This window comes from Hemiscyllium ocellatum, chromosome 33, assembly GCF_020745735.1.
Source record: "Hemiscyllium ocellatum isolate sHemOce1 chromosome 33, sHemOce1.pat.X.cur, whole genome shotgun sequence".
Classification (NCBI taxonomy): Eukaryota; Metazoa; Chordata; class Chondrichthyes; order Orectolobiformes; family Hemiscylliidae; genus Hemiscyllium; species Hemiscyllium ocellatum.
This window is the reverse complement of record NC_083433.1, coordinates 13,653,468-13,797,646: the sequence shown is the minus strand read 5'-3', so window position 1 is coordinate 13,797,646 and position 144,179 is coordinate 13,653,468. Positions and strand designations below refer to the sequence as shown.

The 144,179-nt window shown below is 45.6% G+C and overlaps 1 protein-coding gene across 1 annotated transcript; it reads left to right on the top strand.

Moving 5' to 3' along the window:
* Positions 1-50,328: 50,328 nt before the first annotated feature.
* On the top strand, positions 50,329-127,337 carry ncf4 (neutrophil cytosolic factor 4). The gene is made up of 10 exons (XM_060849130.1): positions 50,329-50,549; positions 50,702-50,786; positions 55,025-55,169; positions 75,445-75,515; positions 86,430-86,557; positions 89,552-89,609; positions 93,734-93,832; positions 102,660-102,808; positions 110,343-110,408; positions 125,178-127,337. The coding sequence occupies exons 1-10, from the start codon at positions 50,524-50,526 to the stop codon at positions 125,377-125,379; spliced, it is 1,029 nt and encodes a 342-aa protein (XP_060705113.1). The 5' UTR covers positions 50,329-50,523; the 3' UTR covers positions 125,380-127,337.
* The last annotated feature ends 16,842 nt before the right edge of the window (positions 127,338-144,179 follow it).

Here is a 144,179-nt window from a genome sequence, read left to right as displayed (position 1 = left end):
CCTGAGGTCTACTAAGATGTTACGTAATAAGGTAACAAACTGTCTAGAAATGAACCTTTCAGCTCTGCGAGGAAATCTACATCCAAAATCTTCAGTGAGCCTCCAAATGAAGCTTTGAGGATATTTCATGCACTTATGGGATTCTTGGCTTTATTGGCCAATAAATAAAAACATAAGAACAAAGAAGTTACACTGGAATTGTACTAGTTAGGTCACAACTGGAGGGCTGCAGCAAGATATAATTGCACTAGAGAGGTCACAGTGGAGATTTTTGGGATTATATTGGGTTGGGATATCTGGTCGGCATCGACGGGTAGGACCGAAGGGTCTGTCTCCATGCTGTACATCTGTATGACTCTATGACTCTATGAATGAAGAATTGTCGCTATGAGGAAAGACAAGCCGGGAAGGGGAGAGATTTTCTTTGGAATCCAGGAAGCTGACAGTGGATCTAACTGATGTGACTCCAGACCCACAGCATTTTGGTTGACCCTTTGCCCTCTGAAATGGTCCTGAAAATTACTGAGTTCAAGGGTAATTATGTATGGGCAACAAAACACCGATTTCACCAGCGAAGGAAAGGATAAAATAATTGAATAGCACTTGGGTTTGAAGTGTTTAACACTACTTATTTTTGTGCAGCATCCCTATTGTAATAAATGGGTTATCTCCTTTGGTATTCTAGGTCAGGAGTACTGTGGTGCACAAACATCACCCAACACTTTGCCCAATTGAGTTGAAAATGTGTTGCTGGAAAAGCGCAGCAGGTCAGGCAGCATCCAAGGAACAGGAGGCTCGACGTTTCAGGCATAAGCCCTTCTTCAGGAATCCAATTGAGACTAGCTCTCCCAGACTGGGGATCAAGCCGTGACTTTGTTACTCTGCTTCCCATCTGGCCTTCACCAGTTTGGGCAGTTCGATTGTCCTCTTTAGAACGAACCCAGCATATCATCAGCTCCCAGGTCAAATCCGGGTTATCTGCTTTGCCGTCGGATGCACAACACTTCTTACCTAAACTTAGGAGCTTATTCTCAGGAACAAAAACAGAGGCCGCTGGAAAAGCTTAGCAGGTCTGGCAGCATCTGTGGAGTGAAATCAGAGTTAATGTTTTGCCCAAAATGTTATCTCTGACTTCTCTCTTCACAGATGCTGCCAGACCAGCTGAGCTTTTCCAGCAACTTCTGTTTTTGATTCTGATTTACAGCAGTTCTTTCAAAGTTTGCTTATTGCAGAGTCCTAGACTGTGTTAATTGAAAAAGGGGTGAAGGGTTAAGGAAAGAGTCTAGAGAGAGAAAGAGAGAGAAAGAGAGACAGAGGCAGAGAGAGAATGGCAGAGAGAGAGAGAGAGAGACAGAGACAGAGAGAGGCAGAGAGATAAAGGCAGACAGAGACAGAGAGAGAGGCAGAGAGAGAAAGGCAGACAGAGAGAGAGAGAGAGACAGACAGACAGAGAGAGAGGCAGAGAGAGAGAGAGACAGAGAGGCAGAGAGAGAAAGACAGACAGAGACAGAGAGAGAGGCAGAGAGAGAAAGGCAGACAGAGACAGAGAGAGAGAGACAGAGAGAGGCAGAGAGACAGAGAGAGAGAGAAGCAGAGAGAGAGACAGAGAGAGAGAGGGACAGAGACAGAAAGAGAAGCACAGAGAGAGAGAGAGAGAGAGAGACAGAGAGAGACAGAGACAGAGACAGGCAGAGAGAGAAAGGCAGACAGCGACAGAAAGAGAGGCAGAGAGAGAGAGACCAAGAGGCAGAGAGAGAAGAGGAGGGGGAGGAGATCAAAGGAAAAAAGCCTTGATTTTGGGATTTATTTGCCCTGGAAATTGTGCAGAGAAAGGTTCACATGGCCGATTCTTGGGATGAAGGAGCTTATCTTCTGGGGACAGGATGGAGGCCAGAACTGGAGCTCCTGGTGGACTGTCAGGTTATGGTTTAGACATGTGATCAGTGTAAGTGTGGGTTTTATCAGGTTAACTTGGGAAGAGCAGGCAAGACACGTGGGACTCTTTCACTCTCACCATCACTATCATTTCATAAGCAGCTCCATTTTGAATGGTGCATTTGATTGGAACCACCTTTAGTGATTTATTTTATTGATAACTCAGGCAAGTCTCAGAGCAATCCCTCCATGGAGGGTTGGGGTTATAAGGAGAGGCTTTAATTGGAAAGTAGGAGGTTGAGGGGTGACCTTATGGAGGTTTATAAAATTAGGAGGAGTGTTGATAAGGTGAATGGCAGATGTTTTTTCCATCGGATGGAGGATGTCAAGATTAAGGGGCACATTTTTAAGGTGAGAGGAGAGAGATTTACAAAAGACCTAAGAGGCAACGTTTTTACACGGAGTGGTTCATATGAGGAATGAACTTGCAAAAGAAGTGGTGGGACGCGGGTACAGTTACAACGTTTGAAAGACATTTGGATAAGTACATGAATATGAAATGTTTGGAGGGATATGGGCCAGGAGCAGGCAGGTGGGCCTAGTTTAGTTTGGCTTTGTATTCGGCATGGACTGATTGGACCAAAGGGTCTGTGTCTGTGCTGTATGACTCTATGATAAGATTGGGAATGAGAGAAGATGCAGTGAAGGGAGATAGGTTGGAGATTAAAGAGGATCAAACAAATTGAAGTAAAAACTACATCAGATGCACACTTGAGATTGATTCAAATGAAGAAATATGTTTGCTGTGAGAGGTCTCACAAATTAGTCACAACAAAAGGCCACTTGCAAATCAGGAATAGCACAGTGCAATGCTTAACTTTGTAGCTGTTGCCAGTGTTTCTGACAATTGCTGTCAGCCTCCCACAGTTGATCGAGGATGTTTGAATTACTAAGTGTTGGAAGCAACACAACAGAGAGTCCTGCCTCAGTGAAACCAAACACGGATGCAGAGAGAGAGAGAGAGAGAGAGAGAGCCAAACAGATGAGATTTACTGTTGTAATTTGAGACTAGACAAGCATGGTGTGCACTGAATGTTACCACCAGCTGTCGAGATCCCAAACTCTGGAATTCCCTTCCTAAACCTTTCTGTCTTTACACCATTCTCCCCCCTCCAGGATGCTTCTTCAAACCTCCTTCTTTGAGGAGGCTTTGGGTCACCCGTATCTCTTTCGTTGGCATGGTGACAAGTTTTGTTTGACAATGTTCCTATGGGCAGCAGTCGACAGAAGCTGGTGGCCTTGCAGGCTAGGGTTGGGGAAAGGTCTGTAAACTTCATCAGATGGCCCTCTTGACTTCTCACATCTTGACCCTGACCTATCAGGAAGTTGGAGCTGAAAATGTGTTGCTGGAAAAGCGCAGCAGGTCAGGCAGCATCCAAGGAGCAGGAGAGTCGATGTTTCGGGCATGAGCCCTTCTTCAGGAGCCCTTCTTCGGTCTCATCGACTCTCCTGCTCCTTGGATGCTGCCTGACCTGCTGCGCTTTTCCAGCAAGACATTTTCAGCTCTGATCTCCAGCATCTGCAGTCCTCACTTTCTCCTATCAGGAAGTTGACAGGAACTGAGGCAGCCTGAAGGTCATCACTACCATCTCCCCAAGGACACCCAGGTCTCGTTGCACCTCCCTCTTTCACTCATACTATTGCCATTCAGATAATAACCTCCCTTCCTGTTTTGTTACCCTCCACCTCAACAACAAAAGAAGAACAAAAGATTTGTACACCGCAGGAACAGGCCCTTCAGCTCCCCCTCGCCGCCCCCCCACCCCCCCCCAAATGGAAGGTGAGAGAGAGGTAATCGGTTTAAGAAAAGTATGGAATGTTGGGAATCGGAGATAGACTGGAGACCAGAACTGGAGCTCCCGGTGGATTGTAAGATTATGGTTTGCATATGTGACCTGTACAAGTTTGTGTTCTACCCAGGTTGGTTTGGTAAGGGCAGGCAGGCCTTGTAGGATTCATTCACTCTCACCATCACCAACATTTCATAAGTAGCTCCATCTTGAATGGTGTCACCACTTCAAGTGATTTACTTTATTGAAACATCTTTGAGGAGACATGCACAATCCAGATGCTTTTGGTGAATGTATTTTGTGATGGTGTGTTACAGTCTGTTGTGCTCTGGCTGTACACACATTGTAACCTGGAGCTATGGGTTGTACGACCTCCAACATTCTCTCGATCACATGGTTAACCAGGAATACTATACACCTACTTGATTTTGTAAAAGGATTTATGTCTTATGACAGAAATGTCTTATATCAGATATTCCGAAGAAGAGTCATACTGGAATTGAAATGTTAGCTCTGTTCCTCTCTCGCTGCCAGACCTGCTGAGTTTCTCCAGCAGTTTCTGAGTTTGTTTCAGATGTCCAGCATCTGTGGGATTATGATTATGTTCGACCGTTTGATCTTGGAAGGAAATTAATTTCCTTGACTAAGTTTCTTGGGACATGAACTATGGGGCTCGGGGACAGAGGCAGGAATGTTACCTACTGTACCACAAGGCTTCCATGGTTATATTGTCACTTCTACCTTATGACAGGGCAACTCTCTTGTAAGAAACAGCATGTCAGCCTGCAGCTGTTAACTCTGTTTCTCACTCTGCCCACACAGAGGGCGGCACGGTGGCACAGTGGTTAGCACTGCTGCCTCACAGCGCCAGGGACCTGGGTTCAATTCCCGCCTCAGGCGACTGACTGTGTGGAGTTTGCACGTTCTCCCCGTGTCTGCGTGGGTTTCCTCCGGGTGCTCCGGTTTCCTCCCACAGTCCAAAGATGTGCGGGCCAGGTGAATTGGCCATGCTAAATTGCCCGTAGTGTTAGGTAAGGGGTATATGTAGGGGTATGGGTGGGTTGCGCTTCGGCGGGTCGGTGTGGACTTGTTGGCCCGAAGGGCCTGTTTCCACACTGTAAGTAATCTAATCTAATCTAATATGCTGTCAGACCTGCTGAGTTTCTTCAGCATCTTCTGTTTAACTGTTGCCTCTATCTTTGTATAACGGGATGGACAGAGTTTTCCACAGTGTTTGTGCTGTTCTGCTGTAACCATGGAAACAGATGAGGCCAACTCCAGAAAGCCTGCCCAGGGCTGTTTTACACACAGTCTCCTTGTGGGACCCCCTTTCTCTCCTCCATCGTTGTTTCGGCGGGAGAGCTGCTAAATTAATTCAAGGCCCAGATTGCTCCCTCTGAACTTCCAGGAGGTAACCTGCTTTCTGGGGCCTCTTTTTAAAGATGGGAGTCCCATCATCAGGTTCTTCCCCTATCATGGGGGGCACCTTTTGATGAGACAAGTCTCTCCAGGGTCCCTTTGGTTCCCAGCGATCAGTCGGAGAGTCATAGAGATCTACCGCACAGAAACAGACCCTTTGGTCCAACTCATCCATGCTGACCAGATATCCTAAATTAATCTAATCCCATTTGCTAGCATTTGCCCTATATCCATTTAAACCCTGATATCCATCTAGACGCCTTTTAAATGTTGCAATTGTACCAGCCTCCACCACTTCCTATGGCAGCTCATTCCATACACGCACCACCCTGTGTATGAAAATGTTGCCCCTTAGGTCCCTTTTAAACCTTTCCCCCCTCATCCTAAACCCTGTGAGTTCTGGACTCCCCGCCCCAGGGAAAAGACATTGTCTGTTTATCCTATCCATGTCCCCCATGATTTTATAAACCTCGATAAGGTCACCCCTCAGCCTCTAACACTCCAGGGAAAGCAGCCCCAGCCTATTCTGCCTCTCCCTACAGCATCATGGCTTTTCCATTCCAAAGACATTAGTGCCCAGCTTGGGAATGAAATGATGTTTGTATAAATAGGGGTTGTAAATGGGAGAAGATGGCAATTCACAATGTAAGGCACATTCTAACAAGCATAATCCTTGAACACTTTAAGGATCCACATCAGCAGAAGTGACTGGCAAGGAACCTTGCACACTCTAAGGTCTAATACCCTTGTATCAGCCTCGTAAACAAACAAGAGAGTATTAACAGATTCCTGTAGGTGGGAGAAGAGAAAGACTTAAGGTGGAAGATTTCTCTTGATTGATGAAAAGTCAACATTGTACAGCAGCTTTTTATTTACTAACAGCTATGGGATCAGGAGGGTGCCAAATATTCCAGTGAATCAAACGGTCCACATAAACGATGTAAAAAGTAATGGAAACGTAATGCAGGATGTATACACATCACTGTTATACTCTACTTGCAGTTAAATCGCTTAAATAATAATGCAACTTTGCTTTAAATAAACTTACCATCAGGGAGCCTTCTCACTCACACTGACCACTCAGACATCTCGATATTTGAGGTGAAATTGACTCGAAATTGACTGCAAACTGTTGTTACTTCACATGGCCATTGAACCTATGGATATATGGACAGGAAAGGTTTAGAGGGATATGGAAGGGCTTTTGCCCGAAACGTCGATTTCGCTGCTCATTGGATGCTGCCTGAACTGCTGTGCTCTTCCAGCACCACTAATCCAGAATCTGGTTTCCAGCATCTGCAGCCATTGTTTTTACCCCTTAGAGGGATATGGGCCAAGTGCTGGCAAACGGGACGAGATTAGCTTTGGATATCTGGATGGCATGGCTGAATTGGACCGAAGGGTCTGTTTCCGTGCTGTCCATCTCTATGACTCTATGACCTGTCTCTGGGAACGAAGTAAGTTTTTTATTTAGAAAACTGTAATGCTTGGATGGAGTAATGCAGCAATCTCTGCTGTATTTGAGGTGTATACGTTTTCGCCAGTTTATTGAGGATTCTGGGTCATAAGGTGCTGGTTAAAACAAATTTGTAGGTGATTATGGGGCTGTGAAGCCTGATGTTTACCAGACATAGTCACACAAAGTTGGACAAAGGTTATACAGAGGTCAGACAGATTGGAAAGACTGGGACAGACCAAGGCAGAGGGGAACATCTTACCTTACGGGCTCTCTCTCCATCGGTATTCCAATCACTCTAAACCTAGAAGCGTTATCTAGTATGCGACAGGATACTCACCCACTTGCTCTCTCCATGATAAGCCCCAGTAAGGGGCTGGTTTATATGTACGTGGAGTGGCAAGGGGACCTCAGTATGAGGTGAAAGCATTGACAAAATTCCAACATGCCGAAGGTACAGAAAATGGAAGGCCCAGAGGTCAAAAGTCATGGGGATTGGCCAAAGAAAGGGCACTGCTGAGGTTGACTGGCTTCAAGCTCCACTTACCTTGCATAAATCCTGCAGATTATAATTAGAACAGGGCTATGAGAAGACGACAACAAACAATTTCACATTCAGCAAATTAGCGTGTCCATTTCACCCTCTGAGCACCAGCAAGACAGATACAGCTGTTAAAAGGGCTCACCTCATCCTCAAAGGGGAACCAGGAAAAGCAGCGAGTGGAGCGCGCATGCAAACCTGCGATTGCCCACTATCCCGAACGCAAAAGACTTGCTCTTTGGGTCCTCTCACAGGACAGTTGGTGAAATTCATTGCATAACTGATTCCTGTACATCAATTGGTGTCGGCTTGGATTCCTGGTGTGTTAACTGGATTATCTCAGCTAAGGTGACAGTGGGGTTAGAGAAGGAGGAGAAATCAGACAGGATTCCCATTCCAGAGCAATATCCAATGACTGAAATGCCTGGGTGTGCTTTTTAGTATTGGACTAAGGGCAAGAGGAGAGGTGGTGACCTAATAATATCGTCACTAGTGTATTGGACACAGTAGCCTAGTAGTATTATCATTGAACTATTAATTCAGAAACCTAGGTAATGCCTTCAGGACCTTGGTTCAAATCCTGCCATGGTAAATGCTGAATATGAATTCAATAAATAAAAATTTAATGACTACTGTGAATCCATTGTCAATTGCTGTGAAAACCCATCTGGTTCACTCATCCCTACTAGGGAAGGAATCTGCTATCCTTATCTGGTCTGGCCTACATGTGACTCTAGACCCACAGCAATGTCGTTAACTCTTAACTGCCTGCTGGGTAATTAGGGATGGGCAATAAATGCTGGTCTAGCCAGCGACGCCCTCATCCTGTGAACAAATAGAAGGAAAATCCAGAGGCCTAGGGAATGTTCTGGAGACCTGCATTCTGATGTCAGATGGTGGTAACTGAATCCAGAAATAAGAGTTTAATGTTAACAATGCAGCTGTTATCAAGGAGAGGAGAATCCCCTGTCTGTTTCATTAATGTCTTTTTTGAGAAAGGAGAAGTCCTACATGTATCGAATCCTGATGAAACTGATCAGTGAACAGAATGTGACAATCCCTCATTTCTGATCCAATGTTCTCACACACAAAAAAAACCATGAAGTGGCATTAGCAGAGGAGGTGGCGGCATAGCAGAAATGTTACTGGACTGGTAATCCAGAAACCTGCCTAATGTTATGGCGATATAGGTTCAAGTCCCACCAGGGTCCTAGGTTCGATGCCAACTGTCTGTGTGGAGTTTGCACATTCTCCCTGTGTCTGTGTGGGTTTCCTTCGGTGCTCTGGTTTCCTCCCACAGTCCAAAGATTTGCAGGTCAGGGTGAATTGGCCATGCTAAGTTGCCCATCGTGCTCGGTGCATTAGACAGAGGGAAATGGGTCTGGGTGGGTTACTCTGCGGACGGTGGGTGTGGACTGGTTGGGCCGAAGGGCCTGTTTCCACACTGTAGGGAATCTAATCTGTTACAAGCAATATAGATAATTCGAGAATTAAAAACTAGTCTAATGGGAGCCATGTAACAATTGTTGTAAAAACCCGTCTGATTCACTTAGGGAAGGAAGTCTGGCCTACTTGTGAATCTAGACCCACAGCAATGTGGTTGACTCTTAACTCTGGCTAATTAGGGATGGGCAATATATGCAGGCCTAGCATGAGTTAATAAAGGGAAAAGGATGTGTGTGAAGCAAGAACATTAACAAGATCAAAATTATTAGATGGTAGAGAGTCCATTCATCAGTCTAACAATGGCAGGGAAGAAGCTGTTCTTAACCTATTGGTGCATGTGTTCAAGCTTCTGTACCTTCTGCCCGATGGAAGAGGTCATAGGAGAGCATCATTGGGGTGGGAGAGGTCTTTAGTCATGTTGGCAGTCTTGCCCAGCCAATGAGACGTGTAAATGGAGTTCATGGATGGGAGATTGGCTTCTGTGATGGTCTGGTCTGTGCGCACCACCCTCTGTGGTTTCTATGGTCCTGGGCAGAGCAGTTGATCTCCTAACTTGATGATAATGGTTAGAGTAGGAGATGAGAGAATTGTTTAGGGTTGAATACAGTGTGCCTCAGAAATGCCCAGTTTTAAGCAGCAAGATCTGTTCCTGCTCAGGGACCGGTTGAACCAGGCCTGGGACCAGTTGGTATGCTTTATCTCAGCTCCAGTATAAAGCACAGATACGAGTCCTCTTTGACGAAATTGCTTTCTGCAACGTTAGTCTTTCCTCAATACTGAAAAGAAGCCTTTACACAATTTCCTTTAACTCTTTCAACGGCATGATTTGTGGAAATTAGAACCCTGCACAGTTCCGCCAAAGAATCTTGTTGAAAATGTTCAGGTTTGGATCTGTGTCAAAACGCGCCTGCTCAAAGCTGGCAAAGGGTATAAAATTAAGGTTTGGCAATGAGCACGAAGCAGCAATGAGCCAGCTCTCTGCCCCACTCCCTGTTCTGCTCCAGTAGATGAAAAGCTGAGTTTTAGCAACGTTGGCACAGAGGAAGGTTATTGAAACCTCACAAGCTTATTCAGCATTCGATTAGATCATGGCTAATTTGTATCACAACTGCATTTACCTCTCTTCATTGACACCCCCAGCACCATCTGTCTCTCTCAGTTGTGAAGATTACTATTGACTAAGCATTTTCTTCTTATACTTGTTCACAAGAAGTGCCTATTTCATTGGAACAGGGAGGCCATTCAACCCCTTGAGTCTTGCTCATCTATTCAATGCGATCATGGCTGATCTGTGGCCTAACTCCATATTCCCACCTTGGGCCCATATCCCTTGATACCCTTGCTTAACAAAAATCTGTCCATCTCAGATTTAAATTTAACAATCGAATTAGCGTCATTTGAGGAAGAGAGTCCTAAACCTCCCCTGTCCTTTGTGTGTAAAAGTGTTTTCTAACATCTCTCCTGAATGATCTGGCCCTAATTTTCAGTCAATCAAGGTTGAGAAATGCCTGGGTGTGCTTTTTAGTATTAGACTAAGGGCAAGAGGAGAGGTGGTGACCTAATAATATCGTCACTAGTGTATTGGACACAGTAGCCTAGTAGTATTATCATTGAACTATTAATCCAGAAATCTAGGTAATGTCTTCAGGACCTAGGTTCTAGAATCTTCAATAGTTTAGCTTTATCTACCCTGTCTTTTCCTCTTAATACCCTGAAGATCTCAATTCAATCACCCCTTAACCTTCTAAATTCTAGAGAATAAAGGCCTAATTTGTCTAATCTCTCTTTATAACTTAACCCCTGAAGTCCAGGTGTTAGCTGTATAAGCCTGTGTTGAATTCCCTCCAGGGGCAAAGCATCCTTCTTAAAGCATGCTGCTCAGATCTGCTCTAAGTAGGATTTTCTGTTCACTGAAGGGTTAGTACCTGGACGCACTATCAAACCCATTTAATTGTTTAATTGAAAGCAGTATGGATGCAAACTATGATATTTATGGGTACAATGTACTACCACCAACCCTCCTTCTTTTGACTGGTTTGAGGAGCTGATTGGTTTCCAGTAGTAGAGAATTAATCATTATCGAGTCTTAACCAGAAGGCGCTCTTGTCTTAACTAGATGTAGTTTATTGCATGATAACACTCAGTTACAGGTTATATTAGTTAACTGGACATTATAGTGTAATATGGTCTGCCTTATTCCAACTCAAGTGAGTATGAAATAATCAGATGGTGTGGAGCTTATTGTAATCTAAAGTATTAAGCCTTGCTGAATCACTACTTATACAACATCGTACCCCAAGTTTTATTTTAAATTACTTACAGTGTGGAAACAGGCCCTTCGGCCCAACAAGTCCACACCGACCTGCCCAAACTCAACCCACCCAGACCCATTCCCCTAACACTACGGACAATTTAGCATGGCCAATTCACCTAACCTGTACATTTTTGGATTGTGGGAGGAAACCGGAGCAAACCCACGCAGACACGGGGAGAATGTGCAAACTCCACACAGAGAGTCACCCGAGGCGAGAATTGAACCCAGCTTCCTCAATGCCTGCCTCCTTAACCAACTGATCCCACATGGACTCTGGACTACATTCAACCCCACACAGTTTAGACCCGAACCACTGCAGGAATTGCAAAACCTGTGCCCACGCCTCCTCCGTCACCACCAACCAAGGCGCCAAAGGAGCCTTCCACATCCATCAAAGTTTCACCTGCACATCCACCAATGTCATTTATTGTATCCATTGCTCCCGATGCGGTCTCCTCTACATTGAGGATTCTGGACGCCTCCTCACAGAGCGCTTTAGGGAACATCTCTGGGACACCCGCACCAATCAAACCCACCGCCCCTTGGCCCAACATTTCAACTTCCCCTCCCACTCTGCCGAGGACATGCAGGTCCTGGGCCACCTCTACTGCCGCTCCCTCACCACCCGACGCCTGGAGGAAGAATGCCTCATCTTCCGCCTTGGAACACTTCAACCCCAGGGCATCAATGTGGACTTCACCAGTTTCCTCATTTTTCCTTCCCCCACCTTACCTCAGTTCCAACCTTCCAGCTCAGCACTGTCCCCATGATCTGCCCTGCCTGCCAATCGCCCTTCCTCCCTATCCACTCTACCCTCCCCTCTGACCTATCACCTTCATCCCTATCCCCATTCACCTATTGTACTCTTTGCTACCTTCTCCCCAGCCCCACCCCACCCCCATTTATCTCTCCACCCTGGAGGCTTCCTGCCTCTATTCCTGATGAAGAGCTTTTGCACGAAACGTCGATTTTCCTGCTCCTCGGATGCTGCCTGACCTGCTGTGCTTTTCCAGCACCACTCTGATTTGAACTCTGGTTTCAGCATCTTCAGTCCTCACTTTTGCCTAGATTGCCATTGTGTCCAGGGATGTGTAGGCCAGCTGGATTAGCCATGGGAATTACAGAGATGGAGTGGGTCTGGGAGGGATCCCTTTCGGGAAGGGTTGGCATTGAGTTGATCGGCTGAATGGTCTGCACCCCGACTATAGGGATTCTATGGCATTCAGGTGTCCTGGAGATTTCACAGTTCTTCCATAAGATCTCGGCAGACTGGTAGGTGTTTGACTTGAAACCTGTGCTTGTTTTGTACACTCTTATGAATTTTGACATCACAACTCTACAGTCAGAGTTTTCTAAAATCTTGTAGTTATCGTTAATGGAGTTACTAACTTGTGCCTCTGAACTTTGGCATTTTCCCATAAGTCTTGCTGCAGAATAGAGCCTGCCGGTGAAAGACAATCAAAAGGGAATGACGTTGATACACTTATTTCAGGAGATGGTGGTATCCATGGTCTTCGGGCAGAGGGGAGACTGGTGTTGACGTTCGGGGAGAGCCTGGGTTACATTGTACAAGAATTCTGAGTGGGATTGACAGTGCAGTGGAAGAGAAACCACATTTTAGCGATGTTGTTTGAGCAAGAAATATTATCCAGGCCATCACGGAGAATCTTCTTTGAGTAGGTGCCTTTGGATATAGTAAATCAAAGCTGAGTGGATATTTAGGGCTTTGGTTTCATATTTTAGCTTGAAATAAGACACCACTGACAATGCAGCACTCCCTCATAACTCTACTGGGAGTGTGAGTCTATCAGCAAATCCAATCATGGAATCATGGTATGGCCACAACACAGATGGAGGCCACTTGGCCCACCCTGTTGATGCAAGCCCACTACAAGCAAAAAATAATGTCTCCCCTTCGTAAGCTTTTTCATTTCAGGAGAATGATCGAATCCTTGCCAGGGACAGCATGGTGGCTTAATGGTTAGCACTGCTGCCTCACAGCACCAGGGACCTGGATTCGATTCCAGCCTCGGGTGACTGTCTGTGTGGAGTTTGCACATTCTCCCCGTGTCTGCGTGGTTTCCTCTGGTTTGCTGCTGTCATCCAAAGGTGGATTGTGCAGGGTGGGTGGATTGACCCTGCTAACCTGCCCCGGAGTGTTCAGGGATGCGAGATCTAGGTAGATTAGCCTTGGGAAATGCAGGGATGGTGGGGGTGGTGGTGGGGGGGGGGGAATGCTCTTTGAAGGGCCAGTGCAAACTTGATAGGCCAAATGGCCCACTTCCACACTGTAGGGATTCTATGATCTTTCTCCTCTGGGAACAGCTGCTCCCTATCGATTCGGTCCTGTGTAGGATTTGAACACCCTGAGTGACGGTGCGGGGAATTTCCATTCCTGTTTTGCCTGTGTCAGTTTAACACCTCACTGAAGGAATAGGGATGTGTAGGCGAGGCGCATTAGCACCAGGTTCAGTGACGCCCAGCCTGTGGAGGAAGTAGACAGTAGGATGTGACAGTGCGTGAAGGTGAAGTATTTACACAAGGTCCCTTGCTCATCCGTGTGCAGAGTGGAGCCTTGCCACAAATGGTCTCATGATGCACATTGTCAAGTTTGATTTTGTCACAGTATGTCACAGCAGGGCTGCTCTGACTGATAGTCCCCATTCTCTGAGTCTCAGTAAATCACTCTTGCTTCAGCATTGTGTCTGCATTTGGCAACGGGCGAGGGGAGGAACAATCCCAACAATCTCCAGCCAGTCGGACCTCCTGACCTCATTATAGGCACAAGCTATTAGTACCATAGAATAAAATCCCTACAGTGTGAGTTGGCCCATCAGGTCCACACCGACTGTCCAAAGGATATCCCAACTAAACCAAGCCCCCTGTGCTTTCTCTATAACCCTGCGTTTCCCATGGCTAACCCACCTAGCCTACACATCCCTGGGCATTACGGGGCAAATTCCCATGGCCAATCCACCTAACCTGCACATCTTTGGATTGTGGAAGGAAACTGGAGCACTCGGAGGAATCCCATGCAGATACGGGGAGAATGTGCAAACTCCCTAAGTTGCCTGAGGTGGGAATCAAACCCAGGTCTCTGGTGCTGTAAGGCAATATTGCTTAGCACTGTGCCCCTCCACCCAATTGGCTCATACTATATCTACACCACTATTTCTATACCAGTACTAATATCAGCACAGAGCCAAGGGGCTGAAGGGCCTCGTCTGCTCTGTAGACTCTATTTCTCAATGGCTTGTTGATGAAATAAGTAAATAATATCAATATTGGTGCTAACCCTTACATTGAACCATAAGGGTCATATGAAACCACTATTCAGCCCAACATTGAGACTTTATTTTATTCATTCCTGGGATGTAGGTGTTTCTGGTTGGACCAGATTTGTTGCCTGTCCCTAATTGCCCTTGAGAAGGCTTTGACTTTCTGAACTGCAGTTGGGATGGTGGAGATACAACTACAACACTGGTAGGGAAGGAACTTCAAGACTTCGATCCAAAACAGAATGCTGGAAAAGCATACATAAGTAACATTCATGTCACACAAATGTCAGGCCTCATTAATAAGAGACAATCAGACCACCACGGTTGACATTCAATGGTGCTACCATCATTGAATCCCCAACAGACCTGGGAGCTATGATTGACTAGAAACTCACCTAGTCTTGCCACATAAACACTGTGGCGAAAGTGAGGACTGCAGATGCTGGAGATGAGAGTCGAGAGTGTGGTGCTGGAAAAGCACAGCAGGTCAGGCAGCTTCTGAGGAGCAGGAGAATCGCCCGAAATGTCAATTTTCCTGCTCTTTGGATGCTGCCTGACCTGCTGTGCTTTTCCAGCACCACACTCTCGACATAAACACAGTGGCTGCATGAGCAGGTCAGAGGCTAGGAATACTGCGGCGAGTAACTCACCTCCTGACTTCCCAAAGCCTGTCCACCATCTATAAGGCACAAGTGGGCGGCACGGTGGCACAGTGGTTAGCACTGCTGCCTCACAGCGCCTGAGACCCGGGTTCAATTCCCGACTCAGGCGACTGACTGTGTGGAGTTTGCACATTCTCCCCGTGTCTGCGTGGGCACGCTCCGGTTTCCTCCCACAGTCCAAAGATGTGCAGGTCAGGTGAATTGGCCATGCTAAATTGCCCGTAGTGTTAGGTAAGGGGTATGGGTGGGTTGCGCTTCAGCGGGTCGGTGTGGACTTGTTGCGCCAAAAGGCCTGTTTCCACACTGTAAGTAATCTAAATCTAATCTAAGTCAGGAGTGTGGTGGAATATACCCAATTCCCTGGATGGATGCAGCTCCAACAACAAGAAATTCAACACCATCCACAAGCACCCACTCCCTCCATTGCCAACGCTCAGTTGCAGCGGTGTTTACCATCTAAAGACGCACTGCAAACTAGGGATGGGCAATAAATGTTGACCCAGCCAGCAACACCCACATCCCACAGCTGAATAAATAAATCATTCATAAAATACTAGGAGCAGGAGTAGGCCATTCAGCCCCTTCAGCATGCTCCACCATTTAATACAATCATGGCTGACCTCATTTTGGCCTGTACTGTATTTTCCTGCCACTCCCCATAATCCTTCAATCCATTACTAAATAAAAATCTGTCTATCCCCTCCTTAAATTTGCTCAAAAGCATCCACCGCACTCATGGAGGAATGAATTCCACCAATTCATGACCTTTTGAGGGAAGTAATTTCTCCTCATCTTTGTTTTAAATCAGTTACCCCTTATCCTAAAACTGTAATCTTTTGTTCTAGATTTCCCCACAAGGGGGAACCATATGCTCCATGTCTACTTTGACAATCCTCTATAATATTTTATGTATCCCAATCAGATCTCCTCTCAACCTTCTAGCTCAGGAGTGTATCGGGCCTAAACTGCTCAATCTCTCTTCATAACCAGGGTCCCAGATTCGATTCTAGCCTCGGGCGACTGTCTGTGTGGAGTTTGCACATTCTCCCCGTGTCTGTGTGGGTTTCCTCCGGGTGCTCTGGTTTCCTCCCACAGTCCAAAGATGTGCGGGTCAGGGTGAATTGACCATGCCAATTTGCCCACTATGTTAGGTGCATTAGTCAGAGGGAAAGGGTCTAGGTGTGTTACTCTTCGGAGGGTCAGGGTGGATTTGGTGGGCCGAAGGGCCTGTTTCCACACTGTAGAGAATCGAATCTAATCTAATAAAGACAAACTGCTCATCTCTGGAATCAATCCGGTGATCTGCCTTCATACTGCCTCCAATACATTCACCCTGAAGTAAGGGGACCAAAACTGTCTGTGATGCTCCAGCTGTAGTCTGACTAACGCTTTGAAATTGTCAATTGACGCTCAGCAGGTTCCTGCAAACAGTAATGTGGCATAAGTTGGCTAATTGTCTTGGTTGGTGGTGTCGATTGAAGAACCAGGCTAGGACTTGCGCCTCCTCTCCCTAAATAACCCCCTTTCCATCCGTTTGAGAGAGTAAATGGGGCTTTCTTTTAACTTCCCATCAAACCTCAGAGGAAAAAACTAGCGACATTTGGAAACGGACCTATTAGTCATACTGGGGTTCCATTTTGAGATGCACTGGATGAATTGGACCAGTATGCAAATATTTTAGGTTTTACCTTCTTGGTGGATAGCCCCTCCAACAGCATGGCACTCCCTCAATCGGCCTGGAATCTGGCTTAAATCGCTTCCGTGTAACTTGAACCAATAAAGCTTCAGACCCAAAAGCAACAGCCACTGACCCAAAGAGACATATCGATGCTTAAATTTTTAACCTTCATAAACCCTAGTGGCTCGTCACTCAACCTGTCTATTCTCTGCTCAGCGTGGACTCTGAAATTGGGCAGGAATTCTTGATGGGAAGAGCTTTGACTTGATATAATGGCTCTTGCACTGAAACGAGGAGAAAGTGAGGAGTGCGGACGCTGGTGATCAGAGTCCAAAGGTGTGGTGTCTGGAAAAGCAGTGGTAAGAGACCAGAACCATTACGCTGCCTGGGGTTTACTGCAGGGATATTCCTTATGATTGGTCCCAACTCTCAGTGGGTGTTTCAGAGCAAGAGTGTGGTGCTGGAAGAGCATAGCTGGTCAGGCAGCATCCGAGGAGCAGGACAGTCGACATTTCGTGATTAAGCTCTTCATCAGGAATGAACAGCTTATGCTCAAAACGTCGACTCACCTGCTCCTCGAATGCTGCCTGACCAGCTGTGCTTTTCCAGCACCACACTCTTGCTCTGAAACACCTACTGAGAGTTGGGACCAATCATAAGGAATATCCCTGCAGTAAACCCCAGGCAGCGTAATGCTTCTGGTCTCTTACCACTGGACAGTATAAGGTTTGTGACTTGTTGTGCTCCTGGACTTTTCAGCTTGCGATTAAATTACTCTCCCTCAGCAGTTAGGAGCTAGTGAGACCCAGAGTCGAGTCTTTGCACATTTCCAGTAATGGTTAAACCAGATGTACTGTGAAAATTGGGAACAGGTGTTTAATGTCAGGGACCCTCCTGATATGCAAACACTATCTCATTTGTTCAATTCTGCATCTGCAAATTTAGACCTACACTATCTTTAGCACCAGGCTGCTCCTTTCATGTTCAGCCCGACCTGTGTTCGCAAAAACTGCTTTCAATTCTTCGCTTTGATCCTCATCGGTTTCTTTGTCAGAGCCTACGCACTTTCTCGCTGCGACTTGGGCAGGGAGCGACATGTTTCGGAGTTTGCAAAAGGGAGGTGACCCATTGTGACCTGGCTTTAATGTGGAAGGAGGGAGCCCCCCCACACAGCAGCAACAACGTGTAAAGATCCAAACGCAGTGAAGGCTGGGCTCCCGTGGTAGTGACCCGGCCTCTGAGACAGAAGGTGCAGGTTCAGGTCCCCCACCTGCTCATTAACATCCCCGGACAGGCAGATTGGAAAATGTCTAGAAAGCAGCGTTGAGAGTGCTCCGCACAATAGTAGGCTAATCGGGTTCACTGGGCACTGCATCCCACGTACAGTTATAGGGTGGTACAGTGACTTACCTTGTGGTACAGTGACAGTGACCCTACCCCTGGCCCAGGCTCGAGGGATATCAGTTGTGAAGAGAGTTTGGACAAGTTGAGGTTTTTAACCCACAGAGAGGAGAAGGTTCGAGAAAAATTGATGGAGGCATTTAAAGTCAGGTGGGGCCTGGACATAATGGGTAGAGAGGAACTGTTCACATCCAAAACAGGATCAAGGGAGTCACGATGTGGAGGTGCCGGTGTTGGAGTGGGCTGGACAAAGTCAGAAGTCACAGGACACCAGGTTACAGTCCAACAGGTTTATTTGAAATCACAAGCTTTCGGAGCGCTGCCCCTTTGTCAGGGGAAGTGAGGGAGCAGGGCACACAGACACAGAGTTTAGATAGAGCACTGATTAATAGTAATTGTGAAAAGATGCACAAATGGCATGAGTAATATCATTGCCACGCTGCGAGGAGTTAGGTCCTGGAATGCACTGCATCAATGTGCGTTGTGGGCAGTTTCAATTGAAGCATTTACCTGAAAAAGAAGGAAGCTCAGATTTACGGTGATGGGAGGGGATAATGGCTTTGGGGATTTGCTGATTTGGAAAGCTGGCATTGACATAGTGGGCTGAATGGCCTCCTACTGTGCGCTGTAACCACTCTGTGACATTTCAGATCCCCATTGTTACCTGCTCCTGTTGTAAGAGATGGTAAGTAGCATCATCTCATGGAAGGGGCTGCGTTTTAACCTGCTCTCGCCACCCAGTGGCTGCTGGAATAATGACAGGCGAGCATGAGGAGGTTCACCCAATGCAAACATTTAAGGAGCTGGAATAGGCCATTCGGTTCCTCTAACCTGCTCCATGTTTTGTTAAGATCATGGCTGTCCCAATCACTCATGTTCCTGACCACCCCCCAATAACCTTCCACCCCCTTGGTCATTGAGGACTTTATTTCCACCACCTTGGCAGCAGGACAGTTCCCAAGACCCCTCTGTGAGAAAAAATATTTGCATTGCCTCTGTCTTCAAGAGGGACCTCTATTTTCTAATTTCTCTCACAAGAGGGAAGGGTCAGTGGGACGGCATGGTGGCTCAGTGGTTAGCACTGCTGCCTCACAGCACCAGGGACCTGGGTTTCCTTTCAGCCTTGGGCAACTGTCTGTGGCGAGTTTGCACATTCTCTCAGTGTCTGCGTGGGTTTCCTCCCACTGTCCAAAGATGTGCAGGTTGGGGTGGATTGGCCAAGCCAAATTGCCCACAATGTTCAGGGATGTGTAGGTTGGGGGCATTAGTCAGTGGTAAATATAGAGTAATAGGGGAATGGGTTGCCCTTTCTCAGGTTGGTGTGGACTTGTTGGACCAAAGGGCCTGTTTCCACATTGTAGGGATTCTATGATCATTCTCCCTTGTAAGTGTTATTTAGGCCTTTTCTCTCTCTCTCTCTCTCTCTCTGTGAAGCCTGGTGCGATTTCTCAAGCAGTTGTCCCAAACTTGCCTCATTGATGACGTTCCATGCCTCTGTTGCATTCCCTAAGGTCCGATGCTGGGCCAATTCTCCCACTTGCTCTAGGTGGAAGCATTCACCAGTGCTTGGAATTCCCAGGATCCCTGGCACCAGGCCATTAGTCAAGCTGCTATATGGTGTTGGGTGAGAGGAGATTTATTCACTCAAAGGACATGGGTGACTCTGGCTGGGCCAGCATTTATTGCCTGTCCATGTTTGCCCCTTGAGAAGATGGGGGTGAGCTGCCATCTTGAACCACCGTGGTCCATGTGTTGTAGGTAGACCCACAATACCCTTAAGGATTGACTCAGGATTTTAATCCAGCGACACTGAAGGAATGGCACTATGTTTCCAAGCCAGAATGATGAATGGCTTGAAGATGGTGGTGTTCCCATGTATCTGTTGTCCTTGTCCTTCTAGATGGAAGTGGTTGTGGGTTTTGGAAGGAGCAGCGCTCCGAAAGCTTGTGATTTCAATAAAACTGTTGGACTATAACCTGGTGTTGTGTGAAGTCTTACGCCCAAAATGTTGATTCTCCTGATCCTCGGTTGCTGCCTGACCTGCTGTGCTTTTCCAGCACCACACTCTTGATTCTGACTTTGGCTATCGGAGTCCAACACTGGTAGCTCCACATCATGACTCTCTTGATCCTGATATGGAGGTGAACTGTTCCTCTCTACCCATTAGGATATGTGGTCCATTTCTGCAGTGCATCTGGCAGGTCAGAGGGTGGGGGAATTCTGTGGTGAGTAACTCAACTTCTGACTCCCCAAAGCCTGACCCCCATCTACAAGGCATGAGTCAGGAGTGTGCTGGAACACTCCCCACTTGCCTGGATGGGGGAAGCTCCAACAACACTCAAGAAGCTTGACACCATCAAAGCAGGACAAAGCAGCCGCTTGATTGACACCACATCTACGACCATCCACTCTCTCCAATATTGATGCTCAGTAGCAGCAGAGTGTACTATCTGAGTGAAAGGACGACCCTTTAGAACTGAGATGAGGAAGAATTTCTCCAGACAGAGAGTGGTGAATCTGTGGAATTCATTGTTACACCTTCCAAGATGGTGGAAGCCAAGCCATTGAGTGTATTTAAGACAGAGATAGATTAGATTCCCTACAGTATGGAGGCAGGCCCTTCAGGCCAACCAGTCCACACCGGCCCTCCGAAGAGTGACTCAGCCAGACCCATTTCCCTCTGACTAATGCACCTAACACTATGGACAATTTAGCATGCACATGCATAACCTGCGCATCTTTGGAGGTGGGAGGAAACAGGAGCACCCAGAGGTAACCCGCAGACACAGGGAGAATGTGCAAACTCCACACAGACAGTTACCTGAGGCTGGAATCGAACCCGGGACTCTGGTGCTGTGAGGCAGCAGTGCTAACCACTGAGCCATCGTGTCCTCCCTTAGGTGGGTTCTTAACTAGTAAAGGGATCAAAGGTTACAGGGAGGAGGCAGGAGAATGAGGTTGAGAAACATATCAACCATGATCGAATGGGAGAGCAGAATCGATGGGCCGAATCGCCTAATTCTTCTCCAATGTCCAAGATGGTGGTCTGGAAGAGCAAGTGACCAGCTGGAGTCACCGCTCTGATCTCCCTGTCTAGTCTCTAGCTGATGGGTGGAGGAAAGAGAGTGTGCATATTAATGAGCTGAGATTAGTTAATGACGAGGATGTTAATGAGGGAAAATCCCTGTTAACAGGCCTCATGCTGCTCATGAGCAACAATCTTGAATAGACGGTTGGAACGTGGTTGGACGATGAGTCTCCTCAGCCTCTGCCCGGAGAAGGTCCTGCCCCAGCGTCTTGCACGAGTTTCCGAAATTTCTCACCATCACCATTCTGGGCTGCTAGCCTTCACACAAACATAGGAAATAAGAGCAGATATAGGCATTTGGCCCTTTGGCCATGTGATCATGGCTAATCATCCAACTCAATAGCCTATTCCTGCATTTCTCCCCATATCCTATAATTCCCTTTGCCCTAAGTGCTATATCCAACTCCTTTGTGAACTCAGACAATGATTTGCATCGAACGGTCTCTAAGGCAGAGAATTCCACAGGCTTAGCACTCTCTAGGTGAAGAAATTTCTCGTTTCCTCAATCCTAAATGTGCAACCCAGAATTCTTAAACTGTGACCCGTGGTTCTGGACTCACCCATCAATAGGAAAACCCTTCCAATGTCTACCCTGCCCAGCCTTGTTAGCTTTTATGAGAACCTCTTCATTCTTTCGAACCCCGGTGAATATAATCCTAAATGATCCAACCTCTCCTTCAAAACTGTCCCATGTTCTCTCTCTGTTGTTGTTACCATTGATCTCACAGGTTACACAGTTTACCTGACCTTAGCTACATTCCTTCGAAACAGCCTCTCCAGGACACTCTATCCAGTGCCCAGTGGAGACTGACATCTTGTCATTGTCCATTTGGGGAACATCACATTCAGGCAAACAACCGGATAATTCCAACCTCAAGTTTTTATTGACGGACAGCAAAAAGTAGACATGATAGAAGTGAATCTGAGATGCGCGAACCAATGACAGTCCATGATGGTTTTCTGCACCCAACATTCCTCTACTGACTGCGTTGTAGCACTGAATATCACTGAACTCTCTCAAGGACAGTTTCCCTTTTTTTACTCATTTTGTGGGACTTGGGTGTCGCTGGCTGGCCAGCATTGAGAGCTTATCCCTGTTTGCCCTTGAGAAGGTGGGGGTGAGCTGCCTTCTTGACCCGCTGCAATCCACTTGTTGTGGGTTGACCCACAATGCCGGTAGGCAGGGAATTCCAGGATTTTAACCCAACGATTGTAAAGGAACGGTGGTATATTTCCGAGTCAGGGTCGGGAGTGGCTTGGAGGGGAACATGGAGGGCCCAGGTACCTGCTACCCTTGTCCTTCTAGATGGAAGTGGTCGTCGTTTTGGAAGCTGCTGTCTGAGGATCTTTGGTGAATTTCTGCAGTGCATCTTGTTGATAGGACACACTGCTGCTATTGAGCTTCAGTGGTGGAGGGATTGAGTGATTTTGGATGTGGCTCCAATCAAGCGTGTTGCTTTGTCCTGGATGGTGTCAAGCTTCTTGAGTGTTGTTGGACCTGCACCCATCCAGGCAAGTGAGGAGTATTCCATCACATGGCTTGTAGATGATGGATAGACTTTGGGGTGTTCCTCCATCTCAACACCCTCTTTCTCCTCCTCAGAAGACTGCTCCCCTCTGTCCCGGCTCCTCAGTATCCAGTATTTAATCTCGTTGCTTGCTCCACATGGTGGAGTACAGCATGCCAGGACAATGCAGCACACTCTGTCTGGAACATACCCTCCCCACTAGACTGGTCCAACCCCAGAGTCGGTTCCACCATGGCTCTGTATGTGCAGCATTTTGTTGAGGATGACACAGTGGGGGAGTAAACAACACAGGACACTGGTCTGACCACTTTCCCATCATGGGCCCATATTATAGAGTTATAGATATGTATGGCACGGAAACAGACCCTTCGCTCCAAATTGTCCATGCCGACCAGATATTCTAAATTAATCTAGCACTATTTTCAAGCACTTGGCCCATATCCCTCTAAACCCATCCAGATGCTACAGAATTACAGAATCCCTACAGTGTGGAAACAGGCCCTTTGGCCCAACCCTCTGAAAATTATCCCACCCAGACCCATTCCTCTACAGTTACCCCTGACTAATGCACATAACCTACACATCCCTGAACACCATGGGGCAATTTCCCACGGCCAATTCACCTAACCTGCACATCTTTGGATTGTGGGAGGAAACCGGAGCACCCGGAGGAAACCCACACAGACACGGGGAGAATGTGCAAACTCCACACAGTCGCCTGATGCTGGAATCGAACCTGTGTCCCGGGCGCTGTGATGCAACAGCGCTAACCACTGAGCCAACATGCTGCCCTCCTGAAATGCAGCTAGAAATTATGAATGCCTGCTCAATGTGTTTACCCCTTCAATGTCCTTGTGTACAGCATACATGGATCTCAGGCTCTACCTATTGACCAGGTTCACCCCCAGAGAGTCCAAGTTCCCTTTTACCTTGTGTTACACTGACCACTCTTCCCCATCATGTACAGAGCCATCACATTGAGCTGTGCATCCCACTTGTCCCCTCATCCTTGACAGAACACCTTAATGATGTGCTATTACCCTGTTCCTCTACGTTACCCCTTGGTGGTCACTAGCCCCTTCTTGGCGGAGATGACCATGCCCTCCCAAGCTGTTCCATGTATTGCTCATACATCTTATGTTTCCTGCAACACCATTCTTGTTCCACAAGTGCCTCTGTTTCCCTAGTCTTAGCATCCCCCCCCACTCCCCCCACCACCACCACCACAGCCTTAACTCCAATCCACAAAGCAGTAATCTAACCCCACCCCTGCAGCCTGCCTTAATAACTGACAGGGCCAGAGGACTATATTGGCCCCAGACTTTTGACAGAGACAGGAGTCAGAGCCGAAAGATAGGAGGTAGGCCATTTGAGAATGAGACAAGGAGAATTTTTTTCACTGAGAGAGTGACTAGCCTGCGGAATTCAGGGGAAACATGTGAGGCCAAAACTGTAGTGATTGGAGTGAGGTTGGTCAGGTGAATGTCATAGAATCTGAATTCCCCAACTGGGGCTGTTAACCTGGTCCAATCAGGGAGCCCTGGCTGACAGATACAAACAGGAGTGTCCCAGATCAGGCAGCGGGCTGTGGAGGGGGTCATTAGGGCCGACTGTCTGCCCCTCTTCCGCGGTTACATTAGAGCTCGGGTGTCCTTGGAGAAGGAGCGCGCGGTGTCCACCAACACCCTGGAGTTGTTCAGGGAGAGGTGGGCGCCGCAGGGAGTGGAGTGCATTATTTCCCCCTCCAACTCTATTTTGATTTAGTCCCTGCCCTCCCCTTCACTGTTTTGATCACACAGCATTGCCCTTTGATGTGAAGGGCACTGCTTGTCACAGGCCACTCGGGTGTTTTCCTACTTTTCCTGGTGGTGGAAATTAAATAAAGATTTGTGCACTTTATGTCTCTCACTGTGTCTCACACCTGCACACACACACCATGGGTGCTGGGGAAAAATAAGCACTACCGCAGTTAGGCGGTAGTGTGGGGGGTTAATAATAAAAAAAAGAAAAAAAAAAGAAAAAAAGAAAGAAAAAAAAGAGAAAAAAAACATAAAAAAAATAAACAGGAGATTATTTTGATTTAGTCCCTGCCCTCCCCTTCACTGAAAAAAAAACAAACAGGAGTGTCCCAGATCAGGCAGCGGGCTGTGGAGGGGGTCATTAGGGCCGACTATCTGCCCCTCTTCCGCGGTTACATTAGAGCTCGGGTGTCCTTGGAGAAGGAGCGCGCGGTGTCCACCAACACCCTGGAGTTGTTCAGGGAGAGGTGGGCGCCGCAGGGAGTGGAGTGCATTATTTCCCCCTCCAACTCTATTTTGATTTAGTCCCTGCCCTCCCCTTCACTGTTTGATCACACAGCATTGCCCTTTGATGTGAAAGGCACTGCTTGTCACTGGCCACTCGGGTGTTTCCTTTCTTCCTTGTGGTGGGAATTGAATAAAGGTTCGTGACTTTGTGTCTCTCACTGTGTCTCACACCTGCACACACACACCATGGGTGCTGGGAAAAAATAAGCACTACCGCAGTTAGACGGTAGTGTGGGGGTTTATAAGAGAAAAAAAAGAAAATGGAAAAAAAAAAGAAAAAAAATACAAACAGGAGTGTCCCGGATCAGGCAGCGGGCCGTGGAGGGGATCGTTAGGGCCGACTGCCTGCCCCTCGTCCGCGGTTACGTTAGAGCCCGGGTGCCCCCGCAGAAGGAGCGTGCGGTCTCCACCAACACCCTGGAGTTGTTCAGGGAGAGGTGGGCGCCGCAGGGAGTGGAGTGTATTATATCCCCCTCCAACGCTATTTTGCTTTAATCCCTGCCCTCCCCTTCACTGTTTGATCACACAGCATTGCCCTTTGATGTGAAGGGCACTGCTTGTCACTGACCACTCAGGTATTTCCTTTCTTCCTGGTGGTGGAAAGTGAATAAAGATTCGTGCACCTTGTGTCTTTCACTGTGTCTCACACCTGCAAAAAGAAAACAAACAGGAGTGTCAGGGTTTCAGCTCACTCTCTGTGCTGGCTCTATCCTAGCTGGGTCAGTGTCAGGTATAATGCCCGGGTAGATAAAGGGTGACTTGGTGACGGGATACCGGCCTCTGTGGGCTTATTTCAAAGACATTGAAAGTTTACAAGGAGGAGTTGGATATAGTTCTGAGGGTTAAAGGGATCAGAGCGTGCAGGGAGAAAGTGGGAACGGGGTAAGCAAGTTGGCAATTAGCAATTTCCCAAGGGACAAGTAAATGCTGGTTAGCCAGCGATGTCCATGTCCCACGAGTGAATGAATCAGAGAATCCCTACAGAGTGCAAATGGCCCAAAATGCCCACACTGACCCATTGAAGAGTGACCCACCCAGACCCATTCCTCAACCTTTACCCCTGACTAATACACCTCACCTACGCATCCCCGAACACCATGGGCAATTTAGCATGGCCAATTCACCCTAACCTGCACATCTGTGGATTGTGGGAAGAAACCGGAGCACCCAGAGGAAACCCGCACAGACACGGGGAGAACGTGCAAACTCTACACAGTCGCCCGAGGCTGGAATCAAACCCAGCTCCCTGGCACTGTGAGGCAGCAGTGCTAGCCACCATGTCACCCCACATAGAAAGAAACATAATCAGCCTTGATCAGATTGAATGGCTAGAAGGGCCGAACGGCTCAACCCTGCTCCAATTTTTAGGTTTCTACAACATTTGAGGGAATTCCAGAGATTAAGTCCTGGTTGGCTGAAGGAACATGGCTGCCAAAGGAGTGAGGGGAAGGACATTGACAGTGCACTATGGGAGGCAAGCACAGCTTCTCGATCATTGTCAACCTGCCGAAGGTCACGTAATTACTTGCTTGCGAAGGCAATTGCCACACTATTCTAAGTTTAGAAGAGGAAGTGGTTTTGCAGTTCCTGTTAGGGATTTGTTTTTCAACGACTGCTTGGTTCATGCTCTATGACGAAAGTCAGCTCAAGTCTTGGAGTAGGTGTTACATGTCAAGATGTACATATGCAAAAATCGCAGGTGTTCAACTCATTTCCAGGAAGGTGCCTAGACAGCCTACTCTGCTAGGCCGCAGCCCTGGTAAAGCTCACAAAGAATGATGAGCAATTCTCTCGAAAGAAATCCTGCACCCATTGAGTCACAGATATGACAGGCACAATGCCAGGACCCAGGAAAAATGTCATCCACCTGAGGTGTTAACTCTCTTTATTGGTCCACAGCTGCTGCCTGCCCAGTTGTGCGATTCCAGTACTTTGTTTCCATAGCAACAGCAACTCGCATTTGCCTGGCACCCTTTCAGGCAAGCGAGCTTTCCAAGGAATTGCACAGAGACATTCCAAAATGAAAGATCCAAACCGAGCGTCTTCAGGAGATAAGTGCTGCGATGACTGAGAGTTTGACCAAAGGCAAGGTCTTAAAGCAAAGCAATTGAGGTACAAAGCTGGAGAGGTTGAAGGAGGGAAATGCCGAAGTATCCTAACAGTGGAAGACATGGCCCTCAAGGGCAGAATGATCAAAATCAAAGATACTCAATGTGCTGGGGTGAGAGGAGTATAGATAATGCCATGATTGTGTGGACCGGACCACAGATGGTGGTCTTCACATTGGTTTTGAAATAACTCTATGAAGGCTGGTATCCTGTCACCAAGTCACCCTTTATTTACGTGTGCACAGGACATGACACTGACCCAGCTAGCACAGAGCCAGTCCTTAGAGCGTGCAGAGTGGGTGGCATGGTGGCTCAGTGATTAACACTGTTGTCTCACAGCGCCAGAGACCCAAGTTCGATTCCAGCCTCAGGTGACTATCTGTGTGGAGTTTGCACATTCTCCCCCACCCCCCGCAACCTCCCCCCCGCCTTCCCCCCACTCCTTGTCTGTGTGGATTTCCTCTGGGTGCTCTAGATTCCTCCCAAAGGTGTGCAGGTTAGGGTAGATTGGCCATGCTAAATTGCCCTGTAGTAGCAGGCTTGGTTAGCCATGGGGAATGCAGACTGGGTCTGGCTGGGCTGCGGTTAGGAGATTTAGTGTGGACTGTGGACTCAATGGGCCCGAATGGGTGAAGACATTTCTCCTCATTTCGGTCCATACCTTAGACCATGATTCCCCCAGTTCTGGATAAGGGGAGCGCTACTGCATGAGAAAAGAGTGTTGAGTCATTGGAAAGTATGGTCTGATTGGTCGAGACATTACCATTGAGAATTCAGTGGAGGGGGGTGCTGTAGTTAACTCTTCAATTCAAATCAGGCAGACAGACTCTAATTGGTCAAGCTATTGCCATGAAATAAGAGCTGGTTACATATTGGCACAGACTAATTGGCTTTTTTGATGTCTTCCAGCGGATTCTATTTGGTAGACTGTAGTGATTAAGTTACTGGATTTAGTGCTAGGTTCACAGAGTGACCTTGGCGCAGAAAGAGGTCATTTTGGCCCATCATGCTCATGTCTGGCTCTCTCAAGAACAATCCCTTCAGATTGAAAGGTTTAGTTGATGTTGAAATAGCAGGTTCGATTGTAGAACGTAGAATGTAGAACATTACGGCATGGTGGCTCAGTGGTTAGCACTGCTACCTCAGAGCACCAGGGACGTGAGTTTGATTCCTGCCTTGGGTGACTGTCTGTGTAGAGTTTGCATGCTCTCCCCATGTCTGCGTGGGTTTCCTCCCACAATCCAAAGTAGTGCAGACCAGGTGAATTGGCCATGCTAAATTGCCTATAGTTTTAGGTGCATTAGTCAGGGGATAGGTTTGGGTGGGTTACTCTTCAGAGGGTCAGTGTAGACTTGTTGGGCCGAAAGGCCTGTTTCCACACTGTAGGCCCTTGATGTTGCGCCGACCTGTGGGACCAAGCTTTACGTGCAATTGAGACTTTCAGATCGATGTTGTTCCCTCAAAGGGGCAAGCACAGCCATTGGTTGGTGGGTGGTCAGAGAATCCCATTCCCACCCTAAGTATTTATTTCCCTCAATTGTCCATTCAATTTTCTTTAAATGTCATCACCGCCAATTCCACCAGCCTCATGGGCAGAAACCCCAGGGCGGCACGGTGGCACAGTGGAGGGCGGCACGGTGGCACAGTGGAGGGCGGCACGGTGGCACAGTGGTTAGCACTGCTGCCTCACAGCGCCAGGGACCTGGGTTCAATTCCCACCTCAGGCGACTGACTGTGTGGAGTTTGCACGTTCTCCCCCTGTCTGCGTGGGTTTCCTCCGGGTGCTCCGGTTTCCTCCCACAGTCCAAAGATGTGCGGGTCAGGTGAATTGGCCATGCTAAATTGCACGTAGTGTTAGGTAAGGGGTATATGTAGGGGTATGGGTGGGTTGCGCTTCGGCGGGTCGGTGTGGACTTGTTGGGCCGAAGGGCCTGTTTCCACACTGTAAGTAATCTAATCTAATCTAATCTAGTCACTCCTCATGGATCAGTCACCCAAACCCTTATCTTTGAGTCCCTGTGTCATCCGCTAAGGTGAACAGTCTTTCTTGGGTCAACTTTAATCTGAACCTACTTTAATATTGCCCCATAAATCCCCTTAATCTCCTCTACGCACAACAACAGGGACCCAGGTTCAATTCCACCCTCCAGCGACTGTGTGGTGTTTACCCATTATCCCCATGTCTGCGTGGGTTTCCTCCGGGTGCTCTGGTTTCCTCCCACAGTCCAAAGATGTGCAGTTCAGGTGAAGTTGCCCATAGTGTCCAGGGATATATAGATTAGGTGCATTAGCCAAGGGAAATGCAGGGTTACAGGGAAATGGTGTAGGGATGGGTCTGTGTGCAATGTTCTTCAGAGGGACAGTGTGGACTTGTTGGGCCAAATGAATTCGATGGAAAAACCACAGCTTCCCCTTCTACAACCATATCCTGAAGCTAAAATGCCTCAAGCCTGGATGTAAATGATTGGTGTAAATCCAAGTTGCAGCTGAATTAAATAAATCTGGAATAAACATCTAGCATCAGTTATGATGACTATATAACCAGTACACTGCTGTAAAAATACACTTGGCTTGTGAATGAATGGTGAATGAATCATTTATTGTCACACATATCTCGGGAGATACAGTGGAAAGTGTCCTGTCTTCACAATCCAACACCACGTTGAGGTACAAAAATATAAAAGGAAAGTACTTAGAGTTCACCTTCATCGGCCCAAACATTACAGGACTTATGAAGATCTCTGCAAGGTCCACACTCTGGGCACCAACATCACCACAGTCAGCCTACCCCAACCAGGAGTCCCTGCTCCAGGCCCACCTCAGCCAGGAATCCCTGCTCTGGGCCTATCCCAGCCAGATGTCCCTGCTCCGGGCCTACCTCAGCCAGGAGTTCCCTCTCTGGGCCTACCCCAGTCATGGGGCCCTGTTCCCGACCTACGCCAGCCAGGAAACCTCCTGCAGGCCTACCTCAGCCAGGAGGCCTTGCTCCAGGCCTACCCCAGTCACTGCCAACAGTACTCTGGCCTTCCCACGACATCAAGAAGATGAAGAAAAGAAGAAGAATAGAAAGAAAAGATGAAAAGGAGAAAGAGGAAAGAAAATGCCTTCCTGTTCAGCAAATCTGACCTCTTCAGCCAGTCAGGCCTTGATAGAGTCGTGGAGATTCACAGCACAGAAAAGGCCCTTCAGCCCACAGCATCCATGCCGGTCAAAAACAAACACCCATCTATGTGACTTCAGCCACGTGCTTTGACTTTTTAACAGCTTAGCAAGCCACTCCGTTGTCGCACAGGCAGCTCTCCGCCTCTTTCTCAAGGGCAATATGGGAGAGACATTAAATATTAGCCTTGCCAGCGATGCCCGCATCCCGTGACTGAATAAAAAGAACACAGGCTTCTGGGCACAGCTCAGACTTGAATCGGGAAATTTTGTAGGGGTTACAAGTTTTCAAACATTAGTATTAGTGCAAGTTTGAGAGGGTGGTTCCTGCTGGAATTCACCTGATTCCAGTGGAAACACCCATTTCCCCTGATATTTCCAAGCTTCAGTCACCACCTGGTGGGAGAAACCCCAGGGGAATAAATCCCCTGAAAGCCCAATTCTGGCCTGATTAAGATTGCTGCTTGAAGGGACAGTGCAGCCTCTGTGTAATGTTACTTGATCACAGGTAATTCAGACCAACTGCCAGCGCAGTGAGGTAATGAAAGTTCTGTTTAGTCCCTTACTCTGCAGGTAGTTCAGTCTCTCCCTAAAATTTGGCTTCCCGAATCAATGCCGCACAAATATGCGATTGCTTCAGGAGGTCCATAATTGAATTGAATTGAATTTATTGTCACATGGACTGAGGCACAGTAAAAAGCTTTGTCTTGCGAGCAATACAGGCAGATCACAGAGTTAGAGTTGAAAATGTGTTGCTGGAAAAGCGCAGCAGGTCAGGCAGCATCCAAGGAACAGGAGAAACGACGTTTCGGGCATGAGCCCTTCTTCAGGAATGAGGAAAGTGTATCCAGCAGGCTAAGATAAAAGATAGGGAGGAGGAACTTGGGGGAGGGGTGTTGGAAATGCAATAGGTGGAAAGAGGTCAAGGTGAGGGTGACAGGCTGGAGTGGGGGTGGGGGCGGAGAGGTCAGGAAGAAGATTGCAGGTTAGGAGGGCGGTGCTGAGTTTGAGGGATTTGACTGAGACAAGGTGGGGGGAGGGGAAATGAGGAAACTGGAGAAATCTAGGAACATCCCTTGTGGTTGGAGGGTTCCTAGGCGGAAGATGAGGCGCTCTTCCTCCAACCGTCGTGTTGTTATGGTCTGGCAATGGAGGAGTCCAAGGACCTGCATGTCCTTGGCTGAGTGGGAGGGGGAGTTGAAGTGTTGAGCCACGGGGTAGTTGGGTTGGTTGGTCAGGGTGTCCCAGAGGTGTTCCCTGAAACATTCCGCAAGTAGGCGGCCTGTCTCCCCAGTATAGAGGAGGCCACATTGGGTGCAGCGGATGCAGTAAATGATGTGTGTGGAGGTGCGAGTGAATTTGTGGTGGATGTGGAAGGATCCCTTGGGGCCTTGGAGGGAAGTAAGAGGGGAGGTGTGGGCGCAAGTTTTGCATTTCTTGCGGTTGCAGGGGAAGGTGCCGGGAGTGGAGGTTGGGTTGGTGGGGGTGTGGACCTGACGAGGGAGTCACGGAGGGAGTGGTAATTCTGTAACGCTGATAGGGGAGGGGAGGGAAATATATCTCTGGTGATGGGGTCCGTTTGGAGGTGGTGGAAATGACAACGGATAAAACAATGTATATGGAGGTTGGTGGAGTGGTAGGTGAAGAGCAGGGGGATTCTGTCCTGGTGGCGATTGGAGGGGCGAGGCTCAAGGGCGGAGGAGCAGGAAGTGGAGGAGATGCAGTGGAGGCCATCGTCGATCACGTCTGGGGGGGATATTGCGTTCTTTGAAGAAGGAGGCCATTTGGGTTGCACGGTATTGGAACTGGTCCTCCTGGAAGCAGATGCGGCAGAGACGAAGGAATTGGGAATATGGGATGGCGTTTTTACAGGGGGCAGGGTGGAAGAAGGTGTAGTCTAGGTAGCTGTGGGAGTCGGTCGGTTTGTAGTAAATGTCTGTGTTGATTCGGTCGCCTGAGATAGAAATGGAAAGTTCCAAGAAGGGGAGGGAGGAGTCTGAGACGGTCCAGGTAAATTTGAGATCGAGGTGGAAGATGTTGGTAAAGTGGATGAATTGTTCAACCTCCTCGTGGGAGCACGAGGCAGCGCCGATACAGTCATTGATGTAGTGGAGGAAAAGGTTGGGGGAGGTGCCAGTGTAGCTGCGGAAGATGGACTGTTCCACATATCCTATGAAGAGGCAGGCATAGCTGGGGCCCATGCGGATGCCCATGGCAACTCCTTTGGTTTGGAGGAAGTGGGAGGATTGGAAAGAGAGGTTGTTCAGGGTGAGGACCAATTCAGTCAGTCGAAGGAGGGTGTCAGTGGAAGGGTACTGGGTGGTGCGGCGGGAAAGGAAGAAGCAGAGGGCTTTGAGTCCTTCATGATGGGGGATGGAGATGTACAGGGACTGGATGTCCATGGTGAAGATAAGGCGTTGGGGACCGGGGAAGCGAAAATCATGGAGGAGTTGGAGGGTGTGTGTGGTGTCTCGAACGTAACCGCAGGAAATGCAAAACTTGTGCCCACACCTCCCCCCTTACTTCCCTCCAAGGCCCCAAGGGATCCTTCCATATCCGCCACAAATTCACCTGCACCTCCACACACATCATTTACTGCATCCGCTGCACCCAATGTGGCCTCCTCTATATTGGGGAGACAGGCCGCTTACTTGCAGAACGTTTCAGAGAATACCTCTGGGACACCCTGACCAACCAACCCAACCACCCCGTGGCTCAACACTTCAACTCCCCCTCCCACTCCGCCAAGGACATGCAGGTAATTGGACTCCTCCATTGCCAGCAACACGACGGCTGGAGGAAGAGCGCCTCATCTTCCGCCTAGGAACCCTCCAACCACAAGGGATGAACCTAGATTTCTCCAGTTTCCTCATTTCCCCTCCCCCACCTTGTCTCTGTCAAAACCCTCGAACTCAGCACTGCCTTCCTAACCTGCAATCTTCTTCCTGACCTCTCCGCACCCACCTCCACTCCGGTCTATCACCCTCACCCTGACCTCCTTCCACCTATCGCGTTTCCAACACCCCTCCCCCAAGTCCCTCCTCCCTACCTTTATCTTAGCCTGCTGGACACACTTTCCTCATTCCTGAAGAAGGGCTTATGCTTGAAATGTCGACTCTCCTGCTCTTTGGATGCTGCCTGACCTGCTGCGCTTTTCCAGCAACACATTTTCAGCCCTGATCTCCAGCATCTGCAGTCCTCACTTTCACCTCGAAGATCACAGTTAAGTAGCATAGGTAAGTAAATAGGTAAACAGTGGCAAAAACAAAAGCACAGATACAAGTGAATGTTAAAGAGTTTGTGAGTCCATTCAATATTCTAAGAGTGAGTCATTGGATCTTATGTGGAATAGAATTTAAAAAAAGGTATTATCAAGCTTGTACTTAGGGCGGCATGGTGGCACAGTGGTTAGCACTGCTGCCTCACAGCGCCAGGGACCTGGGTTCAATTCCCGACTCAGGCGACTGACTGTGTGGAGTTTGCACGTTCTCCCCGTGTCTGCGTGGGTTTCCTCCGGGTGCTCCGGTTTCCTCCCACAGTCCAAAGATGTGCTGGTCAGGTTGATTGGCCATGCTAAATTGCCCGTAGTGTTAGGTAAGTGGTAAATATAGGGGGTCTGGGTGGGTTGCGCTTCGGCGGGTCGGTGTGGACTTGTTGGGCCGAAGGGCCTGCTTCCATATTGTAAGTAATCTAATCTACTGAATATTGGTTAGACCACGTTAACCCACCAGACTAGAAATTCCATTGTTCCCATTTCAGGAAAAGATTGATAAGCTGTTCCCACTTTCCCTTGCTAAGAGAAGATAAGGCTTTTTAAAATGATGAAAGGTGTTCATAGAGTGAAAACAGAGAGAATTCTTCTGCTTGTAGGAGAGAACATTGTTGTGTATGGATCTGGAAGGGTTTGAAAGGGTTAAGACCTAAGAAACTACAGTAAGCACCTCCCACTGTCGTGGTGGACTTCGTGGAAGAATCAAAGAATCATACGTCATGGAAACAGACCCTCCGGTCCAACCAGTCCATGCTGACCATCATCCCCAAATAAACTAGCCCCGCCTGCCTGCACTTGGTCCATATCCCTCCAAACCTTTCCTATCCATGTATCTATCAAAATGTTTTTTAAACATTATAAGTGTACCCACATCCAACACTTCCTCTGGAAGTACATTCCACACACAAACCACTCTCTGCGTTAAAAAAATTGCTACCCCGTCTTTTTAAAATCTTTTTCCTCTCACTTTAAAAATAGTTTTGAAATCCCCCACTCTAGGGTAAAGACCCTCGTTCTTCACATTATCTACACCCCTCATGATTTTATAAATCTCCATAAGGTCACCTCTCAACCCCTTTCCCTCCAGTGAAAAAAATCCCAGCCTATCCAGAGTCTCCTTATAATACAAGCTCTCCATTCCCGGCAACACGCTGGTAAATCTCTGCTGGACCCTCTCCAGTTTAATAATATGTTTCCTATAACAGGGCGACCAGAACTGGACACAGTTCTCCAGAAGAGGCCTCACCGATGTCCTGTACAACCTCAACATGACGTCCCAATTCCTATACTCAAAGATCTGAGCAATGAAAGCATGTGAATGAAATACCTTTTTAATCATGTGAAGAAGCGTGAATTAGGATTTCAAGAAAGACAGATCAAAGGCTACGTCCTCCCAATGATCTTGGTAGTCATAGGGAGCCTGCCTTAAACCACTTAAAAGCAAAATACTGCAGATGCCAGAGATCTGAAGTAAAAACGGAGGAGGTGCTGGGAAAATTCAGCAGGTCTGGCAGCAGGGCCAGCGACCATAATTCTATTCATTTTGAAATCATGATGGAAAAGGATAGACCAGATCTAAAAGTTGAAGTTCTAAATTGGAGAAAGGCCAATTTTGATGGTATAAGGCAAGAACTTTCGAAAGCTAATTGGGGGCAGATGTTCACAGGTAAAGAGATGGCTGGAAAATGGGAACCTTCAGAAATGAGGTAACAGGAGTCCAGAGACAGTATATTCCTGTCAGGGTGAAAGGAAAGGCTGGTAGGTATAAGGAATGCTGGATGACTAAAGAAATTGAAGGTTTGGTTAAGAAAAAGAAGGAAGCATATGTCAGGTATAGACAGGATAGATCGAGTTGAATCCTTAGAAGAGTATAAAGGAAGTAGGAGTATACCTAAGAGGGAAATCAGGAGGGCAAAACAGGGACATGAGATAGCATTGGCAAATAGAATTAAGGAGAATCCAAAAGGTTTTTACAAATATATTAAGGATAAAAGGGTAACGAGGGAGAGAATAGGGCCCCTCAAAGATCAGCAAGGCAGCCTTTGTGTGGAGCCACAGAAAATGAGGGAGATACTAAATGAATATTTTGCATCAGTATTTACTGTGGAAAAGGATATGGAAGATATAGACTGTAGGGAAATAGATGGAGACATCTTGCAAAATGTCCAGATTACAGAGGAGGAAATGCTGGATGTCTTGAAATGGTTAAAGGTGGATAAATCCCCAGGACCTGATCAGGTGTACCCGAGAACTCTGTGGGAAGCTAGAGAAGTGATTGCTGGGCCTCTTGCTGATATATATATGTATTATTGATAGTCACAGGGGAGATGCCGAAAGACTGGAGGTTGGCAAACGTGGTGCCACTGTTTAAGAAGGGCGATAAAGACAAGTCAGGGAACTATAGACCAGTAAGCCTGACCTCAGTTGTGGGCAAGGTGTTGGAGGGAATCCTGAGGGATTTGGAAAGGCAAGGACTGATTCGGGATAGTCAACATGGCTTTGTGCGTGGGAAATCATGTCTCACAAACTTGATTGAGTTTTTTGAAGAAGTAACAAAGAAGATTGATGAGGGCAGTAGATGTGATTTATATGGACTTCAGTAAGGCATTTGACAAGGTTCCCCATGGGAGCCTGATTAGCAAGGTTAGATCTCATGGAATAAAGGAAGAACTAGTCATTTGGATACAGAACTGGCTCAAAGGTAGAAGACAGAGGGTGGTGGTGGAGGGTTGTTTTCAGACTGGAGGCCTGTGACCAGTGGAGTGTCACAAGGATCGGTGCTGGGTCCTCTACTTTTTGTCATTTACATAAATGATTTGGATGCGAGCATAAGAGGTACAGTTAGTAAGTTTGCAGATGACACCAAAATTGGAGGTGTAGTGGACAGCGTAGAGGGTTACCTCAAATTATAACAGGATTGGGACCAGAAGGGCCAATCGGCTGAGAAGTGACAGATGGAGTTTAATTCAGATAAATGCGAGGTGCTGCATTTTGGGAAAGCAAATCTTAACAGGACTTATACACTTAATGGTAACGTCCTAGGGAGTGTTGCTGAACAAAGAGACCTTGGAGTGCAGGGTCATAGCTCCTTGAAAGTGGGGTCGCAGGTAGATAGGACAGTGAAGAATGATAGTGGTATGCTTTCCTTTATTGATCAGAGTATTGAGTACAGGAGTTGGGAGGTCATGTTGCGGCTGTACAGGATATTGGTTAGGCCATTGTTGGAATATTGCGTGCAATTCTGGTCTCCTTCCTATCGGAAAGATGTTGTGAAACTTGAAAGGATTCAGAAAAAATTTACAAGGATGTTGCCAGGGTTGGAGGATTTGAGCTATAGAGAGAGGCTGAATAGGCTGGGGCTGTTTTCCCTGGAGCGTCGGAGGCTGAGGGGGTGACCTCATAGAGATTTACAAAATTATGAGGGGCATGGATAGAATGAATAGACAAAGTCTTTTCCCTGGGATTGGGGAGTCCAGAACTAGAGGGCATAGGTTAAGGGTGAGAGGATAAAGATATAAAAGAGACTTAAGGGGCAACATTTTCACGCAGAGGGTGGTATGCGTATGGAATGAGCTGCCAGAAGATGTGTTAGAGGCTGATACAATTGCAACATTTAAGAGGAATTTGGATGGGTATATGAATAGGAAGGGTTTGGAGGGATATGTGCCGGGTGCTGGCAGGTGGGACTAGCTGGGGTTAGGTTATCTGGTCTGCATGGACGGGTTGGACCGAAGGGTCTGTTTCCGTGCTGTACATCTCTGTGACTCTATGACTCTAAGTGTGGAAAGAGAGTTAGAGTTAACATTTTGAGTTTGATATGACTCTTCATCAGGTCAAGGAAGACTGGAAAATGATGCTTTTTATGCCACTGGTAAAAGGGCAAGTAGAAGAGATGGTGACGGTTCCCAAAACAGAAGAGTTTGTTTTCCTACTCCAGTGCAGTAATGGCGGAATACTGCACCATCTCAGGTGCCATGTTTCAATCGAGATGCTAATTGTTCCAACATGGGGTAAACCCTCTTGCTTAATTTAAACCAGCATCACGATTTACAAAACAAAACTTCTTATCTCAAAACCAGGCAGAGTTCGTTTATTCTATTTGGATCTTCCTTTGTCTTCTTTTCTTCTTCTTAGGGATTCTGCTTCACAGGTTACAGATCGATAAAGGTACCTTTAAGAGAGCTATTTTTTGCAGTCTTTTTACATATAGTTAGCTTGGCAGTTCTCCTCTCAACGGTTCAACTTTCCTTGGTCTTATACCGCCCCCCCCCCCCCGCCCCACCAAAGCATCGGATTGTGTCATTGGCTTTTAAGATTGTCAATATACTCAATTCAATTTGGATTGGAATTTGGTATTTTTCGGGATATAATTTAAACTGATTGGCCTGATTGGAATCTGTTCTGTTGTTCCAGGCAACCAGCTACCCCAGTAGCTAGAGCACATGTTACATTGTTTCTTATTGAAAACACTTGGTGCTGTCACTGCTAGCTTTTACTCTCTTAAAGGTACAGTCCACCCACATCTTCATAGCACCTCCCTCCTTAAGAAAAATTGAACCATCGAAATGAAAAGTTGGCTTCTTTTTTTTCTCTACTTTTTAAACATATTACCCTAAATACGGATAACTTTAATATAAGTTCACCTTAATGTCTTCCTTATATCTATATATAAATATAAAATATTAAATAAATATAAATCTCATCTAAACTCTATCAGTTAAATCCGTGATAACACGTTTGCAATTACATTCTTACGACCTGCAACATGTTTTATTTTTAAATTAAAATTTTGTAACACAAGACTCCAACACAATAGTCTCATATTCTTGTCTTTAAAGCGTTCTAAGAGTGTAAGTGGATTGTGATCCATGTACACAACCACCTCTGACACGTTGTTCGTGACATACACATTAAAATGTTGTAAGGCCAGTATCAAACTCAATAGTTCCTTTTCGATTGTGGAGTATGTCCTCTGTTGGATGTTGATCTTCTTCTAAAAGTAACCAACTGGCAGTTCAATCCCATCCTCATCTTCCTGGAGGAGTACAGCTCCAACTCCAGGATCACTAGCATCGATGGCAACTTTAAAAGGTTTTGAAAAGTTTTGGTTTAGCTAAAACTGGTTTGGTGGTTAATGTTGATTTCAAATGGTCGAATGCCTCCTGGCACGGTTCTGTTCTTCTTCAGCATATCGGGTAAACGGTGCCACTACACCGCTGATAGAATCCGCTGAGCCCTAAGAATCGAAGCACCTCTTTCTTCGAGATTGGACATGGAAATTCCTCGATGGCCTTTGTTTTTGCATTCCGTGGGGTCAACCTTCCATGACCAATGTTATGTCCCAAGAACGTCACCTCTACTTTCGTGAATTATTTATCGCCCATTTTGCTTCTTGTAGTCATTCCAAGAGCTTTGCCAACTGTACCAGGTGATCTTTCCAGGACTTACTAAAGATCACTACATTGTCCAAATAGACTGGACAGATTGTTAAGCCAGCCACAACTCTGTTCATGAGTCTTTGGAATGTGGTAGGAGCATTCTTCATTCCAAAGGGCATCACTTTGAACTGATCTCACCCATTTGGGGTATAAACGCAGAAATTTATTTTGCTGACTCTGATAAAGGTACTCGCTAGCAACCATGCATTATGTCCAAACTGGTGATGTAACTGGCTTGTCGGACTCTCTTAGTACAGTTCTTCAATCTAAAAATTGGATATGAGTCCGATTTTATAATGGTGGTGACCTTCCGATAATCCATGCAGAATCATTGAGTCCCGTCTGGTTTGGGAACTAAGACGATCGGCGAACTCCACTTATTCTGGCTCGATTCAATGATGTCATCATCGAGTATGGCCTCCACCCCCATCTGGACCTGCCTGGCATTGAGAGGATTAAGCTGATAGGGGCATTGTTTTATCAGAGCAGTATTCCTACGTCTACTTCATGTACAATCGCATTAGTCCTCCCCATCTGATTCTTACATATGTCCTTATATTGCAGTAACAAATCTTTCCACTGCATTCTATGTTCTGGAGACAGACAGTTTACTAACCTATCCCACTCCTCAAGGACTTCTTCATTTTTTAATCTATTTTGAGGCACCTCAAAATCCACATCATCTGCATTTGATTCCTTACTCTGCAGGACAGTAACTAACACCTGTTACTCCAGTTCTTTCTCTCTAGTACATTACAGTTTCAACATGTTCACATGATGTACCTGATACCTTTCTTTCCTATCTGGCATCTTTACAAAATAGTTCACGAGACTCAACTTTTTCTCAATTTGATTGGGACCACTAAACCTGGCTTTGAAGGGATCTCCTATCACTAGTAACAGTACTAACACGTCATTCCCTCAGGAAAATGTCCAAGTCTCAGAGCTTTTATCTGCCGCCTGCTTCATTCTATACTATGCCCTCTTTAGGTGTTGTTTAACTAATTCACTTCTTCTATTTAATCACTCCCTCACCTCCGATACATAATCTAAGTGTGAGACCTTGATTTTGGTCCTGTCAATTTTTCTTTAATTAATTTCAAAGGGCATCTCATTTCATGCCTGAGTATTAACTCAAAAGGAATAAACTGAATAGATTCATCTGGGGCATCTCTAATGGTAAACAATACGAAGGGGATACCTTTATCCTGATCATTTGGGTAATCCTGACAGTATGCTCTCAACATGGTCTTCAAGGCCTGATGCCATCTTTCTAAAGCTCTCTGGGATTCAGAATGATATGTACTGGATTTAAAGTGCTGTATTCCCAAGCTATCCATAACCTCCTTAAACAGCCTAGCAGTAAAATGTGTCCCGTTGTCCTATTGAATGTCTCTGAGTAGCCCACACTGTGTGAAGAAAGCTACTAACTCCTCTACTGCCCTTTTTGGCCTTGATATTCCGTAATGGAATTGCCTTTGGAAATTTGGAAGACACCTCCATTATGGTTATCAAGTACTGGTTCCCACTTTCAGGGGACCTACACAATCAGTTATAACCCGCGTGAAGGGTTCTTCGAATGCGGGAATTGGCAACATAGGTGCTGGTTTTATTATTGCCTGTGGTTTATGTACCATTTGGCATGTATGACAACGTTAACCACAGACCTGTGCATTCCAGGCCAATAAAAATGTTCTTGTACCTGAGCCTGAATCTTTTGAACCCCCAGGTGACCTCCTACAGGTAGTTCATGTGCTACCCATAGCATCTCCTGTCTGTATGCTACCGGCAACACTATCTGGTGTACTTCGCCCCATTTCTCTTCTGACTAACCTGCCGTGGTCTCCATTTCCATCTTAGGATTCTATCTTTCAGATAATAACCAGAACATTCTCTACCTCCTTTTCAGACTACGCATCCTGCCTTGCTGTTGCAAGTCTCTTAGCCTTTCAGAACTAAATGCTTCTGTCTGACCCTCTGCCTGTTCAGATTTTCCCAGTACCATTACGTCAAATAGGGAATCCGCTAACTGAACCTCAATTCCTTCATCTTTCTCTTTACTTTTCACTTCATGTTGTGACTTATGACAGTGGGATCAGGTTACCACACAGTCTGGGAAAATACCAGGATATTTCTGTTTTAACTCCTCAGTTTCTTGGTCTTTCTTGGGCTTCTCTACAACAAGGGGTGTCACTCCCACCTTGGATTCCGCCAAATCATTCCCAAGAGCAAACTGAATTCCTGGAACTGACACTCTATCAATCGCTCCCACTGTAAATTCCCCAGTCTTAAGTTGGCACTCCAACCTGATCTTACACAGTGGAACACTAAATTTCTGTTCATCTGTCCTACAAATTACTGATGGGTAACAGATCAGAAAGAATGCATATTTGTTCATTCTTTACTATTAGCGACTGGTTAGATCCTGTATATTTCAAAATTATACCTTCCAGTCCTTCTCCCCCTGTTCTTTCTGAGTAAACTTTACGCACAGAGGCAAATTCCTTGTAGAGATCAGGTACTAACTCCATATCCAGCCCCTGCTGAGGCTGTGCACTGTCCTGCAGCTCCTCGGTTCTTCTTGGGGTCTCCTTTACTACCTTCACTAATGTCACTGGCTTCGCTTCTTTTACCACTCCTTTTCCCACAATGCCTTTCTCTAACGACCAGCACTGTGACTTTACGTGTCCCACTTTACCACAGCGGAGACACCTGAGACCTTTCACCTCCTTTCCACCCTCTTGTGGCAAACTCTTACCGGTGCTCTCTACTCTTGTTTTCGTAGGGTAGGATCTCCCCTTGTCCCAAAGTCTATCCCTCACAGGACAAAATTCTGGCTGGAAGCTTGTCTTATGCACCAACATGTACTCATCTGCTAATTCTGCTGCCCTTCTCATTTCCTGAACTTTCTGTTCCTCCACGTGAATTCTTACCATTTCTAGAAGTGAGTTTTTAAACTCCTCCAGCAGAATAATCTCTCTTAGTGCCTCAAAGGTTTTATCTATTTTCAAAGTATATACTCATCAATCAAAATGACTATGTTTAATTCTTTTGAACTCAACATAAGTCTGACCTGGTTCCTTCTTTGTGTTTCTGAACTGCTGACAATATGCTTGTGGTATCAATTCATAAGCACTAAAAATAGCCTGTTTAATCTCTCCATAATCTCGTGACACCTCATCTGACAGCGCGACAAATACTTCACTAGCTCTGTCTACCAGTTTAGTCTGAGCTAACATTACCCATAAATCCTCGGACCACTTCATCTGCCTAGCCAATTTTTCAAATAACATAAAGAAGGCTTCAACATCTTTCTCATCAAGATGTGGCAGAGTTTTGACATATTTATATATAACTTCTCTTTTAATCTCCATCCTGGTAACTTGACTTTGCTGACTAAGTCGTAACTTCTCAAGTTCAAATTCACTCTTTCTTTCTCTCTTTCTCTCTCTCTCCCTTTCTTCCCTCTCTTTACTCAGCTTAAAACCTTCTCTCTCCCTCTTTTCCTCTCTCTCTCTTTCTCTCTCCCTTTGTTTATCTTCTAACTCCATTTTCCTCAATTGTAATTTAAGTTTTTTTTAGCTTGACCGCACTTGTCTGTTTCTCTGATACTTCTAAGTGTTTGAGTAACCCCCTTACAATTTCAACTTTACTTTTGTCCTTGGTTAAACCCAAATCTAACTTCTTTGTTAATGGTAAAAATATGGCCATTTTCTTTCCTTCTATACTTTCTTGGCAAATTTGAGAATCATCTTCAAATCTCAAGCCCCCAGGCTGTTCTGACACAGGGTTAAATCTCCTGTTTAATTTAAAACCAGCAACATAGAAAAGATTTATCCTATGTAACAACCTGTGAAAATTAGATAGGCAAAGAACTATTTAAAATAAAAATTAATAACATTATTTCTTAAAGTATAACAGAAAATAATTAACCAGCATCTATTTACAATTCCTTCCTCTAACCTATCTTTTACCTTCCCTTCTACAATACCAGTCCGATAAAACTCCTGATTACAATTTACAAAACTTTTTACCTCAAAACTAGGCAGCTTTTGGCTTCTTCTATTTGGATATTCCTGTGTCTTCTTTTCTTCTTCTTAGGGATTCTGCTGCAGAGGTTACTGATCGATAAAGATACCTTTAAGAGAGCTATTTTACAGGTAGTCATTTTACACGCAGTTCTCATCCCAACTCTTCAATTTTCTCCCAGTCTTATACCCCCAAAGCATTGAATTGTATCATTGGCTTTTAAGATTGCCAATATACTCAGTTCAAACTGGATTGGAGTTTGGTATTTTTCAGGGTATAATTTAAACCGATTGGCCTAATTTGAATCTGTTTTGTTGTTTCCAGGCAACTAGCTACCTCAGTAGCTGGAGCATATGTTACATTGTGTGTTATTGAGAACACTTGGTGCTGTCACTGCTAGCTTTCAACTCTCTTAAAGATACAGGACACCCACATCTCAATATAACTAAATCTCAAAACAATAATTAAGGGCTCTGTCAGCTCTCTCAGTAAAGGATTGCATGGGATGGCTTCAAAGAAGGTCAGGAGAGGCCTCACTGTTGTCCCAGTCCATGAGGTTTTCCCTCAAAGAACATTGCCTGAGCAGGTTATTCGATGTTTTTTCTCATGTTGTTGGTTGTGGGAGCTTGCTGAGTACAAATTGGCTGCTGTATTTCCTACATTACAGCAAAAACTTCACTTTGAAAGTATCTCCCTGGCTGTAAAGCAGTCTCTATAAGGCAGTCTTGCCATGGCCCAGTGTGGTGGTCTCCCAGCCCAGCACGATGATCTCTCTGTGGCATAGCTTGGCCTTCCTGCCTCAAAATGATCCCAGAGCGGTCTCCCAGTCTCAAGAGCCTCGAGGTGAAGGCCAACATGATCTGGAATCAAGTCTCAGCAGGACTGGAGTCAAAACCCAACAGGACTGGAGTCAAGATCCAGCACAATCTGGAGTCAAGACTCAGCACAATCTGGAGTCAAGGCCCAGCAGGAATGGAGTCAGGGCCCAGCAGGACTGGAGTCGAAGTCCAGCAGGACAAGAGTCACGGCCCAACAGGACTGGAGTCAAGGCCCAGCACAATCTGGAGTCAAGGCCCAGCAGGACTGGAGTCAGGGCCCAGCAGGACTGGTGCCAAAGCCAACCAGAACTGGGGTCCAGCCCCAGCAGGACTGGAGTCAAGGCCCAGCAGGACTGGGTTCAAGGCCCAGCAGGACTGGGTTCAAGACCCAGCAGGACAGGAGTCAAGACCCAGCAGGACAGGAGTCAAGGCCCAGCAGGACTGGGGTCAAGACCCAACAGGACATGAAGCAGGGTCTCAGTGTGAACTATGTTGGAAAGTCTGTTATTCTGAACTCTTTATTTCTTTACTTTCCTAATGTATTCCTATGATCTGTAATGCCTAACTAGTTATTTCTTTATTATTCAAATTACTTTTTCCCCGAAGCATTTGTACTGAAGAATCTGTACCCGGGTACCTTTGTACCTAAGGTGGCACCATCAGTGGTGACTTTTGATCATGTCAATGTACTCACGCGAGTCCACGCGACAATAAAGTTAATTCTAAGGTTCAAGCACTATTGTATAAAACAGTTCACACCTGAAAGGGTGAATCTTTGTCACGAGAGATGCTCCACCCATCACAATGTATAGAAATGTTCGTAGGAGGAGCTACCCAGTTGTCCATGACATCTCCCTCTGTTCCACTGGGTGTTCTTAGTGTTAACATTGTCGACTGTTGGAAAAACCCATCTGGTTCACGAATGTCCATTAGGGAATGAAACTGCCATCCTTACCTGGCCTGGCCTACATGTGACTCCAGACCCACAGCAATGTGGTTGACTCTTAACTGCTCTCTGAGGCAACTCGGGGTAGGCAATAAGTGCTGGACATAGTCAGTGACGTCCTCATCGCATGAATGAATAAAAACCAATAACAGCACGTAGTTGAGGTTGTGATGTGAAATTACTTTTAACTTGGGCCTTAGTGTCTCTCAAGCGATCACCCTGTGTTTTAGATACAATGTAACTAGCAACTAAGTCTTATGTCATAAACCATCTCTGTTCGTCACAACTGAGCTTATTTTCTGCCATAGAACTTGTTTGCTCATCCTTCCTCATATGGTGTCAATAGCTTGATTTGATTTGATTTGATTACTTATTGTCACATGTACCTAGGTACAGTGAAAAGTTTTGTTTTGTGCGCAGTACAGACAGATCATACCATACAAAGATTGAACAGAGTGAGAGATACAAAGTTACAGCTGCAACGAAGGTGCACAAAAAGCAAGATCAACATTAAATTTGAAATTTGAGAGGTCCATTCAGAAGTCCAATACCAATAGAAAGGACAGGTGTCAGAGAAATGACCCTAAGATTGTCTGTCCCACCATCAAAAAGATTTTTTTGTTGCTTTATTCATTCACGGAGTGTAGGCATCATTAGTTAGACCAATATTTATCGCCATCCTTTGTTGTCCAGATGGCAACCCTAATGCAGTGTGTGTGGAGTCACAGGTAGGCCCATTTGAGGTGGCATGGTAGCTCAGTGGTTGGCACTGCTGCTCACAGAGCCAGGGACCCAGGTTTGATTCCAGCCTCAGGTAACTGTCTGTGTGGAATTTCACAATCTCCCTGTGTCTGCTTGGGTTTCCTCCCAAAGTCCAAAGATGTGCAGGTTGGGTGGATAGGCCATGCTAAATCACCCATAGTGTTCAGGGATGTCCATGAGAAGTACAGGGATAGAATGGGTCTGGTTGGGATGTTTTTCAGTGGGTTTTCAGTGGCCTGCTTCCACACTGTAGAGATTTGACTGGATACGAATGGCAGATTTTCCTCCATAATGGGCATTAGCGATGGATTTTATCTGATAATTGGCAACGGTTTCACGATCATCATTATTTCCGGTTATTTCATTCAATTCAAATTCTGATTCAAACCCAGATCACCCAGAACATTACCTGGATCTCTCAAATCATATTCTAGCAATAACATCTCTTTATATCTCTCTTTAAGGACATCCCACAAATGTGAAAAGCTCTGAAGAAATTCAATTTTTTCCTCTTTTGTAAACTTTCACCTTGTGCTTGTTCACTTTCGAATGGTTTACTAGGAAAGTGTGGTGGCTGGATCTATTCAGGCCTGACTGGAACATTGCCAGGCAACAGGACGAGAGGAGGAAGATGTAGAAATTGCAAAGTTTATTAGATTAGATTACTTACAGTGTAGAAACAGGCCCTTCGGCCCAACAAGTCCACACTGACCTGCCGAAACGCAACCCACCCATACCACTACAGGTACCCCTTATCTAACACTATGGGCAATTTAGCATGGCCAATTCACCTGACCTGCACATCTTTGGACTGTGGGAGGAAACCCACGCAGACACGGGGAGAACGTGCAAACTCCACAAAGTCTGTCGCCTGAGTCGGGAATTGAACCCTGGTCTCTGGTGCTGTGAGGCAGCAGTGCTAACCACTGTGCCACCGTGCCGCCCATGGTGTGCTGACATCTCTGACAGATGCTCCAACTCTGGCCCCCAACTCTGTGTATTTTTTTAAAAATTCATTTACAGGATGTGACCATCGCTGGCTAGGCCAACATTTATTGCCCATCCCTAATTGCCCAGAAGGCAGTTAAGAATCAGCTACATTGCTGTGGGTCTGGAGTCATATGTAGGCCAGACCAGGTAAGGATGGTAGATTCCTTCCCTAAGGACATTAGTGAACCAGATGGGGTGTTACAGCAATTAAAAACAGTTATATGGTCACCATTAGACCAGATTTTTTCAAATTCCACAATTTTATTGAATTCACTTTTTAGTCTCTGTCATGGCTTTTCCTCTGATGATTGACAGCAGATTCATGGTCATCACTAAACTCTTAATTCCAGATTTTTAAAAAAAATCAAATTCAAATTCCAACTTCTGCCATGGATGGGATTTGAACGGAGGCCCCCAGATTAACAGTCTGGCAATAACATCATGAGGAGAAAGTGAGGACTGCAGATGCTGGAGATCAGAGCTGAAAATGCTGGAAAAGCGCAGCAGGTCAGGCAGCATCCAAGGAACAGGAAATTCGACGTTTCAGGCATAAGCCCTTCATCAGGAAGGGTTTATAACATCATAAGGCCATTACCACTCTGTATTGTGTGGGAAATGTCAGATTGTATGATCAGAGGGCAGGAAAATGGCACTGGGTGAGATGCTTATTCAGAAGCTGGCACAGACATGATGGGCTGAATGGACTTGTTTTGTGCTGCAGCACATCTGTGTGGAGGACTATTCATGAGAGTCCTCCTCCCTCAAGGTTGGTGCAGGTGGACATCATTTGTTGGAGAAATGAAGACACCCAGCGGTGGTCAATCCATGCCAGGCCTACCAAGTGATGCCCACATTCCAAGGAATTATGGGAAAAAAAGAAATCACAAGGAGAAGATCCAAAGGATAAATGGTTAATGAACAGTTTTCCTCCAAATATCCCAAGGCTCTCACACCCGACAGTCAGGAGATCTTTCAGTCTGTGCTCGATTAGCTTGTTGGTGCCATGATATAAGAGATCCCAACCCACTTGGTAAAAGGACTGGACATGAAGTGGACAAGGGACTGAATCCCAAATCCCTTACTCCCAACATTTGCAAATCAGGTGTCAGTCAAGTTGACGGGGGAAGGCTGGTGGGCACATGACAGAGCCAATTTGATGTTGAAATGTGGGAAATGATACATTTGGGTAGGAAGGGTGAGGAGAGGGTTCTGAAGGAGGGTAACCAGACCTGAAACATGAACTCTGCTCTCTCTCTCTCTTTCTCTTCACAGGTGCTGCCAAACCGGATGAGTTTCTCCAGCAATTTCTGCCCTTGTTCCAAAAGAACAGGCACCATTGGGAAGGGGGTGCAGGAGAAGGGAGACCTGAGGGTGTGCATCAGTGAAGGTCATGAGGCAGTTTGACAAAGTGGTCAGTGAGGTGTATGAGATTCAAGGGCACAATGTACTTAGAATAGATCCTATATAGATAAAGGACTAAAGTTCAAAGGCAAGAACTTTGTAGTAGACCCTCATAAAATACTGGTTTCGCCCCAACTGGAGTGTTGTATCCAATTCAGTGCAGCACATATGAGGGTGAAAATGTTGGGCAAGGGCACAGTGACCCAGAGGCAGCCTTGCAATAATGTTACAGAGCTGCACATCATTGTGTATAAATACCACAGAGTGGGAGGTGTTAGAACGCAACAGAAGGGACAGCCTGGAACCCTGCTGCAAAATAGATGATAACATGGATATGAACACATGCAGAAGGTAGATTAGTTCACACCTAATCTAACTTTAAATCAGAGCCCAATATATCTACAATGGCAGCGACAGTGGTCAGAATTCACACAGCACCAGGTTATAATCCAACAGAAACAAAAACAGAATTTGCTGGGAAAATTCGACAGGTCTGGCAGCATCTGTGAAGAGAAATCAAGAGTTAATGTTTCAGGTCCAGTAACTCTTCCTCATGACCAACAGATTTATTTGAAATCACGAGCTTTCAAAGTGAGGTCACTAGACAAAGAAGCAGCGCTCTGAAAGCTTGTGATTTCAAATTAACCTGTTGGACTGTAACCTGGGTGCCATGTGAGTTCTGACTTTGTACACCCCAGTCCAACACTGGCACCTCCACATCAGAGTCAGCAGTGTTTGGTATTAACTTATAATAGTGTTAGTTTGAAATCTAAGACTGAGGAGTCTTCTCAGCCTATAAGGAACCCAAACTCACAGGGCTGTCATATAATGAAAGAAGGTTGACAACAAAACTTAAAATGACTTTAATTTTTGGCTCCATATTGTGACTATAAAAATACTGTTAGTTTTGTAAAAGTATGCACAAGACACAAGGAGATTAAATCAGATTGGTAACTTGAGCTCAATTGTTTGAACACGAAGGTTAAGGGAGTGGTAGCGAAGGGTGAGTAATTCACCTCTATGAGCGAACTGTTAACCGGAAATCACTTTGAAATGTTTCGCGTGCTGCATTCCTACAGACAAAGATAAGGGTAATAAAACAAACAGTACACCTCTAAAGAGAACAGGGAGCATCTCAAAGGCAAAACAAAATTGACAATGACTCCGAGGAAAGAAACCTTGAAACTTCTACAAATGTTCTAAGATCGACATAGCAGTAAGGGGTCTCAGGACATTACAGGAGCACCCCTGGGGGAGGAGAGGGGGGGTGCCTGTCTTACAGAAGGGCAGGTGTCTTAATTTGGTGGGGGTTTTGCATGCAAAAGACACTCAATGCTCACTCTCAAAGGCAAGGTCCAATCGAGATCCTTTCCCTTTCAAGTGGACAGTGGGCTGATAAAATTAATCCAAAGGAAAGAAACTGCCTGCAAGCAGAGAGTGGTTAGGATCTGGGAAACTCAGACTGAGATCATGGTGGAGTCTGAATTAATCACAGCATTCACAAGGCAATTAAGTAATTGTCTAACGACAAAAAAAAAATTGCAAGGTCGGGTGAGGGAGCATTGTGACACAGGGACAGAATGAAGTCATTCAGCCCTTTGACCTGCATCACCATTCAATCAGATCATGACAAATCTACTGGGGAAAGTGAGGTCTCCAGAAGCTGGAGATCAGAGGTGAAAATGTGTTGCTGGAAAAGCACAGCAGGTCGGGCAGCATCCGAGGAGCAGGAGAATCAACATTTTGGGCATAAGGGCTTAGCTCCACTGGGGAGGCAATGGCCTAGTGGTATTGTTGCTAGACTACACAACGAGAACCACAGCTAATGTTCTGGAGATGTAGGTTCAAATCCTGCCACAGCAGACTTTGAATTCAGTAAAAAAAAGTCTGGAATTAGGAGTCTCATGGTAATTGTTAAACAATTGTCCAAGAAACCTATTTGATTCACTCATGCCCTTTAGGGGAGGAAATCTTGCTTGGCCTGGCCTATATATCTGTCCAGACTCCCTCTGGGCAATTAGGAATGGGCAAAAAATCCTGGCCTAGCCAGTGATGCCCTCATCCTATGAATGAGAAGTTGAATAGTCCATTTGCCTGCCTTTTCCCTACTTCCTCGCAACACGAGCTGAATCGCTGTGCCACAGAGCCAGCAAGGTGGATGGTCTCCTACTGCGCTGAAACAATTCTTACTCCACATTTGCAGGAAGCGTGAAGAAATGGATATGAAACTGCAGGGTCTGTGCCAGCTCTTGTGGGTTTCTGCTGACAACAATGAGGAAGCACTTTTTCAGCTTGGTGAAGAACTTTGTAAAGCCCTGGTGCCACACCAAGCACAAATGAACCCTGCAGTTCATGGTTCGTGCCATAGCTGCAGAAACTCCGTCCTGCAGTTTCTGGGCTCCTTTAGATGTGTTGATAAGCAGCTCAGAAAAACCAGAACATCCAGTCTGAAAGAAATGACGTGATGGCCACATTAGAAGAAAAAAAACCGGTTTTGGACTTTTAGTTTTGCAGCTGATAAAAGAGCAACTTTCTTTCTGAATGATTGCATTCAGTGCATGTTTATATATAGAGAGTTAACTCTTTTCCCAAACACAGAGTACGCTACAGCAGCTCATTTTGCTAATCACACTTCCTCAAATTTGGTTTCAGACTCACATAAAAGGCCCTACCCCGCGATATTTGCGAACAGATTTAATTAATCATTTGCTCTCTCCTTTGTTTTACTGGCTCTGCTCGGGCGACACCAATTGCAGAGATGCAACGGCAACTGAGGGAGGAGAGGTGAGGATCAGGCACAATTGCATGCACTCTATGCCCCTGCTGGGGGACACAGCAGGAGGAGGTTGGTTGGGAAGTGATTCCCAGGCAACTAGGGAGGGAGGGCAGAGTGGGGGCCTGTGAGCAGAGGATAAGATGTTTCTTATTCGTTCTAGTGATTACGATCAGCTTCCAGACGATGTGCCGATATCTGCCCACATTGCTGATTCAGAACATACCAAAGGATTCAACAGCCACATTGTGAGTATCCTACCTCTTTAAGGAACCTCGGAGGCAGTTCAGGGGAAGGCTTACCAGACTCGTGCCCAGAATGGATTAATGAGGAGAGTTAGCGGCAAGCTAGGTTTGCGTTTGCTTGAGTTTTAAAAAAAGAGTAAAAGGAGACTCGTTCGAAACATATAAAAATAAGAGTCAGCATAGCGCTGTTCTCTCATTAGAGAGAGGACTGGTGATGAGTTTAACCTGAGGGTGACCATGCCTCAAGTAAGGGGTGAGGTTGAGAAGGTGGGACCTTCATGTTGATCTCAACCAATCCAGGAATGATGTGGAGGAGGCGGTGTTGGATTGGGATGGGCAAAATTAAATATCACACAACACCAGTTTATAACTGAAAATGTGTTGCTGGAAAAGCGCAGCAGGTCAGGCAGCATCCAAGGAACTGGAGATTCAATGTTTCGGGCATAAGCCCTTCTTCAGGAATAGTGTTATTCAAAGTCTGCTGTAGCAGGATTTGAACCCACATAACACCAGGTTATAGTCCAACAGGTTATAGTCCAACAGGTTTATTTGGAAGCACTAGCTTTCGGAGCATTGCTCCTTCATCAAGTGGTTGTGACGTTCCGAAAGCTAGTGCTTTCAAATTAACCTGTTGGACTATAACCTGGTGTTGTGTGATTTTTAACTTTGTTCAATACAGCAAGTAAAGCTACATCACTCTGCATTGCAAACCTGCTCTCCAGCCAGCTGAGCTAGCTGGCAGGAGCAGATGCTGGAGAGTCAGAGCCGAAAAGTGTGAGGCACAGCAGGTCAGGAAATGAGTTAGCCTCTCTCTAAATAAACATGCACTAAGTGCAGTCATTCAGAAAGAAAATCACTCTTTAATCAGCTGCAAAACAGCCCCAAGCCAGGTTTTTCTGTCATGTGATCTGAGGAACAGGAGAGTCGACATTTCAGGCATAAGCTCTACGTCTGGAATGTTGGGGGGGGGGCAAGGAGGTGGGGCGGGTGGGGTAGTGGTGGGAGTGGTGGGGATGAAGGGGGCTGAGAGATAAATAGGGGGTGGGGGGAGGGGGCTGCTGAGGAAGGTAATTGGGAAGATAACAGGTAGATGCAGGTGGGGATGAAGGCGATAAGTCAGAGGTGAGGGTGGAGGGGATAGATGGGAAGGAAGATGGACAGGTAGGACAGGTCAAGAAGGCAGATGGAGAGTTGCATCTGGGATGAGGTTGGGGGAGGGGAGATTTGGAAACTCATGCAGATTGAAACAGCGGGAATCCTGAGGTGGGGGGAGGTGTGTAGCAGTTTAGATGTGGACAGTCTGTTTCCTCCAGTGGGAATATCTAGAATGAAGGGGCGCTACACAAGACGGGGAAAGGTGAGGAGACATTTTCTTTTTTTCTTCCAGTCACGCGTCGCCAGGACTCTTTCCTCCCAGGTGACAGAAGCAGAATCCATGACTGGGATTTGTAAGGCAGGGGTGGATAGAGAGCAGGCAGGAAATGCAGATTTGTGGGGACAATCAAATCAGCCGTGACGTTCCTAAAGGGCAGAATGGGGTTAAGGGGCTGAATAGCTGAGCAATGCCCCATCTTAATACGCGTTTGCCTCAGATGTGTGCTGGGGGAGCCATATGTGCTCATACAGGGTGTACAGCAAGATGCTAGCCAATCCCTGTATATTCTCTCTTCACTCTTAACATTCACCTGTACCTGTGTTTTTGTTTTTGCTGCTGTTTGCCTATTATTTACTATCTATGCTACTTAACTCTGTGATCTCGGTAAAAACAAGGACTGCAGATGCTGAAAACCAGATTCTAGATCTGAGTGGTGCTGGAAAAGCACAGCAGGTCAGGTAGCATCCAAGGAGCAGAAAAATCGGCACTTTGGGCAAAAGCCCTTCATCAGGAATAGAGCCTCTATGCTCTGCCTGTATTGCTCACAAGACAAAGCTTTTCACTGTGCCTCGGTACACGTGACAATAAATTCAATTTAATTCAATTCTCAGCGAGTGTTGATTAAGGGAGGCAAGTTGTCGGCACAGGAGACTTGGTAGAACTTCACTGCTCATCTCTCACCGGCGTTAAATAAACGCAGAGTGTTCCTAGCAGAGTCTCAGGTAGGTGAGGTAGGGGAGGGAGGCAGAGTGAATGTTTCTCGTGCCAAAATCTGACTCGACTTGAAGACACAATATGTTAACTGTCTCTGTTGGCAAGGCCTGGTGTTTGTTGCTCAACAGTGCTGCATGCGGTACCATGTCACTAGGAGCCAACCACTCCGTTACTGTTTTAGATCCACATGCAGGCCAGAACAGAGTTAGGGCAGCAGATTTATTCCCGAAATGACAATGGGTTGTGCACAGGACAGGGCAAGTCAGTGACCTTTTGGGATATAATGTAGATATGTGTAGGGTTATCACACTTTGGCAGGAGAAGCAGAGAGGTATTTCTTAAGTGGTGGGAGATTAGAAAGTGTGGATGTGCAAAAGCACCTGCTTGTCCTTGTTTATTGAAAACTGTAATAATTACACAGGGGCTAGTATCCTGTCACCCTTTATTAACACATGGAGAGTCCTTGACACTGATCCAGCTCCCTCAGAGCCAGCTCTCAGAGTGTCTCTCTGACACTCCTGTTAATATCTGCCAGCCAGGGCTCCCTGATTGGACCAGGTTTACAGCCCCAATCAGGGAACTCAGATTCTATGCGGTCCACTTGGCTGACTTTGTTACAATCACTCCATCCCTCCCCCTCTGGGTCAGAGGATTTAGGCTGGTTCTTCTTTTGTGGAGCTCCTCCCGGGGTATTTTAGCACAGGGTCAGGTTTCTCCAACTCTGCTTCAGATCCAGGCAATGTGTAACACACAGTCCCTAGCCTCTGGTCCCTGGAGATGGAACAAATTCAGTCTCTTCTTCAGGGGACAAAGGCATCGAGGCAGCAACATCCACCAGTGTTCATCTCAGATTCCGAGGTCTCTTCAATCCCTGATGGAGAGGGAGAGCCCATAGGTTTTGGAAAAGTCAGAAAGGTTGTTGACGAGCCACGTACGATTTATTCCTGCCCTGTTTGTGAGTTTGTAGCTTTCTGATGGTCCGCGTGCTTGTTCAGGACTGACACACCCACCCGAACATTATACATCACTGCACCTGACCTCGCGTTGACCCTGCCTCTTACCCATGCAGGGCCACTTTCAAACTTCATTCCCTGAAGTAAACTCTCTCTCTCACTTAGTGGAGTCTTCTGTCTGGCATTGGCATTCCTGGTGTTGTTTCACCCTCCCCTCCCAGGTTCAGGAAGGTTAGATTTAATCTGATATACAGTCTACTCCCCATCAACAACTCTGGTGGAGCTACCCCTGTAGCTGTGTGAGGGATGGTCCTGTAATCAAACAGGAACCAGCACAGTTCTGTATCTAGTGAAGCTGTAGGCTGTTTCTTTAAAACTGCTTCTTCTGCCTGATCACTGATGATGGATGGTATGGAATTGTCTGTAAAAGTCAAAAACCATTTGCTTTTAGGAAATTCCCTTCTGGTAAATGATGGCATGTGATTTTTGATCACGAATCTTCCCTTCCTTCTGACCTTGCCTTGACCTTCACGTGTATTCCAATTGTTTTTCCCAATTTTCTCATTAATCCATCTCTTTTCTGTCCCTCTTTTCTAAAGATGAGTCATATCGGACTCGAGATGTTGTCCTTGATCCCCTCTCCACAGGTGGGTCCAGGCATTGTTGAGCTTTTTCCAGCACTTTCTGCCATTTCAGATCGAGAGAAATCTGTCGGAGTTTGCTTTTGTTGCAATCAGTGCCCTGACTTTGGCTCAAAGGGCCCCAAATGCATAGCAGGGGATGGTGATCATGTTGCTCAATTAGTAATCCTGAGAGTCAGTCTTGGGTTCAAATCCCGCCATAGAATTTGATTTAAATTAATAAACCTTGAGCCAGTCTCAGTTACAGGAGCATAATTATTACCGATTACTGTCAAACCCTTCTATTTCATTAATACCTTTAAAGGAAGGAAATCTGGTGCCTTTCCTTGGTCTGCCCCACATATGATTTCACAGGGAAGAGCTGTTAATGGCTGACTCTGAAATGGTGCTGCAAGCTGCTTTTCTCAAGGGGCAATTAGGGTAATAAATGCTGCCCTTGCCACCTCTAGTGAGAGAATTGAATGAAACATTGCCCTGGGATGTCTGTGCCCAGGAGTTCCGTTTCTGAGCAAGGTCACATATTCCTTTCATCAACATTATCCCATGTTCTTCCTGCAGGTCTACACAATTCAGGTGAAGCAGAAAGGTGGAGGCAAATATTTCATATTCCGACGCTATAAGCAGTTTCATACCCTTCAGGCTAAACTACAGGAGAGATTCAGTCTGGACAACAGCCCCATCTGTGACTTGCCTCCGCTACCAGGTAAGGAGACACTTAGCGATGCACTGTCCTGTCGAGGAGAAACTCTCACTCAGTTCTGCACATGATAAACATGATGTGGAGAAGCTGCCAAAGGGTAGTTATGCAATTGGAACTGAGAGGTCATAACTCTTGGGAAACTCAAATAGAAGTTGCCATTTTCTTCTGAGAAGGAGATGGTTTGGTTGGGGGAGATTGCCTCCGGAACTATTCCCATCATTACCAATCCCATCCAAGTTAATGGTTCAGCAAATGTTTGCTTGTGGGATTGCACTCAACTACATAGCAATGGCCACTGTGCTCAGAGTTCACTTACTGTGTTTGTGAACAGGGTTAGGGTGTCTCTGAAAGATGTGATAAGGTCTCCTCTCAATGCCAATCCCCTCCCACAATGCATTTCTCCCCGTTATGGGAAGGATGATGGCTGCCACCATCAGCTCAAATTACCCACAAGTAGGAGTGTGAAATCTTACAGCCCTTGTTTGAGGTGCACAGTTGTTGGAGAAGGAGCAGAAAAATGGCCGAAACAGGACAACCTTGGGAGGTCTTCACGATCGTGGGGCGGATGGAGAGAAGCTCTGTGGGAAGAACCAAAACTAAGGGCCACAAGTCCAGAATAGTCGCTAGGAAATCCAAGAAACCAATGAAGAGCTATTTCAGGAGGATGGTTGGAGAGTGTAACTCCCTCTCACCTGCAGCAGCTGAAGGAAAGCATAAAGGAGCAATGAAAGGAAACTAGACGAAGCAGAAAGAGATCTTAGAAGCTAAGATGAATTAGGGTGGGAGGAGGACCATGTGGAACAGCACAGGGCAGCTTTATCTGAATGGCCTAAATATTCTGCTGTAAATTCTATACAATAAAGACAACCTCATAGAGTCATATTGCACGGAAACAGACCCTTCGGTCCAACCAGTCCATGCTGACCATAATCCCAAACTAAACTAGTCCCACCTGCCTGCACTTGACCCACATTCCACCAAACCTTTCCAATTATGAACTTACCTAAATATCTTTTAAACATTGTAACTGTACCCACTTCCATCACTTTCTCTGGCTGTTCATTGCACACATGAGCCACTCTCGCTGTAAAAATGTTGTCCCCCTCATTCTTTTTAAAATTTTACTCCTCTCACCTTAAAACTATGCCCCCTAGTTTTGAAACCTTCATCCCCAGGGAAATGACACCTGCCATTTACCCTATCCATGCCCCTCATGATTTTATAAACCTCAATAAGGTCACCCGTCAATCTCCTATGCTCCAGTGACATAGGTCCCAGTCTGTCCAGTCTATTTTCATACCTCAAACCCTCCACTCCTGGCAAATCTTTTCTGAACCCTCTCCAGTTGAATAATATACTATGATAGCAGAACTCAGCACTACTCCAGAAGAGGCCTTAACAATGTTCTGTACAACCACAACACAACGTCCCAACGCTTATACTCAGAAGTCTGAATGATGAAGGCTAAACACCTTCTTGTGTCTACCTGAGACACAAATTTCAAAGAATTATGTACCTGAGCCCCTAGTTCTCCCTTTTCTACTACACTACTGGAGCCCCACCATTAACTGTATCAGATGGAAGTGGGTACTGCAGATGCTAGCGATCAGAGTCAAGGTTAGAGTGGTGCTGGAAAAGCACAGCAGGTCAGGCAACGTTTTGGGCCTGATGAAGGGCTTTTGCCCGAAACATCGATTTCCCTGCTCCTTGGATGCCTGACTTGCTGTGCTTTTCCAGCACCACTCTGATCCTGACATTAACCGTATAAGTCCTGTCCTTGTTTGCAATATTTAAACGCAATAACTCTCAAATAATTAAATTTAACTCCATCTGTCACTCCTCAGCCCATTGACTCAATTGATCAAGAACTCTCTGTTATCTTAGATAACACTCTTTACCATTCACTACACTACCAATTTTGATGTCATCCACCAACGTACTAACCATGTTTCCTAAATTCTCATCTGAATTGTTTATATAACAGTGGACTCATTACCAAACCCTGTTGAACACCACTGGCCACAGGCCTCTGTGTGAATATATATATATTAGATTAGATTAGATTTAATTCCCCACAGTGTGGAAACAGGCCCTTCAGCTCAACAAGTCCACACCAACCCTCCGAAAAGTAGCCCACCCAGTCCCATTTCCCTCTGAATGATGCGCCTAACATATGGGCAATTTAGCACGGCCAATTCACCTAACCTGCACATCTTTGGACTGTGGGAGGAAACCGGAGCACCTGAAGGAAACCCACACAGACATGGAAAGAATGTACAAAGTCACCAAGGCTGGAATTGAACCTGGGACCCTGGTTCTATGAGGCAGCAGTGCTAACCACTGAGCCACCATGCCACCCTATATATAATATCTGAGTAATGAGAGATTAAATATAAAGTATTAATTTTCACTTGATCTGTTCACAAAATCTGCATGTTAAATATCAGAAAGTATTAATTCAGAAGGGTTTTCAATTGGGACAAGAAAACTATCTGGATTCCATTATCAAACAAGGGCACAATCATTTCTGCTGCTTATTCCTCCAGCCCCATTTACTCGTGTTGTTCTGTGCAGCAGCTTTGACTGAACACCAGTGGCAAATCGTTACACAAGTGTTAACTCTGTTTCTCTCGCCACAAGATGTTGCGAGACCTGCTGAGTTTCTCTAGTACTTCTTTGTCTTGGATCGTGGGCGCGCCCCACCCCGATATTTTGTTCTTACGAGAACAAATTGCTGTTTCAAAATAATACAAAACCACAGAGGATGGACGCCCTACATGTAATATTGTAAGTAATAATTAATGACACACTGCTGCTAGCTATTTGTAACAGCTTTACTCATGCATTGTGCTCAGCTAGAAACCATTCAACTGTGATGTTTTGGGGAAGTCTGTTGCTCAGAGTCATACAACACGAAAACAGACCCTTTGGTCCGACCAGTCCATACCAACCATAATCCCCAAACTAAACTGGTCCCACTAACCTCCCCCTGGCCCATATCCCTCCAAACATATCTTATTCATAAACTTATCCAACAGTCTTTCAAATGTTGTACCTATGTCCACTCCACCACTTCCTCAGGAAGTTCATTCCACGCGCAACCTGCCCTCTGTGTAAAAAAGTTATCCCTCATGTCCTTTTAAAAACTTTCCCCTCTCACCCTAAAAATGCACCCTCTAGTTTTGAGCTCTACCATCCTAGGGCAAAGAGTCTTGCTATTCACCTTATCTAAACCCGTCATGATTTTATAGACCTCTATCACGTCACCCCTCAAACTCCCATGCTCCAGTAAAAATTGTCTCAGCCTATCCAGCTTCTCCTTGTAGCTCTCACCTTCCATTCCTGGCAACATCCTGATAAATCTCTTCTGAACCCTCTCCAGCTTAACAATACCAGTCCTAGGTAAAAACAATGACTGCAGATGCTGGAAACCAGATTCTGGATTTGAGTGGTGCTGGAAAAGCACAGCAGGTCAGGCAGCATCCAAGGAGCAGGAAAATCAACATTTCGGGCAAAAGCCCTTCATCAGGAATACAGGCAGAGTGCCTGAAGGGTGGCCTGTATTCCTGATGAAGGGCTTTTGCCTGAAATGTCGATTTTCCTGCTCCTCAAATACCCGTCCTACAGCAGGGCAACCAGACCTGCACACATTACTCCAGAAGACGCCTCGCCAATGTCCTGTACAATCTCAACATCATGTCCCAACTCCTCTACTCAAAGGTCTAAGCAATGAAGACAAGAGTGCTAAACACCTTCTTAACCACCCTGTCTCCATGTGACACACACTTCAAAGAATTATATACCTGAACCCCTTGGTCTCCCTAATCTACAACATTACCCATGGCCCTATTTTTATTGTATAATCCTGCCCTTGTTTGCTTTACCAAAATGCTTGGATTTAGCTAAAGGTCACAGTTCATACCCTGTTTCACCCCAACCTTCTGCTCCTCCTCCAGCAATCTTATGTCTCAAACAAATGTAAGATTTAATGTTCCTACCAACGGGTAATTTGAGCTGAGTTTCATAGTTATCATCCTTCCTACAACTGGGTAATCCCAGGAAAACCTATCGCACGTTCCCAGAAATACGTTGCGGGAGAGGATTGCAATTAATTCACAATGCCGTTGCATATACCCTAACCCTGTTCCACAAACACAATAACTGACTTATGGGCACAGTGACCATTGCTACGTGGGTAAGCAACATCCCACAAGCAGGAATTTGATGAACCTACAGTAGGAAACAAGCCCTTTGGCCCAACAAGTCCACTACCATCCGAAGAGTATCCCACCCAACCCCATTCCTCTACATTTACCCCTGACTAATGCACCTAACCTAAACATCCATGAACACTATGGGCAATTTAGCATGGCCAATTCACCCTAACGTACACATCTTTGGACTGTTGGGGGAAACCAGAGCACCCAAAGGAAACCCACGCAGACACGGGGAGAACATGCAAGCTCCACACAGACAGTCACCTGCGGCTGGGATTAAACCTGGATACCTGGCACTCTGAGGCAGCAGTGCTAACCACTGAGACACCGTGCCATCCTTAAATGATCAATGTATTCTGGTTTGGATGGGCTTGCTTGTGGATGGAGTGTTGACCTGTACAGCTGCATTACTCTTGGCTCATGTGCCACACCATTAGCACTGCTGCCTCACAGCAACCAGGGTCCAGGTTCGATTTCAGCCTCGGGCAACTGCCTGTGTGGAGTTTGCACATTCTCCCCGTGTCTGTGTGGGATTTCTCCGGGTGCTCCGGTTTCCTCTCACAGTCCAAAGATGTGCAGGTTAGGTGAATTGGTCATGCTAAATTGCCCTTAGTGTTAACTGCATTAGTCAGAGGGAAACGGGACTGGGTGGGTTACTCTTCAGAGGGTCGTTGTGGACTTGTTGGGCCGAAGGGCCTGCTTCCACACTGTAGGCAATCTAAAAAAAAAACCATGGGGATTATTCCCATTCAGCGGAACGGGCAACAGGTCTTGTTGGGGCAGGATTTCAACTCAATTGAAAACCCATTCACTGAGTTAAAGTTGGACCCTGATACCTGAATGATGGTGAGCTCAGTGCTGCACTGCTGGGTCAACATTAGTGTGAGGCTGTTTGGTGTCATAGAAATGTCCCTGCCTCTGGACCAGAAGTCCCACTTGGCCTGAAAACACCTGAAAGATTATTTTTAAAAAGACATTGTTTTTCTAAGCTTTCTGTCCAATGTGTAGGAATACAAATGAGTACTGATTTTTTAAAAAAATGTCCGTTGGATGTGGGTGTCACTATCTAACATCCAATGCCCATCCCTACTTGCTCAGAGAGCTGTTAAGAGTCAACCACATTGCTGTCTCGAGTCACAAAGCGGCCAGGCCGGGTAGGACGGCAGATTTCCTTGCTTGAGGTGGATTACTGAACCAGACAGGTTCCTCCAATTCGGCAGAAGTGAGGACTGCAGATGCTGGAGGTTAGAGTCAAGATTAGAGTGGTGCTGGAAAAGCACAGCAGGTCAGGCAGCATCCGTGGAACAGGAAAATTGACAAAAGCCCTTCATTCGGAATGAGAATCATCAGGAATCAGGGTTTCTCCAATTGTCAATGATCACCATAAGATTTAGTGCAAACTGTTGATGTGTATCAATCATCAACTGCACACAGAAATGTGGGAGAGTGGGAGGTCTTGCTGGTGCCTTCTTTTCTCAGGTCAGTCATATGATCAGACACCATCACAGCATAGTTCCTTACACACATGCTCAGTCGTCATTGCCAGCGTGTTGGTTCTGTTAACCCTTTTAAACTTTGCTACATATGGGTTTAAACCCACATTGTTCTGAACCAGAGGCCAGATATCCCATTTAGCCACAGTGTGGAGGATCCTGCCTGTTTAAATTGAGTGGCCAATCTCACCTAAACAGGGTCATGGAGATGTACAGCACTGAATCAGACCCTTCAGTCCAACTTGTCCATACTGACCAGATATCCTAATCTAATCTTGTCACATTTGCCAGCACTTGGCCCATATCCCTCTAAACCCTTTCTATTCATATATATCCAGATGCCTTGTAAATGTAATTGTACCAGCCTCCACCACTTCCTCTGGCAGCTCATTCTATACACGCACCACCCTCTGTGTGAAAACGTTTTCCCTCAGGTCTCTTTTATATCTTTGCCCACTCACCTTAAACTAAAGCCCTCTAGTTTTGGACTCCCCCCACCCCAGAGAATAGACCTTGACTATTCACCCTATCCATGGTCCTCGTGATTTTATAAACCTCAATAAGGTCACCCCTCAGCCTCTGTAGCTCCAGGGAAAATAGCCCCAAGATAGCCAAACTCTCCCTGTAGCTCAAACCCTCCAAGGATGTTGGCAACATTTCTTAGTAAGCTCAGTGTTGCACTGCTGGGCCAGCATTGATGATGTATTCAATGTTGTTGTGGGGTAGTGGCATCGTATCTCCCTCTGGGCCAGAAGTCCCACTTAATCTGGACATACCATGTCCGGACAAACTTATTTAAAAGATATATTATTTTTGTAAACGTTCAACGTTCGCACACTGGAAGCTTAATTACTGAACGCAAGGCGAGTGTTAACAGTGGGCCACAGTGGGAGGATAGTAGGAGCTGATGCTAAGAGGGAGGCTACTTTTCCTGTAACTTATGATCCAGTTTCCCGTCAGCTTGAGGACTGGATGGGAGTGAGTTGAATGCAGGTCTCAAGACCTGGAATTATTCACTTTGGAGAGCTGTGAAGGTTTGAGGTTTCATTTCATGGCTGTTAAGCTGCTCTGATCACAGACATTGTTCACACTACTGGGGCCAATAGGACTAGGGAACCAAGGCTGTAAAATAATGAAACAAAGTCACGTCAGATATTGAAAGTGCTCTTGTTGCAGAGTTATTGCTCATTGGAAGAAATTATCCAGGAAGACAGGGACAGGGAAGACTACAGTCATAGAATTGAAGAAACCCGGCAGTGCAGAAAGACGCTATTTGGCCCACTGAGTCAGCTCTGACCTCTGAACAGCGTCACACCCAGAACAAGTCCACTACCATATCCCTGCACACTTGTATTTCCCATAGCTAACCCACCTGGCCTGCACATCCCTGTGACACTGTGAGCAATTTTGACATGGCCAATCCACCCAAAACTGCACATCTTTGGACTGTGGGAGGAAACCGGAGCACCCGGAGAAATCCATGCAGAACATGCAAACTCCACGCCTAAGGGTAGAATCGAACCCGGGTCCCTGGCAGCTAACCACTGAGCCATCGCACCACCTCATAAGTTGTTGGTAAATCCTTGAGAGAAATGTTAGCTGGCCAGAGTTGGAAGGGGTTGACTTCTTTTGATTGTAATCCCTGTTACCCAAGTGCCTTTAGGATATTGGAGAAAAGATTTCCTGGAATTATTCCTGCACGGGCCACAGGGAGTCTCCCTGAAGAATGACAGATGTGTTACAGTGCAGTAGGAGGCCATTTGGCCCATCAAGCCTGCATGGCCTGGTCAAACCAGCATCAATATTGGTTCAGACACCTGACCACAAAGAAGTGGGTGTTAGTAGGTGGGCCAAAGGTTGCTTGTGGGGTGGGGTGAAAGGGGAAATGGTCAAAGGAGCGATGGACCCACAGAAGCTGCAGCAGCAGCAGCTATGCCTGGTTATGTAGAACCGTCAAGAATAAAGACGTTGGTTGTTCATTTTTGCTGAGTCAAACGCCTGGCACTGTGGATGAACTGCTCCACATTCTGAGCAGTTCAAGGAGATGCATCCCATCACCATCTCAGGGCAAATAGGGATGGAGGCATCAGTCTGACCAGTGGTGCCTTTTCCTGTGACCAAATAAATAATTTTTAAAAATTCCATGAGGGAGTAGACCCCAAGCCTATGGCATCCAGTTGAAGGTGGGCTTGAGATCCCTGATATCTGTTATATTTGGTATTTCAACGACATCAGTGCATAAAAACATGGACATATAGAAAATAGAAGCAGGAGTAGGCCATTCAGCCCTTTGAGCCTTCCCCTCCATTCAATATGGCTGATCATCTAACTCAGTAGGAGAAAGTGAAGACTATAGATGCTGGAGATCAAAGTGAAAATGTGCGGCGGTTGTGATTTGAAAAGTACATCCGGTCAGGCAACATCCGAGGAGCAGGAGAGTCGACGGCTCGAGCAGCAGGAATGAAGAGTTGATGAAGAGCTTATGCTCGAAACGGAACTACCCTGCTCCTTGGATGCTGCCTGACCGGCTGTGTTTTTCCAGCATCGAACTCAGTACCCGCTTTATTTCTTTGAATCCCTTTAGCTTGAAGAACTATACCTAATTCCATCTTGAAAACATTCAATGTTTTGGCCTCAACTCCTTTCTGTGGTAGAGAATTCCACAGACACAGCACTCTCTCAGTGAAGAAATGTCTCCTCAGTTCAATCTTAAATGGCCTATCCTGTATCCTTAGACCATGGCCTCTGGTTATGGACTCCTCTGGAACATCCTTCCTGCGTTTACCCTGTCTAGCCCTTTTAGAATGTTGTAGGTTTCTATGAGACTCCCCCCTTCAGTGAAGTATTGTCTGAACTGACCCAGTCTGTCCTTCCAGGAATCAGTCCGGTGAACCTTTTGTTACACTCTCTCTATCGCTCCTTTCTTACACACAGGGACCAAAACTGCCCACGATATTCCAGGTGTGGTCTTACCAAGGCCTAATGCCTAAAGTCCAGACAATGCACACTAACATCATCTAAGGCTCTGCCTCTAAATTTGTCCAGATGTGGCAAACGTCTCCTTTTCCTCATCCTGTGTGAATCAGTAATTACCTCATTTCTTTTGTTTGCGTTTCACTCACTAGATGGCAGCCTAATGCATAAATGGAGAACTTAAATCCTCATGAATTAATCCTCATGTTGATATTGTCTACTGTTTAGTTTTGTGTCTTCTGTATCTGTACTGAACCCTTCTGCCTGCTCACTTGTCCAATATTTTTATCTTTCAATCAGCTTCACCTCTCTTCTGCTACATAATATCCCTCCCACTGCTACCCCCCCTTAGAGAATTTTAATATCCAGGGAGATTACTTTCAGTTTTGGATGATTTCCGACATGCTTCATTTCACGTGAATATATAAATACGTGAATTCGGAGCACTATGAGGTCATTTGGCCCAATGAGTCTGCTTTCACATTAACCCACATCCTGGTTGTAGGGGGCGAGAGTGGTGCTGGAAAAGCACAGCAGGTCAGGCAGCATCCGAGAAGCAGGAAAATTGACGTTTCAGGCAGGAGGCCTTCATTGGGTCTGGTTGTGATTTGATATCCATTCGCACTGATACTAAGTAGTCTTTGAATCCATTGGCGCACAAGAATCTCCACATCTGCCTTCAAATATTCAGTATTGAGGGAGTGCAGCACTGTTGGAGGGTCAGTACTGTTGGAGGGTCAGTACTGAGGGAGTGCTGCACTGTTGGAGGGTCAGTACTGTTGGAGGGTCAGTACTGAGGGAGTGCTGCACTGTTGGAGGGTCAACGCTGAGGGAGTGCTGCATTGTTGATGGGTCAGTACTGAGGGAGTGCTGTACTGTCGCAGGGTCAGTACTGAGGGGGTGTTGCACTGTTGATGGGTCAGTATTGAGGGAGTGGCGCACTGTCAGACGGTCAGTGCTGAGGGAGTGCCACACTGTTGGAGTGTCAGTACTGAGGGAGTGCCACATTGTCGGATGTTCAGTGCTGACAGAGTGCCATACTGTCAGAGGGTCAGTGCCGACAGAGGGCCGCACAGTTGGAGGGTCATGGCTGAGACAGTGCCGTGCTGTCGAAGGGTCAGTACTCAGGCAAGGCTGCACTGTCGGAGGGTCAGTGCTGAGGGAGTGCCGCACTGTCGGTGGGTCACTGCAGAGGGGGTGCCGAACTGTCAGAGGGTCAATACCGAGAGGGTGCCGCACTGTCGGAGGATCAGTGCAGAGCGAGTGCCGCACTGTCGGAGGGTCAGTACTGAGGGAGTGCCGCACTGTTGGAGGGTCAGTGCTGAGGGAGTGCTGCACAGTCTTGGGTCAGTGCTGAGGGAGTGCTGCACTGTCGGAGGGTCAGTACTGAGAGAGTGTTGCATTGTCGGAGGGTCAGTATTGAGGGAGTGCTGCACTGTCGGAGTGTCAGATTAGAGAGGGTGCCACACTGCTGGAAGGTCAGTACTGAGGGAGTGCTGCACTGTCGGAAGGTCAGTATTGAGGGAGTGCTGTACTCTCAGAGGGTCAGTGCTGAGGGAGTGCTGCACTGTCAGAGGGTCAGTACAGAGGGAGTGCTGCACTGTTGGCGGGTCAGTACTAAGGGAGTGCTGCACTGTTGGCGGGTCAGTACTAAGGGAGTGCTGCACTGTTGGAGAGTCCGTGCTGAGGAGTGCTGCACTGTCGGAGCGTCAGTACTGAGGGAGTGTCACCTTGTCAGATGTTCAGTGCTGACAGAGTGCCATACTGTCAGAGGGTCAGTGCCGACAGAGGGCCGCACAGTTGGAGGGTCATGGCTGAGACAGTGCCGTGCTGTCGAAGGGTCAGTACTCAGGCAAGGCTGCACTGTCGGAGGGTCAGTGCTGAGGGAGTGCCGCACTGTCGGTGGGTCACTGCAGAGGGGGTGCCGAACTGTCAGAGGGTCAATACCGAGAGGGTGCCGCACTGTTGGAGGATCAGTGCAGAGCGAGTGCCGCACTGTCGGAGGGTCAGTACTGAGGGAGTGCCGCACTGTTGGAGGGTCAGTGCTGAGGGAGTGCTGCACAGTCTTGGGTCAGTGCTGAGGGAGTGCTGCACTGTCGGAGGGTCAGTACTGAGAGAGTGTTGCATTGTCGGAGGGTCAGTATTGAGGGAGTGCTGCACTGTCGGAGTGTCAGATTAGAGAGGGTGCCACACTGCTGGAAGGTCAGTACTGAGGGAGTGCTGCACTGTCGGAAGGTCAGTATTGAGGGAGTGCTGTACTCTCAGAGGGTCAGTGCTGAGGGAGTGCTGCACTGTCAGAGGGTCAGTACAGAGGGAGTGCTGCACTGTTGGCGGGTCAGTACTAAGGGAGTGCTGCACTGTTGGCGGGTCAGTACTAAGGGAGTGCTGCACTGTTGGAGAGTCCGTGCTGAGGAGTGCTGCACTGTCGGAGCGTCAGTACTGAGGGAGTGTCACCTTGTCAGATGTTCAGTGCTGAGAGAGTGCCATACTGTCGGAGGGTCAGTGCTGACAGAGGGTCGCACAGTCGGAGGGTCAGTGCTGAGGGAGTGCCGCACTGTTGGAGGTGTCACCTTTCCATTGAAACTGAACTCTCTCCGTCCACCCAGATGGATGTAGAAGGTCCGATGGCATTATTTTGTAGAAGGCATTGGTTCCCTGGCCAATCTTTATCCTTCAATTTCCATGGCAAAGGAACAGATTCTCTGGTCATTATCACGTCATCCTTTGTGCGATCTTCCTGCAGAGATCAGCTACTCCATTGCCTACGTTAGAACAGTCATCACAATTCAAGAAGTGCTTCACTGGCTGTGGACTCCTGAGGCTCTGAAAGAGACAGTAAGCAAATACCAACAAAGAACGACCAACAGGAACCGACCCTTCGGCCCATCAAACCCGTGCTAACACATGATGCCTTTATAAACTAAAAACCTTTTACCTCTATATGGTCCGTACGCATCCATTCGCTGCCTATTCATGTGTCTGTCAAGATGCTTTTTAACTGTTGCTATTGTATTTGCCTCCAGCAACTCTTCAGGCAACACATTGCAAACACTTGCCACCCTCAGCACAAAAGGCTTTCCTCTCACATTTCCTTTCAACTGTCCCCCTTTTACTTTGAACCAATGTCCCCAACTAACTGATATTTCTACTTTAGGAAAAATATTCCATCTATCCATTCTATCCGTGCCTGTTGTAATTTTGTAAACTTTCATCAAGTCGTTCCTCAGCTTTGGTATTCAAGTGAAAACACAACAAGTTGGTCTAATCTCTCCTCCAAACCTGCCATTATCTGGATAAACCTTTTCTGCACCCTTTCCAAAGCCCCCACATCCTTCTGGCAATGTGGTGACCAGAACTGGATGCAATATTCCAAATGTAGCTTTACTAAAGCTCTATACAGCTCCAACATGACTGTGTAATTTTTAATCAGGAGGAGAAGTTGGCACGGTGGCACAGTGGTTAGTCAATTCCCGACTCAGGCGACTGACTGTGTGGAGTTTGCACGTTCTCCCCATGTCTGCGTGGGTTTCCTCTGGGTGCTCCGGTTTCCTCCCACAGTCCAAAGCTGTGCGGGTCAGGTGAATTGGCCATGCTAAATTGCCCGTAGTGTTAGGTAAGGGGTAAATGTAGGGGTATGGGTGGGTTGCGCTCCGGCGGGTCGGTGTGGACTTGTTGGGCCGAAGGGCCTGTTTCCACACTGTAAGTAATCTAATCTAAAAGTCAACATATTGGGTATTAACCTTTCTCCAGGACTTCATTCCTGAAGAAGGGTTAATACCCAAAACATTGACTTCTCCACCTCCTGATGCTGCCTGGCTTGCTGTGTTCCTCCAGCCTCCTGCCTGTCCCTCTTGAGTCGAAAAGTGTGGTGCTGGAGAAGCACAAACAGGTCAGGCACCATCAGGATTCCTGATGAAGGCTTTATCCTCGAAACGCTGATCCTCCTGTTCCTTGGATACTACCTGACCTCCTGTGCTTCTCCAGCACCACACATTTTGACTCTTCCAGTTCTCCTGTTTGTCTACTTTGAATTCATGCATCTGCAGTTTTTTTTTGTTCCTAACTAATTTTTATACATTATGTCCTATGCTTTTGTGATCATTTTATCCACCTGTGTTACCACTTTCAGGAAACTGGAGACCTGTATGCCAAATCCCTCTGGATGTCAATGGTTCTAAGGGTTCTGCCATGTACTGTAGACTTTCTCCTGCAATCGATCTACCAAAATGCATTTGTCCGCATTAAATTCCATCTGCATTTCTCCACCCAAGTCTCCAGCCTATCCGCATCTTGCTCTACCCTCTGGCAATCCTCCACAGCTCCCTCAACTTTTGTGTCATCTGCAAACTTACTCTCTCTCCCCCATATCCTTTATGTACATTATAAACGAACAGTTAGTAGTCAGGTGATTGAGGACAGGGCAGCATCTCTTCTGCAAGACAATGCTGACAACAGGACAGTGTGGGATATTTGCTCGAGGCAAGATGACTTATCCACTGTTCTTTGTTAAAAAGGTGATGTCAGGTCTTGTTCTGCTTATTATGATTCAAACTGAAAATGATTTGCTTTGTTAGGAATGTGCTGCCTGAAAGGCTGGTAGAAACAACTTCAAGAGTAATTTTCAAAACTAAATCAGGTTAAATGATTGCAACAGGTCCAGTAAAACAGGCTTGGGAGAAATAGCATGGGATTCATTTGACAGCTCATTCAAAGGGCTGGCACTGTACTAATGGACATAAAGGCCTTCTTCTGGGCAATTCTAGAATGTTTCATTATTTTCCTTGGAAAACTGTGTTGGTTTGTAGCTCTCTGATAGATGGCCTCAACATCGACTGCTCTGCCGAGATTTAATCATTCGGAAAGCTGATATAGCATCGTGGTGATATCACTGCACTCATGGGGGCAGCACAGTGGCTCAGTGGTTAGCACTGCTGTCTCACAGTGCCAGGGACCCAGGTTCAATTCCTGCCTCAGGCAACTGTCTATGTGGAGTTTGCGCATTCTCCCCATGTCTGCGTGTTTCCTCCGGGTGCTCCGGTTTCCTCCCACAGTCCAAAGATGTGCAGGTCAAGTGAATTGGCCATGCTAAATTGTCCATAGTGTTAGGCACATTAGTCAGAGAGAAATGGATCTGGGTGGATTACTCTTCGGAGGGTCAGTGTGGACTTGATGGGCCGAAGGGCCTTTTCCACACTGTAGGGAATCTAGTTTTTTTTAAAAAATGTAATAATCCAAGAGGCCAAGTTTTCAAGTCCCACTGTAACAGTACCTCCAGCAGCAGGTGGTGATGCTGAGGGAGGTCACTGAGCAGGGCAGTCGGAGCAGCTGAACCGCTCCTCTCCGGAGGAAAGGATGTCTTTGAGAGAAGGAGATCTCAATGTTCAGAAACAAAGATTTCCTCAACCAGATCCCACGTTTGTACTGGGCCTTCCTTCTTAAACTTTAATTTCCTTTTGTGTTTGTAATGACTTGCTGTCAGTGGAATAAAGCATCCCTGCTTCATGATCTTTGGGCCTACCTTGTGTTCAACTCACAGTTGTGTTATGTCTTCACTTTTTCATGTCAGTATGCCTTTAAGTAACATGCTCATGATATTGTCACTGCATCATAGTATGTGACCAGAATAAATTATACTCTATCACTTAAAGCATGACACTCGACTGGGAACATGCTGTTTTGTGGTAACCTACCACTTTAATATTAGCCCCAACATTAGGGTACCTGGGGAGTGTAATGTTTGTACAGTACATAATACTTTGCTGTGAGAAATGTCTATTGTACTCTTCAATATCACCATGTCTATTCCTAGTTTCTTATTTAATGGGAAATACAGAGGAACCTTGATTATCCGAATATCAATTATCCGAAGAAGATCTCAAGGTCCCATAAAAACATTACATCAAAGAGGTGTTACCGACAGTGGTGCAATGATCGCGTCTTTTGATTACAATGATTAAAAGTGAATTTGGCTTACTGAAATGCTGCCGAGAACAGTCCTAGGCATCGATGGGAGCCCAGACGCCGTCTCCAAATGATTGACTTCCCACCCTCTCTCTCTCTCTCTCCCCAAACAAAGACTCACAGAATGACAATCTCAGCAAATTCAGACCGCTGATACAAATACTACAGGAAGGATAGAAAGGGACGCAAGAGAGGAGGGGGAGTGACATTTTTGATAAGGGATAGCATAACAGCTGTGCTGAGGGAGGATATTCCCAGAAATACATCCAGGGAAGTTATTTGGGTGGAACTGAGAAATAAGAAAGGGAAGATCACCTGATTGAGATTGTATTATAGAGCCCCCAATAGTCAGAGGGAAATTGAGAAACAAACTTGTAAGGAGATCTCAGCTATCTGTAGGAATAATAGGGTAGTTATTGTAGGGGATTTTAACTTTCCAAACATCGACTGGGACTGCCACAGTGTTAAAGGTTTAGATGGAGAGGAATTTCTTAAGTGCGTACAAGACAATTTTCTGATTCAGTATGTGGATGTACCTACTAGAGAAGGTGCAAAGCTTGACCTACTCTTGGAAAATAAGGCAGGGCAGGTGACTGAGGTGTCAGTGGGGGAGCACTTTGGGACCGGCGACCATAATTCTATGCGTTTTAAAATAGTGATGGAAAAGGATAGACCAGATCTAAAAGTTAAAGTTCGAAATTGGAGAAAGACCAATTTTGACGGTATTAGGCAAGAACTTTCGAAAGCTGATTGGAGGCAGATGTTTGCAGGTAAAGGGACAGCTGGAAAATGGGAAGCCTTCAGAAATGAGACAACAAGAATCCAGAGAAAGTACATTCCTGTCAGGGTGAAAGGGAAGGCTGGTAGGTATAAGGAATGCTGATTGACTAATGAAATTAAGGGTTTGGTTAAGAAAAAGAAGGAAGCATATGTCAGGTATAGAAGGATAGAACGAGTGAATCCTTAGAAGAGTATAAAGGAAGTAGGAGTATACTTAAGAGGGAAATCAGGAGGGCAAAAAGGGGACATGAGATAGCTTTGGCAAATAGAATTAAGGAGAATCCAAAGGGGTTTTACAAATATATTAAGGACAAAAGCATAACTAGGGAGAGAATAGGGCCCCTCAAAGATCAGCAAGGCGGCCTTTGTGGAGCCACAGAAAATGGGGAAGATACTAAATGAATATTTTGCATCAGTATTTACTGAGGAAAAGGATATGGAAGATATAGGGAAATAGATGGAGACATCTTGCAAAATGTTCAGATTACAGAGGATGAAGTGCTGGATATCTTGAAACAGTTAAAGGTGGATAAATTCCCAGGACCTGATCAGGTGTACCCAAGAGCTCTGTGGGAAGCTAGAGAAATGATTGCTGGGCCTCTTGCTGAGATATTTGTATCATCGATAGTCACAGGTGAGGTGCCGGAAGACTGGAGTTTGGCAAATGTGGTGCCACTGTTTAAGAAGGGCGATAAAGACAAGTCAGGGAACTATAGACCAGTGAGCCTGACCTCAGTTGTGGGCAAGTTGTTGGAGGGAATCCTGAGGGACAGGATGTACATGTATTTGGAAAGGCAAGGACTGATTCGGGATAGTCAACATGACCTTGAGAGTGGGAAATCATGTCTCACAAACTTAATTGAGTTTTTTGAAGAAGTAACAAAGAAGATTGATGAGGGCAGAAGTGATATATGTGGACTTCAGTAAGGCATTCGACAAGGTTCCCCATGGGAGACTGATTAGCAAGGTTAGATCTCATGGAATAAAGGGAGAACTAGCCATTTGGATACAGAACTGGCTCAAAGGTAGAAGACAGAGGATGGTGGTGGAGGGTTGTTTTTCAGACTGGAGGCCTGTGACCAGTGGATTGCCTCAAGGATCGGTGCTGGGTCCTCTACTTTTTGTCATTTACATAAATGATTTGGATGCGAGCATAAGAGGTACAGTTCGTAAGTTTGCAGATGACACCAAAATTGGAGGTGTAGTGGACAGCGAAGAGGATTACCTCAGATTACAACAGGATCTGGACCGGATGGGCCAATGGGCTGAGAAGTGGCAGATGGAGTTTAGTTCAGATAAATGTAAGGTGCTGCATTTTGGGAAAGCAAATCTTAGCAGGGCTTATACACTTAATCTTAAGGTCCTAGGGAGTGTTGCTGAACAAAGAGACCTTGGAGTGCAGGTTCATAGCTCCTTGAAAGTGGAATCACAGGTAGATAGGATAGTGAAGAAGGCAGTTGTTATGCTTTCCTTTATTGGCCAGAGTATTGAGTACAGGAGTTGGGAGGTCATGTTGCGGCTGTACAGGACATTGGTTAGGCCATGTTGGAATATTGTGTGCAATTCTGGTCTCCTTCCTATCGGAAAGATGTTGTGAAACTTGAAAGGGTTCAGAAAAGATTTACAAGGATGTTGCCAGGGTTGGAGGATCTGAGCTACAGGGAGAGGCTGAACAGGCTGGGGCTGTTTTCCCTGGTGTGTTGGAGGCTGAGGGGTGATCTTATAGAGGTTTACAAAATTATGAGGGGCATGGATAGGATAATTAGACAAAATCCTTTCCCTGGGGGTGGAGAATCCAGAACTAGAGGGCATAGGTTTAGGGTGAGAGGGGAAAGATATTATAGAGACCTAAGGGGCAACTTTTTCATGTAGAGGGTGGTACGTGTATGGAATGAGCTGCCAGAAGATGTGGTGGAGGCTGGTACAATTGCAACATTTAAGAGGCATTTGGATGGGTATATGAATAGGAAGGGTTTGGAGGGATATGGGCCGGGTGCTGGCAGGTGGGACTAGACTGGGTTGGGATATCTGGTCTGCATGGACGGGTTGGACCGAAGGTCTGTTTCCATGCTGTACATCTCTATGACTCTATGAATATTCTCAAATAAAGACCCCAGGCAATCTGTCAAGCACTGTCCTGTACAGGGCAGAGTGGGAACTTGTCAAAAAGTTGCAATATAAAGGTATGTGTGTGTGTCTGTGTGTGAAAGAGAGAGATCTGTGTGTGTGTGTGAGAGAGAGTGAGTGTGTGTCTGAGAGAGATCAGTGTATGTGTGTGTGTGAGAGAGAGATTAGTGTGTGTGAGAGACAGCGAGAGAGATCTGTGTGTATGAGAGAGAGAGATCTGTGTGTGTGTGAGAGAGAGAGAGATCTGTGTGTGTGCATGAGAGAGCGAGAGAGATCAGTGTGTGGATGTGTATGAGAGAGAGAGATCTGTGTGTGTGTATGAGAGAGATCTGTGTGTGTGAGAGAGAGAGAGAGAGAGAGAGATCAGTGTATCTGTGTGAGGGAGAGAGAGAGATCTGTGTTTGTGTGTAAGAGAGAGATCTGTGTGTGTGTGAGAGAGAGAGAGGTCAGTGTGTCTGTGTGTGTGTGAGAGAGAGAGATCAGTGTGTGTGTGAGAGAGAGAAATCAGCGTGTGTGTGTGTGTGTGAGAGAGAGAGACCTGTGAGTCTGTCTGTGTGTGTGCGAGAGAGAGATCTGTGTGTGTGTCTGTGTGTGTGTGAGAGAGAGACCTGTGCGTGTGTGAGAGAGAGAGAGATAGATCAGTGTGTCTGTGTACGCGAGAGAGCGATCAGTGTGTGAGAGAGAGATCTGTGTGTGTGTGTGTGTGTGTGTGTGTGAGAGAGAGAGCGAGATCAGTGTGTCTGTGTGTGTGTGAGAGAGATCCGTGTGTGTGTGAGAGAGAGAGAGATCTGTGTATGTGTGTGTGTGAGAGAGAGAGATCAGTGTATGTGTGTGTGTGTCTGTGTGTGTGAGAGAGCGAGAGAGAGAGAGAGATCAGTGTGTCTGTGTGTGTGAGAGAGATCTGTGTGTGTGTGTATGCATCTGTGTGTGTGAGAGAGAGAGAGATCAGTGTATGTGTATGTGTGTGAGAGAGAGATCTGTGTGCGCGTGTGTGTGTGCGTCTGTGTGTGTGAGTGAGAGAGGAAGATCAGTATATGTGTGTGTGTGTATGTATGTGAGAGAGAGTCGTGTGTGTGTGTGTGTGTGTGTGTGTGTGTGTGTGTGTGTGTGTCTGTTTGTGCTATTTTGAGACTGACCCTCCAAAGGCAGCAACACTCTTGCTGTTGGTGTCCAGTCCGGCTTGCCATTTCCATTCCGTTACTTCATTTTGTTCCCATTGAGCGGAAGGGATAAGAGGCATCTGGCTGTTTCGCTCCACCCACTGGCTGGAAATGTGGAGAGTTGAAAGCACATGGTGTGGGGTGGGGTGGGGGCATTTACTGACCCACTGTGCTGCTACTTAGTCTTCTGAACGGGAGTGGACTCAGCAAGTGCTGGCTCTGTCAATCCAACTGAAGTGAAGCAGCAGCGGGGAGAAGCTTTCGCAATGCTGCCGGTCCCTTACACACGCGTGTGTGTCTGCTCAGAAACAAACCCTGAGACACAGAGAGGGAGCGAGGCAAGCAGAGAAAGGAAAAAGGAAACTTCAGAAAAGTCCAAGTCCTTTTGGAGAGGCATTGGATCAGTCATCCGAATAATCATTTATCTGAACGAAATACTGCCCGTCCATCTCGATCGAATAATCGAGGTTCCTCTGTAAGCACCTGACTTCCCAAAGTCTATCCACAATCTAGAAGTTGCAAGTGAGGAGTGTGCTGGATACTCCCCACCTGCCTGGATGGGAGCAGCTCCAACAACACTGGAAAGGTAAACATCATCCAAGACAAAGCAGCCCTTCTAAACCTCGCTCATCTAGAAGGATAATGGCAATGGATGCACGGAAACATACCACCTGCTAGTTCCCCTCCAAGCCCACATTCCATAACTAGATCACCTTCCTCCACTGTCATTCGGTCAAACATGTGGAACTCCCTTCTTACCAGTACCCTGGACCCATCAACACCATATGGACCGCAGTGCTTCAAGAAGGCAGTCCAACACCACCTTTGTCCCTGGATGGTTTCGAGCTTCTTGAGTGTTGTTGGAGCTGTGCCCAACCAGGCAAGTGGGGAGGAACCCATCTCACTCCTGACTTGTGCCTTGGAGATGATGGACAGACTTTGGGTAATTGGGGAGGGGCAAATAATACTGGTCCAGCCAGCAGAACCTGTGAATGAACTGTTTTTTTAAAATAAGTCAGCCTTTTTGGGCATGAAAAGAGAGAGGTGATGGATTGCCCCTAACATTGGACATTGAGGAGTAATAGGCTCAGTGACCAGGCTGTCTGTGTGATCTGTAGATGATGCCAGGCAAGCAGGGGTATCAAACCTGGCCAGAGTGCCAGCTCCCCAGTCTGCTGCCAACAAACCACCTCTGGGCATATGGCCTGTTCCCATCTCCTCCAGAGAGAAGCGGTTCAGCTGCTCCGACTGCCCTGCTCAGTGACCTCCCTCAGCGTCGCCACCTGCTGCTAGAGGTACCGTTACAGTGGGATTTGAAAACTTGGCCTCTCGGATCACGAGTGCAGTGATATCGCCACGATGCTATGTCAACTTTCCGAAAGGTTGCAGAGCAGTCAGTGTTGGGGAGGGCGGGCCTGTAGGCCACCTGGGATGCTTGGCAGCAATCTCTGTGGAGGTGGGCGGGGATATTCTGTGTGGGGGTGGGCTAGATGTCTCTTGACTCAGGTCGATGCATTTCCCTTTGTTTGTCCCATCTGTAATAGGCTGTCCTTGTTTTCATTCGTAGGGAAAATCTTTATCGGCAACAAGCAGGAAATTGCAGAGAAGCGGATCCCAGTTCTCAACACCTACATGAAGGTGGGTAACATCTTCCGAAGCACACATTGCTGTTTTCTTTCCTGTTCTCATACCTTGCTTTCTTTTTCTGTTTCCTTCCATTTTTTTCCTTCCGTTCTTTCTCTGACATCTTTGTGAGCTTCTCCTCTACCTCCCTCTCGGGGATGTAACCCTAGAAGGGTTTTGAGAAAGTGAATCAGAACGAACTGTTCCCACTGTCAAAAGAGCTGGGAACCAGAGGGTAGAATTAGATTAGATTCCTACAGTGTGGAAACAGGCCCTTCGGCCCAACAAGTCGGCACGGTGGCACAGCAGTTAGCACTGCTGCCTCACAGCGCCAGGGACCTGGGTTCGATTCCCGCCTCAGGCGACTGACTGTGTGGAGTTTGCACGTTCTCCCCGTGTCTGTGTGGGTTTCCTCCGGGTGCTCCGGTTTCCTCCCACAGTCCAAAGATGTGTGGGTCAGGTGAATTGGCCATGCTAAATTGCCCGTAGTGTTAGGTAAGGGGTATATGTAAGGGTATGGGTGGGTTGCGCTTCGGCGGGTCGGTGTGGACTTGTTGGGCCGAAGGGCCTGTTTCCACACTGTAAGTAATCTAAAAAAAAAGTCCACACTGACAAGCAACCCATCCAGACCCATTCCCCTACATTTATCCCTTCACCGAACACTACGGGCAATTTAGCATGGCCAATGCACCTAAACTGCACATCTTTGGACTGTGGGAGGAAACCGGAGCACCCAAAGGAAACCCACACAAACCACAGGAGAAAGTGCAAACTCCACACAGACAGTTGCCTGAGGCAGTAATTGAACCCAGGTCTCTGGCACTGCGAAGTAGCAGTGCTAACCACTAAGCCACCGTTATTTTAAAAAATTTTGGGCAGGATGTGGGAGTCACTGCCAAAGCCAGCACTTAATGTCCATCACTAATTACTCAAGGAAAGCTGTTGGTCATTGAGTCAAAGAGCTAGGAAAAGGGCCTTTGGCTCATTGTTCACCAAGCACTTAACTACTCTAGCCCCATTTTCCACTACTTGACCATGTATGCAATGATGCCTCAAGTGATTGTCCATATACAATGTTGTGATGGTCCTGCCTCTACCATCTTGAGTTCCAGATACCCATCACCCTCTGGGCGAAAGAATTATTCATGAACTGCCTCTAAATCTCTTACCCTTTATCTTAATTCTATGCCTCTTGTTATTAACCCCTCCGCTGTTACAGAGGGAGTTTGAGGATTCTGATCAATGACAAATAAGAAATGGTGATAGGTTTCCAAGTCAGGGTGGCCTGTGACTCAGAGAGGGACTTACAGACAGTCATATTCTTATACAGATGCTGCTGTTCACCATCTGGGTGATACTGGTCATGGGTTTGGAAAGTGTTTAAGGATCTTTGGTGAATTTCTGCAGTCCATCTTGTGGCGGTAGATGCAGACCATCCCTAATCAGTCCTTACTTTTCCAAATGCATGTAGATCTTGTTTTGCAGATTCCCCTCCATCTACTTACCCACTATTGATGTCAGGCTCACTGATCTGTAGGTCTCTGGCTTTACCTTGTAGCCTTTCTTAAATAATGGCACAAAATTAGCATCGGTGGTGGTGGGAGTGAAAATATTTGTGGATGTGGTGCTGATCAAGTGGGCTGCTTTGTCCTGGATGGTTTTAAGCTTCTTGAGTGTTGTTGGAGCTGCACCCATCCAGGGCAAGTGGGGAGTACAGTGGTCTGCCCCATACCCGCGGGGGATACGTTCCAACACCTATCCGCAAGCCCAAAACCACAGATAGGTACTAACCCATTCATTTAAATGGGAAACGTACCTTCCTGGTCCCTGCTTCTGGAATGTTCCTTTTATGTGTTCAGGCCGCGGGTAACGGAAACCGTGTTAACTGGATCTATGGTTACGGGGGTCGCTCTGTATTCCATCACATCTCTAACTTGTGCCTTGAAGATGATGGACAGGCTTTGGGGGGTCAGGAGGTGTCTTACGACTCACTGGATTCCTAGCCTCTGATCTACTCTTGTAGCTGCAGTCGTTACAGGAATGAGTGATCTACACTGTAGGTTTTGGGGGTTCGTAAGACAGGAAGAAGATTGTGTTTGTATATGAGTGTAGCAGGATCCAATTCAGCAAAGCTATTTGAGACAACAGGTTAGTGGGGAATATTAAGATTAGATTAGATTACTTACAGTGTGGAAACAGGCCCTTCGGCCCAACAAGTCCACACCGACCCGCCGAAGCGCAACCCACCCATACCCCTACATTTACCCCTTACCTAACACTACGGGCAATTTAGCATGGCCAATTCACCTGACCCGCACATCTTTGGACTGTGGGAGGAAACCGGAGCACCCGGAGGAAACCCACGCAGACACGGGGAGAACGTGCAAACTCCACACAGTCAGTCGCCTGAGTCGGGAATTGAACCCGGGTCTCTGGTGCTGTGAGGCAGCAGTGCTAACCACTGTGCCACCGTGCCGCCCTAAGGACAGTTAATTTGTGAAGGCAATGTGGAGGCTTTTCATCAGAGTTCAGACACCGGAAATAGGGACCAATATAGAGTCCTGATCTTTCACAGAAAGCTTGAATGCTCCAGTTAAGCTTGTTATTCAATCAGTGACAAATGGCCAGAGGGAGGATTCAGAGATCAATGAGTTGGGACTGGCCAATGTGAGTGTGGAGCCAACGAGGACTATGGGAGATGTTTAATTCCATAAAAATCTCCTAAAGGTCCAACTCTGTGTTTAATAATACATGTAGTTCCCTCATCTGAATCATTAACATGTTGTGTATAGCTAGGATCCCAGCACTGATCCCTGTGGTATCCCACTGACTGCCACTCGGAAAAAGACCCATTTATCCCTACTCCTTACCTCCTGTTCTGTTTGCCAGTTCTCTACCCATATCAGCACACTACCACGAATCCCATGCGCTTAATTTTACACTTATGTGTAAATCTTATGTAGGACCTTATCGAGAACCTTCTTAATCAACTCTATGAGAAACATCCTAAAAACCTTTCTGTAGATTTGTCAAGCATGATTTTTCCTTTCATAAATTCATCCTGACTGTTTGATTCTTTTAGTGTTTCCAAAGTGCTACGCAATTAAATCCTTCATATTGGTGTTGACCATTTTCCCTACAATTGACATCAGGGCCTGACCACTCTATAATTCCCTGTTTCTCCACTTCCTTTTTATGTATAGAATCCTGACAATGTGGAAACAGGCCCTTCGACCCAACAAGTCCACACCAACCCTCCGAAGAGTAGCCCATCCAGACCCATTCCCCTATATTTACCCCTGACTAATGCACCTCACCTATACATCCCTGAACACTATGGAGCAATTTAGCACGGCCAATCCACCTCAACCTGCACACCTTTGGATTGTGGGAGGAAACCGAAGCACCAGGAGGAAACTCACACAGACACGGGGGAGAATGTGCAAACTCCACACAGACAGTCGCTCAAGGGTGGAATCGAACCCAGGTCCCTGGCGCTGTGAGGCAGCAGTGCTAAACACAAGCTACCTCCAAACCATAAGACCTGATCCAAAGTCTATGGAATCTTGACCACCAAAGCATCCTCTATTTGATTGATTGGTTGATTTACTTTACATATACCGAGATACAGTGAAAAGTGTTGTTTTGCGTGCTGTACAGACTGCTCATACCATGCAAAGGGCATCAGGGTGGCAGAACAGAGTGCAGAATGCAGTGTTACAGCTGCAGAGAAGGTGCAGAGGGTGAGCTCAGAATTAATATTTGAGAGGTACGTTCAAAGGTCCAATAACAGAGGGGAAGAAGCTGTTCTTCAATCTATTTATACGAATATTCAAATTTTTATATCCCTGCACAATGGAAGAGGGTGTAATAGATTATAACCAGGGTGAGAGGGGTCTCTGATGATGTCGGTTGCTTTCCTGAGACAGAAACAGAGTCAATGGATGGAAGGCTGGTTTGCACAATGGACTGGGGTGTGTTCACAACTCTGTATTCTCTTGCTTTCCTAATACACTGGCATGTAGATTATTGGCGATTTATTGGCCTTTAATCCCGTCAATTTCCTCAAAACCATTTCCCTACCAATACTGCTTTCCTTGAATTCCTCCACTTCACTCGTCCCTGTGTAACCCAACATCTTCGGGACATTATTGTGTCCTCCTTTGTGAAAACTAAACTCTTGCACTTAATTAGTCTGCCACATCTTTGTGATGCAGGGTCACTGAATCCCTCCAGTGTGGAAGCAGGTCATTTTGCCCATTGAGTCTGCACGGACCCTCTGAAGAGCATCCCACTCAGATCCGTCCATCTGCATTCCCCATGGCTAACCTACCTAGCCTGCATATCCTTGAACAATTTAGCACAGCCGATCCACCCTAACCTGCACATCTTTGGACTGTGGGAGCATCCGGAGGAAACCCACGCAGACACAGAGAGAACGTGCGAACTCCACGCAGACAGTCACCCGAGGCTGGTATTGAACCCAGGTCCCTGGCGCTGGGAAGCATCAGTGTTAACCACTGAGCCACAGTGCCACCCTTTCCTCTACAATCATATTTGCGCTTCATCACTTCAGCACTACCCTGAGAGACTGACATCTATATTGTTGCCCAGCCCTAACTCTGTCTGGGTGAAGATGGCTGTAATGACAGAGGTCCATAAGATTCACAAATATCTTTTCTTTGGCGGGATCTTTCGCTGGCGTCAATACAGCAGACAAGAGAGAGACAGAGTTAAATGACAACACACGCAGCTTCTGGCTTTCAGAGGAATTCCAACCAGTGTTAGGCCTCAGGCTGTACCTAATTGGGTGATTAAAGATGTGCCTGAAACAGTTCATAGCTGTCCCCAGAATATCCTGTAGGTCAATGGTCACCTCTGGAGAGGTTGGGCAGGGTTAAATGCTCAGAAACTTATTCCATCTTCAAAACGGAAAGGTAAGAGACCAGGGTAAAGGAGGGATACAAGTGCAAATGAATACAGAACCAAACACAATGGTGAATCATCAGTGGAAAGCTATAAAATTTCAAAAATAGACCTGGATTAAAATGAGGAACATTGGAGTAAAAGTCTGGAAGGACTGTGGCTTCACATAGCAACTTCAAAACATTTCTTAGAGCTTTAAAGCCAACGCGGTGCTTTTGAAGTATAGTCAAAACATAGCAGCTAATTTTCACACTGCAAGATCCCACAGAGAGCGCTCTAAACATCAAATCACAGGACTGTTAAAGCACAGGAAGAGGCTGTCATGCCTACACCAGCCGTCCTTGTGAGCAGTTTATCTCATGCAGTTTTCCCCACCTTCTCTCGGGAACCATCTGAATTTTAATGATATTGGTTCAAGGCCAGATATTAGCCAACGGGGCCGATGGGAGGGGGAGCATCGCTGTACACCTCTACGGAATGCACCGGCCTGAAGGACGACAGAGCAGGCTTTGGTTTACCCCCTCATTGTAAAAGCAGCACCTTTCGACCGTGCTGCGCTCCCTCAGGCTGCAGCACACACGGGCTCGAATCCTCGCAGAGTGTCGTGAGCAACAAGCACAAGTTCCAGAAGTCATGGCCAGCATTATTCATTGTGTAGCTCAGGATTTGAGGTGGCTTCGTGCAAGAGAGCAAGTTAGGAAGTCTAATGCTCTGTGTGCTTTAACAGCTGCAAAGAAATTAAGCTTCGGGATGAACTGCATCAAATCCTTACAAGGCAAAGGTTCAAAGAGGAGCGGGAGTGAAGATATTTACCAGGATGTTGCTGGGGAGGGAAGGTTTGAGTTATAAAGAAAGGCTGGATGGACTGGGATTTTTTTCACTGGAGTGTAGGAGAGGTAACCTGATAGCAGTTTATAAAATAATGTGGGGTATGGATAGAGTTGATGGTAGTTGTCTTTTTCCCATGATAAGAGATTTCAAGATGAGGGGGCACATTTTTAAGGTGAGAGGAGTGGGACTTAAAAAAGACATGAGGTAAATTTTTTACACAGAGGGTGGTTCGCGTGTGGAGTGAACCTCCTGAGGAAGTGGTGGATGTGGGTACAATTACAATGTTTAAGGGACATTTGGATGAACAGGAAAGGTTTGGAGGGATATGGGCCAGGAGCAGGCAGGTGGAGCTAGTTTAGTTTAGGATTATGTTCAGCGTGGACTGGTTGGACTGAAGGGTCTGTTTCTGTGCTGTATGATTCTGTGACTGAATCTGTGAGGCCCATGTATATTCACTGCCAGACTGTATCCAGGAGTAACTGTTAGCAAGGGGGAATGGACATTAATTCTGATCCCTTCATTTCGGTCGCATTGCCTGTAAAATTTGATCCATGCCAGCTTCTCATACTGACGATGCTGATGAAATCCAGGGACCAGTTTCAATCTGAGACTCTTGGCGTGAGGAAATACCAGAAAATGTAGCTCTAAGTCTTAGCCTGAAAGTAGGCCTGGATCAAAATTTTACCCTAATTTGTAAGTTCTGATCTCAACACCAATGGGTTATGAATGCGAACACTCTCTTAGATAATTGTTTGTCATTTATATAAACAATTTGGTTAGTAAGTTTGCAAGTGGCAGCATAGTGGGCAGTGAAGATGGCTGTCTGAGAGTATAATGGGATCTTGATCAACTGGGCCAGTGGGCTGAGGTCTGGCAGATGGATGCAGATAAATGCGAGGTGTTGCATTTTGGTAACACAACCCAGGGCAGGACTTAAATAGTTAATGGAAGGGCCCTGGGAGTGTTGTCAAACAGAGAGACCTAGGGGTGCAGATACACAGTTCCTTGAAAGTGGTGTTCTAGGTAGACCAGGTGGTGAAGAGGCTATTTAACACACTTGCCTCATTAGTGAGTGAATTGAGGACAGCAATTGGGATGTCATGTTACATCTGCACAAGAAACTGGCAAGGCCGCATTTGGAGTTCTACATAAATTCTGCTATAGTAAGGATGTCAATAAACAGAAAAAAGTTCAATAAAGATTTACAAGGATGTTATTGAGACTGGAAAATTTAAGTTACAAGGAGAGGCTAGATAAGCTGGGACCTTTTTCACCCGGAGCATTGGAGGCTGAAGGGTGACCTTATAAAGGTTTATAAACTCATGAGGGGCATGGATTGGATAAATAGACAAGGTCTTTTCCCCAGGGTAGGGGACTTTTTTCATGCAGAGGGTGGTGCGTATATGGAATAAGTTGCCAGAGGAAATGGTAGAGGTGAGCACAGTTACAGCATTGAAAAGACATTTGGAAGGTACATGAATAAGAAAGGTTTAGAGAGATATGGGCTAAACACAGGAAAACAGGACTAGTTCAGGTAAGAAAACCTGGTTGGCATGGCCACGTTGGGCCGAAGGGTCTGTTTCTGTGCTGTATGGTTCAATGAATATATAAAAGTGCTAAATGTTCAAGGTCGCGCTAACTGGGGTACCACAGGGATCGTTACCTGGACCCCAACTATTCACAATAAAGATTAATGATTTAAATGAGGGAACTAAAGGTGATATCTCCAAGTTTTCAGACTACACAAAACCGGCAGGGAGGAGAATCCAGAGATGCTTCCACGTGGTTTGGGAAAATCGAGTGAATGGTCAAATATACGGAGCTGTACAAACTCAGGGGAAAATAAACCACACGTAAATGGTGTTGAAATAGCTGAAGGGGAGGAGATGGGAGATTGAGCAGATTCAATGGTTAACATTGAATTCCAGATGGTATGCAGCACGGTCACTGATCATTTCGTGCAAATAGTCTGTGTCGATGTTAACGCTTGACATACATCTTGTTGCATTTCATCCACATCACCCCAATTTCGCAGCAAACATTTTTGTTCCATTTTCTCATCCACTTTCCTTTCAAAAGCATGAAAGTATTTGCCTCAGTTGCTGTGGTAGGAAGGAGAAAGTGAATACTGCAGATGCTCGAGATCAGGCTCGAAAAGTGTGGCGCTGGGAAATCACAGCCGGTCAGGCAGCATCCGAGGAGCAGGAGAGCTAAATGAAGGGCTTATACCTGAAACGCTGACTCTCCTGCTCTGAATGCTGCCTGACCTGCTGTGCTTTTCCAGCACCACACATTTTGACGCTGTGTTAGAAAACCCAGCAAGGCGAGGGAGACACCCTGGGTCCCTTAACTCCCCTTTCCCAGTTCTCTATTCACCCTCTTCTGTCGAGAGTCTTTGTCGTGCACAGAATAGAATAGTGCAATGCAGGAGGCCATTCAGCCCTCTGAATCCATACCAGATTAGATTAGATTAGACTAGATTAGATTAGATTTACAGTGTCTGGCAGCTTCTATAGAGAGAGAAACAGAGCTAATGTTTCGACTCTTCAGAATTCTGTTCTTCAGAGAACCTTCAGAATTCGGAATACGGCTCATTTGATGCAAAACGTTAACTGTGTTTCTCTCGCTGATGGGTTTCTCCAGCACTTTCTGTGTTTCTTCCAGATTTCCAGCTTTTATGTGGGATTTTAAAATAGAGACTTGTAGTTTTCTCTGTACAAATTTGCCTTTCTATTCATGTCAGACAGACTACATAATGGGTGATTTGTAACCACTGATTGTTCAGCCCTGCCTAACAATTAAAGTGACTCTTTGAAGGCCATAATTAGGGAATATTTCAGAGAGGCATGCAAGGTGCTGAATGATGTGAGATAAGGTTTAACCAGAATGGTTCAAACAGGCTAAGGGGGCAGACTGAAAATGTGTCCTGAAATGTTTTCTCCACTGAAGGTACCACCTAATGGGGTGGTGTGTTCCCTGGGCATTGGCATTGTTTCTGGTACCTTACAGAATCCCTGCAGTGTGAAAGCAGGCCATTCGGCCCATCGAGTCCACACCAACCCTCCAAAGCACATGCCACCCAGACCCACTTCCCCCATCCCCGTAACTCTGCATTTCCCATGGCTAACCCACCCGGCCTGTACGTCCCTGAACACTGAGGTAATTTAGTATGGCCAATCCACCCTGACCTGCACATCTTTGGATTGTGGGAGGAAACTGGAGCACCTGGAGGAAACCCATGCAGACACGGGGAGAATGTGTAAACTCCACACAGGCTGTCACCCGAGACTGGAACTGAACCCCAGGTCTCTGGACCTGTGAGGCAGCAGTGCTAACTACTGAGCCACCGTGCTACCCATAAGTCAGAGTGCCACCCATCTTTTATGTGTTAGCCGTAGGCAGTGGATCTTCTTCATTCCTTAAACGTTCATCAAAAAAAAGTTTGCAATTGTCTCATGTCTTTTTCATGAGCTCCAGTCTCCAAGGCTCTTTACAGCCATGATGACCATTTTGAAACATAATTATTATAATGTAGGAACACAGAGAAGTCAAATAGCATCCTGCAAATCTCCACAAACAGAAACGTGATAATGATTGCACAGTCTATTTCTGTGATGTTAACTGAGGGACAAATATTGATCAGGTCTCCACAGACAACTGCCCGTTCTCCTTCAAAACAGGACCAGGTTCCAAATTAACAGTAAGGAGGCCGGTATCCCATCACTCAGTCACTCTTTGTTTACATGGGCGCAGTACTTGGGCTCGGACCAGCCAACTCAGACTCTGTCCCTACAGTCAGGCGAATCTCTGTCTCTCCTGTTTATCTTGTCTTATGTTGCAATAATATATGATGTTGGCTGCACATGGAGTATTATGTTCAGTTTTGATCACCTTGCTATAGGAAGGATTAGATTAGATTGCCCACAGTATGGAAACAGGCCTTTTGGCCCAACAAGTCCACACTGACCCTCTGAAGAGTAATCCACCCCAGCCTTATTTCCCTACATTTACCCCAATTAATGCCCCTAACATTATGGGCAATTTAGCATGGCCGATTCACCTAACCTGCACATCTTTTGAAATGTGGGAGGAAACCGGAGCACCCGGAGGAAACCCACGCAGACACAGGGAGAATGTGCAAACTCCACACAGACAGTTGCCCAAGGCAGAAATTGAACCTGGGCCCCGAGCTCTGTGAGGCAGCAGCACTAACCACTAAGCCACCGCACCAACCCTATGTTATTAAACTGGAAAGAGTGCAGAAGAAATTTACAAGGGTGTTGCCAGGACTCAATGGTCTGAGATACAGGGAGAGGTTGGACAAGCTAGGACATTTTCCTTTAGAGCATAGGAGACTGAGGGCTGGGGGGGGGGAGGAATCTTATAGAAGTGTACAATATCATGAGAGGCGTAGATAGGGTAAATGTCTTTTTCCCCAGGGTTGGGGAATCGAGGACTAGAAGGCATCAGTTTAAGATTAGAGGGGAAAAAAAACAAAAGGGAACCTGATGGGCAACATTTTTACACAAAGGCTGGTACGCATATGGAATGAGCTGCCAGTGGAAGTGGTTGAGGTGGATACATTAACAACATTTAAAAGGCATTTAGACAAATACATGGATAGGAAAAATTTAGAAGGATATGGGCCAAATGCAGGGAAATGGGATTAGTGTAGATGGACATTTTTGGTTGACATGGACCAGTTTGGGCAAAAGGGCCTGTCTCCATGCTGTAGGACTCTATGACTCTATCTCTGTCAGCCAGAGCTCCCTGATTTGCCCAGGTTAACAGCCTCAGTAGGGATTTCATAGTGAATGAGATCCACCTGGCCCCTGTTCAAATCACTTCAGGTTTCAAGCATGGAGCTGGAGTCTTGGCTTTAAATGAAGGCTGGAATCCCTCTGTACTGCCTTGAGTGTTAACATTGAGTTTTGTCTCTTAACCCGGGGGGTGGGATAGATGGGAAAATTCCGAAAAGAAAAGCATCCCTTTGTACTGGGGGCTGGATAGCACTCTGACCTCTAACCTCCAACGTCCTATTGGTCAAGGAAAGGAAGTTGCATCTGAGAAAACCTCATCATTAAACTGAAGGTTTAACAGTGGTGAGATAAAATAAAGTCAGATGGTATCTCTTACTGGCTGATAATTTTCTCATGTTGTATGGGATTCCAGAAACTTCTTGCACTGCCAACCAGGATTCTCCTTGATGAAGATCTCCGATTATTCTTCCATCAAACGGCTGAGGATGCTGACCGGATACCAAGGTCACTACGGCGACTGAGGCCTAGCACCAGGAAAATGTGAGTAACGGTGTTTACTGAAGATTCCATTGGCTGTTCATATCCTCACGATTGCCAGGACAATGCAATGTTTTCCCAGTGCCACTGGGATACGGATCTCACATTCGGTGTGAGTTTCCCTTGAGGCACTTGATTGAATTCTTTTCCAGAACTAATGCTCAGTTCATTTCGCCCAATTCATCACGTGTTGTATGGCGCTGTTCAACAAAGTGCAGAGGTGTCGTCCTGGTTAGACTGGCCCATTTAGGAGAAAGTGAGGACTGCAGATGCTGGAGTCCAGAGTTGAAAAATGTGATGCTGGAAAAACACAGCAGGCCAGGCAGCATCCGAGGAGCAGGAGAATCGACGTTTCGGGCATAAGCCCTTCTTCAGGAAGCCTTTGGGGTTCTGCCCGAAAAATCGATTCTCCTGCTCCTCAGATGCTGCCTGATCTGCTGTGCTTTTCCAGCACCATTCTAATCATGACTGTAATCTCCAGCATCTGCCTGGCCAATATATTGGCCTGTATCAATATCAAAAAGAAAAGTCCCTCATCATTTACCTGGTTATCATTGTTAATATATCAAGTAATTAAGCGAGTGATTGGTGAATTGATTTATTGATTGATTGGGAAGGTATGTTCACACCCAGGTTTGCATGGAGATATCGCACAAATCCTCGAAGCCTTTCAAAGGAGATGGTTGGAGATTCCATTATTTTCACCAACAACTCCATTTTAATTTCACCCACCTCCCTCTCTTCACCCCCTTCCCTCATTGTATCATTGATGGTGGGGTTGGGCCTATTAACTGTTCTTTTAATTAGTGACACAGGCAATTTTTAAAGAAGTTACTGAGGAGATTTGTTTTCTTTCGGACATGGGTGTCATATGCAAGGTCAAGAATTGTTGCTCATCCCTAATTGCCCTTGAACTGAGTGGTTCACTCGGTCATTTTCGAGAGCGGTTAAGAATCAGCCATGTTGCTATGGGTCTGGAATCACATGCAGGCCCGACCGGGTAAAGGCGACAGATTTCCTTCCCTAAAGGGCATTAATGAATCCAGAGAGGTTTTAACAGAAATTGATGCTAGTTTCATGGCTAATAACACTGAGACTAGCTTTCAATTCCAGAGTTTATGACACTGAATGGACTTTATGAACCAACTTCAAGTTTGCCTTTGTGCGATGGTGGGATTTGAACCCCAGGTCACTAATCTAGGCCCCTGGACCATTTGTCCAGTGGCATTGCTGCTGTGAGATCTGGTGGGAAAGGTTTGTGGACGGAGTGTACTCTGAATGGTATAAACATCCTGCTGAGCCCTCTTGGGTGCAGTGGTGGTTAAAGAAATGATAAAGCAGAGCCAAGGTACCTCCTGCGGTACAGAGGTAGTGTTCCCATCCCAAGCAGGAGTACAAGTGATACCTGATCTGGGTGTCTGTATTAGCATCTCTGAAAATGTTGATTAGAAAAATAGGTTTGAAGAAAAGCAGACACAGTGGTAGAGGGGGCTCCCTTCTGCTGCAGAGAGAATGTCCTTCACCCCTGAACCAGGAAGCCTGAGTTCAATCCCCACCTGCTGCAAGGTTGTGTAATAACAGATTGCTCAGAAAAATAGGTTAAAAATAAAGCAGACATCATTGGTAGAAGGGGGTCCTCTTGTGGTGCAGAGGTGATGTGTCCCATGGACCTAGAGAACGGGTTCAAATCCCACCTGCTCCAGATAATATCTCTGAACAGATTGATTAGGGGACAAAAATGTAAGACTGAGTGGTTAATAAACTCGAACCACAAAATTGGATCGAAGTTTTCTGTCTCACTGAGTGGGCTGGTTCCAAATTGAATTGACATTGGCCAACTGACAACACATCAAATTTGCTTAGCTTGATGGAAATGCAGAGTATTCTGAGACTGTGAAAAGTGCTGTATAAATGTAAGTTCCTTCTTTCTGTGTAGTAATGAGACACCTGGCACTGGGGCCAATGGTAAAACCCATCAAGTTCTTCTCCAACTGCTATTGGGTCTTTCACACCGAGGAGGCATCATCCTAACTTCCAAGCAGTCAACCTTCTGAACACCCTGAATAAAAAAGAAACCCAGGATATTCCAATGCACTTTATAGCAACAAAGTAGTTTTGAAATGTAGTCAGATTATAGAGTCACAGAGATGTACAGCACGGAAACAGACCCTTCGGTCCAACCCGTCCATGTCGACCAGATATCCCAACCCAATCTAGTCCCACCTGCCAGCACCGGCCCATATCCATCCAAACCCTTCCTATTCGTATACCCAACCAAATGCCTTTTAAATGTTGGAATTGTACCAGCCTCCACCACTTCCTCTGGCAGCTCACTCTATACACGTACCACCCTCCGTGGTGAAAAAGTTGCCCCGCAGGTCCCTTTTATATCTTTCCCCTCTCACCCTAAACCTATGTCCTCTAGTTCTGGACTCCTCCACCCCAGGGAAAAGACTTTGTCTATTTGTCTTGTAAGGAGGAGAACACATTAACCAAGTAGTACTCAGCAAGATCCCACAATCAGCAATGTAATAATGGTTGAAAGACAAATATTGACCATGATGCTGGGGTCTTTGCTCTTTTTAGAAATAGTGCAACATTTTTTTTTGTCTCCAGCTGGCTCAATACTTTTTTAAATGTCTGGACTGAAAGATAGCATCTTTGACCGTGCAGCACTCCCTTTGTACTTCACTGGGGGTTCAGCCCTAATGTTTGTGTTCAAGTCCTATAGTCAGGGTGAAGGTCAAACGCAAACAAAGTCAGAGAATTCCAAGGGATCTGAGAAAGCACTTTGGCAAGCACTTTCGCAGTGTGAAAACCAACAGAGAAAACAAATGGGTAATTCAGAAATGTGGAATAATTTGAGGTGTTTGCATCTACAATGCACTCATAATTGATGTCACTCCTCATCTCAGTTCAATTCTTCCTTTGTTTAGTGAAGTGCACTTACTTTAATTATGTGATTACAACGCTAATAATTCTTAATTTGTTACTTAGCAAAACCCAAACAGAGAAGGAAGAAGTGGGTGAAAAATCAGAAGCTCCACAGGCAGAGGTAGGCTGGCTGAAAGACTTAAATTAATGCAACACATTACCTGGCCAAAGTATGTTAATTATTCCATCTTTGACATAAAAGTAACTGTTTTGTTCCTCTGTCTCTTCAATTTTTAACTCCTTCTCCTAGAGTCCTAGAGATCTATAGCATGGAAACAGGCCCTTCAGCCCAACTTACCCTATGCCACCCAATGGTCTTCTGACCAGCTCAGTTCCATCATTGGTCCTTGGCTCAAGTGGTCAGTGTTTGTATGATGATCTGTGGCTAGTTGACCGCAGTGTGCATCACAGCAGATGTCAGCTTGGCAAAGTCAGCAGTCGCACACACACATGTCTATGGAACAAATCTTGTAGACACATACATGTTTAAAGAAGGTCAATAAGAACACCAGAGCCTGCAAGTCAAGCTTCAACCCCTAGAGCATTCTGGGTAGGGATTCTATTGCCTTTCCTATATGGTCGCTGGGGAAACCTCCTGGAACTCCCTCCCCACCAACATCCTGGGTGTCTCTACACATGTGGACTGTAGATTTTTTATTCACTCCCAGGGTGTAGGCACCGCTGACTGGGCCAGCATTTACCACCTATCTCCAGTTGCCCTTGAGAAAGGAGTGGTGAGCTGCCTATTTTTGTGCAGGCAAACCCACAATGCTTTTAGGAAGGGAATTCCAGTTTTATTGACCCAGCGGTAGAGAAGAAATGCTGATATATTTCCAAGTCAGGATGGAGAGAGGCTTGGGGGGATCTTGAAGGGGGTGGGGTTGCCATGTGTCTGCTGCCCTTGTCCTTCTAGATGGAAGTGGTTGTGTGTTTGGAAAATGCAGGCTAAGGAGTTTACAAGAAGGGGGATGGTTCAAGAAGGCAGTTCACTATTAGGGAATAAGGTAATGAATGTGAAAAGATTAATCTGAGTTTAGCTAAAGCTCTGCCAACTTTCAATACATAATACAGCAACTGGTTAGAATATCAAGACATTTCTAGACAGTTGTGGTTGGAGACAAAGCATATCTTTTATCCTCATTTTACCCTTAGTACAATGTAGCACAATGGCTCACTGCTGCCTCACAGCGCAAGGGACCCAGGTTCGATTCCAGCCTCAGGCAACTGTCTGTATGGAGTTTGCACATTCTCCCCATGTCTGTGTGGGTTTCCTCTGGGTGCTCTGGTTTTGTCCCACAGTCCAGCAATCTGTGGGTTAGGTGGTTGGCCATGCTAAATTGCCTGTCATACCCAGAGACATGCAGACTGGAAGGATTAGCTGTCGGATAGAGTAGGATGCTGTTTGGAGGATTGGTGCAGAATCAATGGGCTGAATGGCCACTTTCTGTACTGTAGGTATTGTAAGATGTAATAAATCTTATCTTGTCACCAAACATCAGAGAATCTGCCGAGAACTATGTGAGGTCCATCCGTTAGGAATTGCCTCCCTCAGGATATTGTGGGTCAACCCACAGCAGGTGGACTGCAGTGCTTCAAGAAGACAGCTCATCCCCAACGTCTCAAGGGGCAACTAGGGACAGGCAATAAGTGCTGGGCCCAGCCAGTGTCACCCTTGTCCCACAGATGAACAAATAACCCCACAAACTACTAAAAACGTTCTCAACAAAGAGGATTGGAGGCAGACTTCCACAGCAACTCCAAATGTTTGGTAACGCAGACCTTCTCATCATCACTAATCGTAATGACCAAGCTCTCAAGGGCAATGAGGGGTGTGCAACAACAAATACTGGGCTATTCCACATATCCACATCCTGTGGAAGATCTTTTAAGAAATATCCCCCATGACTTTGGCTTCACTTTCTATCACTCATTTTGTTAAAATTGTAGAATCCCTATAGTGTGGAAGCAGGCCATTTGGCCCATCTAGTCCACACTGACGCTACAAAGAGCATCCCACCCAGACTTTCCTGTGGCTGATCCACCTAACCTGCACAAGCCTGGACACTATGGGCAATTTAGCATGGTAAATCCACCTAACCTGCACAGTCCTGGACACAGTGGGCATTTGAATATCGCCAGTCCACCAAACCTGCACATCTTTGGACTGTGGGAGGAAACCAGAGCACACCGGCACAGCAAACCTGCAAACTCCGTACAGGCAATCACCCGAGGGGGGAATCAAACCCAGGTCCCTGGCACTGCAAGGCAGCAGTGCTAACCACTGAGCCACCTTTTGTTCCTGCTATGTCATGATCAACAAACTGCCAAGAATGATCATGGAAGTTGGTTTTTGCAACAATCTCCTCTGGAAGTGAGCACAAGAATCAGTTGCTGGGGTGGAGCCAGGGGGTGGGGGTGGGGTGGATGTTGGTGGAGGAGGTCACGAAATCTGCTGTTTTCTGACCTTTATCAGGGTGTAAACAAGAGAAGAGTAGATGCAGGAATACTTATTACTTAATGAGCTGCAAAACAGATAAACAAGAAAGATTAGGTAATAATGAAAAGTGGATTTTGACTGCATAACACAAGTGCATTACATCAAATTAAACATCTGACTAAGGCATTTTTATTTCTTAAATGTTGCTCCGAAGTTTTGATAATGCGTTGCTTTTTGAGTGGTGCACAAGGAACTAGCTGCTGTTCTGAAACAATTTGGAAAGTCAGTAAGCCTCCTGTCTGGTAACACAATGCAGCATTGTACCCATCGGAAAATCCTAGTGTCGGCTTGGCCAGGGCTCAGCTGTTCTCCATAGCTGCTGTGTATTTAGCCAGTAATGGATGCACACGTGTAAACTCTCTTGCCAAATTGGTGTTGTATAATGAAAGAAGAGGTTAAAGGTCAATCAAACAGCCGCTTGGCAAGTGCTGAGGCTTTCGGAGTCCACTCCGTGCTGTTGAGGCAACTTTAGTGCATTTGAATTTGAGCTGCTTCTTTCTTAAAGGGGCCTTTAAGTGTCTTTGCAGGCACTGTGATGCTGACATGGTGTCCAAAAGACTGCCGTGAAAACTCAACTCCTTGCCTTTGACTGGCACTCTTCGCTTCCGTACTTAGGGACGGCCACACCTGTCAATAGGCAGAAAGCCAGGCCAGCACAGAGGTGCAAATCTCCTGCTGTTGGCTCTCCCCGGGCAGTCAGATATATGCTCCAGAACTGCCACCTTAAACCCCAACCTTTTCTGTTGTATGCTTTAAGGCTCCTCAGGAGAACAAGTTTCTGGGTGTGACTGACTCTGTTACTCCATCTCGCTGATTGTACAAACATAACAACTGCACACTTTACTGTGGAAAGGCACTTGACAGAGGCGGAACCAGGCAAATTGCAGAAGGGGACATCTCAAAGGCAAATCAAAACCCCAGCATTAAAGAAGGAATGTATTTTCTGTCTTTGCATCCTCTAAAACATTTTCCCAGTTGGAGTGCTGTGTCCAATCCTGGTCACCCTGCTATAAGAAGAATATTTTAAATTGGAAAGAGTTCAGAAAAGATTTACCAGGATGTTGCTGGGGATGGAGGGTTTGAGATTTAAGGAGAGGCTGGATGGGCTGGGACTTTTTCCACTAGAGTGTAGGAGGTTGAGAGGTGACCTTATAGTGTTTTATGAAACCATGACGGGCAAAGATAATGTGAACAGCAAAGGTCTTTGGGGAGTTCAAAACTAGGGACATATTTTGAAAGTGAGAGGAGAAAGATTTAAAACATATGTGAGGGGCAACTTTTTCACACTGAGGGTGGTTTGTATGTGGAATTTACTTAAAAGACATTTGGATAAGTACATGAATAAGAAATATTTGAAGGGATATGGGCTAAATGCAAGCAGGTGGGATTAGTTTAGTTTGGGAAACTTGGTCTGTATGGAGAGTATGGACTGAGGGGCCTGTTTCTGCCCTGGATGACTCAATGATTCTGTAAGTCGAAAAAACATAGGCTAAGGAAGGGAACTTCAATTGGTGGAGTTTAATTGAAGGCATGGGTGGAGCAAAGGAAGACGTGCAGTTAGAAAACTGGAACTAGAAGAGATTACTGAAATTCAGAGAGCTAATCCTATCCATCTATCTATGATTGCTGCACCACAGTTGTCCCCCTGTAATTATCCCAATGCTAATTCTGTGTATTCATATCACACATTGCTTTCAAGTGTTGATGCCTGGTTTTTCTCACTCGCCCCCTCCTCCCACCCATCTCAGGCTGTGTACGATTTTACTGGGAGCAGTGACTTGGAATTAACGTTCAAAACTGGTGACATTATCTACCTTCTGAAGAGGGTCAACAATGATTGGCTGGAGGTAAGTTGAAGTGAACTACTCGGTGTCTAGCTTTGTGGGAAATGTAATATGTTCTTACATGCAATAATGTGGGATGATATTAAATTTGACAATTTCCACGTGCATATCTCTTAATTAAATAGTTTTAGGTGTCATAGACAAATAGATAGATAGATAGATAGACGGACAGATAGATGGATAGATGGATAGACAGACAGACATACAGACACACAGACAGACAGATAGATACATAGATAGATAGACAGATAGATCAATCGATCTATCGATGAACAGACAGATGTACAGTTAGAAAGAGAGATAGATAGACTGACAGAGAGATAGGCAGGTGTATAGATACAAACAAGTAGATATATCTGTAAGTAGCTACACAATCAGACAGACAGATACAAATACATGTGCAGATCAACAGACAGATGTGTAGATAGACAGGTATATGAGACAGACAGATGATAGAATGTCAGATGGATAGGTATAGACAGATGAATAGACAGATAAAGAAAAACACATACAGATAGATAGACAGAGACAGGGATTGTTATGCAGTCAGAGGGCTAGATAGATGGATAGCTAGACAGACAGGTGGACAAATGGAAGAAAAGGGCACAGTGACCTTCTGATCATTATCCTCATCAGATAAATTTATAATGTTACACTAGTCAAGCCGCTAAGAGTCAGAGCTAAAGAATCCTGAGACAGTGATTGGTGCATTCAGATGATTGACACTCCAACAATGGCAAGTCCCTGTTGGTCCTGGACATAATTTTTATTGGACTAAGAGATAGTAATCACTACACCAACAACTGCAGTACTAGTTCATTGCCATAGAAGTTCAGCACCAATGCTTTCAGACCACATTATTCATCATAAAGTGTTTTGATGTTGTAAGGATAGACAGTTTCCACTGATGGAATGATCAGAGGCTCTAGATTTGCAAAGGAACCGAACGTCAGATGAGGAATATTTTTGCGCAGTAAATTGTTGTGATCTGGAATGCACTGCCTGGAAGATTGAGGAAAGCATTTCTAACATTAACTTTGTAAAGGCAGTTTGATAAATTCTTGCAAAGTAAGTTTTTGTGGGCCAGTGTTTCCAATTTTTCCCACTATAACCCCTTTTTGAAACTTGAAAATTGCCGGAACAAATTTGGTGAGAAGAGGAGAATATATAGGAATAGAGGAAGAGGAGTAGGCCATTCAGCCCCTCAAGTCTGTTTCACCATTCAGTGAGATCACGGCTGAGCTGTGGCCTAACTCCACATATCTGCCTTTGGTTCATGTCCCTTAATACCTTTGCTTAACAAAAATATATCCACCTTAGATTTAAAATAAACAACTGATCTAGAATCCACTGCCATTTGTGGAAGAGAGTTCCAAACACCTACCGTCCTTTGTGTGGAGAGGTGCTTCCTAACATCTCTCCTGAATGGCCTGGCCCTAATTCTCAGTTCACCAGTTTCCTCATTTCCCCTCCCCCCACCTTACCCCAGCTCCAACCTTCCAGCTCAGCACCGCCCACATGACCTGTCCTACCTGCCTATCTTCCTTTCCACCTATCCACTCCACCCTGCCCTCTGACCTATCACCTCCATCCCCACCTCCATTCACCCATTGTACTCTTTGCTACTTTCCCCCACCCTCCTCTCTGACCTATCACCTTCATCTCTACCCCTATTCACCCATTGTACTCTTTACTACCTTCCCCCACCCTCCTCTCTGACCTATCACCTCCATCCCCACCCCCATTCACCTATTGTACTCTATGTTACTTTCTCCCCACTCCGACCCCCCCCCCCCCCCCACATTTTTCTCTCCACCCTGCAAGCTTCTTGCCTCTATTCCTGATGAAGGGCTTTTGCCCGAAATGTCAATTTTTCTGCTCCATGGTTGCTGCCTGACCTGCTGTGCTTTTCCAGCACCATTCTAATTCAGACTCTGGCCCTAATTCTCAAGCAACGCCCTCATGTCCCAGAATCCCCAAACAATGGAAATAGTTTCTCTTTATCTGCCCTATCTTTCTTGTTAATATTTCCATCAGATCATGCCTTAACTTCTAAATTCTAGAGAAAACAGGCCTAATTTGTATAATTTTTTCTCATAACTTAACCCGTGAAGTCCAGGTATAATTCTTGCAAATGCTGTACTCCCTCCAAGGCCAATCTAAGGTGAGGCTAGGTGTGGGTTTCCTCCAGGTACTCTGGTTTCCACCCACAGTCCAAAAATGTGTAAGTTAGGTGGATTGGCCATGCTAACTTGTCCATAGTGTCCAGGGATGTACAGGCTAGGTGGGTTAGCCATGGCAAAGTGCAGGGTTATGGGGATAGGGTAAGGGTCAGTCTGAATCTGAGTAGGATGCTCTTTGGAGGGTTGGTGTAGACCCAATGGACCAAACAGCCTCATTCTACACTGGAAGGATTCTGTGATTCTTTTATGATTCTATACATGACAAAACAGCAACACTCGCTTCAACATGCATGTTGTAGTCCAAAGCTATGGATTGTGATATTAAAAGACTTTGTCATTTTCCCATCATGTAACTGAACAGGAATCTATCTTGCTGTTATTCCTTGCCATTGGTGTGTTTTGGAAGGATTTACAAGTTGGTAATCATTCAGTCATGTAACAAAGATAGCTCTCATGGTGATTGAGACCTGAATCTGGTGCTCCCAGCTCAGAGGCAGGGCTGCTATCCCACTGTGCCATAGGTATAATGCCCTTGTGATCAGATTTCATAGAATCCCTACAGCATGGAAACAGGCCGCTCGGCCCATCGAGTCCACAGCAACTCTCTGAAGAGCATCCCATCCCATCCCTGTAACCCTGCATTCCCAATGACTATCCCAGGAGAAAGTGAGGACTGCAGATGCAGGAGATCAGAGCTGAAAATGTGTTGCTGGAAAAGCGCAGCAGGTCAGGCAGCATCCAAGGAGCAGGAGAATCGACATTTCGGGCATGAGCCCTTTTTCAGGCGCTGTGAGACAGCAGTGTTAACCACTGAGCCACTGTGCCACCCTAGTTGGGTTTTGTGTAAATAGGATGCTCTTTGTGTCTGTGTGTGTTTCTCAGGCATGGTTTTTCAGGGTTGCTTACTGTTGGTACTTGATAGTTTGCCTATGTGCTGAGCAGAGAAAGCTTAGCTTCAACCAGAAATTCTCGGGTTCAACTTTAGTTCAGTGGCTCGAAGTGCACCTAGGCTGGGAGCTCAGCGGAAAGTGGAGACATCAAATTGCATTTCAACACTGTTAATGAGCAAAATTAACAGAGGGTCAGCAGCAAGAAACCGCTGCAAACTCTAAGTGATGTTTTGATGAGCACTAATTGTACCCAAAGGACAACTTGCATTGACAAAATCCCACCTTTCATAAGCACCAGGTATCCCAAGAACTTGTTGAATCTACTGAGCACTTTTGAAGTCAGTGTCACAATGTATTAATTGCATCAATCACTTTATGCACAGCAACCTCTGACAAACAGCAATGTGATAATGACCAGGTAATCTGGAGTTGGTTTTTTGTTTAAGTCATTGGTAGATAGATAAATATTGATCAGGCTATTGACTGATAGGAACTGTCTGTTGCTCTTTGAACTGTATCTTGGGACTTTTACTTTCATCACTGGGGGCAGGGTGCCCCCAGGATTAAAGGCTGGATAAGCTGGGACATTTTCCACTGGAGCATTGAGAGGTGACCTTATGGCGGTTTATAAGACCATGAGGGGTGTACTAAGGTGAATGACAAGGGTCTTTTCCCAAGGTGGGAGATTTTGAAACTGGGGAATATATTTAAGGTGAGAGGAGAAACGTTTAAAAAAGACATGAGGGCCAACGTTTTTTACATTTGGGGTCATTCGTGTGTGGAATGACCTCCCTGAGGATGTTTTTAAAATTTGTTCAGGGGTGTGCATCACTGGCTAAGCCATCATTTATTCCCAGAGGGCACTTGAGAGTCAACTACATTGCTGTGGGTCTTCTGTCACATGTAGGCAAGACTGGCAGTTTCCTTCCCTAAAGGGCATTAGCAAACCAGATGGGGTTCATGATCATCATTAGATTCTTAACTCTAGAATTTGTTTGTTTAATTAAATCCATGGCAGGGTTTGAAACTAGATCCCCAGAACATTATTTGGGTCTCTGGATTCACCGCCCAGTGATAATACCACTAAGTCATTGCCTTCCCTGGGGTGGGTGTGGGTGCAGTTCCAACATTTAAAATACCTTGGGATAAGTACATGAATAGGAAATGTTTGGAGGGATATGGGCCGAGTGCAGGTAGGTGGGACCAGTTGAGTTTGGGATTATGGTCGGCATGGACTAGATGGAGTGAAGGGTCTGTTTCCATGCTGTATGACTCTAAAGGACAGATGCAGAGTGGAGGTCTGGTATGAGTCACTTCTGTTTTCTTATGACATGTAATGTGCAGTTGTCAGAAAGCAATGCAGTAAGAATGAAACTCTCTTAAATACCTGGTGTCTGTCCCATAAGGTGCAGAGTTGTACCATGAACATTGGTAAAAGGTTTTCACAGACTTCACAAATCAAGACCTTACCTTTCATTCATATTTGACAAGAATGCATAACTTATGAGATGTACAAATTGATGGCTCTAATTGGGTGGTTTCTAAATAAACTATGTTATTGCAGGACAGAAATCTTGAACTTGCTGAGTGCTAGAGAAGTTGTCCATTTCCATTCCAGAATCCTGAGCAACTTCTATTGTACTTGAGTGACAGCCCCATGCACAGTAAAGGAAGAACAGTAAAACCTCACAGGAAGGAGGATACTGTAGCGTTGAGTTACTCTGGCTTTGATTACATGAGTCTGGTAACTGATCTATGCTGCTAGTGCTTGATTAGTTAAGCTTGGATGTGGACTCAGAGAAACATAAAAGGATTGTTGATGTTTCTGACACGAGTTGGAAGCCAGACCTAAAGCATAGAGCAGACATTTTAAAACACTTTAAACAGAATGTGTCGCGCATGTAGAAACTAGTGTTATCTCTGTATTGATCCCTGATGTAAACAGACCCACTCTAGCCAAGACCCAGGCCCCAGAGATTAAAAACAAAAGCAAAGTGGATGCTGCAAGAGATAACAAATTGCCTGTATTTATATAGCACCTTTAATGCAACAAAATGTGTCAACGCATGTTACGGAGCACAATTTGACACTCAGTCTCGTATGGAGGTATCAGAACAGGTGATGAAAAGCCTGGCCAGGGAGGTAGGTTTGAAGGAGTGTCTTAAAGGAGAGAGGTGAAATGGAGAGGTTTAGATTAGATTAGACTTACAGTGTGGAAACAGGCCCTTCGGCCCAACAAGTCCACACCGACCCGCCGAAGCGCAACCCACCCATACCCTTACATTTACCCCTTACCTAACACTACGGGCAATTTAGCATGGCCAATTCACCTGACCCGCACATCTTTGTGACTGTGGGAGGAAACCGGAGCACCCGGAGGAAACCCACGCAGACACGGGGAGAACGTGCAAACTCCACACAGTCAGTCGCCTGAGTCGGGAATTGAACCCAGGTCTCTGGTGCTGTGAGGCAGCAGTGCTAACCACTGTGCCACCGTGTTTAGAGAGGAAGTTGTAGAGTTGACGCACTCAACAGCTTAAGGCAAGGCTGCAAATAATTAAAAGTACCCAGCAGGAAAAAGCAGTAAAACCAGTGTATGAGATTTCCTGTTTCAACTCATCCTGTCCACTGGAGAATGGAGCTCCAGTATGACGGGTACATTCATTCCCAAATATTACTGGTCTTCCCTCTGTGCAGTGATGGACAAGAGGTCAGAATTGGAGACGTACAGAGATATTGAAGGGGTACATGGCCAGAAGAGAGAAGAGAGATTGAGAGGAGCAAGGCCATAGAGGGATTTGAACACAAAGACGAGAATTTAAAAACTGAGGGTGTTAATGGTTTGGGAATCAGTGTGTAGTTCAGCAATAACGAGTGAGCTGAACTGTGTGTATCCAGAAAAAGACGGCAGGATTTTGATGAACCCAAATCTTGCTCTATTTTCCTACTGAGAAACTATACGGGGGGGATCCCACTACTTACAAACATGCAACTTATGAATGCTCAAACTTATGAATGCAACATCATGCAGCGGCGTTACTTTAAAGATCCCACATACATCGTTTCCTGTACTAACAAACAGCTATTTCATATTGTCCTACCAGAACAGAAAAGCCCTGGTAGCAGCTGTGGAAAGAAATCAGTTAACGTTTCGGCTCTGGTGACCCTGTCCGTTCTAGCAATTTCTGTTTTTGTTTCTGATTTACAGCATCCGCAGTCCTTCCAGTGTTTATTTTGTATTGTCTTACATTGTGTTCTGACCTGCGGACAACTCGACTTGCAAACAGACTCCAGAATGGAAACCGGCTGCAAGTTGGGGACTCGCCTGTATCTGTAACAGAAGAGGGTCACTTCCTTATTCTTCTTTGTTAATTCCTCACCAAGTCTTTACTTTCTTCATTTGGCTCTGGATTGCCATTGCTCCAATGCCTTGTCCTTCAATGACCTTCGAAATCCCACTTGTTTCAGAAGATTACAAAGGTATATTTTGACAAGCTGGTTGTATTTTATTGTGGCCAGATGGTGCCCAGCTGCATTGAACGAATGTGGCCAGCAGATGTGTTTCAGTGTAAGAACTGACATTGACAGGAGAAGGCTTTGTATTTGGCAAAGAAAAAATAATATATGGATTGTGTGTTCAAATATGGTAACTCCCAGTTATAATAACAGGTTTATTGCAAAGCTAAAGCCGACCCAACTATGTTACAGAAATAACAAACAATCTACCAAACCACAGAGTGATCCCCTTCCACTTTGTTTATAATAAGAGAAGGCTCAGCAAGTTGTTGAATGGTATCCACTAAGTATTTAAAGAACATGAAACAGAATATTAAGCAAATTTGAGCCGTACCTTATTTATGGACAGTAACCCAAACTATTTTCCATACCACGTTTACATTTTAACACTTGGAAATGAACACAACCCCCAGATACCAATAAAAGCAAAACATCAATCATAGAATTATGTCACATTCAGTATATTCTGAAAATATATCTGTTTAAGTTCACTGTGTAAATCTGTGTTTGTGAAAGTGCCCATCGGTCCATTGTTCCATCCGCACCATCTCCAACTCAGTGGCCAGGTAGAGGTGGTTGAGTCTTGAGGTTATCGTTGTTGGATCTTGTTCCATAGCATCAAGGTGACAGTGTCAGGCTCGTAAAGGCTGCAGAGGAGCGGTAGAGGGAAAATTGGTTTGGTTAGTTGATTCTGAATGGTTGGACAAGGGAGCTACTGCTGCCATGTTTTTGTTTAATCCACAAAAGACACAATGCCTGGAGATGTTCTTTTTGTCTACAGAGGAGAGGCCACTGTCTATGAATATATGGAGTTTCTAGCAAGCTTAAAGGAGCCACATTTTGAGTTGGATTCCTCACGGCAATCAGAGTTGACTTGCTGACCATTCACATTTTCTCAATCAATATAAATTATTGTTCCCTTCAAGATTTGACTTCTTTGCAATGCTATTCTGATGAAAAATTTTGTTTTTTGTTTTAACCAATGCTCAAATTCTACACAATCCAAGGACAATGTATGTTTTCTTTCTCCCAAGAACATTACATCATCAGAAATAAGGCCAGAGGCAGACCACTCAGCCTTTTCAATATGCTGTACCATTTAATATGATCGTGGTCAATCCACCTTAACTTGGTCTTCCTAAATTATCCCCATATTTCACAATTCCCTAATCCTTAGAAGGAATAGGGTGGCGGTTGTGGTAATGTCACTGGGTTAGCAATCCAGAAACCAAGGCTAACACAGCTGGGCCATGGGTTCAAATCCAAGTCGAATCCAAGTTCACTTCAGACCTTTGGAATATAAAGCTAATTTCAGTAATGGTAGCCATAACAGCTGATGTAAAAACCCATCTGGTTCACTAATGTCCTTTATGGAGGGAAATCTGTCATCCTTAACCAGCCTGGTCTCCATGTGACTCTAGGTCCACACCAATGTACTTGACCCATAAACTGACCTCAGGAATGGGCCAGCCATGATGTTCAAGGATGATTAGGAATGGGCAGTAAAGGCTGGTCGTGCTAGCCACACCCACATCGCATGAAAGAATAAAAGAAAGAAAATTATCTTAGATCCCAAACATCTGTGGATCTATAGCTTATTTAAAGGTTGAGCATTGGCAGCTCTGTGGCATAGAACATTCCAAAGTTTCACAACCCTGTGTATTTAAACATACTTCTTTATGTTAGGAAGATGTTTTCATTGGTAGGAGAGACTAGGACCCAAGGACATAGACTTAGAGTAAAAGGGAAGACCTTTGGAATGGAGATAAGGAGAAACGTCTTCAGCCAGAGAGTGGTGACTCAATGGAATTCATTGCCACTGAAGGCTGTGGAGGCCAGGTCATTGAGTGCATTTAAGACTGAGATAGATAAGTTCTTGATCGTCAAGGGGATCAAGGGTTATGGGAAGAAAGCGGGAGAATGGGGTTGAGAAGTTTATCAGCCATGACTGAATGGCAGAGCAGACTCAATGGGCTGAATGGCCTAATTTCTGCTCCTGTGTCTTATGGTCTTATCTCAATCCAAAATGGCCGACCCCATATTTTGAGCTTGGGACTGGAACCATAGATGCCTCAGCAATTCTGTTTTCACCTGCTTTTCTCCATTCCTCTTTTCTTTAGCTTGTTCATTTATTTCTTCTTTTCCCCGCTTCCATGCTGAGGTCCTTGTGTAACGGCTGTTCTCTTTGTTTGCCTGTCTGATTCTTTTAATGTTTTTCTCCCATCTGCCTTCTGAAATTAGGGCATGCTGAATAACTACACTGGGATCTTCCCCCAGTGTTTTGTGAGGATCATTCAAGATTTATCGGAAGGAACTGACTCGAAAAGACGACTCACAGATTCTCACAGGTTCCGATGCATCTACCACGATATCCAGTGCTCTAAGATCAGGTATGTGGTTACGTGATGTTGGCATAAGAAAATAAAACAACAAGTAGTAGATATTTCATTCTGTAAATTGTCTCAAAGAACAAAGTAGCTTGGGTAATATAGAAAGTTGGGATAAAAGGTTCTTTTTTGGAATGACAGCCGGTGACAAGTGGTGTCCCGCAGGGTTCAGTGTTGGGGCCGCAGCTGTTCACATTATATATTAATGATCTGGATGAAGAGACTGGGGGCATTCTAGCCAAGTTTGCCGATGATACGAAGTTAGGTGGACAGGCAGGTAGTACTGAGGAAGTGGGGAGGCTGCAGAAGGATCTAGACAGGTTGGGAGAGTGGTCCAGGAAATGGCTGATGGAATTCAACGTGAGCAAATGCCAGGTTTTGCACTTTGGAAAAAAGAATACAAGCATGGACTACTTTCTAAACAGTGAGAAAATTCGTAAAGCCAAAGCACAAAGGGATCTGGGAGTGCTAGTCGAGAATTCTCTAAAGATAAACATGCAGGTTGAGTCTGTGATTAAGAAAGCGAATGCAATGTTGTCATTTATCTCCAAAGAGTTGGAATATAAAAGCACCGTTGTGCTACTGAGACTTTATAAAACTCTGGTTAGGCCCCATTTGGAGTATTGTGTCCAGTTTTGGTCCCCACACCTCAGGAAGGACATACTGGCACTGGAACATGTCCAGCGAAGATTCACACAGATGATCCCTGGAATGGTTGGTCTAACATACGAGGAACAGCTGAGGATCCAGGGATTGTATTCATTGGAGTTTAGAAGATTAAGGGAAGACTTAATAGAAACTTACAAGATAATACATGGCTTGGAAAGGGTAGACGCTAGGAAATTGTTTCCGTTAGGTGAGGAGACTAGGACCCGTGGACACAGCCTTAGAATTAGAGGGGGTCAGTTCAGAACAGAAATGCGGAGACATTTCTTCAGCTAGAGAGTGGTGGGCCTGTGGAATTCATTGCCGCAGAGTGCAGTGGAGGCCGGGATGCTAAATGCCTTCAAGGCAGAGATTGATAGATTCTTGACGTCACGAGGAATTAAGGGCTATGGGGAGAATGCTGGTCAGTGGAGTTGAAATGCCCATCAGCCATGATTGAATGGTGGAGTGGACTCGATGGGCCGAATGGCCTTCCTTCCACTCCTATGTCTTATGGTCTTATGGTCTTATAGAGTCATAGGCCTGGATTTTCAATACCAATATGATAGTTTGAGTGGAAATTCCATGGTCTTCTAGCTCGTCCATCTCCAACAACCCAAAAATAGAACACCTGAATTTCCAAACTGCTCACCTTGCACTCTGAGGCGCAGGGAGAAAGTGAGGACTGCAGATGCTGGAGGTCAGGGTTGAGAGTGTGGTGCTGGAAAAACACAGCAGGTCAGGCAACATCCGAGGAGCAGGGGAGTCGATGTTTTGGGCATAAGCCCGTCTCCTCGGAAGCTGCCTGACCTGCTGTCCTTTTCCAGCACCAAACTCTCAACACTCTGAGGCACAGGTATGGCATGAGGATGGATCCACTGACCACTGCCGCCCCCCTCCCCCACCAGAAGTAAATTGAAGGTAGACACAATCAAGAGCCACAGAACACTCATGGAAAAGCCTGTCTTCATTCTTTAGGGCTTTATCCCAGTTTCATTAAAGAATGTTAGTCTCACCACTCATTAGCACACCCACTCCTTACAGGCCCTTATCACCACCACACCATATCAACACCAACCCATTCTCCCCACAACCCCAGTGAACCCTCACACCATCCATGCCAATCCATACCTGTCTGCCCAGAATATATATTGTATAGACACAATGAACCCTCTAATAACTATGAACAGTTTTGGGAAAAGACAGTTATTCCTATAATCCTATAGAACTATTCAGCAAACAGTTGGGGAAGCGATGACTGAGAGGTATTACTGCTGATCTGTTCATCCAAAGACCTAGAGAGTGTCCTGGGGACAGAGTTTGAATCCTGTCAATGACAGATGGTGAAATTTGAGTTCAAAAAGAAAATTTGGAATTAAGAATCCAGTGATGACCATGAAGCCATCGTTGATTGTTGGAAAAGCCCATCTGGTTCACTTATGTGCTTTGGGGAGGAAAACTTCCATCCTTACCTGGTCTAGACTACAAGTGACTCCAGACCCACAGCAATGTGGTTGACACTTAACTGCTGTCTGGGATGGACAATAAATGCTGGCGTAGCCAGTGACCCCCTCATCCTGTAAATGAATAAATAAAAACTGACCACAAAGTTGCAATAAAAACAGTGTTAACCACTTCATACCCCTCAATGAGTGTAAATAAATATTGGGACATTGACAAAAGTGATCACAGAGAAAATAAGTTATTGTAAAGATGGTCAATCCAAACAAAGTCAACAGTTCTTTCCAGCTGTCCAAACAAATTCTCATTTAAAAAATACTTTTTTATGATGCTGGACTGTCACTAAGGAGTTCTGACTCTGCAAAAATCTAGGCCATGGAATCGTGGGGCCCCTTAATTCCATAGATGCTTTTATTAAGTAACCCAATCAGCCCTATTTTCCCACGTTATCCCCATGCTTCTTAATTCCTTTCCATCAAATGCCTTTGCAATTTTCTTTTGAAATCATTCACCATTTTCGTCAGCCTGTAGACATCAGATTCCAAATCGTTACCACCCGCTGTATAGAACGTCTCCAACTCCCTCATATTTCTTCCCCAAACCCTTACATCTATTCTCCCAGCACTTCTTCATCTTGCCTCAACCTATCAAGAATTTGTCCGCCATGATCAAAACGCCTCTCTTTGCTGCAGGAAGGATGATCCCAGGTCTTGGAATCTAATCTTGTTTGCAAAAATCCTTCCTCCCAGAAATCATTCTGGTGATCAGAGCCACTTCTTCACACTTGAAGTGCCTTGAATGAGCTGTCACTTTATTATCACTTTATCACTTTATTATTGAAGGCAAAGGCAGGTGGTTTCCAACAACCTTTTAACTGCAGTTTAAAAGCTGCAATTTTTGTTGACCTTTGCAGCAGGGTGGCTCAGTGGTTAGCACTGTTGCTTCTTAGTGCGAGGGACCTGGGTTTGATTCTAGCCTCGGGTGACTGCCTGTGTGGGTTTCCTCTGGGTGCTCCAGTTTTCTGTCACAATCCACAGGTGTGTAGGTTAGGTGAACTGGCCATGCTAAATTGCCCATAGTGTTCAGAGATGTGTAGGTTAGGTGAATTGTCCATGCGAAATTGCCCATAGTATTCAGAGATGTGTAGGTTAGGTGAATTGTCCACGCTAAATTGCCCATAGTGTTCAGAGATGTGTAGGTTAGGTGAATTGTCCATGCTAAATTGCTCATAGTGTTCAGAGATGTGTAGGTTAGGTGAATTGTCCATGCTAAATTGCTCATAGTGTTCAGGGATATGTAGTTTAGATACATTTATCAGGGGTAAATATAGGATAATAGTGTAGGGGGATGGGTGTAGGTGGGTTACTCTTCGGAGGGTCTATGTGTACTTGCTGGCCCAAAGGGTCTGTATCCACACTGCAGGGATTCTATTATAATATTCTGGGGCCTGCACTGATCTCAAATGACTCCAGCCGTAAGTCACATGTTATCTGGACTGATGTGGTATGAAGCTGCATTTTAAAGACCAGGAAGTCTGTAGTAAATTATTTGATCCTAGCGATGGTAGGAATGAGAGAAGTTAACTTTGATGTTTGTATCCATGTCCTCCCCTCCCCTTGATAATGAGGGCAGGCAGTGTGACGGGGCCAGTAATCCAGAACTGAAAAATGTGTTGCTGGAAAAGCACAGCAGGTCAGGCAGCATCCAAGGAGCAGGAGAATCGACGTTTCGGGCATAAGCCCTTCTTCAGGAATGAGGAGGGTGTTGCCAAGCAGGCTAAGATAAAAGGCAGGGAGGAGGGACTTGGGGGAGTGGTGTTAGGAATACGATAGGTGGAAGGAGGTTAAGGTGAGGGTGATAGGCTGGAGAGAGGTTGGGGGCGCAGAGGTCGGGAAGAAGATTGCAGGTCAAGAAGGCAGAGCTGAGTCCGAGGGTTGGGACTGAGATAAGGTGGGGGGAGGGGAAATAAAGAAGCTGGAGAAATCTGCATTCATCCCTTGTGGTTGGCGGGTTCCTAGGTGGAAGATGAGGCGCTCTTCCTCCAAGCGTCGTGTTGCCATGGTCTGGCGATGGAGGAGGCCAAGGACCTGCATGTCCTTGGCGGAGTGGGAGGGGGAGTTAAAGTGTTCAGCCACGGGACGGTTGGGTTAGTTAGTGCAGGTGTCCCAGAGGTGTACTCTGAAACGTTCCGCAAGTAGGCGGTCTGTCTCCCCAATGTAGAGGAAGCCACATCAGGTGCAGCGGATGCAGTAAATGATGTGTGTGGAGGTGCAGGTGAATTTGTGATGGATATGGAAGGATCCCTTGGGGCCTTGGAGTGAATTGTGGGGGGGAAGTGTGGGCGCAAGTTTTGCATTTCTTGCGGTTGCAGGGGAAGGTGCCGCCAGTGGAGGTTGGATTGGTGTGGGGGGGGTGGACCTGACGAGGGAATCACAGAGGGAGTGGTCTTTCCAGAACACTGATAGGGGAGGGGAGGGAAATATATCCCTGGTGGTGGGGTCTGTTTGGAGATGGCAGAAATGACGAAGGATGATACGATGTATCTGGAGGTTGGTGGGGTGGTAGGTGAGGACCAGTGGGGTTCTGTCCTGGTGGCGATTGGAGGGGCGGGGTTCAAGGGTGGAGGAGTGGGAAGTAGAGGAGATGCGGTGGAGGGCATCGTCAACCATGTCTGAGGGGAAATTGCGGTCTTTGAAGAAGGAGGCCATCTGGGTTGTTCGGTATTGGAATTGGTCCTCCTGGGAGCAGATGCGGCGGAGGCAAAGGAATTGGGAATATGGGATGGTGTTTTTACAGGGGGCAGGGTGGGAGGAGGTGTAATCTAAGTAGCTGTGGGAGTCAGTCGGTTTATAGTAAACATCCGTGTTGAGTCGGTCACCCGAGATAGAAATGGAGAGGTCTCGGAAGGGGAGGGAGGAGTCTGAGACGGTCCAGGTAAATTTGAGGTCGGGGTGGAAGGTGTTAGTAAAGTGGATGAACTGTTCAACCTCCTCATGGGAGCATGACGTAATGCCGATACAGTCATCGATGTAGCGGAGGAAAAGGTGGGAGGGTGATGCCAGTATAGCTGCGGAAGATGGACTGTTCCACATATCCAACGAAGAGGCAGGCATAGCTGGGGCCCATGCGGGTGCCCATGGCTACTCCTTTGGTTTGGAGGAGGTGGGACAATTGGAAAAAGAAGTTGTTCTGGGTGAGGACCAGTTCAGTCAGTCGAAGGAGGGTGTCAGTGGAAGGGTACTGATTGGTTTGGTGGGAAAGGATGAAGCAGAGGGCTTTAAGGCCTTCGTGGTGAGGGATGGAGGTGTACAGGGACTGGATGTCCATGGTGAAGATAAGGCATTGGGGAGGTGGAGGGCATGGGTGGTGTCCCGAACGTAAGTGGGGAGTTCTTGGACTAAGGGGAACAGGACCGTGTCGAGGTATGCAGTGATGAGTTCGGTGGGGTAGGAGCAGGCTGAGACAATGGGTCGGCCGGGGCAGTCAGGTTTGTGGATTTTGGACAGGAGGTAGAAACGGGCGGTGCGGGGTTGTGGGACTGTGAGGTTGGAGGCGGTGGATGGGAGATCCCCTGAGGTGATGAGGTTATGGATGGTCTGGGAGATAATGCTTTGGTAGTGGGAGGTTGGGTCCTGGTCAAGGGGGCAGTAGGAGGAGGTGTAATCCAGAACCCCAGTCCAATTCCTGGGGAGCATGGATTTGAATCTCACTATGGTTGTTGGTGACATTTGAATTCAAAAAAATATGGAATAAGAGCTGGTCTAATGGCAACTATCGATTATCATTAAACCCTTTCTGTTCTTCCATTAAAAAAACTGGCATCCTTACCCAGGCCTACGTGTGACTCCAGACCCCCATTAATGATTGTTACTAATTAGGGTGGGGCAATAAATGGTGACCTAGCCAACAATGACCACAGCCCATGAACAAATATTAAGAAAACGAGCGAGAATTGAGGGGGGGGATGGCTATAAGCCTGCAACATTACTTACACCTAAGGTAAAGAAAGGCCACTTGATTTAAGAGTTCCATAGCACTTTCCAGGCAGGAGTTTAAGGCAGGACTTGTTTTGTTTTTCAAGTTGCATTGACAACCTGCCTCAGGGTAATCAATACAAGTGTACATTGGCTGCCCTCCCTGCTCTGAGGGCCAAGGTTTGGGGGGGGACATGGGAATAACCCTTGCTCATGCCAACTGACAGCTGGCAGACTGATATCTGTTGGGCGACACTGATGCTTTATACTCCCTAATGTTTCATGAGAATCATGGGTTGGTTTGTGGCAGCCAGGAGCAAAGCTAAGTGTTGGCATGGTCTTACAGGAAATTCAGAGTAGGCCTGGGGCCTCTGAATGTTTGAAGTATCTTTTTGGCATCTCAGACCAACAATGAAGAACTCCAGCTGTTAGTGACTGAGAAAAAGATTGTGTTTAACTAACGTATCAACGTGTTTCTTAAAAGCCCCAGTTTTGTCTTTTTCTTTCGCTTTGACCTCAAAAAGCTTCACTTCTGTTTGAGACATTTGTGATTCCTGTTGACAGTGAATGTGAATACACTGAGCCAAGAGTAGACCCAGGGTTATGCGGTTGCATATTAAGGCCTCAGGCCTCTTGGGGAGGCCATGATGTGGAGGTGCCGGTGTTGAACTCGGGTGACAAGGTCAGAAGTCACATGACACCAGCTTACAGTCCAATAGGTTTATTTGAAATCACATGCTTGCGGAGCGCTGCTCCTTCGTCAGTTCACCTGATTTCAAATAAGTTTATTGGACTATAACCTGGAGTCATGTGACTTCTTGAGGAAGAATCTCAGGACAGTCAGATGAAAACAGTGAAGTCCGAAATTAATATGTAATCTGTTTTGTAAATGTGGGGCAGTAATTATAGGTTCATAGAGAGACATACAGCATAGAAACAGGCCCTTCGGCCCATCTTGTCTGCCAACTACTAAACACCAAATTGCATTAATCCTATTTATCTCATCTGGTCCATAGCCTGCTCTGACCCTGCGTTTTAAGTGCTCATCCAGATGTATGTTTGGGTTTCTTTGGGTTTTCGAATGTTGCGGGAGTGTCTGCTTCCACCACCCGCTCAGACAGCATGTTCCACATACCTACCACCCTCTGGGTGAAAAAGACTTTCCTCAGATCTCCTCTCAACTGCTTGCATCTAACTTTAAATGTATGCCATATGGCCTGCCATGGGGAAGAGATTCTCACAATTTACTCTGTCTTTGCCTCTCGTAATGTTGTACACAGATCCTCCTTCAATCTCCTCCACTCCAGGATAAACAATCCCAGTTTGTCCAGTCTCTCCCCATAACTGGCAACATCCTGGTGAAAATGGAGTATTTGACAATGACTGTAATAGTAAAATAGTTATAAAATCCTCAAATCGTTTTTCAGCTTCTTACTATATCGTTTTTCCTCTTGCAGGGATGTAACTCTGAAGGAGGGTGTTCCTGTACAACCAGACTACACAGAACTTCTGTCCTTAATGAGGTATTAACTATACAGGTCAAAAGTCAATGCTGAATATTCTCCTTTTTAATAGTCATTTTGGAATTAGTTTGGTCACAGTCGAAGGATGTGGGTAGGCCATTGAGGATTGTGAAGAGGAGAAATGTCTTCAACCAGGGAGTGGAGAGCTCATGGAATTCTCTGCCACAGAAAGGGGTTAGAGTCATAGAGATGTACAGCACAGAAACAGACCCTTCAGTCCAACTCATCCATGCTGACCAGATATCCCAACCCAACCTAGTCCCACCTGCCAGCCCCTGGCCCATATCCCTCCAAACCCTTCTGATTCATATATACCTTCCAAATGCCTCTTAAATGTTGTAATTGTACCAGCCTCCACCACTTCAGCTCTCTCCATACACGTACCACACTCTGCATGAAAAAGTTGCCCCTTACATCCCTTTTATATCTCTCCCCTCTCACCCTAAACCTATGCGCCCTAGTTCTGGACTCCCTCCCAACCCAGGGAAAAGACTTTGTCAGGCCAAAACATTGAATAGGAGTTAGATATAGTCCTTAGCCGAAAGGGATCTAAGGGTATAGTGAGAATGTGGGAACGGGGTTAAGTGGGATGGTCAGCCATGATCATATGGAATGCAAAGCAGGCCTGAGGGGCCGAATGGCCTAATCCTATTTTCTATGTTTCTTCCCTTGCCTTCACTTCTTGGTTGACCTCAGTTCGATTATGATGGTGAGCTTTTCCCGAGCTGAAGACTTCCCTGTGCCGATTACTTTAATTGGTTGCCAGGGCATGGGATTTGCCCAGCAACAATGGTACCTCTCCCAGCTAGAGGCAGTCACCTTGAAGTGGTTCCCTATCCATTCCCCAATGTCCCCAAAACCAAAGGTGAAGGGTGGGTCAAACAGGGGGAGCTCCCATTTGATTTCTAGCCTTTTGGGTATAATCCATCTAGTTTTTTGCATTGGGTATCGGTGTTTCCAGCCATTGCATGTGGCACCCAATGAAAGAAGATATTCTTTGTTGCTTCCTTGAAGCACAATGAGTTGATTACTTTTATAGCGATTTTACAGCTTAGGCTTGTCAACTCTGCAGAATGGTTCTTGGAATTTCCAAGAATTCAAGATTAATCTCCAGGGCGCTGCAGAGAGCACACTTGGAGAGAAATCAAAGCTATATTACCAGAAATTCAATATCCATGGATGTTAGTTTTGAGTAAAAAATCATTGCAGATGCGGGAAATGGGCCATAAATGTCTGTTGGAGGCAATTCTCATAAGTAGTTTGTAATTTTGCATCGATTTTGCATGGCCGTGAGATGTCACTCGTGGTCTGAATGTACAGGCCAAGTGAACATGAGGGTTCTTGTAGCACAGTGGAAGTGTCCCTTTCCTCTGGGCCAGGAAGCCTGGGTTCCAGGCGCACACTTAGAGAGGAGGGAGCTCTCCTTACCCAGGATAGAGCTCAGCTACATCGCGTGCTAGAAAACAGACAGGTCTGGAGCGATACCCGATTCCAGTAGTTGGGAGCAGATAGGGTCACAGAGCTGCACAGAAACAGAACCTTCGGTTCAACGTGTTAATTCTGACTCCAGATATCGTAAATAAATCTTCGCCCATTAGCCAGCATTTTCTCTCTCAATTCTTCCAATTCACGTACCCAGATGCCTTTTAAATGATGTCATTGTACCAAACTCCACCACTTCCTCTGGCAGCTTGTTTCATACATGCACGACCGTCAATGTGAAAAAGCTGTTCCTTTCATCCCTTTGAAATCTAGCCCCTTAAACCTATGCCCTCTAGTTTTGGACTCCACTACCATGGGGAAAAGGCCTTGGCTATTCACCCTATCCCTGTCCCTCATGATTTTATAAACCTCCCTAAGATCACCCTTCAGCCTCCGACACTCCAGGGAAAATAGCTCCAGCGTATCCAGCCACTCCCACCAACACAAACCCTCCAACCCAGGCAACATTCTTGTAAAGTTTTTCCTGAACCTTTTCAAGTTTCTCAACATCCTTCCTATCACAGGGAGGCCAGACTTGAATGTAGTATTCCAAAAGGGGCCAAACCATTGTCCTGTACAGCTGAAACAAATCATGGTGGAATGCACAATAGTCATCAGTGATGATACCAAAATCATAGAATTATGGAGTCCCTAAAGCACAGAAAGGGACCGTTCAGCCAATTGAGACTGCAATGACCCTCCAAAGAGTATTCCACCCCTTCCCACCCTATCCCCATAACCCTGCATTTCCTATGACTAACCCACCAAGCTTGCACGTCCCTGGACACTATAGGACAATTTCCCATGGCCAATTCACCTAACCTGCACAGCTTTCAAGCATGGGAGGAAACCAGAGCACCTGAAGCAAACCCACACAGACACGGGGACAATGTGCAAGACTGTTGCCTGAGGTTGGAATAGAACCTAGGTCTCTGGTGCTAACCACTGAGCCACAGTTTCGGTCTCCTTTCCTAAGGAAGGATGCACAACCACAGAAGCAGTGCAAAGCATGTTAACCAGCGAAATCTCCATGGTGGTGGAATTATTTAGTGACAAGGCATTGAGGAGACTAAGTCCTTAGAGTTCTGAAGCATGAGGGGTGACCTCAGTGAAACATACAATCTCCTCACAGCAGGTGACTGGATGTGAAAAAGATTCCAGTGAGTGTAAGATGAGGCTGGGGACAGACCATTTAGGACTGAGAACGGGGCTGGAGGGGGGGGTGGAGGGTAATCCCTTCAATCAGAAGGTAATGTATCTTTGGATATATTAACCCCTTCGGAGGGTGTGTGGAGGCCCAGTCATCGGGGAGGTTTAAGACAGAAATTGATCAGTTTCTGGAGGCAAGTGACATCAATGGATATAGAGATAGCATGGGACGGGGCATTGAGTTAGATCCCTTGAACTGAATGGTGGAGCTAGCTCGATGGGCTGAATGGCGTACTCATCAGTGTAAAGAATGAAGGCTCAATTGCACAAAAAGCAATAGGGAATGACAACATGAAGAAACAAAAGCTCTGTTTGGAGGAGTTGTGAATAATATCCTCCATATATATCTTCCGTTTCACATAGTTATTGTGTTTCTCCTGCAAATATACAAATATTCTCAGCCAACCATTACCCTGTTGGAAACGATTCCCAATTCCAACAATGTGTGTGGGATTTCTCCTAACCTCTCTCTTAGGGAAGGGCTGACCAAGAATTCTATTTGGGACTCACTATATGTGGGAATCAAGTGGTGGGAACTTCTAACTTCTAAACAGAGGGTTAAAGCAAAGTGCTTTATGTACACATAAAATTCTTCCAGCCCCAAACACGCACGCAATGTTTCCAAAAATCACAGAAATTGCAGGAGCAACTCAGCAAGTCTGGCAACATCTGAGGAGAGAAAGCAAAGTTTCGAGTCCAGTGACCCTTCTTCAGAACTGACTGCAGCGCGGAAAAGTATCTCCATAAAGTGACAATTCTACCTAGGATTCCACCTAGATGCAGTGGTAGCATCCATATCCCGGAGCCTAGGAGACCCTGCTTCAAGTCCTACCTGCGTCAGGTCTCAATGGCATATATACTGAAGGTGAGGTGGGGGAACAGGGAGGAGTGAAGGCTTGGTGGAGATGGAGCCTGCAAAGAGAGAGGACAACACTTAGGCAGACAATGGTATGGGAAATGGTCAGCCTGGGGGAATTAGTAGCTGCTCACGGGGACCATCAGCTGCTGACAATGGGTTATATGCAGTAGCAGCCCATGTGACACTAAGGCCTAGTGTGTGAGGGGTTTGGGTGAGGAGATGGGAGAAGGCATTCAGGCCGTAATACGGTTGAAGCAGCACTGTGGGTGTCCCTATCCACTTCGGACCGCAGTGGTTTACAAAGGTAACTCACCAATAACTTCTCTGGGGCATTTAGGGGATTTTCAACAAATCCTGGCCTAGTCAGCGATGCCCAAATCCCATGAACACATCAAAATAAACTTAGGAGAGGGCTAAACTGTTTTCCTTCCTCTGAAAGAATGTCAGAAATTTGCTTTTGCCTTAACCTCTGGTGAGATGCCAGATGTCAGGTGGAGAATTGTGGGCACAATTCAATCTTCATCACAGAGCGTTGACACCGACATGTAATGGGTTTTGTTCCCTTACAGCAATGGGGAAGGCTTTCAAAGCAAAAATCTTGTGTGTCTGATGTCAGGGGCTTTGTAATCCTGCTTTGTACCAGCTCTGCCAATTGTCACATGAGACCTATGATTAATAAGTCAGGAAAGGCCCAGGCATTAGCTCATCTCGGGTAGGACATTGGCCAAAGCTCTGTAATTAGCCTCAGGACCCTCAGGAGGGGCAATTCTCATCTGGAACATATAGGTTGAACCCCCATTTAGTAATCGCACAGGCCTGAGTGCCTAACAATGGCAAAAATAGCCTCGCTTCTGAGGGCTAGTGTGTCAGCATTCTGAAATCAACCTCTTCAGAAATGTTATTACACAAGTCTGGGGCGGGTAGGACTTGAAGCAGGGCCTCCTCAGCTCAGAGATATGGATGCTACCACTGCACCACAAGAGTCTAGAATTGTCACATTATATAATACTAGAGGGTACCTAACATTAACAGGGAGAAGGTGAGGACTGTGGATGCTGGAGATCAGTCGAGAGTGTGGTGCTGGAAAAGCACAGCAGGTCAGGCAACATCCGAGGAGTAGGAGAGTTGATGTTTCGGGCATAAGCCCTTACTCAGTAATACCAACATCCTACCAAGGGCCTGCACCTTTTTTCTGAGGAGACAGAGGATCATAAGAGAAACAAATCCTGCCTCATTTTTTCATGCTGTTACCTTGGAGTGAACTTTGAAATAGGGAAGTGAGTTGTGTACTGAAAATAAAAAAAGTGCTGGAAAAACACAGTGGGTTAGGAAGCATCCATGGAGAGTTTCAAGTCGAGATGAGTCTTCAGCAAAGTTGTGTGTATACCTTGGTAAAGCTGCTTGCTATCTCTTGATTGATGTAAGCTAATTATTTCTTTCCCATCTTTAGAATGCAGTAGCAGAATGCAACTATTATAATGAGGCAAGTTTTTTAGGCACAAGTAAAGGGTGTGATAAAATGTTTTCCTGGGTATAAGTTTGCTTACTGAGTTGGAAGGTTCGTTTACAGAGGTTTCATCACCATACTAGATAATACCATCAGTGAGCCTCTGGTGAATCACTGATGTTAGTGAATCGCTTTCTATTTATATGTTTTGGTTTCCTTGGGCTGGTGACGTTATTTACCCCTTCCCCACTCTGAGAAAAAGAACAGGAAATAACATCACCACAGGAAATGCTGTCACCAATCCAAGGAAATCTAAACACATAAATAGAAAGCGGACCATACCACGAGTGCTTCACCAGAGACTCACTAATGATGTTACTTGGGGACGAAACATCTGAAAACAAACCTTCCAGCATAGTGAGAAAATTTAGACCCAGAACCTCAACCTGAGCTATAAATCTTCTCAAAGCTCACTAAATGCTTTCTTCCTGCCTGGATAAGTGTTTAGCTCCAAAGCTGCTCAAGGGGCTTCAGAACCATCTAGAACAAAGCAACTCACTTGATCTGGCACCTTCAAGATTCGCCCCCCCCCCACCATTATGGACACATAGTGGCAGTAGACAGAACCCAGTGGGGGATAAGTATGGATTTTATCAGGCTAGTTGAGTCTCTTGGCCTACAAGCAGAGCTGTGCAAGCATGAGTCTCATGAAATCTGCCTCGCTTGCATCCTTTCAGCTTCCGAATTTCCCACGACTCTCTGCATGTTGTTAAAAACAGAAAAGCTGCTCAAGTGAAGACGAGAAAGCTCATTATAATATTCATTGAATCTGCAGCTTCCTCTGACCAGAATGGTCACAGATATCTTATCGCCTCCTCCCACCCACCTTTAAATAGTCTATTCTACCCACCACAGAGGTCCAGTGGCAACTGTACATATCATCTACAGTTTTAGTAAAGATACTCACCAAGACTCCTCCCACAACACCCATCCAACCCATGATCCTCACCTTCTAGAAGGTCATGGGGACTGGCACGTATAAGATCCCCTCCAAATCTCACACACCATCCCAACTTGGAACTATAATCGGCGTTCCTTCAACACTGCTCACTCACAAGAGTGAGGAGGTGCTAATAGCAGCAGCCAAAGGCTGCTCCTCCAATCATAGGCTGCTCTGCTTCTGTGTCTGCTGCCCATAGGTTGACTGGGTCAGCCTATCAGCATCACACATGGGAGGGAAGCAGCCTGTAATTTATTCCTTCATGGGATGAGGGCGTTGCTGGCTGGGTCAGCATTTATTGCCCATCCCTAGTTGCCCAGAGGGCAGTTAGGGGTCACCCATGTTGCTGTGGGTTTGGAGGTACGTGTAGGCCACATCAGGTAAGGATGGCAGCTTCCTTCCCTAAAGGACATTAGCAAACCAGATGGGTTTTTCCAACAAATGATTCACAGTCATCATTAGACTCTTAATTCAAGATTACCTTTTCTATTAAATTCAAATTCTACCATCCGCCATGACGGGATTTGAACCTGGGTCCCCAGGATATTAGCTGGTTCTCTGGCTTAATAGCCCAGCAATAATACCACTAGGCCATCACCTTCTCAGCCTCCAGCTGTGAGGATTGCAGTCAGTTATGGCTTCACTGATGGCCTTAGCTGGGGGGGTGAGGGTGGCACTGGGTCTTGAATGTTGCCAGACACAGTGCCAGGCTACAAGAGTTTGCCTGGGTGGAGGGAGAGGAGGGAGGATGCTGTAATGGGGGAAGGGGAAGTGGGAGGAATCAGAGGCTTCAATGGGTGGGGCAGTGGGAAAACAGAAAGTTGCAAAGGTGGAGCAGAAGGGAAAGGAGGGGGCTGCAAGGGTGGGAGTGGGGTACGAGGAGAGTGCACAGGAAGGAGAAAAGAGTTTGTAAGGTTATAGGATACAAAGGAGGCTAGAATGAAAACAGAAGCTTTGAACCTGAAAACATGTAAATATTTAACTACCTGAGAATCGAAATCACTTTGATAATAAACAATTGAAAATGAATTAAAACCGCTAGCTTAAAGTTGCGCAAGGTCTGGAGCTACTTATACGGGGAACAATACAATGGGTGCTATTGTAATCAAATCTGTCAACAGTTAAATTTAAACCTGTGATTGAGATCTGAGATAGGGCACACTGAAACTGGTTAAAATCTTTCAGCGTTCTGTGTATTTGTGTTGGAACAAATTAGCTGTGACCACACCAGTCTGTGGAAAGTGTGGTTAGTCAGATAGCTCTTTCTGGGCAGTCTGTTAGTTATTTTGAAAAATTCTTCATTGCTAATTTACCCGTCTTGTCTCCTGCCAATTTAAATACGGTGGCATCTGGGAAGTAAATACTTTCTTGTGTGTTTGTGACTTCAAATTTAATGGAGGCTCGACAATTAAGAAAATCCATGAATTCTTCTAATCGGAGCAAGTCTAAATACTATCGATGTGTTGCTGGAAAAGCGTAGCAGGTCAGGCAGCATCCAAGGAATAGGAGAATCGACATTTCGGACATAAGCCCTTCTTCAGGAATGAGGAGAGTGTGTCCAGCAGGCTAAGATAAAAGGTAGGGAGGAGGGACTTGGGGAAGGGACAGTGGAGATGCGATAGGTGGAAGGAGGTCAAGGTGAGGGTGATAGGCTGAAGTGGGGTGGGGGCGGAGAGGTCAGAAAGAAGATTGCAGGTTAGGAAGGCAGTGCTGAGTTCGAGGGATTTGACTGAGACAAGGTGGGGGGAGGGGAAATGAGGAAACTGGAGAAATCTGAGTTCATCCCTTGTGGTTGGAGGGTTCCTAGGCGGAAGATGAGGCACTCTTCCTCCAACCGTCGTGTTGTTATGGTCTGGCGATGGAGGAGTCCAAGGACCTGCATGTCCTTGGTAGAATGGGAGGGGAAGTTGAAGTGTTGAGCCACGGGGTGGTTGGGTTGGTTGGTCCAGGTGTCCCAGAGGTGTTCTCTGAAACATTTCGCAAGTAGGCGGCCTGTCTCCCCAGTATAGAGGAGGCCACATCGTGTGCCCTCACCTTCCCTCCCCCCACCTTGTCTCAGTCAAATCCCTCGAACTCAGCACTGCTTTATGAGGAAAGGCTAAGTTGGTATCTTAGAGGTGACTTGATTGAAGCATAAACATTTTGAGGGCCCTTGACAGGGTAGATTTGGGAGAATCTCGAACTAGGGGTCACTGTTTAAAAAATTAGCAGTTGAAGGCAAAAACATTTCTCTCAAAGGTTCGTGAGTCTTTGGAACTCTTGCTGATTGGACAGTGGAAGATGAGGTTTTAAATAGTTTTACGACAGAGGTAGATACATTCTTGTTAAGCAAAGAATTGAACAGTCATCAGGGGCAAATGGGAATTTGAGGTTACAGTCAGATCAGCCATGATCACAATAAATGGTGAGGCAGGCACTGGGGCTGAATGGCCCACTACTGTTTGTGACTCATATATTGTCATGTCTCTTTGTAGTGTTCAAAAAGATTAATAAAAATAATTAATTGTTAAGAAATGAATAATTTGAGGTATAAATTAGGAAATGAACAAGTGAAGTTGAGTGTAGTTTTGTAGAACAGAAAAGCCTAGGGGTTCAGGTACATAATTCTTTGAACTTTGTGTCACACGTTGGCAGGGTAATTAAGAAGGACACTTGCCTTCATTGCTTAGACCTTTGAGTATAGGAGTTGGGACGTCATGTCGAGGTAGTATAGGACACTGGTGAGCCCTCTTCTGGAGTACAGTGTCCATTTCTGTTTTGGAAAGATATTATTAAACTGGACAGGATTCACAAGAGTTTTGCCAGGATGTTGCTGGGAATGAAGGGTTTGAATTATAAGGAGAAACTGGAAAGGTTGAGACTTGTTCACTGGAGTGTAGGAAGTTGATTAGATTAGATTAGATTACTTACAGTGTGGAAACAGGCCCTTCGGCCCAACAAGTCCACACCGACCCGCCAAAGCGCAACCCACCCATACCCCTACATTTACCCCTTACCTAACACTACGGGCAATTTAGCATGGCCAATTCACCTGACCCGCACATCTTTGGACTGTGGGAGGAAACCGGAGCACCTGGAGGAAACCCACGCAGACACGAGGAGAACGTGCAAACTCCACACAGACAGTCGCCCGAGGGGTGACCTTATACAGGTTTGTAAAATCATAAAGGACATACATAAGGTGAATGGCAGGTCTCTTTAAAGGAGGGATTCCAAAACTAGGGGGCATAGTTTTAAGTTGAGAAGACAAAAAAATCTAAGAATAACATGAAGGACAAGTATTTTACATAGAGAGTGGTTTATGTGTCGAATGAACTTCCAGAGGAAGTAATGGATGCTGGTACAATTGCAATGCTTAAAGGACATTTGAATAAGTTCATGATGGGGAAAGGTCTGGAAGGATGTGGGCCAAGTGCAGGATTATGGTTGGCATGGACTGGTTGGACTGAAGGGGCTGTTTCTGGGCTGAATAACTCAATGACTAACTGAATTGCCTTTTGAATGAACTGGTATGAACTTGATGGGTTGAATGGCCTCATTTTTTGCAATACTATCCTACTCTAGTCTGTCCAAAATGCATTGTGAAGTCACTTGCAAAAGCTGTCAAGAGTGAAAGTTGGCACAGGGCAAGGGGTGAAGCAAAGATAAATGATCCAAAAAACAGGAGAGCCACCAGGGTATGTGAGAACTGTCCTAGACCCTGCTTGGACCTCCCTCTCTAACAGCATTGTGGCTTTAGTGAGCTACATTAGACAGAGTGCCATGTTTTGAGAAGGTGGCTCACTACCTCCATAAGATGAAGGTTGTTGAGAAAGGTTGATATTTTGAGGGGATGGTGGAAGGGAGAGGGAGAGCCTAAGAATCAGAAGTGAGGACAGAAAGGTAGCTCCCAATGGCCTCTCCCAGCCATGGCCCAGCCCCATATTTTTAATCATTAAGGCAGGTTAAGAGACACCCCACCTTCCAATCTGAACCAATAGCCTGCCTGCCTGGTTTACTAACCACCTGGAACTGAAACAATCATAGCCCAGGCAAGATACGTCCTTCAAGTGGTCGGGGAGTAACCATTTAAAGGTCCATATTGGCCATGGGTTGTGAAGGTGGGTGATGGACATACCTGCTCAAAGCCACTGAGATGGCAGTAAGTGGGTGTGTGGATATCTCTCCAGTGCTAGCCCACCCAAGTACCTGCCCTTTCCACCATCTTACCCATATCGTCTCAGGAAGGGTAAGTACCACCCATCTAGCTCAGATCAGTGACCTCTCCTTAAACCTTTGATAGATGGGTATCACAGTGATTAGCCCTGCTGCCTTACTATGCCAGGGACCCCATTTTGATTCCACCCTTGGGTGATAGTCTGTGTGGGGTTTGCACATTCTCCCTGTGTCTGCGTAGGTTTCTTCCAGGTGCTCTAGCTTCTCCCACAGTCCAATGATGTGCAAAAAGAGAAACAGAAATTGCCGGAAAAGCTCAGCTGGTCTGGCAGCATCTGTGGAGAGAAATCTAAGTTAACATTTCAGGTCAAGTGACTAATTGCCTACGGTGTGGAAACAGGCCCTTCGGCCTAACAAGTCCACACTGGCCCGCCGAAGAGTAACCCACCCAGAACCATTCCCTTACCCCATATTTACCCCTGATTAATGCACCTAACACGATGGGCAATTAGCATGGCCAATTCACCCTGACCTGCATGAGGAAACTGGAGCACCCAAAGGAAACCCACGCAGACACTGGGAGAATGTGCAAACTCCACACAGACAGTCGCCCGAGGGTGGAAACGAGCCCAGGTGGCAGTGCTAGCCACTGATCCACCATGCCACCCTTAAATGACCCTTCTTCAGAAAAGATGTGCAGGTTAGGTGGATTGGCCATGCTAAATTGTGTAGGCTAGCCATGGGAAATGCAAGGTTATGGGGATAGGGCAGGAATCTGGGTGGGATTCTTCAGAGGGTCAGTGCAGTCTTATTGGGCTGAATGACCTCTTTCCATATTGTAGGAATTCTATACATCCACTGTTTGTCATCTAGTAGTATTTTTTGGGAAATAGTGCGGATCAGGTTAGAATCCGGTCATGATAACATTATGGTTGTATAGGTTACTGGTGTTCACCTCAAATCACTAGACCAATAAAACCATTTTGCCAAGCACCTACAAAATCATCATTATTTATTTCAGTCTTAAATTAATAAGTCTCGTAATACTGAGTGGTAGGATTTCGATTGTATTTAGCAGTGTTCTTAAAGTCAGACGAGTATTACATATTGAATGTTTAGATTAGGAAGTTAACTTTCTCCATTGGAATCTCAGACTTGAATTTGGAAATGTTTCTGCTAATCCTGTCATATAGTCAATATGAGTGGGTGGATTTTTCCCGGTCTTTACTCTGGATGTGCTGCAGTGTCAGCATTTCCAACGTTTGCACTCGCTCACAGAGCTGCAGTTCCGTGGGAGGTGTGTCCGTTTGGAGACCGGATAAGGCAAGATTGACAAGAGCTCAGATGCGGCTAAATTGAGGCTATGATGCTTCATGGAGGTTAGTTGGGGTTACAATGATAGGTGTCAAATTTCTGCGGAAACTTCAGTGACACAAACTGAGCCTTTTAAGAAGGATCCACAGTTATGTGGAGCTTTTCATAGCCACCAGTCATCTGGAAATACAAGAAAGTATTTTTTGAGGTGAAATAATTTTTGCAGTCTCACCATTCGGGCCATCAAGTCCAGACTGAACTTCCCTCCCAGACCCACCCCACTATCCTATCCCTGTAACCCTGCATTTCCCATGGCCAATCCACCTAACCTGCATATCTTTGGACTGTGGGAGGAAACACACACAGATATATGGAGAACATGAAAACTCCATACAGACGGTCACCCGAGGCTGGAATTGAACCCAGCTCCCTGGCACTATGAGGCAGCAGTGCTAACCACTGAGTCACCATACCATCCTGGGAAGGTAGGAAACATTTCAAGAGCTCGTGATAATGATCAGATAATCTGGTTGTGAGTGGAAATATTGGTGAGAGGTCCCCTCTTCTTCTTCAAACTGACTCATAGAATCCCCACAGTGCAGATAGAGGCCATTCAGCCCATTGAGTCTGCACCAACTCTCCAATGGAGTATTCCCCCCTCATCCCCCATCTCCATAACTCCACATTTATCTTGGCTAATCCACTGGTTTTGCACACAACAGGGAATTTACACTGGTATTGTGTACTTCTCTATCCAGCACACCCAGTAAGTAAAGAAAGACATACAATTATAAAATGATGTCGAGAGTGTGGTGCTGGAAAAGCACAGCAGGTCAGACAGCATCCAAGAAACAGGAGAATCAGCATTTCGGGCTAGAGTCCTTCATCAGGAATTATATAATGACCTCAGGATGATCACCCTGCACCCAAGGAAAGTGCAACAGATGGTGGTTAGCCAGGGAGGAGACAGTCAATCTTCAGAATTTCATAGAATCCCTACAGTGTGGAAAGAGGCCATTCAGCCCATCAAGTCTGCACCAACCCTCTGCACTGTATTTCGCCCAGACGTAGACCCCCACCTTATCCCACATTTAGCATGATTGTGGGAGGAAACCGGGGCACCCGGAGGAAACCCACGCAGACATGGGGAGAGTGTGCAAACTCCACACAGACAGTCACCTGAGGCAGGAATCAAAGCTGAGTCCCTGGCGCTGCGAGGCAGTAGTGTTAACCACTGAGACACCGTTTATTTTTAGAAATGTTATAGAATCTTTTATTTCCGCCAAAGCCTGTAGATCGGGGCTTGAGTTTGACATCTTATCCAAAAGACAGCACACCCAATAGAGCAACTGTCCTTCAGCACTGCATTGAAATATTAGCAGAACGTCTCTTGTGGAGTGGGAGTAGCACCCAGAACCTCAGAGACGAGAGAGTGTATTGAACTATGGCATACTGTACTCTAGCACTGAGTTGTTCAACCAGATGCCATAGTGGGAAGATGGAAGAATTGGCTGTGTTTTTTATTTGTTCACAGGACTTGAGCATAACAAGGTGGATCAACATTTATTGCCCATCCCTAATTGCCCAGAGGACAGTTAATATTCAACTACCTTGCTGTGGATCTGGAGTCACATGTAGGCCCAAACCAGCTAATGATGGCAGTTTACTTCCCTAAAGGGTATTAGTGAACCAGATGGGTTTTTACCACAATTACAATGATGCATGGTCGTCGTTGGTTCCCCTTTACCCTGATCAGATTATTTGTTGAATTCAACTTTCACCACTGACCACAGTAATATTTGAACGAAGAGGATTAGTCTGGATGACTAATCCAGTGACCTTACTACTGCACCACCATCTTCCTTTTTCTGAAAGAATTACATCAACAGGGTAAGCAGGGTGAGGCTAGATCCTGTGCCTTTGAGGAATATTGTCTTATGGAACTGACCCTTGTTGGAAATTATGATAGGCCATATCCTAGGATACCAATAAGAGGTTACGCATTTTTCTTGGCTTAATTCACATTCTAGTAATTTTTTGGGGGATGGTGATTTGCCTTATGTTTGAATATCTCCGTCTCTGGGACTTGATGGATTGCAGGGACTCTTGTTGTACTAGTAAGTATATTGAACGTTCAAGTGAATAATGATCCAAATTAGGTATGGTCAGCAGGATAGGTGATGAGTGACCTAAAAGTGTGGACTTTTATTCATTATTACAATGGATTCAATTCCTGCACGGGCTGAGGTTACCAGAATGAACTCTATTTCTCAACCTGTCCCCTCACCTGAAATGTTGTGATCTTCGAGTTAAACTACCACCAGATCTCTCTCTCTCTCCCTCTCCCCCTCCCTCCCTCCCTCTCTCTCTGTCTAATGGGAGAGCAGCCCTGTAGTCTGGTAAGAATATGATGACTTCTTGTTTACCTTTACACTGTTGTTGTGTGGCTTTTCTGTCCAGTGCACCCAAACAAACAAAGAGAGGCATGCAAATATAAAATGGCTTCAGGATGATAGTCTGCTCCCAAGGGAAATGCAATGAATTAGCCAGGGACTTTTGTGTGGGCAGGGAGCAAGGAGCTAATTTTCAGAATCTGCTTTGCGTCTGCATAGAATTTGGTTTGATATGATTTATTATTATCGCGTATACCTAGGTACAGTGAAAAGTTTTGTTTTGCGTGCAGAACAGGCAGATCATACCGTGCAAAAACCAAAGAGTGATAGAACGGAGTGAGGCACAGAAGATTACAGCTGCAGAGAAGGTGCACAAAAAAAAACAAGATCAATATTAGATTTGAAACTTGAGAGGTCCATTCAGAAGTCTAATAACAGCGGGGAAGAAGCTGTTCTTAAATCTGTTGGTACTTGTGTTTAAGCCTCTGTATCTTTTGCCCGATAGAAGAGTTTGGAAGAGATTATAACCGGGGTGGGGGGGTGTCTTTGATGATGTTGGCTGCCTTCCTAAGGCAACAAGATGGAGTCAATGGAGGAAAGTTGGTTTGGCGTGATGGGTTGTAATTTGCTTGTAACTGCAATATATAGAGAAGCGAGATAATCTTGCCCTTGGGACTGTGGATTTATTGGTGATAAAGGCATAGCTGGGTCTAAAGCAACATTTATTTGTTGCTGATCTCGACTTGTCTTTGAGAATATGAAAGCAAGCCAACATTTCGAGTTGCAGTGATCCATATAATCAAAACAAAATGGACAACCTCCTGATTCTAAGACTGCCAGACAATGGCCACTAAGACCTGTCTCTTGCATTGTTTAGACTAAAAACAATTGTGTTTTCTTGATGTTCCAGGGCTGAGTTTGGGAACAAAGCCATCGCCCTTAACTATCGCGACATGGAGGGAGATATGGTGCGCATTGTAGATGACATGGATGTTGAATTGATGGTGTTGGAGGCCAAAGATCACTCGTGGTTCCGAAAGCCCGATTCCGCCCCTTGGGTACTGCACGTGACTAGAAAGGATGATTTATCGGTGTACAACACAAATCCCTGAGGCACATTTGCGAACGAATGTGTTTCTCTCAAGGGACTTATGAATTGGTTCATTCTCAGTGACCCATGCTAATTATTATTCGGGTCATCACCTCTTCTTTTCAAAGGAATTTAATTCTCCCTCATCTGTACTCTTGCTCATTTTCTTTTGGCTCATCTGATGTAGGAAGATGGAAAATGATCAGTTGGACCTTGTCTGATCACCAATGCTGGATTAGGTTTGACAATCAGTGTTCTGTTTTTGAATATCTACAGATCCCTCGGGAGGGACTAGTATCCATGACCTTGATTTTTAGCTCAGAGGCACATTCTGAAAAAAAAGTTGCCATCCCCATTGTCATGCTGGGATGCGAAAGAAAAACAGGCTTTTTTTTCTCATTCTTGCATGAGTTGTGAGTGTTGCTGGCAAGACTAACATTTGATACCCATCCCGAATTACTTTTGAACATAATCACTTGCTCAGCCACTTCACAGGTCACTTAAGAATCAACAGCGTTGCAGCAGGAGTTTTGTGTAGGCCAGACCAGAGAATGAAAGTAGATTCCCTTCCCCCTAATGAAGAAAATGGGTTTTTATGACATGTAACAGTTCAGGTAGTTTTTATTGAACTTTAATTTTACTGCAGTGAGGTTTGAACCCCACTCCCCAGGACAATAACTTGGATCCCTAGGTTACCAGTCCAGTGATATTACCATAACACTACCTATGTGGTCCATTGTAATGCTGAATTTAACCACTTCCACATGTTAAGCATGATACCTGCCACTGGCAGCCATTCAGGGGGTTAGGGTTGAGTTAAGAAATTGGTTTGAAGTAGCACCGACATTGGATCGTCCCTGGTGGCACATCCTCTGAGTTGGTCTCAATGAAAATCAGATGAAAGTGGGGTCAGAAGTAGGTTATCTCACAGCCAGGGCTTTCCTCTGAGTTGTGCATTGGGATGAGGTGGAAGATGGGGGTGTGTGCATCAGGCTCACTCTCCCCTCCATCTCACTTTTCACCCACTCTCCACCTCGTAGTGCACCTTCCCTCACACACTCTCTATTACTCATCCCATTCAAGTCATGCACCATGTTGACTTTGAACTATATCACCATGGCTTCATTTGTCACTAGGTCAGAATCCTCAACTCTCTCCCTGACTGCACTGTGGGTGTACCTAACTGCTGCAGCTCAACACCGGCTTCTCAAGGGCAATAAGGGATATAAACAAATACTGGACGAGACAGCAAAGTCCCTGTCCCATGAAAGAATTATATTTAAAAAATCAAGTGGGCATTTTCAAGGTTTGTTTATTTCTCAGCATTCTTTCTGAGTTTAAAACTCATGTGCAACCCCTAACCCCAACCCATCTGCTTTTGTTTTAACATTCAGTCTTGCCTCATAACCCAGATATCTCAAACATTAATGACCAACTTCTGTCTGTTCCCCAGCATTAGACAAACTCTCCTAATGCCTGAGAGGTGAACACAACCCTCACGGAACCATCGACTGAGCACAATACACTTTGGTTCGTACACTACACTTTAAAATCTTCAGTGCTACATTTTATTTCCTCTTTTTGACTGCTGTTTTTGAGGTGACTGGGAATTGAGTCTACTATAACCCCTGAACCTCTTTCAGTTTCATTTAGAACTATTGTGCTCAGCTTTAACTGTGGGTGACTAGATAATGGATGAGATTAAATTGATAACTGGTCTTCCCTTCCAATGTGACTTATGCATTGTTGAACAACTAAGATGAACACTATTTGGTGGAGAGATGTGGGCCAAGTATTTTAGTCTGCTAAATTTAAATGATTACAACCTACACCACACTGCAGTACAAATAGTTGTGACTTGATGTTTGCGTTCTTGCATTTGTTCTGATGGAGTGCAGGACAAGAAGCTTGTCGCTCCTTCAAGAAAGGTTCAACATTTGTCCAACCCTATAACTATTAAATTGGACAGTCTCTTGCACACGTTATCTTTCATTTCATTTCATTTGTAAAACCTGAGGCTGCCTTTCAAATGATATTCTTTTTGACCATTCATGTTAAGTTTCCCAAGAGATCATTTCCATCAGGTTTGCCTTCTTGCGTTCCGAGAAGTTATCGGTATAAAGGTAAAGACATCATAGATTACAAGACCATGGGGCTACTGTCTCATTACAGAGAGACAATCGGTGGGGGTTTAACCTGAGGGCTTTTGCCCGAAACGTCGATTTCGCTGCTCGTTGGATGCTGCCTAAACTGCTGTGCTCTTCCAGCACCACTGATCCATAACCTGAGGATTGCCGTACCTTCAGGTGAGGGGAGGGATTCAGAAGGTAGGACCATCATGGTAATCTCAGCCAGTGTTGGGATTGAACTCATGTGGTTGGCATCCTCCCATGTCACAAACCAGCTATCCAACCAATCAAGTCTCCAACCCCCTTGCTTTAATTTTAATCCAACTGTTCATTCAGCACAGGAGACAGTCAGAGTCAGACCTTTATTGCACAGAGACCTAGTTCCTTTTCAACCAGTTGGATTTGTGGCAAGTAACATTTGTGCCACATAAACGCCAGGCAAAGTCTGTCTCCCACAAGACAGAATCCACCCATCTCTTCTCGACATTCAATGGTACGACCATGAACAAATCCCCACTATCAACATCCTGGAGATTACCCTTGGCCAGAAATTGAAATATATTGGCCATATGCAAATCAAATACCGGGAATCCAGCCACGAATAACTCGCCTCCTGACTCCCCAAAACCTGTCCACCATCAACGAGGCACAGGTCAGGGAGTGTGATGGAATACTCCCCACTTGTCAGGACGGGTGCAGCTCCAACAACACTCAAGAAGCTTGACATCATCCAGGACAAAGCAGCCCTCGCTTGACTTGGATTGAAATTAATTTAATTTATTGTCATGTGTACCAAGGCACAGTGAAAAGCTTTGTCTTTCAAGCAATACAGGCAGATCACAGAGTTAAGTAACATAGATAAGTAAATAATAGGTAAACAGCAGCAAAAATAAAAACACAGGGACAGGCGAAGAATGACACTGTTCATGAGCGTTTGAGTGTCACCACATCCACAAGTATCCATGCCCTCCTCCACTGACACTCAGTAGCAGCAGGGTGTACTATCTACAAGATGCACTGCAGATATTCACCAACGATCCTCAGACAGCACCTTCCAAGCTCACAACCACTTCCATCTCGAAGGACGGGGGAAGCAGATACTTGGGAAAGCCACCCCATTCAAGGTCCCCCTTAAGCCACTCATCATCTTGACTTAGAAATATATCGTCAATCCTTCAATGTCACTGGGTCAAAGTCTTGAAACTCTCTTCTGAACATCATTGTGGGTATCCCTACAGCCCAAGGACTGCAGCGGTTCAAGAAGGCAGCTCACTAGTACCTCCTCAAGGAGTAACTTGGGACGGGCAATAAATACTGGGCCCAGCCAGTGAACCACATCCTGTGAATGAAGAAGAAAATCTAGTCTAGCAGTAACTTATATTGCAAGTGATAGAGGGGAATTTCAACAATGTAGCGTCAGTGGGAGAGGTTTTCACCGGCAGTACCTATGGCCTAATGCTTGAGAATACATTTTTAGATTAGATTACTTACAGTGTGGAAACAGGCCCTTCGGCCCAACAAGTCCACACCGACCCGCCGAAGCGCAACCCACCCATACCCCTACATTATCCCTTACCCCTTACCACTATGGGCAATTTAGAATGGCCAATTCACCTGACCCGCACATCTTTGTGACTGTGGGAGGAAACCGGAGCACCCGGAGGAAACCCACGCAGACACGGGGAGAACGTGCAAACTCCACACAGTCAGTCGTCTGAGTCTGGAATTGAACCCAGGTCTCCAGGCGCTGTGAGGCAGCAGTGCTAACCACTGTGCCACCATGCCGCCCCCATTTTGTTTAAATTGAGAAGCTTAGTGACGTGGTGATGGCCTATTGCAGAAGTTGAACACTGCAAGAAGCAAATGGAATCATTGAATAGTTTTACCGTTTGGCCTGCAAAGCCAGGGCTTTTTGCTCGAGGAATTGAGCTGGACACACCCCTCCCCTGCCTGCTCTTTCCCCATAGCCCTGCAAATTTCTCTTCCTTCTGGATCTTACCCAATTTCTTTTTGAAATCTGTGATTAAATCTGACCTGACCACACTCTTAGGCAATGCATAACAACAGAAGACCACAAGAACTAGGAGCAGGAGTAGGCCATCTGGCCCATCGAGCCTGTTCTGCCATTCAATAAGATCATGGCTGATCTTCTCATGGACTCAGCTCCACTTACCTGCCAACTCACCATAACCCTCAACCCCTTTTCTGTTCAACAATCTATCTCTCTTTGCCTTAAAACCATTCAACGAGCTAGCCTCAACTGCTTCCCTGGGCAGATTCACAACCCTTTGGGTGAAGAAGTTCCTCCTGAACTCAGTCTGAAACCTGTTCCCCCTTATTTTGAGGCTATGCCCCCTCGTTCTAAGTCCACCCGCCAGTGGAAACAACCTCTTTACTCCTATTTTATTGATTCCCTTTATAATTTTACATCTTTCTATAAGATCCCCCCTCATTCTTCTGAATTCCATTGAATATAATCCCAATCTACTCAGTCTCTCCTCATAAGCCAACCCTCTCAACTCCAGAATCAACCTAGTGAACCTCCTCTGCACCCCCTCCAGTGCCAGTACATCCTTTCTCAAGTAAGGAGACCAAACCTGCACACAATACACCAGGTGTGGCCTCTCCAGCTCCCTATACAACTGCAGCAAAATCTCTCTCTTTTTAAACACCATCCCTCTAGAAATGAAGGACAACGTCCTCAATCATAACCACTTGCTGTATAAGAAAGGCCTTCCCTTATGTCACCTTCGGTTCTTTTGCCAACAGGTACAGATTTGCCACGATCTCATTAACAGAAGAGTTTGGAGGGACTGAATGGCCTACCCCTGTACCTAAGTGCAGCTGCACCATTAGCACTGTTTCTGCTTCCCCCTTCCCCTAATAAATGCCTTGAGTGCTATGCACGTTTCCTGTAAGTGTTTTGATTACTTCCTGTCATGCTATTCTCTGCCGCACACTGTCAACAATGCATCAGATGGCACTCCATCTGGCTGTGAGCAATGCCATGGAGGGTCTACTTTATTTATTCCAAAATGTTAAACTCACAGCCACCGGATTCTTCTGTTTTTCCATCATTTTCAACCACAAAAGAGACACATTCTCCAGGATGGTTAACTGGTATGCATAGAAATCTAGCAGCAGGGGTAGGCCATTCAGCCCTTTAAGGGCCACTCTGCCGTTCAGTATGAACATGGCTGATTATCCAACTCAGTCCCCTGTTCCTGCTTTCACCCCATTCCCTTTGATCCCTATAGCTCTGAGAACTATATCTAAATTGTTGGATCTGTACGCAAGGGATGTTCTCAGATGATTGCGTTTGTGGGCTTTCCCACTACTTGTTGGAGAACTGTATAAAATTGGAGTGTGCTGTCAAATCTCTATCCAGCAGCAATGCACACTTACAGCAAAGTAATATATATTTATCAATAAAGGTCAATGAAATATAGTAGTGCCCACCCCGACCCCCTACCCGCAGAGGATATGTTCCACGACCTCCCGCGGAAGCTTGAAGCCGCGGATAGGTGTGAACCCATTCAATTAAATGGGAAATGTACCTTCCTGGCAGCCTTCTTGTCCATGGTTCCAGAATGTTCCTAATAATAAATTACAGCCACAGTAAACCGCGGGTAACTGAAATTGCGAAAAACGATTCCGCAGATACGGGGATCGCCCAGTACATTATACTTGGGAGGACGAATGGCTATTTGAATTTCTCTATGGATCTTTTCTCCATGTTGTCAAATTATAGAATCCCGATAAGTGTGGAAGTAGGCCATTCAGCCCATTGACTCCACACCAACTCTCCGAAGAGCATCCCACCCTGATCCAACCCCATGCCCTATCCCTGTATTTCCCATAGGCGTGATGTGGAGGTGCTAGTGTTGGACTGGGGTGGACAAGGTCAGAAGTCACATGACACCAGGTTGCATTCCAACAGGTTTATTTGAAATCACAAGCTTTTGGAGCGCTGCTCCTTCGCCTGATGAAAGCTTATGATTTTAAATAAACCTGTTGGACTGTAACCAGGTGGCATGTGACTTCTGACCTTGTCCACCCCAGTCCCACACTGGAACCTCCACATCAATGTAAAAGATCTAATAGTTTTATTGTGAAGAAAAACAGGGTAATTGGTGTCAGAATCTTGCCCAAAATGTATCCTTTAAATAATCAATCTTTCCTTATAATCTGTGTCACATATGTTGAATCTTACATGTGGGTTATGTTTCAAAATGCATCCTCAATTTAAAATAAAACAGGAAGTTTTGGATAATCACCTCACCTCAGAGACATGCCCATGTGATCTGGTTGCTATGGGGAGACCAAATGTTTGGATGTAGCCAGTCACAGGTTTGTAGCTCTCTCTATCCTTCAAGTGCAGTTCTTAGTTTCAACAGCTTCTCCTTCTGGGAGCAAGTACCATTGCAGAATCAGGAAGGTGTCAGAGTCTGGTCAACTAACAGTCTGTGTTAATCTCTTCTTTCAATATAAGGTGGCAGTCTTAATTAGACCCTGTGATTAACAATAATCCAGCCTTCAGGTTATGAAGTATGGCTTCGAGCCAAATTCCAGACTGAGCTATTAAAAAAAAGAAGTGGATATTTTGCACCAGACCTGGCTCAGCTCAGCTCTGAGTCAGAGACTTGTGGTTCAAATCCCAACCCAGGTCTTAAAAACAAACATTACCACAGCTTGCAGTTTTCTGTCCTGAAGGGTTCTTTTGAATTCTAATTGAAACTATTTTGTGGGCCTCAATTTTGTTAACCAACATTTCTGATGGTACTTTATAAAGTACATTCTTAACATTCATGCAAATAACGTTGCGTTCCCTTTATCGACTGTTCCTGTTCCATCATCACAGAGTTGATTCAGGGAGTTGTCTCTTTCTGTGCTGTATGACTCGAATATTCCAGTCCATTGAGGTATACAAAATTATGAGAGGCATGGGTAGTGTAGGTGTAGAGAGTCCTTTCCCTATGGTAGATGGTGGCATTTGTATAAGGTGAGGAATAAATGGTATAGAGAGGATTGAGGAATCTTTTTTCAGCCAGAAGGTGATAGAAATATGGAACGTATTGCCTGAGAAGGTGGTAGAGGCAGATAACCTCCCAACTTCTATCTTAAATGCTGTGAGAGTGTGCTGCAGCTGTACAGGACATTGGTGAGGCCACTTTTGGAATACTGCTTTCAATTCTGCTCTCCCTGCTGTAGGAAAGATATTGTTAAACTTGAAAAGGTTCAGAAAAGATTTGCAAGGATGTTGCCAAGATTGGAGGAGTTGAGCTATAAGGAGAAGCTGAATAAGCTGGGGTTGTTTTCCCTGGAGCTGAGGAATGTGGGGTGACCTTAGAGGAGTCCTAACTAGATGGCGTAGGTTTAAGGTGAGAGGGGATAGATTTAAAAGGGACCTAAGGGGCAATGTTTTCACTCAGAGGGTGGTGTGTGTGTGGAATGAGCTGCCAGAGGAAGTGGTGGAGGCTGGTACAATGGGTACATGAATAGGAAGGGTTTAGAGAGATATGACCCAACTGATGGCAAGTGGGATTAGATTAATTTAGGATATCTGGTTAGCATGGACGAGTTGGACCGAAGCGTTTGTTTCCGTGCTGTACATCTCTATGACTCTATGTCTCTAAGCATCTGGATATGCACTTAGTGGCAGGGCATAGTATGCTATGGACCAAATGTAGGGAAATGAGATTAGTGTAGTTTGCTGTTTGTTGGGCAGCATCGATATGCTGGGCTGAAAGGCCTGTTTATATGCTGTATGACTCTCAATGACGGTGTTGAGGGAAATGCCATCTATTGGCAGAGAAATTAAACTAGGATTCATATTTGAAAGCTGCAAAACTGGAGGTGTCCCCAATATCCCGAGTGATCGTTTATTCCTCACTTCACAAACACGAGGTCTGTAATTTGCTGAAAGCCTGCATCATAGTGTAAGTGGGAGACGGATTCTCTCATTGCCCACCGTGATTGGCTCAGACTGTCGCCTTACTCCAGCTATTGCATCATCATAGCTCCTTCCGCTATTACAAAATGCTCCAAATTCCATTCCTCATTCATGACTTGAAGCATTCCTCCAATGCAACTTGTGTTCGCATGTCTCTAGGCTTTGGGAATCAGATGGAATTAGGCCATTCAGCCCATCAAGTCTGCTTCACCATTCCATTATGGCTGATATGTTTCTCAAACCCATTCTCCTGCCTTCTCTCTGTAACCTTTGCCCCGTCACTAATCAAGAACACACCTCTCTCTGTCTTAAATATGCTCAACAGCTTGGCCTCCACGGCCCTCTGTGGCAATGAGTTCCACAGCTTCATCAGTCTCTGGCTGAATAAATTCCTCCTCATCACAGTTCTAAAGGATCCTCCCTTCACCCTGCGGCTGTGCCCCCCGAGTCCTAGTCTCTCCTATTAGTGAAAAGGATCTTCACCATCATCAATCTGTCAGACCTCTCTGAATTCTGTAATGCAACCCCCCGCATCCTTCGAAACTCTAACAGGAATGCACCCAGAGTCCTCGATTGCTCAGGATCCCGAGGATCATCCTTGTAAACTTCCTTTGGACCCCTTTCCAATGCTAACACATCTTTTCTTAGATACGGGGCACAGTATGGAACGAACAGTGCAATAAACCGCTTCCAAAAGCATAAAATTCTCAATCAATTCATTAATGAGCCAGTCAGTGGCTTCAATATCAGTTTGTCAGCTAAATCGGGTTTAGAGATAATCTCCTGAATTTTAAGTTGGGGGTACAGTGGGCTCGAGGGAGTCTTGTGATATAGTGGTAATATCCACACCTCCAGCTCAGAAGACCCAGTTTCAATCAAGTTCTACCAGCGCCAGAGGTGCACTGAAGCAGGTTGATTAAAAATATCAACAGTGGACTCCTTGTCTGATTCCCTCTATGGCTCAGTTGCATATACAGAGGAACCTCTATTATCCGACAATCAATTATCCGAATTTTGGATTATTTGGCAAATTCGCAGGGTCCCGGTGCTTGGCTAAGCTGTGTTATCCGTCATCCGATTATCTGAACAAAATACTCCCCGCCTGTGTTGCTCGGATAATCCTCTGTATTCTGCTTCTAAGAAATTTTTGAAACTAATGCCCAGTGTCAGTTTCATCAAGTCAGCCACATGTGTCCAAGAATAATTGAAGCAAGCTGAGGGGTGCTAGCCAAGAGTGCAGTGTCCTGACAAGATGGACGCCAACAAAGGTCCTGAAAGGAAACTGGAGAAAGGAGTAATCAAGAAAGGTTGTTTGCAAATGGAAGACTGATTGCCACTTCCACTCAACTCATTAACTATTATCGGAATTGGAATTAGACAGAAAGGGTTCTGTTGATGAAAAAATTACATTCATCACCCTGATCATGGATCAACAAGACTTAAAGTCTGACAATAACAAAGGCTCTTGATTATTAAACCACGTATTAAGGAGAAGGCTAACACTTTAATCATTCTTAACAAAAACAGTACGCTGGATAAACTCAGCAGATCTGGCAGCACCTGTGGAGGGAGAGGGAGAGCTAACAGGGTGGCATGGTGGCTTACAGCGCCAGGGGTCTGGGTTCAATTCCAGCTTTGGGTGACTGTCTGTGTGGAGTTTGCTTCTTCTCCCTGCGTCTGATTTCCTCCCACAGTCCAAAGAAGTGCAGGTTAAGTGGATTGGCCGTGGGAAATTGTCTGTAGTGTGCAGACTAGGTGGGTTAGCTGTAGAATTATGGGGACAGGTTAAGAGTTTGGGTGGGATGCTCTTTGGAGGGTTGGTGTAGGCATAATGGGCCAAATGGCCTGCTTCCACATTTCATTAGAACCCTCATTTCTTATTAAACTAATAATAACCCTTATTTTTAATCCACTGTGGTAAATGTAATAAGTATAATGCCTGACGTATTGTACATAGTTTCAGTCTCCATGCAAAAATGGATATCAAACCTATTGGAAAAAATGTGAAATGGAACAAAGATGATGCCAAAACTGAAACAGTTACATGTATCAGGAAAGGCTAACGAGGCTGTGGTTATTTTTCTCAAGAAAGAAGAAGTCTGAACTATGACTTAATTGAGATTTTTAAGATTATGACGGGAGTGGTTCTTACTTGTGGACAATTTCAAAACAGAGGGATACGAGTAAAGTATTCTTTCTATTTCCTTCTTGTTGTACTGTTGCTATGGACCAGACCAGACCCCCTCAAAATATATTGTGAAGGTAACCTAGACCCTAACTTTTGTTATCTTAAAGGTAAATGTGATGTGCTGTGTTCCAGCTGCAATTTGATTTGTCAAACTAATCAACATTAAGCAAAACACAATTTATTCAAATTTATTAATTTATTCAAATTAAAATATACCAAAGAAAGAAGAACTTGGAACAACTTAACACAATAATTGATACAGTAACAATAGATACAGTAATTAATTATTACTAATTAATTTTTACGATATAGTAATATCCTCTAAACATACCCCTTGGTAAAAGGCAAATTCAGAAAAGAGATTGTTTCACATGCAGTTCTCTAATCCTGGAGGAAAGAACATCAAAAGACAATTCAAAGAGCGTATAGCATCAGGGAGACATTCACTGCCTTCTGATCCTGCCGAGATCCCAGCAACAATGGCTGACAGCTAATCTAAAAATCCTGGAATGGAGGGAGCTTGACCACACCCACTCAGACTGTTTCTATTGTTTCAACTTTTTAAAAAATGCAAGGCCTCACATGTTGTTTATGTTCTCCTAGACTATTCTATACCTGCCACCCCTCCCCCCCCGCAAATCTCTTTTAAAATAAACCAGGATAGGACGCACCTCTTAAAGCCAAAGTATTGTCACAGTGCATGGCTCCTTTAAGAGGACTGTGTGACTGAGTAGTTGTGCATCTTAAAAGGGATGTTAATTAGAAGCTGATATTTGTTTTGTCTTGTTAATGTTGTCCCATGAATTTTATTTGTGAATACTGCCTATTTGTTCCTTGCAGAGTGAGTTCTACAATGTTGTGCAAATTGTTGCAGACCTGACTAAAACCCCCTCAACTATATCCAGGAGATAGCCGAGACCCTCACTCTTGTCTTATTTAAAGGTAAGTTTAAAGGTGCTGTGTTCCAGATGTATTTTGATTGGTTACACTACTCAGTTTTAAGCAAAACGTGCTTTATTCTTATGCTACAGTTAAAATACAAACAAAAGAAAGAAGAATTGTTATAACTTTAACTCTATTGGAAAATCTAATAGAATAATAACTTATTTAACTACTGAACTGTAGCTGTTTTTAAAAGACTGACATTCCATAAACATACCCTTGGCAAAGATGAATTCATTAAAACAGATGTCTTACATGTGATACTGGTATAGAGAGAACCCCAGCTTTTAGCTGTAACAAAGAGAGACACCTTCCACACTCAACTTCAAAACCTCAACAACTGCTGAAAGCTTAACTAAAAGCCTGGTTCAGTAGAAGCGCCCAGTCAGGTTCCTTCTATGGTTCCAACTTTAAAAAAAACCAAGGCTTCAAAAGCTGTTTACTTTATTGGCATGGAAGAGACAGCTCAATACCTTTGTTGTAAGCTTTCTTAAAAAAATACAGCCCTTAAAGCCATAAAATTGTCATGAGATGCACAACTTTTTTGCCATGAGGGAATGTTTGTCAGAAGTGAGGAGTCAAGTTGCCCAAGTCTCTTTCTCTCATCAGAAAGAGAGAGAGAGACGATTGGTGACAAATTTCACCTGCGAGTTACCATACCATAAAATCCCTACAGTGTGGAAGCAGGCCATTCATCCCTAACTCCACACCACCTCTCCGAAAAACATCCCACCCAGACTCTGCCCAGCTGTGCAACCTTGCATTTCCCATGGGTAATTGACCTAACCTCCACAGACCTGGACACTATGGGGCATTTTAGCATGGCAATTCCACCCTAACCTGCACATCTTTGGACTGTGGGGAGAAACTGGAGCACCCGGAGGAAACCCACACAGACACGGGGAGAATGTGCAAACTCCACACAGATAGTCGCCCGAGGGTGGAATCAAAGCCAGGTCCCTGACACGGTGAGGCAGCAGTGCTAACCACTGAGCCACTACGCCACCCTTTAGCTCAGATGCGGGGTGATGTTGAGAGGTTAGATTGTTGAGGTCACCTCAGCTGGTGCAAGAGGTGAACCTGTGCTGTTGGTATTACTCTGCATCCCAAACCAGACAACCAGCCAACTGCCTGAACCTCACCCTCCAAACCATAAGTGTGGCGTAACCATGAACTTATCCAATACGAGAGAAACACTTTGGAGGAAGGTGAGACTGTGGAATTTGATACCCACACCAGAGTAGTTCAGCTGAAGAATATACATAGATTTAAGGGAAAACTATATAGGAATGTAATGGTGTGATTACATGTTGACGGGTGGAAAGAGGCTCATGGGAAAAGTAAATACTAGCCCAGATATGTAGGACTGAAAGGCTTGATAGTGAGTTGTGAACATTCCAGCTGCAGGTAATCAGTAACACAAGCACAGAACTGCAATAAAAATTAGTGTTTCTTTAGTGGCTGGTCAATCTGCATCATGAGTTAAAGATATTGTTCACTAAAGGGCATTGGCATAGCAGTTGGGTTTTTATAGCAATTTAATGATGGTCACCATGGTACCAGCTTTTGTGTCATCTGCTGAATTCAAAAGCACCATCTGCTATTGTGGAAATTAAATTCATATTTTATCATTGGGTTAAAGATTTAAAAAGGACCTGAGGAGCAATTTTTTTCACACAGAGGGTATGGAATGGATGGAATGAGCTGACAGAGGAAGTGGGTAGATACAGGTACAGCGAAAACATTTCAAAGTCATTTGGACAGGTACATGAACAGGAAAGGTTTAGAGGGATATGCAGGCAAATGGGACTAGTTTAGTTTGCGGAACTTGGTTGGCATGGAGGAGTTGGACTGAAGGGTCTGTTTCCGTGCTGTATGACTCTATGACTCTATCACTGCGTTTAGCTCTTAACTGCTCTCTGAGATTAGCAATAAATGCTGGCCTACACTTCAGAGCCATTACCTCAGACAGCAGTTATCAGTGCACAGTGTGTCATCATATCGATGTAGAATATCAGATCCAATGGATGGAAGGGAAGTTGGCTTGTAATGGAGGGTTGGTTCTGCAGATGAAAAGGTCACGTCTGATTCAGAGTCACCATGCCTTAGCCAAAGTAATTTGGAGTGAATTCAGTGAAGTCTTTGTGCTAATGCTGAAGACAAAGAATGTGCCAGGTTCTAAAATTTTTCCATTGAGGTGAAAACTATCTTTGTACAAGTCTCTCATGAAACAGATTGGGCTACCTTATTTGGCATAAACTAGTGTTGTTTATCATACACATAACTAAATAGTAGCTACTCAGTGGTTTTGGAAGGACTTTTGGTCTATATATACATCAGAAACCATGGTGTATTCAAGGCACTACATAAATATAATTCCTTCTCAAATAACATCACTCAGTGATTGTGCTTTGTGCAGTTTAAGCCAGGACAGAGGACAGATGTTTAAATTCCTCATAAATGGTTTTAACACAGATATTCGGAACAATGGCCTAAAGATCAGGATGTGCAGTAATCCATGATGTGAAGGAGGGAGGTCCATTAGTAAATCTTTGATTGGGGCAGTTAATGTGGACTAGGCTTATGTTTCTCCCATCAAGTAATTGTTTCTTTGGAAAGAGCTAAATTGTTGAGTTGAATCAAAGTTCATCCAGCCAGCATTCAGGTTAATCTTTCCCCACTGACTAAAATACATTTGAATAGTCTCCTGGCATGAGACTTTGCCTGAATTTGTATAATCAGGCTTTTTAATATGGTAATGCAGAGGCTCTCTTGTAGCAGTAGACCCTCCAGAGTCCATCACAGATGCTCCAACAAATATCTTCGCTGGGGTGGGGGTGTGTGTGTGTTCTTGGTTCTGCTGCCATGAAGACTGAGGTCCAGCTATCAGAGAGTCATAGAATCATAAGATGTACAGCATAGACATGAACCCTTCAGTCCAACCTGTCCCTGCCGACCAGATATCCTAAACTGATCCAGGCCCATTTGCCAGCGTTTGGCCCATATCCCTCTAAACCCTTCCTATTCATGTACCCAAGCCTTTTAAATGTTGTAGAGTCATAGAATCAAAGAGTATGGAAACAGACCCTTCAGCCCATGCCTATCATAATCCCAAACTAAACTAGTCCCATATGCCTGCTCCTGGCCCATATCCCTCCAAATGAATCTATTCATGAACTTATCCAACTGTTTTTAACATTGTAATTGTACCTGCCTCTGCCATTTCTTCTGTCAGTTCATGGCAGCACAGTGGTTAGCACTGCTACCTCACAGCACGAGAGACCCGGGCTCAATTCCTGCCTCAGGCAACTGTCTGTGTAGAGTTTGCTCATTCTCCCTGCGTCTGTGTGGGTTTATCATACACATAACTAAATAGTGCTCTGGTTTCCTCCCACAGTCCAAAAATGTGCAGGTTAGGTGAATTGGCCATGCTAAATTGCCTGTTGTGTTAGGTGAAGGGGTAGATGTAGCGAAATTGGTCTGGGCGGGTTGCTCTTCGGAGGGTCAGTGTCGACTTGTTGGGCCGAAGGGCCTGTTTCCACACTGTAAGTAATCTAATCTAATCATTCCATGCACGCACCATCCTCTGTGTGAAAATGTTGCCCTCTTGGTCCCTTTTAAATCTTTCCCCTCTCACCCTAAACCTATGCCCTCTAGCCCTGGACTCCTCCACCCCAGGGAAAAGACGTTATCTATTTACCCTATCCATGCCCCTCACGATTTTATAAAATTCAATAAGATTCACCCATGAGCCTTCCCTCAGGGAAAATAGCTCAGGCTTATTCAACCTCTCCTTGTGCCTCCTACTGTAGAGTGCACGATATTCCCAGAAGGATCAGAGTCCTGGGATCCCCCAGGGGGTAAGATTGTCCCATGGCTCCTGCAGTTGACAACTGATGGAAACTGCATTGACACGGGGGTAGACTTTCCAATAAAGGTGCTCACGATGATGTAGGGTAATGTTACCCACATCTTCCCACCCCTCCCCCCATTACTCCCAGTCCACCTTCTTATTTTCCAAATAGTCCCAAATCCCAAAACCCAGAGAGGACAGTTGTCTGCCAAGTCACAGCAATTGTAATCCGAGTCAAACAAAGTGGAGGCTGACATCTGGAAAACATTTGCGAGGTGGGGATTGTGAATGTTTTGCATTTGCATCTGTATTATCTAATGAAAATGTTAACGTTCTATCAAAATGCTCTTTACTCAATGGCGTTTTGAAAGAAAAAGGCGTTTAAGTCCGGGCAGAATTCACTGGCACGTTAATGCCTTCTGACAAAGATAACCAAACGCAATGGAGCGTCATTAAACAATGCAACTAACCCTGGAGCATTAAAGCAATCACAACATTAAGCCACACATGGGCAAATTGCCACAGCTTTGGTCAAAGCGGTAGGTTTTAAGGAAGGCATTGTGGAGGAGGAAAGCAAGGTCAAGGGATGGACCAAGGGAACTCCAAAGCCTGGGGCCTTGTTAACTGAACTCACAGCCATCGGTAAGAGAACATCGAACACAGAACGTAGAACAGAGAACATGGAACAGTGCAGGAACAGGCCCTTTGGCCCATGATGTTGTGCTGAACATGATGTGAAATGAATTGAATCCCTTCTGTCTGCCCCTGGTCCATATCCCTCCATTCTTCGGATATTCATGTGCTTATCTAAGAGTCCCTATCATATCTGCCTCCAACCCCACCCCTGGCAGTGCATTCCAGGCTCTTACCACTCTCTATGTAAAAGACTTGCCCCTCACATCTCCCTTGAACTTTCCTTCTCATCTTAAATGTATGCTCCCCTAGTATTAGAACAGTATTAGTAACTGAAATCGGTGAGACTCCAGAGGAAGGAGTTAGAGGAGAACAGAGACCAAAGGGGATTGTGGGGCTAGAGGAAATTATAATGAGGAGTCAAGGCATGGTGAGGTTTGTAATCTGGGGTGAGAATTTTAAGACCAAATATTTGCAGACACTCTATCAGAGAAACAATCGGCACCTGTATCCCAACCTTAAGATGTGCCGAAACAATTTTCACCCACCAAAACGTGGTGGATGAATAGGAAAGCAGGAGCCAAATTATGCACGGTAAGATCCCACAAAGAGATCAATTTGATCAGGAGAAGCCCCTGTTCATCTTTGAATAGCAACCCCTGGGCCTTGATTTGGGGTCACAGTCAAAAGATGCAACCTCTAACAGTGTTTCCCTCCCCCGATATATACCGCACTGAAGTATGGATCTAGCTAGGTGGTTTGGTCTTTGGAGAGAGTCTTGTAAATTATTGTAGAATTTGCAGTTTTGCAGCTATCTCCCTCTTTATATCTGATTATTTATTCTTCAGCTTCAGTTGTCTGCCTGGATTTCTTGTCTCACTCATTGTTTGTAGGCGTTCCTGACAATTCCAGCCCTTTATTATCCATCCTCACCGCTCTTGAGTGTTGAGCCATCCTGAAAATCCTTCCATCTCAGGGGCTTGGAGATCATTTCCGAGGTCAGTAAACCACGTTCCTGCAAGTCAGGAGTCGCTTGTAGAAACATAGAAAATAGGAGCTGGAGTTGGCCATTCAGCCCTTTGAAACTGCGCCATCACTCAATATGATCATGGCCTGATCATCCAACTAGGTCCCCTGTTACCACAGGCTCACTACTCTCTGGGTGAAAACATGTCTCCTCATCTGAAATCAAAGTGACCTACCCCCTATCTCCACAGTTTATCAACTCTACCCCACTTCCTTAAACTATGAGCTCGTTCTGGACTCCCCAGTCACATGAACATCCTTCTTGCATCTACCTTGTCTAGTCCTATTAGAATTTAAAATTCAGTCACTGGTGTACAGGGACACCCAGGTCTTGTTGCACCTTGTCCTCTCCCAATTTATCACCATTCAGATAATAATCTCCCACACTGTTTCAGCTACCAACGTGGGCCTCTATCAGGGAATGATGATACATTTCCAACAGTCAATGTCATCAAAGACCCCTCCGGTCCTAGTTATAATCCCTTCTAACCTCTTCCATCAGGCAGCAGATACAAAATCTTAAACACACGTACCAACAGATTCAAGAGCAGCTTCTTCCCCCACTGTTATCAGACTTCTGAATGGACTTCCCAAATTTTAAATTTAATGTTGATCTCGCTCTCTGGGCATCTTCTCTGCAGCCAGAACATTGTATTCCTCGCTCTGTTCTATTACCCTAATGCCCTTTATATGGTATGTTCTGCTCATACTGCATGTAAAACAAAACTTTTCACTGTACCTAGGTACATGTGACAATTAATCAAATCAAATCATTATCAAAGTGTCCTTTCCTAAATAATATTTAATATTAATATTTCTCTCAGAGCAAGCCTTAGGGCTGAAGGGATTAATGGGTTTGGGGCAAAATTGGAAGCAGGGACTGAATTGATGACAGTTATGGTTACATGGAAAGGTGGAGCAGGCTTGAAGGGTCGAATGGCCTTTTGCTGTTCCTATTTCCTGTGTTTCATTCCATGGGTCAGCATCAAATTTTTTTTGGTAACTTCTGTGTAATCAGATTAGTCCCAAACAGCCTTGCGCCTTTAAGACTGCTAGATGGCCACACCACATTCAGTATCGTGGTCCTTGTCTCAGTCACAATGCAGTGAGCACAGTGACTCATCGAGGCAGTCTGTCTTCTGCAGGGTTATCATCATGTGATGTACCGTCACATTGGCTCACTCGGTAACCAAAACCTGAGTTGGAATCTCACCCTTTGTCAGAGTTTTCTCAAAGAGAGTCACGGATGCCAATTCATCATGTTCACCCTATTTCAATCAATCTTCTGCTCTTCCTCTCATTAATGATACAACCAAAAAGGAGACAGAAATGCCCACCGCTAATGGGATCATGTCATTTACATGACATTGACGCCATGTTTTAACCCGAGATACACTGTGCTGTAGTTATGGTAGCATCCATAGTGGTCTCGTGGCCAAGATGTGGTGTTTTCAGCACTCTGTACCAGGCTCACTTTCTTATCGGGGATTGGTTGATTGCAGCTCCACGGGTTGGGGTAGATGGTGACAGAGTGGAAAGGTGACTGGTCTAGTCACCCAGAACTACCACTCAGTGCTCAGGAGCTCCCTCCCTAACTGCATTGTGGGTGCTCCTACACTAAATGGACTGCAGCGGTTCAGAAAAGACAGCTCACCACCACCTTCTCAAGGGGCAACTGGGGACAGGCAATAAATGCTGGCCCACCTAGTGACTTTCAAATGTTTTACAAAATAAGACAAGCACCTTAAGGGTTCTGTAACACCAGCATCACCACATATCAAGAAAGAAAAGAGTAAGATGGGTCTTGGTAAAATAGAACAAACTAGAGTTCTTTAACATCATGAAAGATTTTGATCAAATATGGAACGTTTCCTCTTGTGGGGAGGTGATGGTGTGTTGGTAGTGTCACTGAGTTAATAATCCAGAGGCCCTGGCTAATGTCCTGAGAATGTCATTTTAAATCCCACCATAGCAGATGGAGAAATTCAAATCCAATTAAAAATAAAAATCAGGAATAAAAAGTTAATTTAATGGAATCATTGTTGTAGAATCCCAACTGTTTCACTAATGTCATTTAGGGAAAGAAATCTGTTGTCCT

Bases quoted from the DNA above. Each gene is read 5' to 3' on its own strand.
- ncf4 (XM_060849130.1), top strand. From the start codon at position 50,524: ATGCAACGGCAACTGAGGGAGGAGAG. The intron at 55,170-75,444 runs GTAAGGAGACAC...TTTCATTCGTAG, and splicing joins TGACTTGCCTCCGCTACCAG to GGAAAATCTTTATCGGCAAC. The intron at 102,809-110,342 runs GTATGTGGTTAC...TTCCTCTTGCAG, and splicing joins ATCCAGTGCTCTAAGATCAG to GGATGTAACTCTGAAGGAGG.